This window comes from Phocoena sinus, chromosome 17 (genome assembly GCF_008692025.1).
Source record: "Phocoena sinus isolate mPhoSin1 chromosome 17, mPhoSin1.pri, whole genome shotgun sequence".
Taxonomy (NCBI): domain Eukaryota; kingdom Metazoa; phylum Chordata; class Mammalia; order Artiodactyla; family Phocoenidae; genus Phocoena; species Phocoena sinus.
The window spans coordinates 65,440,408-65,584,586 of NC_045779.1; the positions used below are offsets into that span (position 1 = coordinate 65,440,408).

At 38.0% G+C, this 144,179-nt stretch overlaps 2 long non-coding RNA genes across 7 annotated transcripts; one reads left to right on the plus strand and one right to left on the minus strand.

Annotated features, from left to right (window-relative positions):
- Window positions 1-7,294: 7,294 nt before the first annotated feature.
- Window positions 7,295-63,989, plus strand: LOC116742317. Of its 6 annotated transcripts, none has more exons than XR_004346427.1 (5): window positions 7,295-7,750; window positions 11,423-11,550; window positions 11,657-11,742; window positions 21,125-21,296; window positions 29,507-33,005. It is a non-coding gene; the product is annotated as an uncharacterized LOC116742317 (long non-coding RNA). The 6 variants fall into 6 exon arrangements; XR_004346428.1 differs by lacking the exon at window positions 29,507-33,005 and adding an exon at window positions 63,696-63,989 and having other exon boundaries at window positions 7,298-7,750; XR_004346425.1 differs by lacking the exons at window positions 21,125-21,296; window positions 29,507-33,005 and having other exon boundaries at window positions 7,299-7,750; window positions 11,346-11,550; window positions 11,657-12,920.
- On the minus strand, window positions 48,528-80,419 carry LOC116742318. Its single transcript, XR_004346430.1, has 3 exons — window positions 80,240-80,419; window positions 68,784-68,791; window positions 48,528-48,563 (listed from the first exon to the last, which is right to left on the minus strand). It is a non-coding gene; the product is annotated as an uncharacterized LOC116742318 (long non-coding RNA).
- Window positions 80,420-144,179: the final 63,760 nt, after the last annotated feature.

Here is a 144,179-nt window from a genome sequence, read left to right on the forward strand (position 1 = left end):
TTTCTTAGGGTATATGCCCAGTAGTGGGATTGCTGGGTCATATGGTAGTTCTATTTTTTTTTTTTTAACATCTGTATTGGGGTATAGTTGCTTTACAATGGTGTGTTAGTTTCTGCTTTATAACAAAGTGAATCAGTTATACATATACATATGTTCCCATATGTCTTCCCTCTTGCGTCTCCCTCCCTCCCACCCTCCCTATCCCACCCCTCCAGGTGGTCACAAAGCACCGAGCCAATATCCCTGTGCCATGCGGCTGCTTCCCACTAGCTATCTGCCTTACTATGTTTGTTAGTGTGTATATGTCCATGACTCTCTCTAGCCCTGTCACAGCTCACCCTTCCCCCTCCCCATATCCTGAAGTCCATTCTCCAGTAGGTCTGCATCTTTATTCCTGTCTTACCCCTAGGTTCTTCATGACATTTTTCCCCCTTAAATTCCATATATATGTGTTAGCATACGGTATTTGTCTTTTTCTTTCTGACTTACTTCACTAGTATGACAGACTCTAGGTCTATCCACCTCATTGCAAATAGCTCAATTTCATTTCTTTTTATGGCTGAGTAATATTCCATTGTATATATGTGCCACATCTTTATCCATTCATCCGATGATGGGCACTTAGGTTGTTTCCATCTCCGGGCTATTGTAAATAGAGCTGCAGTGAACATTGTGGTACATGACTCTTTCTGAAATATGGTTTTCTCAGGGTATATGCCCAGTAGTGGGATTGCTGGGTCGTATGGTAGTTCTATTTTTAGTTTTTTAAGGAACCTCCATCCTGTTCTCCACAGTGGCTGTATCAATTTACATTCCCACCAACAGTTACTGGATTCTAATTTGCCTCCTTTGTACTCAGAAACAGTCTGTAAGCCCTGCAGTATTTCCCTTCAGCTCTGGAAGAGCCACTTCACATGTATGCAGTCCTGCCCTGGGCAGGGATCCGTGGAGATTTCCCCTGTGTCTTTCTGGGGACTCCGTCTGCACAGGGCCCTTCTCTTTGGTATACACTGCCCTGCAAATTCCAGTGGCTTTAACAGGCTTCAGCACTAATCTCTGCCTCCTCAGCCCAGCAAGACTGCTGTTCTCTCCGTGGGCTTTGTTTCTGGGGACATGTGGCAGCCCTGAACGTTCCTCAAGGCAGAAGGCTGGGAAAGCACTGAGCTCACCACATGTGTTTTCTTTTTGGCTGGCGTTACAGCTCCCCAGTGGCCCTGTCCCTCCACACCCCACACCTCTCGCGGTTCTCCTCCGAAAATGCTTCGTATATTTTGTCCAGTCTTATGGTTGTTTACAGTAGGGAGGACAGGGAGCGGTCTAGAACCCACACTCTGTCACCGTCAAACCCAAACACTGCTTTTTAATTTAACCCTATTTAAGTTACCAATATTAACGTCAGAAAGGGGGTTTGGAAATTTAGGTTTTAAAATGCACGTTTAAAAACTGACTTATTTTATCAGGGCTTTTTTTTTTTTTTTTTTTTTTTTTGCGGTACGCCAGCCTCTCACCGTTGTGGCCTCTCCCATTGCGGAGCACAGGCTCTGGACGCGCAGGCTCAGCGGCCATGGCTCACGGGCCCAGCCGCTCCGCGGCATGTGGGATCTTCCTGGACCGGGGCACGAACCCGTGTCCCCTGAATCGGCAGGCGGACTCTCAAGCACTGCGCCACCAGGGAAGCCCTATCAGGGGTTTTAACTTGATTTTTCTTTGCATTTCTAATAGCAATTTCATTCCGTTTATAAACTTCAGAGGGAAAAATTATTGAGTCATTTCTATCTCAATGTGCGAGCTTCCGTCACTCTGAGCAACCAAACTGGATCTGAATTGCTGTAGAAAACCTCTTTCCGGCAATACCTGAATGGTGCTTTTTACTTGATCCTTTTAAAAGTTAATGCAAAGAACCAGTTGAGAATGACTAATTTAATATATAAGATCCGCTATGAATGGCTTGCTAATTGGTTTCCTTAAGCACAATGATATACCATCTCAGAGTACCAGTGATATCCTGATGTAGGTGTAACATAACTGGTTGATACCTCCCATACCTCTTCACTTAGGTGATGGTGAACCCTTCAGTAATATATTAAGGGCAGTATTGCTCTCTTGCTCTCGCCTGGATGTTCTTACTAATGCATGTCTGATTCTACCTGTTTTGCTTAATCACTTCTGTGTTTCATACTTGTCTATGACAGATACATCAGATATTTTTGTTTCATGAAAGTCATTACCTTATCTCTGTGTTGAAGATCTAACTCCAGAGAACTTTCAAACTCTTTGTCCATAATTCCTCCTATACCCATTATGAGCAGAGGCTTCATTTATTGCATTTCTTTTAGCCATTCTTTTTCCTACTGCACACAGCTATGAAAATGCTGAAAATTGAGGGTTCCCCGCCAACATCTCCAGAGTACATTCTGCAAAATTATATTGGAAAAGCCCCTTGTTGTCTGGGAATAGTGTCTTCTCTCTGCAGCAAGGAGAGGAGTTTAGGCTGTTTGCCTTTGATGAAAAGAAAAAGAAAATCCAAGTTTCATGCTATCTGAAAAAAGTCTGCTTCACTGGGTCAAAAGTTATTTTCCCTATACTAATTCCTGTGTCACACTGTTAAAATAATTCCTAGCTGTAACCATCTCAGGTTTTTCCCTTTAGTTATTTCATCCTCATTTAAGACGGTACAAATGAACTTCATAATATCCTTTTTGGATGTTTGAAAGCTTTTTTTTTCTAATGGTTCTTTCATGTGTTTCAAAAAGATAAGACTACTGGAGCAGTGAATTCTGGGTAGATGAGATATTATTCTATCTTCCACTCACTTGTATGGATTCATTAATCAGTTATAATTTAAAATCATAAATGCCAGTATTGGGGCAGAAATAATTATGCTTTATACTCTGGAGGATACAAAATAAGCAAAATCCCTGCCCTCAAGCTGCTCAAAACCAACATGGAAAGTCCAGGCACAGTTATATGCCAAATTAAATGACAATTCAAATTTCTTTTAAAATGGCAAAAATAAAGGAAATTTTGTAAAAAACAAATGATTGAGCAGGTAATGTGGATAATTCAGAGAAGGAACTGAGGATTGGAGCAGGCTGAGAAATCTTTTTACAGAAAGTATTGTCAAGGAAAGTTTGTCCAACCTCTGTATACTTACTGTAGTCCTAAAATATCTTGATGCTGAAACCCATGATTGTATTTATATGTAAAGGTTTAGAAATATTCTTTGCAGGTTTAGAAGTGTTTTTTGAAATATTGATACAACAGGCTGTGCTGTCTAATTTGATACTCTATCTCTTCATTTAATATATAATCCACCATCCCTGTGCTCAGCTCTCATTTTCTCAATAGAGAAACTCATCTGCTTTCTAGAGCCCAAATCCTCCACTTCTGTTATTGCCTTCTCACTTGTGATGCAACTAGTAATGGGATCAGCTCCATATTCCATTTCCGAAAAATGTCACAGGCCAATATGGATCCCTACGCACAAGTCATAAGTGAATGAGGAACAACAGACTAGGAAGAACATCTCCAAACGCAACCAAAACTATGATTGAATTGTACATGGCCCCTTGGAACTAAATAGTTGCAAATACAGTTCTGTATGTTATAGTTTTGAGGTCAGACCTGAGCTTCTTTCCTCCAGGTTTGCCCACAGAGATGATATATGGGGAATTTAAAGGAGAAACGTCAAACAAAAAGGAGGACTTGCAGCCATATTAAAGAAAAGCTCTCCTTGTTTTTAGCTGGAGGGATCACCTTCTAATTGTATCCTTTTACTTTCTCATATATAATATAACCACCCTTTTCTTGGAAAATGACACCAAAGCAGTTGATTTTGTTTTCATCAATCAAGGTGACCCAATCCATTTGGTTTTCAAGGGGCAGAATAATACATTTATAACAATAAATCAGGTGCAAAGACTAAAATGTAGGTCTGCAGTCATGAGTAGGGGAAGCAACGCGTGCACTTCTGGATGTTTGTGTTCTCTAGACAGAGGCTAATCACTGGAGCTGGGACTTAATGCTTCAGCATCCATATCTCTTTGGGAACACTCTTTATTCTTGTTTGAAAGCATAGACTGAGAAGTGAAACTTAAGCTCCTTTTACAAAGCCCTATTTAATCAGGCCTCTTGCTTATCTGCAGGCATAAGCTAGCCTCCCCAGAGCTGAAACTTCCTTTGTTTTCCAGGAGATAGAAATGTTTACCCTCCCACTTCCCTCTTCACAGGGATGTGGCTCAGGAACTGCAACACACTGCATCTTAAATGATAGGTAGAATGAATGCTATTTCTAGAAATAGCTTCTCCATCCCAAGGTTAAATTACTATTCACTTTATGTTTTTCTTTAGCTACTTGGATAAAAAATGTTGAATCTTTTTGAGTGAAATAAGGTGGTAATTCTATTCCTTGCAATCCATTAGTCAGTTGATCCACTAACATTTGCTGAGTACTTTCCCGAACTGGTGGGACATTTTTATCGGATGTAACACCTTTGTGTAGACTTGAGACTGAACTTGGACTTTCCAGTCTGCACCAGTATTTGTCTATTGGTCCCCATACCCGCACCACAGTTTTAATACTTTGAGTTTGGTTTCTTAACCTCAGCACCATTGGCATATTGGGCTGGGTAATTCTTTGTTGTCCAGGGAAATCTTGTGCATTGCAGGATGTTCACCTGCATCCTTGACCTTTACCTACTGAGATCAGCAGCACATCCCCCACCCTCAACCCAGCTCACCAGTAACAAGCAAAAATGTCTCAAAGTCATGATCAAATATCCTTTTGGGGAAAAAACTACCCCCAGTTGAGAAGTCTGCTTTAGCTTAATCATACGTTTTATGTTAGATAGGATAAAGCAATTCTTATTCTTCCTTTCTCCCCCCTCATCAGATCTCAGCTATTCTCATACATTTATTATTCTAGTTAAATTTTAGACTCATTTTGCAAATATATTTAATTTATATATTATTTTGGGGGAATGGTATTTACAAATATTAATTATCCAATACAAATATATTTCCATTTATACTGTTTTTTTACATTCCAATTTGCAATTGGTTATATGTCTATTAGTAAAAATATTTTCAATTTGCCCTCCTTGTTTAATGCACATTATTACCCATGGGGCATGTAAATAAATTATTATTTACATCTCATAGATGAGACTCAGATGTTGATCACAAGAAGGTAGAACCCAAGGCTATCCACCTGGATTCTAGGGCCTTTTCTTTCACCCTCTGCCTCATCTGAAGATATAAAATTGGAAAACAAGACAGGGAAGATATAAAAGATAGTGTGAGATATTTCCTACATTTAAAAGAAGAGTTGAAAACAAAATTTTATTTTTCAACGTGACGTGAGGGAAGATTTTCCTCACAGTTTGGAATATCCTAGCTTTCGTGCTTTCCCTCCTGGGCCAAAATCCCATAAATTTTCTTTAACGGATTTCCAGCTCAGTTTTGCAAACTCCAGAGATATACGCAGTTTGAATAAATTTGAAGATTGCCCCTTTACTAGCAATGCTTGAGGGAAACTCTGAGGCATTGGTATCCCATTCATTTGAATAGGGCTCTGATATTTTTGTTTAAAAGAGCAACAGTGGGTAATAACAAGGTAAATTATATGGTCACAAATTGAAAGTCATTATGAGCCTAAGACTTTTGACCTTCCCCCTCTCTTTCTCTCTCTGCCTAGATCCTAGGAAAGGAGGAATAACCTGGACAACAAAATCACTGTGCCCTTAGATTTTCTGACAAAAATTCACTCCATAAATATTACCAGTGTATGATCATGAAGAAGAGATTAGTTTCTTTTCCTTCTGCCTCAGGATGTGTCTACCAGGGACTTAGTTTGCTAAAGTAGGATGCGGAAGATTAGGAGGGGTCACAAACAGTAGTGTACCTGCCCATTGAGACGGGGCAAGCTCGGGTAGACAGATCAGCTGGAGAGGAAGCAAGATGGTCCAGACCATAGGACAATATAACATCTGAGAACATGTAACAGACTATAGGGAAGGTCTAGACTAATGGCTGGGATTAGACAGGATATAAACTCAACACAAGTTAACAAGGGCATGTCAAGAGAAAATGATTGAAAATGCAGTGGTCCAGCAGCATCAGGGGAAACTGTTCACAAATAACCAGGTTCCAGTCTCTGAGCTAAGTTCAAGGGCAGAGAGGGAAAGGAGTTAGGAAGGACTAAGGATAATATGACAGAACACTAATTAGAGTTTTATAGGAACCACATGATTGAAAGGAGAAACTGGCTCAAGGAACGTGTCAAAGACTCAATTACCTGCCGTGGAGAATGAGATCCCAGATCAGTAGCCAATATTTCTTTATTTTCTATCTTTATGTGCTGGATGGACTTGCTTTCATTACACCACAGGAGAGGGTTTATGCATTAAATTGACAAATGATTTTTGAGCACCCACAATGTGTGTACCGGGTGATGGGAATTTAGTAGACACAATAGAAAGACATCCTGCTGTCATGCAGTTTATATTCTAATAAAGGGAGAGAGACAAGAAACATACTAAATAGATAAAATATACAGTACGTTTGAAAGTAATAAGTGATATGAAAAAAATGGTGTAGGGTAAAAAGGACTAAGAGTGCTGAGTGTCAGATCGAAATAAATACGGATTTAGATAAAGAGAGACTTTATTTAAAATGATTATTCTAATAGGGAGAATGTTTTGATCCCAGAAATCGGCAAGTCTCTCAAAATTAAACCAAAAAAGGCTTTTCTTTTTTGGAGAGTGGGGAAGAACTGACAGGAAATCTGTGGGTAGCAGGGCAAGTGGGTGAATAGGGTGGGGTGAACAGGTGGCGTCACTGGGCTGTTTGAATGGGGAAATGTTTTTCTGTGTGGTTAGCAGGTTCTCAGAATGTTTTGTGAAGAAGGGGATATTCTGCACCTTAGTGGTTTAGTGCTTGCTGAAAATTGAGGGCAAGCCACAGTTCAGGCACTTGTGGGCAGCAGAGGAACCTGAAGTTCAATGGTTATCATGGGCCATTGTGAGCACCTGGTCACAAGGGAGAGTGTTTATGTATAATGTTAAATAGGGTGGCCACAGATGGGCTCATGGAGAAGGAGACATATCAGCAGAGCTGAAGTGAGAAAGCAAGGACTTGAAAGCAACGAGGGGGCAAAGCGTGCTGATACTGGGAGAGAGGCATTCGTGGCAGAAGGAAAGGCTAGTGCAAAGCACTGAGGTGAGAGTATAGCTGATGTGTTTGAAAAATAGCTCCACGGAGTATATTTTCCAAAGATTGCCCCATTATCTCCCATCCCACACGCTCCTTTGCAATGAGACTTTGCCCCATTCCCATGAACAGGTGGAGTTTATTTCTCCAGGTCCTTAAATCCTGCCAGGCTCTATGACTGCTTAAACCAATAGAATATGGCTTCAGTGTCACTGTGCCAGTTGCAGGTGTGGCTCTTAGCTGGCCTGGAAATTTCTACTTCCTGCCTCTTTAACACTTGCTCTCGTGAGGCTGACTCTCAGAACACAGACTGTCCCCTGGCTGTCATGCTGTAAGAAGTCCGAGGCACACAGAGAGACCACATGGAGGGGCGCTCGTCCACAAGCCCAGCATCAACTGTCAAACATAGGACTGAGGTATCTTGGATGCCCTGGTCTTTAAACCTTCAGATGACTTCAGACCCAGCTGACCATGCACTGCAACCGTACAAGAAACCCGAAGCAAGAATGCCCAGCTGAAGTCAACCTACAGAGCCACAGAGGTGACAACAAAACTTAATTTGGGGATTCTGTTATGGAGCAATAGAGAACTGAAATAAATAGGAAGGAGGGCATTGTAGCTAGAGGGGAGTGAACAGGAAGGAAATATTAGTAGGAGATGAGGTCAGAGAGGAACATGGGAAGTCCAATTGTATATTTCCTCATAAAGACTTTGGGTTTTACTCTGAGTGAGATGGAGGGCTGTTGCAGGGTTGTGAAAGAGAAGTGACGTGACCTGACTTAAACTGTCAAAGGATCTCTCGGGCTGCCATGTGGGCAAGCAATTGCAGGTACTGCTGTAACAATCCAGAGGAACAATGACGATGGCTCAGATCATGTTGGCGGACGGGTGGGAGGTGAGAAGTTGGCATCTGTACATAGCTTGGAGGTAGAGCACAAAGGTGTTTCCTGACGATGGAGATGTGAGAGAATGAGATGGTCAGAAGTGCCTGGGATTCAGGAAGAGTGATGTTTTCACTCTTAGCTGAGATGAGGAATATTGCTGGAGGATCAGGCTTAAGGAGGAAGATTCAGAGTTCATCTTGGGATATACTAAATTTGAAACATTTATTGGACATCCCAGGGGAAATATCAAGTAGGCATTGAACACTATAGGTTTGAGCTAATGAAGGTGTCAGGATTGGAGATGTATGTATATATGGGAATTATCAGCACCTAGTTATTTTTTTAAAGCCATGAACTAATGGGGTCACCTAGGGTGTGAGTGTTAGAAAAGAAGAGGACAAAAAAGAAAAGGACCAGAGACTGATTCCTGAGGTATTCCAAGGTGAAGAGGCTGGGAGAAGACAGAGAGATAGCAAAATAGACTGAGAAGAAACAGTCAGTGACATAGAAGGAGAACCAAGAGAGGAAATGTCCTAGAAGTCTAGTGAAGGAAGTGTTTCCAGTAGGGAGGAGTCACCAGCTGGGTCAAATGCTGCTGACAGGTCAAATGAGAAGAGAGCTAAGTATTGACCTCTGCATGCAGCAATGTGTTCTCAGCCAAATCACTGCATTCTCCTTTCTCTCTGGTTATCCCCACACAAAGCTCAACATTTTTTGAGCATTTAGCTACGTCAGATACTTCCTAGCGCTTGGGATTACTAAGGTAAATGAAATGTTCTCTTAAGGAGTTTACAACCATCCAATGGGTTAAATAATATTTACTGCATAATTACTGTAAGACACTCTGCTACATATGATGAGGGATCTAGATGCTGTATAGGACACAGATTTAACTGAATTGCAAACATTCGGCAGAAACACACAGACTGTTAAATTGCAGTACAAGCAAAACTTACAAGAAATGTCACATGGAGTGTCAGGTTTCAGTAAATGGCTGCAGATACTATAAGACTAAATGTTATATGATGAAGGGATAGGTCACCTCAGTTGGAAAAATCTGGAAAAGCTTCACGAAAGGCACACAAATAGAAAAATGCAGGGGTGGGGATCATGTGGCCTAGGCATTGAAAGTAGGTAAGTTTGGAGAAATCAGAAAATAAATATAAAAAGTGAGCGCAACAAAATGGATGAGCCTGGAGGACATTATCCTAAGTGAGATAAGCCAGTCACAGAAGGACACATATTGTATGATTCCATTTATATGAGAAATTTAGAATAGTCAAACTCATAGAAGCAGAGAGAATGGTGGTTGCCAGGGGCTGGGAGAGGGAGGAACTGGGGAGTTGCTATTCAAAGGGCATAAAGTTTCGGTTATGCAGCCTAAGTCCTGGAGATCTGCTGTATGGCATTGCGCCTGCAGTTAATAATACTGCATTGTACGCAAAAACTTATTGAAAGGGTGGATCTCATGTTAAATGTGCTTACTGCAATAAATAAATACAATAAATAAAAAACAGTAAGGATGCATCAGAAGTGTCTGTTTTAGGATAATCAATCTGGTGGTGGAAGTTAGGGTGAAGTGTGGTTGGGGGATGATGGGATTCAGGAATAGTATCACCGAAATGGATTGCTACGTAGGAGAATGCAGGTATTTTGAAGTCTTTTCAAAATAGACTTCTTGCGGAGACTTTCCCTCTTCATTGATGTATGTATTCTTGTACATTCATTTAGGGTAGTACATGTGTGTGTGTTTTGATGAGCATCTATTTCTTAATGCATTAATTCATAAGTACTCAGTTTTTGCTGCCAGGAATGGACTCCATTCATTTCACATTCTAGTTGTCATCAGTACTTAAGAATTTAATTGTAATGCTTGGGGTTTTCTGATATCCTACAACAAAAGGAACTTAATTTGTTTTAGGATTTTTCTCTTATTTTCTACTTATACAATCACATTCACAAACATTGATATTTCAGTGTCTTCTGAGTATGGTGCCTGACATATATCATTTTTCAAAAAATAAAAGTTTATTCTTTTCCCTTCTTTTTAGATGCCTGGAAAAATTACCCAGTAAATTTGTCAGATTTAGGTGCTTTAATTTTTTAAGTTGCTATTAACCTTTTATATTGTTTTCAATCTCTTGATCTTATCCTGTAACTTAAGAATCTCTTTTTCTTCATATTCTCCATTACTTAAAAACATTTACTGAGTACTTATTATGTAGGTAACCAAAACCTGAAGATAACCTACCCACCATCCCGACTAAGGTCTCAATCTACTAGGGAAGCCAGACACTGATTTACATCACTCTAGACACAATAAAATAATAGATATTATACAGGTACAAGGAAGTTGCTAGGTTTCTCATTTTTTATTCCAAGTTTTATTAATTGTTATATTTTTTAGTTTTTGATAAATCAGTTAAATCCAAATATATAAATTTTATGAATTTTCCAAAGCACTAGTAATATTGCTATCATATTAGCAGAAATCAATTTTATTTTATCGTTGTGTTGTTTTATTCATGATATTATGTTGTCATCTTTTCTCTCTTGATGGATTTTCAATATTTATTTATTTAATACATATTTGAGGGTAGTTTATTGTATTGGTATTCCCTTAGGAATAGTAATAGCATTAATTAGTACATTTTTGCTGATTAATTACTCTTTTGGCCCTATTGCCTATACTTTGAATGCATGTTTTCATGTTGTTATATTAAACATATCTCTGTAGGCTACAATTTCTTGTATTTTATTTTGAGGTTTAGAAGAGACTTTTTTAATAGAAACCACTAAGATGTTCACAATAATTAGTATATTGGACACATTTTAGATTTTTTCCTTTTATCCTACAAGCTTATCGTTACTATTCCTAGAGTTCTCTTTTTAGGCATCTATTATGTGTAATAGATGCTTTTAAGCCCTTTCCCTTTTACACTCATTTGAAGGATAACTGTAGCTCATCTAATTTTCCTTATATTGTAAAATATTAACATGGATTTTTTAGAACTCTATTTTCCCTTCTATTTTTTTTTTTTTTTCTGTTTTTAAATTAGCCGACTACTTCTACTCTCTGAGAAACAGGAATATAGGCAGCCATTCGGCATAAACCTCTTTAGAAGATGATGTCATTTTTAACAAAACTGGCTATAAGTATCCTTAGGAACTTCCAGTTGTCGTGATGGACATGTGGGTTACAGATCAATGGAAAGTGGGGTTCAGTCAATGATTATTTAAATTCTCTTCCAGCTGTTTTATCTACTATATGGAGGACACATTAGTATCCCTTCCATTCTGAGTTCCTTTTCAAAATGTGTAATCTACAGCATTAAACTGGACATCAGCACATACATTTCAGCTCACAGAGTGTACCTAAAGGAATTCTGGAGGAAGAACTGCCTGGCCACAAGGTGGACTATATTCTGACAAAAATCTCCTGTTGCAGGATATAGAGGTGAGGAAAAAAAGAAAGCACCTTTATTTGCTACTAATAGAAGGGTCAGCCTGAAAGGGCAATGACCCTGACATCTGGCAATTAGCAGTGATTTTATATCTTATAGGTGCTTTGAGTTCTGGGGCTTGGTCATGAGACAAGTGGACCAAGAAACAAGGATGTGACGTCGGGGCCAGGCAGATGCTCTCTAAGGTCAGTTAACTGTTTTCAATTTTCTGAGAAGTGAATTTGGAAGTTAGCCCTTTTCTCTTTTCAGAAAATGTGACAGAAATGTAAACAAATCTGGGCAAGTACCTTTTGTACAGTTTGTGGTTTGGAGCTAAGCAAGATAAATGGGTGGTGTGAGCTTGAGGCTTACAGCTCTGTTTTTGCAGGAAAAACCTTAGCCCTGGACACTCTTCAGCACCTCCAGTATATACATATTCCACTGGGAGTCAGCTCAGCCCTACACGGACAACAAATCGCATCCATATAATAAGTGCCACCAAAGCAAGGGGGCGGGGCGGGGACAGATGCAAATCTCAGATGGCATTTTAACTCACCAAAGCCTAAAAGGGTCCCCGCATTTTCACTGCCCTTGAGCCTAGAAGTCAAAGGGAGAGGATGTCTTGTGGTATCTGTGAGTGATGGCATAAAGTCCAGAAGAAAGTTTGGAAGAACTGTGTGGAGATGCAAGAAAAATAACCTTGTGACAATTGATATAAAAGGGGAAACTACTGACCTAACACTGACCTTAGACTTCCTAAATCTATACCTCGTTTACAGTTCTAGCTTGCAGCTGCTAGGCAGGAAGATGGTCTTCCCCCTTCTCTCAGTTCACCTACCTCCTCTGATTTTTCTTACCGTGAAAGTGAATAATTACAATTCCTGGGAAGGTGAAATAATAGTCTAACGAAATGTGTGGATTTGTACAACCATAGAGAGGGGAAGAATACACAGCATCATCTTGACCAAATATAATTTTATGACATGCTTCTCAAACTACCTGTGGAAAACGGATAGTTTTCTTTTTGAAACTTCTAACCCATCAGAGCTTGATTCTTTTGTAAAATATAATAAAAATGAATTACTAGAAAAATTATAAAAAGGTATAAAATGAAACTCTAAACTTTGTCATTGTTGTTACTACATTCAAAAGTCATGAAGTTTTTCTGTCAGACTGTTATAAAAGTTTCTAAAGATTTACTCTCAATTTCTGTGCTCATCTTGTCATAGATAGATAAGAAAAAATTCACAGACTTGCTTTGGGTCGTGGACAGCCTTGGAGTATCACTTTTACAAAGTTAAACAATCTGAGGGAATACTGTGATTAACCTTATTTATTTATTTATTGGTACGCGGGCCTCTCACTGTTGTGGCCTCTCCCGTTGCGGAGCACAGGCTCCGGACGCTCAGGTTCAGCGGCCATGGCTCACGGGCCCAGACGCTCCGCGGCATGTGGGATCCTCCCAAACCGGGCACGAACCCGCGTCCCCTGCATCGGCTGGCGGAGTCTCAACCACTGTGCCACCAGGGAAGCCCCTAACCTTATTTTTAAAGGCACATTTATTGAAATCTCTCTCTATAGCTCTGTATCTGTTATCTACCATCTATATCTATCTTTACCTTGTATATTATTGCTCTAGTTTCAAACTATACATTTGAGTTGAGTTGTGTTGTGTTGTGTTGTAGTCTATTCTATTCTATTCTATCTTGTCCTAACCTATCCTATTCTATTTTATTCGTTTAACTCGTGTTTACAAGAGCATCTCTCACTAGTGGATCCCAAAACAATTGTTGGAAATCTGGGAAGAATGTGTGACCTTGATTATGCCTCTAACAATGAACTGTAACATGTTAAGAACTCTTAAGAACTCGTGGGGAGTAGTCACTCGGTTTTGACTGATATGTTCATTTTATATTCCCTGATTGCAAATTTTTAAGTAAATGAAAAAAAGTCACATTAAAAAGTGAATCTGTTTATACTTTAGTCTTGGTGTCCTTTATTTGTAGAGGTATTATAAAGATATTAATCTTTGGGGGTCATGTCTAAATTCTTTTGGATAGTCTTTGGTTATACCTTTAGGTTTTCACAATGATATGCCTAGTTGACCCATCAGTTTTCTTTAGATGCTTTACTGCTTCCTTTTTTTTAATCACAGTGTTTATTTTTTTAAATGATATTTCATTTAGTTTTATTCTTAAATCATTTGTTATTTTATTTTTTTAAAGGTGAGGGACTTAGTTAATCTTTTTTAGGTCCTATGTATTATACCTGTTTTCTGTGTCCTACTAGGCCAAAATGAACATATCTGGGACCTTATGTTCATTGTGATTTTATCCTAGATTTGTGCTGACTTTCTAAACCTTGGACTTCTGCGGGACCTGTGTAAGATCATGTCCTTGCATTTGTAGGGGAGGAGAAAAAGAAAATCTTTTTCCCCTTCTAGGTTTTCTGCTAGGGCTCTCTAACAAAAGACAGAGTAACAAGAGAAAAACAGAAGTTCACTAACATGTATATCTCATATATACAGTGGAGAGACTCAAGGGGTGGTTAGAACTTAAGCGTGGCAAGGGAACAGTACATTTTTAGAGAAGTGACAAGATAAAGGAAAAGGACTTTGGGTATCTAGGGGCAGCAAATTGTGTGAAAGCAAATATAAGGAAAACTGATAATGGTTAAAGACTAATTAGTAAAGTTTGTTATGTAGATTTCTCTAGCATCACCACCAGCCTAATAAGGAACTAAAGTTTCTCTGATGATTAACTTTTGTCCTTCCTGGTGAGGGGGCAGGGGGAAGGAAGACACCTTTGTAAATTTTCGTCTTGCTTTTAGGCAAATAGGGGGAGAACAGAGAGCATTTTTGTGTCTGCTCCTCAAATGCCTTTAGTTCGAAATAATACTTTGCCAAAGTGGCATACTTTGGGGTGGCCAAATTTGGCTACCCTTTACATTTAAGGTTGTCAACTTGAAAATTAGAGGAAGGCTTTGCTCTTTTAGTGTTGCTCCTAAGAAATATCAATGATATGTTAATATTAACATACATATGAGATTTAATATCTGGGATTTTTAAAGTAGAGTGCAATGAAAATCACATCTCCAGTTACATACAAGTAAATACAGGTCACAGAACAGAAACAAGAGTTAAAGAGTCAAGAGAAAGTGGAGAGGAAAATGTATATATAATTCCATTCTGAAACTAGACCTGGATTTAAGAAAAAATTAAATTACTCTTGTGTATAGCATAGTAATTAAGAGCATGCCATTTGCAGTGACATGGATGGACCTAGAGATTGTCATACTGAGTGAAGTCAGTCAGACAGAGAAAGACAAATATCCTATGATATCGCTTATATGTGGAATCTAAAAGAATGGTACAAATGAACTTTTTTACAAAACAGAAATAAAGTCACAGATATAGAAAACAAACTTATGGTTACCAAAGAGGAAAGGGGGTGGATTAAATTGGGAGATTGGGATTGACATATACACACTACTATATATAAAATAGATGACTAATAAGAGCCTACTGTATAGCACAGGGAACTCTACTTAACACTCTGTAATGACCTATATGGAAAAGGAATCTAAAAAAGAATGGATATATGTATATGTAAAACTGATTCACTTTGCTGTACAGCAGAAACTAACACAACATTGTAAATCAACTATACTCTAATAAAAATTAATAAAAAAAAAAAAGAGCATGGATTCTGGAGCCAGACTACCTAAGTTCAGATCCATCTGACATCATTAACATAATCATGATTGGGGTCCAGTATCCTCCTTAAGTGTGAAATAAGTGGAGATAAAAATAAAACCTTCTGTATGGTGTTGTGAGGACTAAATGCGTTAATGCATTTAAACCATATAGAATAGTGGCCTGGGAGCTATGGATTTGAAGACGAATATGACATAATTTCTGCTCTTTGAGAGCTACCTGTTACTCTTATAAACAAAGTATAAAACAGTGCAAGTTAAACGCTCTAAGATGGACAAATGAGAGTGTAGATAGATGGGAATAAGCAGTGTGAGCATCGAGGGTTTTATTCAATAAATGAAGAAACTGAGGCTTAAAGAGTGTGTGATTTTCTTTTGATCTCTTAAGTAGCAAGACCAGCACTGATAATGCAACTTAGCCGGCCATCTCCAAGTAAAGAACCAGGACTCTTTCCTCTGTGCAGTGTGATCTCAGCTTCTCTACTTACTGGCTGTATGGTCTTTGGGAATTGATTCAGCCTCTCTGAGTTTTAATTTCTGTGTCTATAAAACAGAGATAATTGTAGAACCTATCTCTGGGAATTGTGATGAGTATTAGAATGAGATGATGTATATAAAGTGCTTTACAGATTGTCTGGCTCATAGCAAGCATTCAATATATCTTAACCTTTATTAACAGTCATATAAATATTTTATTTCAGCCCAGTATTGCTTGTGGAGAGTAGATTACATACTTGGAGCCACATAGTCAAGATTAGTTCTATTACTGTATTCAATTTTTGCTTCTGAATAGAGTACATAAAACAGAAGCAATCAGAAATAATAAATACATAGAGATAAATACTACAATTACAAGGCAAAGCCTTCCAGAAGAAGTAATTCATTGTGAAACGAATTGACCTGAGTATTCCCCCTTTCTCTTTAAGCTTCCACGAGAGGCTATGATATGTTTCAAAGTACTCCAACATGTGAGCTTCAGAGAAAAGGAGAAGAAAAAAAGCATCTCTGGACAACTCAGTCTGTATAAAGTTCTTAGTGCAATTCTTGGCACAAAAAAGGTGTTCAATATAAAGCTGAATTGCCTCTTTATGTGACGATTGGAAACATTTTCTATGCCCTCTCCACAAATATCCACTATCCTCAAACAAAGCATGTTTGTAAATTTTAAGGTCTGAGCAGTGCCAAAAAGGGAAAATTTCTCTGTGTGGCAGCATTTACGACCTTTATCAGCAAGAAATTTGTAATCAAATATCTAAAAATATATATTTTAAGGGTTTGAACTGGTTTCAAAATGTGAAAAGTTAAATTTTTCAAAGCTTCCTTTTTGTGTTGTTTGAAAGATGATTGGGGGGTTGGAAACAAAGAAATTAGGGAACTCTGGGAAGCAAGAGTTCCAGTGAAAACATCAGGATCCAGTGCTACAGTGCAAATGTGCTGTTCTGTAAGCTGTTCAGTGGCTGATCCAACATGCATTCACCAAGTCCTGGGGAGGCAGAGTACTCTGTGCTAGGCACTGGAGGTAGTCAGTGAACCTTTCAGGTTTCCACTGGAAAGACAAGATGTGCACTCACAAGTCAACCAAATGACGTTTTCCAAAGACAATACAAAAATAATCCCATAATGAGGAATCACAATGCGGACTGTGATTCAGGCCAGATGAGAGGCATAGCGGTAAATTCTGTGAGTTATGGGAAGAAGAAAGTTCTGAGGTCTGTAAGCATCCAGAAGGCTTTATGGAAGAGGTGAGATCTTGGGCTAAAACTCAGGGGAAGTACAGCATCAGGAGAGGTGAGACAGAGGTCACTTAGTATAAGCAGAGGTTGCTGCTATATAATGGGAGCAGGCAGGGCTATGCTTGGCACTCAGGAAGCCTACTGGGGCATCTCTTAGTACTTCCATGGTATGGCTCAATGAAACATGGCAACCAGGGACCCAGACTCCTCAGATGAAGACAAGTCAGGTGCACTGTGCGGGCACAAACCACAGCTTAAGGGGGGGGATGTAAAAGAGTGATAGAGAAGGAAGATGACGGGAATTACTCATGGCCTCAGGACCAAATGCAGCAGCAGATTAGCTTATTCCAACTTCCTTCTCATAAATTTTCCCCCAGAATTTGTGACCATCCAGAAAAGGGAAAAATCTGTAAATGACAGATGAAGTGAAGTTAAAGTGCCCCACCCAGAGCACTTCAGATTCCTTTTACCAGCTCTGTGCATCCATCCTCTGGCCTCTTCATGCTTGCTATAGAGGACTGTGCCCAGGCACTGGGGCCCCTTTCCTTTATAGAGAGGCAGGAGTGCCTTCCAATCCCCTCAGGGAAGCTTGATGCCAATGCTTGGTTGACTATGGGAATACAATAGCCCCATCTCCTTTGTCTTAAGACAACACCTCCAGAGTGTAAGTTATGTTCTGGAGTTCTGCAGGATCCGGCTGCAGCTTGGGGCTTCATGGAAGTCATACCCTTGTTTGGTTCCTTTCTCTTCCCTCCTCTGCTTCTTCTCCCTTCCTAGTTTCTTATAGGAGCACTTCCTTAATACCTCCCTTGCATTAGGACCCTTGCCTCAGGGACTGCTTTTAAGATAACTGGGCCTAAAACTAAAGGGCACTTAAGGTGGGTGGAATCAAGGTTTAAAGGAGAGAATAATAATATGCATATTTAAGTTGCTTGAGGTAACTAGTTTCATTTAGGTACAAAAGGAGTGAATGAAAATTCTGGAGAAGAGTTTAGAAATCCGGTTATTTGATGGCACTTTGCAGGAATTTAATGAAGCTAAAGAATTCCTAATTCTTTTTGCCTGTGTATCAGCTGAGAGCCTATTGTACCTAGGCCCAACTGCCTAGGTTCAGCTGAAATATAATGAGGTCTGTATGAATGCATCTTGCAGTTTAGGACTTGACTGTTCAAAGTGTGGGTGAGAGACACTACCCGTGTTTCTCACCTGAGTGAGTCTCCTGAGGTCTCAATTGTTCAGGAAACTGCTTCATGCTATAAGGCCTCCCTCTGGCAAGGTAACATGCTAGACCTGACGTCAGGTGGGCTGTAAATGCCAGGGAATTAATATCCTCGGACTAGTTCTCCACTAATGGGAGTTAGTGCATTCACTATCCCAGATTTCTCACTGCTCAAGTGAGTCAGCTGTGAGGCATGTCCTACACCATCTCCTGGAGGTTGAGACCTGGTCTCCCACAATAGCATTCTCTTTTGGCTTTTTTTTTTTTATTGCCTGTCCCCATTCTCCAACCCCCTACTGATGTTTCCTGGGATCTCATTCCAAATCTACTTGCCAAAAATCCTTGTGTCACGATCTGCTTCTGGGGAACCCGAATTAAGACATAGTTTCAACCTCTGAATTTTCATATTAATGTCCTCTCCTGAGAGGCAGTGTCTTTAAAAGGCAATTTACCTGTGGTTCTGCTTTGCAGGTTCAGAGCACACTGCTTCGGAAAATATTTCAGACTCTGTAACTCATGTTTAGGAATGTGGCTGATAAGGATAAAGCTTTATTTTGTTCACTTTGACTATGGTCTGAATAATCATGAGTGGTATTGCAAGCAAAATGCATTTAGGGAGAATAAAATCAAGACTCATATTAAAGAAATCGCAATCATCCCCGAAGTGGGAAGATATTCTGCAAGTCACTGATTCAGCAAGTATTTATCAAATCTTATTTATGTACAAGGCATGGTGCAGAGCCAAGATAGTTGTAAATGCAGATTTGATCTTCGGGAATGCATCCCATAGTCATGAAAGCCAGGGGGACTTTTATGTTGGTTAAGTAAAGAGGAATGGAACTGATTTTAGTATGCAGCTTGCTCAGATTCTGTCTCAGGAATCAGGTTCTAAGGAGGAATTCCTTCCTGGTTTTGAGTAAAGAAAGGCAATCCTGAAATAAGTGCATATCCAGACCCCCAAGGTGTCTGGTTAGTGGGTGGTAACCTTCTTTAGGCGGCAGGAGATGAGACACATTTGTTTAAAAAGAAATCACTCTATTTCATGTTCTACCTCGTAGTCTTCAGCTTTTTCTAACTGCTTTACCTGAGCTTGCTTTGTTTCCACAACACAGTTGTGAGATGTGTTGTGTAATCCCAGCATGTTGTATAATTTTAAAGACACTTGACGAGTTCACCTACTTAATTAATTTTGCATGTTCAGTGAGTGTTTGTCTGATGCCCAGTCACTACTGCAACCACTTAGCTCCCCTTGCCACGGAACAACAATAAAGAACGCACAATTCCAACGTGCAGGAGCTTCTGGCTTAGTTGCAGAGACAGGCAAAGAAAGAGAAAATTTCCAAATGGTGTGGTAAGTAGTATGAAAGAAGAGAGCATGGAAAAGAGGCATTTCAGCCCATTCAGGCTTGAGAAGACTGAGAGAGGAAGAGGCGCCAGGGCTGGTTCCAGAGTGGATGGCACCTGAACTTCACGTATGCAGGCGCACCTCGTTTAGGTGCACTCCCTCTTATTGCACTTCGCAGATACTCTGTTTTTTCCCAAATTGAAGGTTTGTGGCTACCCTGCATGGAGCAAGCCTATCAGCACCATTTACTTACTTCGTATCTGTGTCACTTTTAGTAATTATCACAATATTTTAAGTGTTTTCATTATTATAATATTTGTTATGGCGCTCTGTGATCAGTTATCTTTGATGTTACTATTGCAAAAAAACTACGACTCACTGAAGGCTCAGATGATGGTTAGCATTTTTAGTAATAAAGTATTTTTTTAATTAAAAGATGTACTTTTAAAAAGGCAATGCCATTATGCACTTAATAGACTGCAATATAGTGTAAACATACATTTTATATGCACCGGGGAACTAAAAAACCGTGCGACTTATTTTATTGTGGTGGTCTGGAACTGAACTCATGATATCTTTGAGGTATGTCTGTACATACATTAGGGACTCAGCTAGACGGAGAGAGGGCATTGGAGGCAGAAGGAAAAACAGAAGCAAGCATCTAGGCGTGGAGAAGAGCATAGGATGTGGGGGAACTGCGAGTGGTTCCATACCCTTGAAATGCAGAGTCCACTAAGGACTGGTGAGAGGAAGGAGGTGAGCCAGAACGTGAAGACCTTGAATGTTATGCTATGTAGTACAGACTATGTCTGAAGGGTAATAGCGAGAGATTGAAAACTTTTGAATATATCAGTTACAAAATCCGATTTTCACTTTACTTCACTCTGACTGCTCTATGGAAACTGAATTGTGAGAAAAAAGACTAGAAGGAAGGACCCATTTAGGAGGGTAGTGCAGTAGCCTTGAAGGGATAAGGTGATAGAGTGACTGGCCAGCAGCAGTGAAAATGGAGAGATGTGGATGTAGGTGTTAAGGTGGGGAGAGAGGCTACATGTAAGGAGGTGGCGGGGACATGAAAATAAATGCATTCCATGCAGTTGAGCCAGCTGGGCTGAAGAAGGGGACATGGCTTAGCCTAGCTTCAGGAGTGACTAGAAAGCTTACTGCTTTTGTTGTTACCTCTGCTTGAAACTCTCCCTCGAGATCTTTGTTACCATGTGACAAAATCCAACAAAACTTCCCTTTTTGTCTGAATCTGCTGACAAGGCAAAACACAGACACCTCACCTTCCAGTTCTTTGTCTCATGGTTAACTAGCTGAGATTAAAACTCTGCGCGCAGAGCTAGCTAAGCCAGAATAAAAGAAAAACAAATAACCAACATTTCCTATTTATATGGCTAACGGACTGTCGGGGCTGGCACTATAACCACAGTGTAAACCACATCTTTGGCAACCTGTCTATTCCTTTCTATAAAAGCTGAGACAGCTGAAGATCTTCAGATGGGGTGACGACCTCCCTGTCGCAATAGTCTCAATAATACTAGTCTCCCAACTTGTCTGGCTTTTTTCTTTGACAGTTTGGTGCCCTGACTCAGGACTGGAGGTTGCCTTCAGATTCTCATCTGTTCCAGCCAGGTAATAAGGCCACTGGGAGCTTTTTGTGCTTCATTCATGACTGGCAACCCAGGGATCTGAAGATGGGTCCTGATCCTGGTCCTATGCTCCAGATTCTTATCTGTGGCTAGCATGGTAAGGATTTGATTTTGATTCTTTTGAGTATTTAGTTGATTCTTGTGCTAGATTTTTAATTTTTTTTTGTTTTGTTTTAGTCTGACAATTTGGTAATCCTTGTAAATGCATTAAATGGTTTATGGGTATCTTGTTTCTGGTATGTGAAAGATGACAGAGAATGGAGTTTTGTTACCCTTTCTGTTTATCTATTTTGCCTATTTTGGACTCAAATCAATTAAGAATGTGTACCCACTGGGAAGCAAGAGCTCTTTTTATAATAAAAAGTGAGTTTTGTTATTTCTGGGTTTATGCCTGAACGACAGGCTAAACTTTTAGAATCAAAGCTATAAGTTATCTATGTCTATGTCTGTATGTTTATATGTCTGTGGGTATGTAATAGTTCCCTATCTCCAGATGGTATTACTAAAATAGATTATAAAAGTTTTAAAAGAGCTCTATTTTGATTGACTTAGAGCTAAATAAGGCCTTATACAAATGAAATGTTCCTAAAATTCCCAGATATTGAAAAATTAAACTTCTGATACTTTTTATGTACTAAAACTATATTCTCATAAGCACTAACTCAAAAGTTAAAAGAGGGCTTCCCTGGTGGCGCAGTGGTTGAAAGTGCGCCTGACGATGCAGGGGACGCGGGTTCGTGCCCCGGTCCGGGAAGATCCCACATGCCAACGCAACGGGAGAGGCCACAACAGTGAGAGGCCCGCGTACCGCAAAAAAAAAAAAAAAAAAATAGTTATAAGAATTCAAGTCCACATAATTTGGGTAAATTTTGACAAATGGGTCCAATTTAATATTTTTGGTTTCATAAAACAGCTATATCTTCTGAGTTCAACATACATTTTTATTCTACATGGGCATGCTCTTCCTCAACTTACAAAGATTTGCTGACTTAAGCTATCATTTCAGTTACTATATTTTTAAGATTATAAAAAATGTAAATTTGTATTTAGTCAAATTAAATCATTATTCTGACAAATTTTATTTCAAAAGTAATTGTGTGTTACAGTATGTCAGCTTGAAAATAGTTTCCAAAATCTTCTGGTAACTTAAAACCTTCGACTGATGTTAAAATTGAGTTAATTAATAAATATTCATTAAATACCTAGATCATATCTAAATAAGATATTTAGAACACTGAAGCATTAATTACTAAATGTACTTTCATTTTACATACATTTTGCCTCATTTTTATATAACACAGAAAGGCTATATATTTGGGTCTGTTAATAAACATGTTCATTTTTGCCACATTGAGAAATTGTAATAAAAGGAATGTTTATGGCTATAAAAAGTTATGAGATGTATATTTGTAAGCTCTGCTGGTCTGCAAGAAACTATTGGCATGTGAAAGATAGTTTACAGTTATCTACTGACTGATTCCCTCCTTGACCAAACTTTAGTCATGCTCCTGGAGCCTTCTTCTAGTCTAGGCCATAGCCTTGGCCTGCTGAGCTCAGTTTATTGGAAATCCCCCCACCTCTGATACCTGATCATCCTTGAATATCTGATCAAGTCCCTTAACCCCTGCCCTGGATATGTAAGTCCTAGGCCTGTTTTTAGGAAGAATCTTATTAAGCAAGCTTAGCAAGAATCCCCCTACCCTTGACATCTAATCAAGTTCCTCTTAGTAAGTTTTCATCCACTGACCCCCCTCACTCTGCTACTTGGCTATAAATCTCCAGCTGTCTTTGCTGAATTGGGAATTGAGCTCAGTTCTATACTGAAGTCTCTCTCCCCTATTGCAGTAGTTCAAATAAGATTTGTCTTGCCATTTTAACACGTGCCTAGTGAATAACTTTTCTTTTACACCACCTCCTGGTTTCTCTATGCAATAGAAATTACTGCAGTTAAAAATTATAATCAGGGCTTCCCTGGTGGCGCAGTGGTTGAGAGTCCCCCTGCCGATGCAGGGGACACGGGTTCGTGCCCCGGTCCGGGAGGATCCCACATGCCGCGGAGCCGCCGGGCCCGTGAGCCATGGCCGCTGAGCCTGCGCATCCGGAGCCTGTGCTTCGCAATGGGAGAGGCCACAGCAGTGAGAGGCCCGCGTACCGCAAAACAAACAAACACAACAAAAAAAAAAAAAAAAAATTATAATCAATATGTGAATGAGACTCTAATAGGAGTGATAGTGTCAGAGAGGAAACATTTGCATGCAAAGTGTGCAGATGTATTTTGTTAAGGAAGAAGAGAGTAGTTTTGTTCTAATTAAAATGACTGGTTGTTCCAGAATGAGAAAGAGAAAAGTGTATGACAAAACCTGTCTGGATAGAGAAAGCTGCAGATGGTTCGGGAAAAGGGAATCTTATTTCTTGTAGTCACAGTTGGCTAAGGTTTAATGAGTTTATTTACAAGATTCTTAGTAAATGCATTAGTATCAATATATTGTTTAAAACTCTAATTTGATTTTCTCTATTAAGATGACAATTGTTTTCTTGTACTATTGGTCTTCTCTTAATAAGTGCTTGTAAAAGATTTTTTCTTTACCTTCTGAGTAATCTGCCTAGAAGACAACTTTTCAGGGTCTTACCAGAATAACTCCCTATGTGTTGTGATGATTTTATAATATCCTTGATTACTTAAGAGAACAAAGTCTTTTCACTCGAAAGAACTGAAGTGCTCTACATCTACTTTTGAAATTTTTTTGTCATTTTGGTTAAATAGAATTCTTTCTCAGTAATCCATGTTCTTATTTAATCAAATACTTAAACTTTTGGATTACTTTTTATATTTTACCTTCCAAATGTCAAATCCTAGATGGTATCTTTTGCATTGTCAAGGAAAAAAATGTAAGTATGGACTTGAGTAAGAAAAGACATCATTAAGCAAGACTATTGCAATAGGGAGATGCTTAAAGCCTAAGCCACAAAAGTTTCAGGCAAAGGTTAGGCAAGCAAGGCTTTTATAGGTAGAGACACTGGGACAGGGGCTTACAGAAAGTAGAAGGGATGCAATGTGAAAAACCGGTATGTGGGAATGGCTTTGAAACTATGAAGTGCTGCAAATATTGTACTAATAGAAAAGCTGGGGCAGGAAAGGTGGTTTGTGGTTAGGCTCAGGGGGTTGGGATTCTGGGTCTGACCATGGAGCAAACAACTTAAAGCATAGGAAATTCACATAGAGTTGAGAGCCTAGTGGTCCTCAGCTATGCAGCCTAAAGTTGTGTTAAGCACAGAGCTTGTTCAGCCTTGTCAGTCCCTCTCTCTGTTCAAGGCAGGCTCAGAAAGAGACTTTCTCTGAACAATACAGGGATAGGGGATATCTCAAACAATGAATGGCTGAGTGAAATAGTCCTCAGGGTCAGCTTTTTTCTCAGCGATGTCCCTAGAGGACTAGTTGAACCATCTGTTTTGTGTGCTGGCAAAGGTCAGTTATTTCAATATTCCTCGGATCAGATATCTTAAAAGTGGGATGGCTAAAGTGAAAAAGAGAAATGTTAATATGAAGAGTTGAATTAAAGTAAGGAGATGGAAGTTAAAACTCTAAGGGTAGCTAGTCCAGTGAATTTCAAGAGGTCAGTAGATGGAAACATTTGATTATGCAGCACTGCTTTTAGAGTTTTCTTATGCTCCTAATTATCCTGCCCAGAGTCTGGGTTACCTCTCTTATGAGGAAGTACATGACCTTAACATTTCACCAGACTTCAGTAGTGACCCAGACAGCAGCTTGTCAAGGGAGAAATCGGGCCATGCATGGTCTGCAGTAGTAATTGAGTCCTCCTAAGCTTATAACGAGTCCTCCGGCTTCAGCTTGCAGATCCTAGGGACAAGGACCAGCTACAAGCCTGAGAGTCCCAATAAGGATCTGGCAGTCAGGTTTTAGCTCTCAGTGACTCCAAGTCAAGGAGGAGGGAGAAAAATTGAAAAGCTTAGTGCGGAGGCTAAGGTTAGTTTGCAGCCAGATATTGAAGGAAAGTGGAAGAATTGAAAATTTGGTTGACAATCTGTGCCAAGTAACAGATCCAAATCCACTTTACAAGTAGGCATCACAATGGTTATCCACAATGGGAGAGCAAGCCAATTAAGTCTCTACCAGACAAGACAGAGTCTGCATATCCATGAGTTACCTGCAGTTTACAAAGTGATACAAAGTAGCTCAAAGACAGTGAATAGCATCAGAATGTGATAACTCAGAATGTGCATAGTGTCCCATTGAAATACAGAACTTCTCTCTATTGTCCCTCTTTCCCTTCTGATGGAAGACAATCTCTAAGGAAAGATTATTCTTCATCACAAAATAAAGCCATTCTCATTAGATGTGGCCTGGTTATTTACATAGGTGCAGCAAGAATGACAATTTACCACATGACTCTTATATTTGCTTTGCTGAAAGTTTCATAAAGAATCTCACATTGGACTCTTCTAAGCCTCTTGAGGATAGGAAGCCAAGCCACGAATAAGAATACTTAAGAATTTCCAAATTTTGGAAAGAGCACATTTATAAGAGCACAGTCTACTAAATAGTTATGAGTGATAGATAGCTTAAGAGAAAAGAGAAAGGGGCTCCTTATTACCAGAAAACAGAACATTAAAGCAGCAGCATTCCAAACAAAGTCCATATTCATCCAGTTCATTCAATCCAATTCTTGTTTCACTTTATCCCGGGCTAGTCATCTCATCAATTCCACCAATTCTTGACTAGACATCTGGAACTTCTGACTCAGTCCACTAGAATGATGTGATAGCTGTTTAAGCAATGCCATCAGTAGCCTTTACCCAAGAATACCAGGTATAGTTCTTTTCCACCAGGCTCTAAGATAGTCCTTCTTTGCTAAAGATGGAACACTCTGCCCTATAGCTGATTCCAAGTGATTTCATGGAATCATCAGGGGTAAAAAAAGAAAAAACACAGACACAAAACTGTCTGTAGATGACTAAAGACTAAAAATGGCTATTGTTAACATATTTTTGATAATTTTCAAAAGGGAAAGGTCTGATGAGAATTCATTATAAAAATAATACAATTGATAAGGAAATTTAATTGTTTATATGAGACCTAAAAATCAACTCAAAAAGTTTTAGGCAAAATATACATAAACATAATGATTAATCCTATTTTCAAAGAAGAGTGGATATTGCATCCTGTTTATGAAAATGTGTGAGCATAATTTCTACAGGGAAAGAATATCAGATATAAGAATCCTGAGACATAGTATGCCATGAATATATCAAGCATATGATTAGAATAAAGCAATAATATATCTAGATTATCAAGCAAAGATACTCACTAAACCTGTATAAACTTAGGAAGAACATATCCAATTAGGATAAAAATGTAATTTTGCAAGGCTGATAACTCAGAAGACATAGATGTAATTATTAAGCCAACAACATCAAACTAGTTTCATTTGCCAAAGATTTACTTATATCAGGTAGCTTGAATTTTTAAAACATTTTGATAGGTTTCTATAAAAATACTTTTAAACATTAAACATATAAAAATTTTAATTTCCTTAATTTCTGAAAATTTCAGGAATATTTAAAATTATACAAGCTCTTATTTATCTCTTAGCCAATCAAATCTTAGCAACCAAAAGGTATTCTTTTAAAGAATTTTATAGTTTAATGGGGTAATACTATTTGGAGGTAGAAAAATATTACATGTGCATAATTCATACACATATACATACATACATACACACAAATAGAGAACTTATAGCTTTAATTTTAATTTTAAAATTTTAGCCATGGTTCAGACATAAACACAAAAACACAAAACTCACTGGTTCATATAAAAGAGCTGACTCTCGTTCTTACCTCACTTACATTTCCACAAAAATTATATTCCTGGTAGATGGGGCAACCTGAAATAATTTGCTCAATATGAGAGCTAAAGCATCTTCACCAGTATTTGCAAAGGAGACTCTTAAGGTGTCCTTTGACCTGATATGTGACGCTATGGGTTCTCTGGACTAAATTTCCAGAAAGGGATGGAGAAGAAACCAAGGGGCCATCTGGTGTTTTCAAAGTCCAACTGAGTGGAGAAAACAGTCAGCCTGTTTCCAGTTAGCTTTTCCCGCCTCAGGCTGTTGCCCTTTATGTCTCTGAGCTCCTCCAGAGCCTGGACAGTGGTGGGAGATGTCAATCTCAAGTGACAACAGGGGGTTGAGGGGCCTGAATGAGAAAGGAAAGGTCTGGCGGAGGAGGAGTAGAGCTGCTAAAGGAGGAGGAACAAAGGATTCAAGGCAGCTACAGTGATGGTGAGCGACAGGTCTTAAAGGCACTAAGAAGGAAAATGGCCTTTGAAGAAAGAAATAGCCTCTGAAAAGTTTTTGTGGGAGAGGCATAATAATTGTCTCTTTGTACCAAACAATGAAAGCAATCCATTGTTTGGATGAGATCTTGGAGTCACCGTATTCAAGGGCCCCACTCAGAATGAGCCAATATGGGAAAATTCTAAGTCCCCAAAGAGGTCATTGATATTCTAAGGTTCTTTTTTTTTTTTTTTTTTTTTTAGTAAAATTTTTGACATTTTGAAGAAATTGGGTGGAATTAGTACCATAATGATGGAGTACAAATTCTACAATGAAGAGATCTGTGGGACAATGTTTAGACTGACAATCTCCCATGATTAATAAAGGAACACCTTTTGGCGCTAAGGCCTTGGGACTTTAACCAAGGTGTGATATCCTGGGAGAGTCAGGGGCTTAACCCATAGTCAAAAAAGCCAGAATGAGAAGACAGATAAATAGAAGAAAAAAGACAAAAATAAACGAAAACCAAAGCCAAAAACATTTGTCTGTTTATCGTGCTACAACAGACAAATGTTTGGAATGCTGCATTAGGAGTTATGACTCACCACTGTAGATCCTGGTTTCCTCAGCCAGGAAAGGACACAGTATCTGATAAGATGGAATTAGCACTTGGGTGAAGAAAGCAGTGTATGAGGGGTGGTCAACACTCCATCAAAGTCATGGCATCATTACTGTCAAAGAAAAAAAATGCAATCTGTATGTTAATATGAAAGATCTCTTTAAGGGGGATATTGCAATAGGAGGAGGTGGGTACTATAACAGGAAGACGCTCAAAGACTAAGCCATAAATGTCTCAGGGAAGGGATGGGAGGCCAAAACTGTTAAATGCAGAGACTACTGGGACAGGTGGCTGTGAAAGTAGAGGGAAGGATGTTGAAAGCTGCTGGTGGGAGGGTGTTTTTGGAACTTGCCAATCTTTGTCAAATATTGTGCTAACAGGAAAGTCAAGGCGGGAAATGTTGGTTTGTGGTTAGACACATGGGGTGGGGTCTGCACCTGAGCTAGAGCAAACAAGTTGAAGTGCAGGGAATTCACATAGCCTTGAGGGTTCAAGGTTCTAAAGTTGCTTCAAGGTCAAAGTTTGATTAGCCTTGTCAGCAATGAAAATTGGCTTTGAGATGTCCAAAGGGGACCCTGGAAAATCACAAAGATTTGTCCTTTCACCTTGTAAGAAGAGACATGTTAGAAATAATAGGGTCATTTGATATGTTACTAATGATGAGTTGCATGGGAAATATTGTCAAACCTGAGGAAATGCTTAGACTTCCCTAGGTTAAATTTGTACTGGTAAAATATTATTAACATAAATATTTAAACAATTGTATTCCATATGGGAAGGTTCTAGAGAATTGTCAGTGTTTTTGTTGTCCATGATGTGTTTCTATTTATCAGAGTCCTGATGTTGCTTATTAGACAAAAGCAGTATAATTATACAGTATATAAAAAGCTATCAGTCAGTGCAGTTATTTTTAAAACATTAACTTGGTTGCGACTTTACTGTTTTAATTTGAGTCTTGTGTATTCCAGGCCAGTAGTTTTCTACTGGGATCCACATCACTTCTCTATGGACATTTAGTAATCTACTAGTGTTTAGAACCTACTCCAGACTTACTGAATCTATTTACTTGATATATTCTTAAATGGACATCTATTGTCTCAGGATTTTTCTATGTTATATCTGAAAATGTTTTCTCTGTAAAGACTGTGTTCATCCATTTTCATGGATTAGATGTAATATTCATGTTTTTTTAAAATAGGCTTAAATCTCTTTACTTAAAGGTATTTTGTCTATATTTTTTTGGACTGGCTTATTTTGTTTTTCACTCCATGTAAATAAGCAGATAGGCTTGTCATTTGCATTATCCTTATAATAAATTCTGTTCAGATCATTCCCTTATGAAAAATGTCAGTAATAAGTAAACAATAGCCATTTTTGGTCTTTTGTCATCCACAGATAGTTTTGTTTGTGTGTGTGTGTTTTTAAGCTCCTGATGCTTCCATGAAATCACTTGGAATCAGCTATAGGGCAGTGTTCCATCTTTAGCAAAGAAGGACTATCTTAGAGCCTGGTGGAAAAAGGACTATGGCCTGGTACTCTTGGGTACAGGCTACCGATGGCATTGCTTAAACAGCTATCACATCATACTAGTGGACTGCGTCAGGAGTTCCAGACGTCTAGTCAAGAATTGGATGCATTCATGAGACTACGAACCTAAGATCGAATGGAACAAAAATTAATTACATAGGACTGAATGAACTGGATGAATATGAACTTTGTTTGGAATTGTGCTAATGCTTTAATGTTCTATTTTTGGTAACAAGGAACCCCTTTTCTTTTTAAGCTAGCTATCACTCATAACTATTTAGTAGACTGTGCTCTTACAAACAGAAGTGAAACATTTATCTTTTCTACCCTGACTCACCCCTTCCAAAATTTGGAAACTCTTATTGGGTATTCTTATTTTCATGCCCATACGGTTATTTGCATACATTCAACAAGAATCTGACCACCTTGCTAACAGGACATCATTGGAAATTATGTTGGTTATGTAACTAGGCTTTACCTATAATGTCATATTTGAGAATGATGTTCATTTAATCAGTTATGATCAGACACTTTTGAGGAACTAAGGTTGACTTTACGGGGCCAATGCTTACTAAGTCCCTCTTGGGAAAACTGTCCTGGTTACTGGCTTTATAGGGGTGTCAGCCTCACAGGTGAGCAAGGAAGGTCACTTCCTCTTGGCAGGCCCAGGAATCTTAAGGTATTTTGGGGACCTCAAGGAAGAGAGGAATTCCCACCAAATCACTAGGCACTGCAGGTAAAAAATGATGGTGAATTCGTGGCTTGGCTTCCTATCCTCAAGAGGCTTAGAAGAGTCCAATGTGAGATTCTTTATGAAACTTTCAGCAAAGCAAATATAAGAGTCATGTGGTAAATTGTCATTCTTGCTGCACCTATGTAAATAACCAGGCCACATCTAATGAGAATGGCTTTATTTTGTGATGAAGAATAATCTTTCCTTAGAGATTGTCTTCCATCAGAAGGGAAAGAGGGACAATAGAGAGAAGTTCTATATTTCAATGGGACACTATGCACATTCTGAGTTATCACATTCTGATGCTATTCACTGTTTTTGAGCTACTTTGTATCACTTTGTAAACTGCAGGTAACTCATGGATATGCAGACTCTGTCTTGTCTGGTAGAGACTTAATTGGCTTGCTCTCCCATTGTGGATAAACCAGTTGTGATGCCTACTTGTAAAATGGATTTGGATTTGTTACTTGGCACAGATTGTCAACCCTTACCAAATTTTCAATTCTTCCACTTTCCTTCAATATCTGGCTGCAAACTAACCTTAGCCTCCGCACTAAGCTTTTCAATTTTTCTCCCTCCTCCTTGACTTGGAGTCACTGAAAAGCTAAAACCTGACTGCCAGATCCTTATTGGGACTCTCAGGCTGTCTTGTAGCTGGTCCTTGTCCCTAGGATCTGAAGAGTCACTGCAAGCTGAAGCCTGAGGACTCGTTATAAGCTTAGGAGGACTCATTACTACTGCAGACCATGCATGGCCCGATTTCTCCCTTGACAAGCTGCTGTCTGGGTCACTACTGAAGTCTGGTGAAACACTCAGGTCATCGATGTCTTTATTGGAGAAAGAGTCATGCTATGGACAACATCACCAATCTTCAAAAAACTCAGTGAGTGGGCTTCCCTGGTGGCTCAGTGGTTGAGAGTCTGCCTGCTGATGCAGGGGACACGGGTTCGTGCCCTGGTCCGGGAAGATCCCACATGCCGCAGAGCGGCTGTGCCCGTGAGCCGTGGCTGCTGAGCCTGCGCATCCGTAGCCTGTGCTCCGCAACGGGAGAGGCCACAACAGTGAGAGGCCCGCGTACCGCAAAAAAAAAAAAAAAAAAAAAAGGCGGTCCAAGCCTTCTTGTAGTGGTGTCAGGGTGTCACTCAGAGCATTGAGGTTCTCTTTAGAGAGCCTTTAGAGAGCCTGAAGTTTGACTCTCTCAGAGGGGAGCCCTGCACCTCAAAGTCATGTAGGAATGACAGAAGAAGCCATCCAGAAAGTTGTGTGTGTGTATGTGTACACACACACACACAAAATGTTTGTGATTTAAACGTTTACACTCTTCCAAATGAAGACACACACTGGACCTCACACAATAACTGTCTGCCTTTTTTCATTTAACAAACATTTTACCCAAGACCTGACACAAGCCAATGGATTGGATGTAGATGGAAGGGAGAGAGGAATCAAGGATAAAGGCTAAGTTTCTGATCTGAGCAACTTGATGGTGCCATTCACTGAGATGCAAAAATTCAGGATCTGAGCATGGATTGCTTAGGTTGCTTTTGGTCAGAGATGGAAGTGAAAGAGTTATTGTGTACATAAAAATTTTGAGAACCCTATAATACATTCAAACAGAGGCTGTATGGAGTCCTGGTACCATTCCAGAACAAAATACGTAAAATTTTATCAAGTGATAGTCTGGTTTTGGTATTTTCAATAAGGTCTTAGATGACTGCAGTTCAGCCACAGGGTCGAGAACCTGGAGCAGATTATGGTGCTGCCCATGCAATCTGGAATATGGTTGGTCTTAACGCAAAGAAGATCCATTCCATTTTGGACATGTGAAAAGGAGGAAATGACATAGCACTGAGCTGAGATTCAGGAATCCTGAATTCTAGCCTCAGCTCTCTAACTTTGCAGAAGGGCCTTCCCCGTTTTAGCCTTAATATCCTCACCTGTGAAGTGAAGAGATTGGGCTAGATGAGCAATCTCTTAGTCACTGCTCCCTAGATGACTAGGGACCCGCAGTCTTTGGCAATATGTTCTGAATTGTACAAAGTATGGCACAGTGGCTAAAAACATGGCCTTGAATCCCAGCACTGCCATTCTCCAACTCTGTGACCCTGGATAAGTTACTTGGCCTCTCTGATGATTGATTTCCTTAGCTGGAAAAACTGGATCACAATACCTACCCCCAAGTCATTATAAAGATTAAACAGATTAATATCTGTAAAGTACTTAGCATGAGGACTCTCACCTGGAATCTGGTCAATAAACATAAATATTATTCTTGATGTCCTTTTGATTTACCTTGTAAACCCAGAGTTCCAGAGAAATCAAGAGAAGAGCACATAGAAATACATTTAGTTGATTTTACGTGTTTGTCTAATTTCTTTATAGGCTCACGTGGACATATCCCCCCACCACTGGGCCATGCTTGAACTGAAAGATGAGATTACAGAAACCTTCACAATCATTCATTCTCTACCCTCAGAATCTGTAATAACTGTACTTGAATAGTGGAATTATTCCTGAGAGTTTCTCTGAAACATTTTCAGTACAGAATCTTTACTTTTAAAAGGGGGATCCCTTTTCTCCACACCCTCCCCAGCATTTATTGTTTCTAGATATTTTGATGATGGCCATTCTGACTGGTGTGAGGTGATACCTCATTCTGGTTTTGATCTGCATTTCTCTAATGATTAGTGATGTTGAGCTGGAGAGGGTGTGGAGAAAAGGGAACCCTCCTGCACTGTTGGTGGGACTGTAAATCGATACAACCACTATGGAGAACAGTATGGAGGTTCCTTAAAAACTAAAAATAGAACCATCATATGCCCAGCAATCCACTACTGGGCATATACCCTGAGAAAACCATAATTCAAAAAGGGTCATGTACCAAAATGTTCATTGCAGTACTGTTTACAATAGCCAGGACATGGAAGCAACCTAAATGTCCATCAGCAGATGAATGGATAAAGAAGATGTGGCACATATATACAATGGAATATTATTCAGCCATAAAGAGGAACGAAATTGAGTTATTTGTAATGAGCTGGATGGACTTAGAGTCTGTCATACAGAGTGAAGTAAGTCAGAAAGAGAAAGACAAATACCATATGCTAACACATATATATGGAATGTAAAAAAAACGGTACTGATGAATCTAGTGGCAGGGCAGGAATAAAGATGCAGGCATAGAGAACGGACTTGAGGACACTGTGGGGGAAGAGGAAGCTGGGACGAAGTGAGAGAGTAGCACTGACATATATATACTACCAAATGTAAAATGCATGGCTAGTGGGAAGCTGCTGCATAGCACAGGGAGATTCAGCTCGATGTTTTCTAACTACCTAGAAGGGTGGGATAGGGAGGGTGGGAGGGAGGCTTAAAAGGGAGGGGATATGGGGATATATGTATACATATAGCTGATTCGCTTTGTTATACAGCAGAAGCTAACACAACATTGTAAAGCAATTATACTCCAATAAAAATGAAAAAAGCAAATAAAATAAAACTGGAAAAAAAATAAAAGGGGGGAAATAAGTCTCCCTTAAGAATACATTACTTTATTTGGAAAATACAACAGCAGTAATTGTTTTATTTCACTTGTAACAATTTCATCATCCCCAAACTTACCCAGAAATGCATCTTTCTCTCTGGAAATGCCACTGCCAGGGAGCTTGTTTACACATTTTGCAAGGAAGAGAACAGAAGGGAGTGGATATTTATTATGTTAAGCCCTGTGCTGTGCTTTTTGATTAAATTTTAAACAGACAGGCAGCATTTTGAATGCATTAGACTCTTTGACCCCTTTAAAAATCTATTTTAGGTATATGCAGTAATTATTTACGTCTTAAGCTGGGTGTTGGATGCACAGATATTTAGTCTGTTATTTCGAGCTTTTTCATGTCTAAAATATTTTTATGATGCCTTTTGTTTTGGTGGTGGTGTCTGCAGAATGAGTTTATTTTTGCAAATATTTATTATTTATTTATGTTGGGAGATAAATGTTAAATTGTATTGCATTTTTAGTAAAATTTCCCATTATTCTTTCCCCCCTCCAAATCAAGTCCCCAATCGCTAGAAGAAGAGAAAGAGTTTTGTTAAAAAATAATTTTCTAATAATTTAATATTTCTTATTAATACACTCTAAGAAACATAAAATATATTTTTACATTTCATATATACAAATATAGAATATATAAATATTCTTTAAAGTCTTAATAAATTTTAGAACAATAACCCACGTGAAGCTTCCTGATTTTATGAGAGAAGGAAGAAGTAGAAGGAACACCTTGGCTTTTTTTCTCTAAGGATGTTTTGCTCTCTTGTATTTTTGCTCCCTTGCAAATGGATAGTTTGCTTCCCTTTTTCACTTCCAGTTTCCAGACGTAATTCCTTACTGCCCTCTCCGACTTTGAGAATTGACCTCAGTGGGATAGTCTAGTGTTCAGTGCTGTGGACTGGAGGATTGTAATCAATCTATAGGTGGTGAGAACTGAAAGGCATCTTAGAAGATCAGCTATAGGGTGGTTCTCAAACTTGACTGAGCATCAGCATTACCCAGAGAGCTTGTTAAATATACCACTATAGGGCCCATGCTCAGTATTTCTGATTTCAGTTGGTCTAGGGAGATTTGATAATTTGCATTTCTAACCAGCTCCCAGGTGAGGGACGTGGTGTGCTGGACCACACTTTGAGAAACACTAATCAGTGATTTAAGATATCACTGTTCATCTACGGCCTCACTTACTATTTTTTTTAATTTGTAGAAATGCTTATAGAGCACTTTCTTTTAAAGATTTATTATTATCTATTTATTTATTTTATTATTTAATTTTGGTTCCGTCGGGTCTTAGTTGGTGGCATGCGGGATCTTTCGTTGCAGTATGTGGGCTTCTCTGTAATTGTGGTGTGAGGGTTTTTCTCTTCTCTAGTTGTGGTGCACAGGCTCCAGGGCATGTGAGCTCTGTAGTTGTGGCACACTGGTTTAGTTGCCCTGTGGCATGGGATCTTAGTTCCCTGATCAGGGATCAAACCTGCGTCCCCTGCATTGTAAGGTGGATTCTTTACCACTGGACCACCGGGGAAATCCCGAGCGCTTTCAATGTATCAGACAATTAAGTCATTTAATTACCATAGCACTGCTACAATTTGATACTTTTCTTATTCCCATTTTACAGATGAGGAAACTGAGAAAGAAAGATAAAGTAATTTGCTCAAGTTCACAAGGCCAGTAAGTGGCAGAGTTCTGGGCTCCAACTCAGCAGTCAGGCTCCAGATTTGGGCTTTCACCCAGACGCCTTTCTGGCTAAGCTTTAACAGAATAAACAGGGTGCAGTGCAGGAATACAGAGGGGAACAATTCATTTAAACAAGAAAGATGTAGAAAAGAATTTGAGAATGTTGGAAGCATTTTCACTGGGTCATAAAGGAAGAGTAGAATTTCAGCAAGCCAAAATGGCAGGAAGACTGTTCCAGAGTCAGGAAGAATCATGCAATGAGACGATAAAGGAAAGTGCATGAAGTGTTCTGGGAATGAGGAGTCTGGCTTGATTGGACCATAGTTTGACTAGAGGTGCTGAGTAACAAATAAGACTAGAGAACATTGAGGGACCAGATTAAAAAGGGCCTTGAATGGATAGTGAAGATTTTAGATATATTTTTTCCTGTCTTAAAGATGGACAAAGGTGAGTCCTTGAAGTGTTTTAAGTGTGAATGCAGCAAATTTCACTTTCATTTGGTGTCAGTGTGGAGAATGGATGGAGGAGGATGATATTAATTAGAAGGCTGTCCAAGGATCCAGTTGAGGGATGATGGTAGCCTGGACTCAGGTAACAAGAGAGAGAATGGAGCTGAGAGGGGCTGGATTTGAGAAGCATTAAAAAGGTTTGAAATGAAAGAATTTCAAATATTGATTAAATAGTAATAGATTATTTGGAAAGAAGGGAAGAAAGTGAGGCTAAAGCAGACAAACCTTTATTGGACAGTTACCCAGGTTCCAGCCACTGTGACAAGCACCAGAAACACAAGAATAAATAAAACACAGGTCTATGCCTGCTCAGGAGAAAAATTCTGCAGCAACATCAGTAACCCCTCCTTCAGTTAAAAACACACTGGGATGTTGCATGACCCAGAGTGCAATTCTCCATGCTGAGCTTGGTTGGGCTAAATAGCTTTGGATTCAGGAGGACCATTTCCATCAGGAAGAATGGAATTAACTAGCCACAATCAACACGTCCTGCAGAAGACAAATGCCTCACCAGTAACAGCGCTTTCAGCTGGTAAACAGATCTGACACAGGCATCTATTGCTCCTGTGCACTAAGAAGTCTAAGTTGAGGCCAGAATCCCTTAGAGGAGGGAGAGCTTTCATGAGCTCTAGGAGGAGAATGGAGGTTAGGAAAAAGAAGAGAAAAAAACATTAACTGCAGTTAAGCAGCACCAAGGATTGCTAATATTAAAATTCATGAGAAAAGAGCTTGAGGAAGGCCTGAGCTGTTATAAAAGCTTGGTATAATTTCTCTTTTAGAAAAAAAGTTAGATCATTCTTTTAAAAAGAATCTACCCTAGAGTTTAGTAAAACCTCATAATAGGCTTTATCCTGTACTTTTTTTCTCACCCTTCCCTCCCCACAATGGTTAGAGGTTAGGCTGGACCACAATCGTGAGTTGATAAATGTACCCACAGGCTTATTTTTCTTCAAAAGCGTGTTATAGGGGAAAGTGGAGGATGGTTCCCCCAACTGTCTTACCAACTAACTAAGGGAAGTTGACTCTCATTCAACCTTTAACCCATTCATTTATTTAATTATTCACTTAACAAACATTTTTTCATTCAACACTTGCAAGGTGCCTGGTAATCTGGGGTCTGAAGAGATTAATAAAACATCTTGAGTTCCCAGGGAATTTACACCTATACATCATTTCCTCTCTTAGGTAGTGGAACTTATAGTTAACCTGGGTTTGAGTTCTGGTTGCACCAGCTATTTGTACTTCCCAAACCTAGGTTAACCATGCAATACGTTGTCTACAGCAGAACACTTTGAGAGACAAAGGGGGCACCATTAATAATTGTTTTTATTATCTACTGCTATGGAATATACTACCCTAACATTTAGTGGTTTAAAACAGAAATGATTAAGTATCTCTCATGATTCTCCGTGTTGCCCAGGACTGGCGGGATGATTCTCACTTGCAGTATTTTGTGTGGCTGTTGACTGGGGGTAGTGTCATCTGAAGATTCAGCTGGGCTGAATATCCAAGATGATACCCTCGTATGTCCAGCAGTTGGTGCTGAGTGTGGACATGGAGCTCCACTGAGTGTGCAACCTGAGCACCTATATATGGCCTCTTCATGTGGCGTGGGTTTCTTACAGCATGGTGGCTTGGTTCTGAGAAGGGTCTTCTGCACAAACGAGTATTTTATGAAACACAGGTGGCAACTGCAAGTCGGCCCGAAAGTGATGCCTGAAGTGGCAGAGTGTCACATCTACAACACTCTATTGCCTGACGGAGTCGTAGCACAGCCTAGAGTCAAGGGGAAGGATGGGTAGACTCTACCTCCTGATGGAGGAATGGCACTCATATCCTGGAGGAAATGAATTGATGGGTAGCCCTCTTGGAGAGAAGCTACCTCGATAATTACACTAGGGAAAGAGAAAATAACCCAGGACTGCCCCAAGGACTGTCATCCAAACCTAGTTGCAGTCTCCTTACCTGTAAAATAGTGTAATAATAATATAACTCATTGTCTTATGATGAGGATTTAGTAAAGTAATCCAGGTAAAACTTGAAGCTATGTGTCTGGCACTGAGTAAACGCTTGATGATGTCCAGCTGTGATGTAGTCTCAGGTGGTCAACTCTTCTCCATCTCCATGGCCACTGTCCTAGGTTAGGCCCTTGTCACTTCTCACTAAGAGTTAATAATCATTCTTGCTATTTCCATTTTCAATTCTCGTCTATCTATCTTTTAGATAGTCGGTGGTACATTTTTACATGCACCATTTCTATCATGTCCCTCCTCTGCTTTGACCCCTTCGGCAGATTCTAGCACTGTCCAGCAAAGTCCAAACCTCTTTGGTATTTGAAGCCCTATATAATCAGGCTTCAAATGTTGTTTGTTCTCCAAACAAACTGGCCAAGCTATAGTTGCTCTAAACGGGCACCTCCCTCTTCTCTGCCGAGCTCCAGGCTGCTCTTTCTGCCAAGAATGCTCTTTTCAAAGTCCTGCATGTTCAACTTCCCATCCTTCAAGGTGTATCTAAAAGCTGACCTGCTCTCTCCTTCATCACCTCCCCATTTCATCTGTACATGCCTTGAGGCACTTGGAACTTTCTACCTTACATTATGATCTTTGGAATATATAGATGCTGCAAGGGCTGGAGGGAGGAAAAGAGGAAAGAGAGAGAGGCTGAAGTGGGATATTTCTGAAATATTCACTATTTTTTATTTCCAGTTCTACCATCACTTGTTTCTCTTTAAGCTAGGCTGTTGATAAAGTGTCTTGGATAAAGGACATGGCAGCAGAACAATGGTTTTGAGATTCAAAATCCTAAATCTTGGTGGTCAATAGAAGTAATTCATGGCATATACAACAAAACTGGAACAGGTGAAGATGGGGCAAGGTTTCCATCTATGAGATGAGAATATAATTTCCCCGGGCTTTGTTGAATGGAAAGGGGAACAGAAAATGTGCAAAGGTTGAGGGAACTGTGTGACCCCAGATACAGTACGAGAACTGGAAGGACTCTATAGGAGGAGTAGAATCAGCATTCCAGGAAGACTCAGCTTCTCCTGAGTGAGCACTATTCTTGTCTCATCTCAAGGGGCTTAGCAATGGTACTGTCATTAGTGTCTCCAGCACAGGAAATGTTTGCCTGTGGACTCCTCAGCTGGACAGATGCCTATGTCTGCCTTAAACCTTTGCTTGGCCCTTGCCTGATTTACCCCGTGAAACACCACACTCACTGTCCTTGATTTCTCCTTCACCCACGAGAGAGGGTGGGCCCTGGTCTTCGATGCATGGAGGATGTATGGATAGAAATGGCTCTGCAACTATGCTTTGGTGGGAGTAGGCAGATTCAGCATGAGAACTGGGCTGAGCTGGGGCCGGTCTCAGGGCTGCATCGTGGTTATTGTCATGAGTAATAGTATGTAAATACTTATGGAATGAAAGTCTATCTCTGAAAACATAAATGGCATTATTTGGGATTCTTCACAAGAGATTTGTCTCTTTTCTCCCATTCATTTATATTATGAATACTTTATTTATATTCATATAGCTTTATGGACATTTATTTGATGCTTTGGATTAGAGTCCAATTCTACTTAGTCTACTTTTTTCTCAAATTGTTTTAGCTTTTCAGAGCAAGCTCCTTCAGTCAGCTCCTTGTGATCCTTTGACAAACCCCCATTGCTGTTGTTGTTTTGAGCACTTCCTTACTTTCTGGCACAAGATGCTCCCTGCTCATCTTATATATTCCCTGTCCCAGTCCTAGAATAAGCCATTTACCTAAGGAACTCTGGTGTCTTATTGGAGAATCGCCTTAGAACCAAGATTTGGACATTAAGAGGGCTTATTCTTTTGTCTTTTATTTAGGAAAGGGAGTACTTCCTAGAAGTCTTCTATTTCAATCTCATTAACTGGCCAGGAGAATAAAGATTCAGTCCCCTTATCTCCTATGGTGGAGGAGGGTATAATTGGAAATAGGTGTTAAATAAACTAAGCTACAAGATTTGCCACCATGAGAGAGACAACCATTGCATCTGCAAACTAGACTACAACAAACATCTCACTGGCTTACTTGCAAATTTAAGGCATTCCATCATTGCAAAATTTTATGTTCCTATTTCATCTCTGTAAGTGCAGACTAGTAATCAACATAATAAAAATAAATATGGATTTTAACCACTTATCATAGTGATGATGATGATGATGATAGCCAATGTTTGTGAAATGCTTAGATAAGCCAGGGACTACATTAAGTATTTGGCATGCATTATCAGATTTGATCCTCAAAAATTCCCTATGATGTAGGCACGATTTTCATGCCCAGATGAGGAAACCGAGGCTTAGAAATATTAGCGACTTGTCTAAGGCTAGCCGTTAGCGACGAGTGGAGCTGAAATTTGTGGCCAAGCAGTCTTTAACAAGAGTCTCAGCCTCAATTTCTCTGTTCCATGACTTGGGCATCCTAAGGGAAGACTTTGCTTATGGGGGTATTACATGTGCAGAATCTGTCGAAAGACACATTGCCAGATATTCATGTGGAACAGATAAAAGCTGTTAGATGCTCTACAGAGCACACAAAGTCCGTACGTTTATACCTATCAAACCACAAGTGGTTTCATCAATCAGAATTCAGCCAGACTCTGCTCACACGTGAGTCACACAGTCAGAGCGGTTTGTTTATGGAAGTTATGAAAACTTAGGACTCAACTCCAGCGGAAGATAATATGGAAATTCATAAGCAACATAAACTGATTGAAAAAGCAAAGAATGAATCAGTTAGTGACTACTAGAATGAGGTTACACCCATCACAAAACTGCACAAACAGCAAAGAATATGAGAAAAGCAGAACATTTGAAGGAGGTTGTGCCCAAAATAAAACAAGCAGATGGAAGAGGAAAACAACTTATTTCACGTGTGACTTTCACTTAAGACTTCTCTAACTCTAGTGGAGCTGCCTCTGATTTTGTACATTTGGTTTCAGGCTTAACTGAAACCAAACTCCATGGGGCATCCACATCATTTGCCCTGGTGGTCCATTATCACATGGTAAAGCAGTGGTGTAAATGAACATGCTTCTGATTTAACAGCTCAAGTTTGAATTCTGGCCTGACTTCTAGGTCTCAGTTACCCAGTCAGTGAAATAAGATATTTAAACCAAGATCTCAAGTTTGAAGTGATCTTAAGACTCATACAGGCCATCTCATACCCCATTAATGCTTTATCGCTCTTACACCTGACTGCCCCTAAGGTCCCTTATTAAATCTTATTTTCTGAAATCTGTTATTATTTAGATTCATAAGTAGGACCCTAAGTCTAATGCCTCCTAATTCTATCACTAGGATAACCATACACCTTCTTCATAGGATATCTTTGAGAGTGAATGTTACTAAAAATTACTACAAAAAATTACACTGGGACAACAGGCAAAACTTGGAACCGTCCCAGGCAAACTGGGACATAAGGTCATGTTCTACATCTCTATCAAAACTGTTCTCAGATTCTTCACTCCAACTAAATTGTAAATTATTATGTATACTAATAGTTTAGATCATGAATGGCAAGATTCATGTCCATGACCAAAATTACTAATTAATCATAATACCTTTTTGTTGTTGGTAAAGATATAACTAGCTTCAGAATCCTTCTCAACACAGTGTCCCAGGAAGCCACTCTCAAAGAATAGGAGTTGCCAAACAAAATGGGGCCAAGTTGTGGATGGATTTGAATCCCATGCTGAAGAGCTCTTATTTTGGGCCGAGAATTTTTAAAAAATCAAATGTGAAATGGTAATATGGAGTATGGAGTATGGAATATGTGGAGTGTGGAGTATGGAGTTGAATGTTGGAAGTAGGAAGTGGGATATCTTGATGGAAACTGAGTGAACAGAGGTGATGAATCAAGTTAAGCGGGATCTGCGATAGTTCAAAACATATTATCTTCTTAACTACATTTCTGTTTAATATCTTTAGTGATGTCCCATGAGAAGGGAAAACGGAGGAAGCAAGGGAAGAAGAAAGAGAACAAGGAGTGGAATCTCTATCATTTATTAAAATCCTAAGATTTGCATGATTCATGCTGGGTATTTCCAAGTGTCTGGGTATTTTCTCATCTTATTGACAAAACAAACCTATAATCTGACACCCTTGCCTGTTACCCTTTCTAATGAGGGCATTAAGACTAAGGATGGTTAAATAACTTTTGACACCTCCCCCAGTGATTTTCAAACCAAAGTTCATATGACTACAAAGTCCTTTTTTCTTCCACTAAACCATATTTCCACACAAAATAGAAAAAAAAAATCAAATTTCTTAGTATTACACTCAAGGCTCCCTATACTGCTGAAGTACTGGTATTACAATGAAGAACCAAACAATCACCATCCTCAAATAACTTTTTTTTTAATATAAAAATGTCCCAGCTCCTCACCCCTTCCCTTTGTTCATGGTGGAATTAATGTTTTCTTTCCTTTGTTTCTCCTAACATTACAAATAGATTGACCCTTGCACAACACAGGTTTGAAATGCGTGGGTCAACTTACACACAGATTTTTTTCAGTCGTAAATACTATCTATGATCACTGAATGATCTGCAGTTGGCTGTATCTGCAGATGTGGAACCTCAGATTCAGAGGAACCAGGTGTAAGGAGGGCTGACTATAAGTTATATGAAAAATTTCAACTGCATAGAGGGTCAGCACCCCTAACCTGTGTGTTATTCAAGAGCCAACTGTGTATACAAAAATTGCAATATAATTGACATATAACATTATATTAGTTTTAGGTGTACAATATAATAATTTGATATTTGTATATATTGAGAAATGATCACCACAATAAATCTACTTAACATCCATCACCACACATGGTTACAAATTTTTAAAAATAAATATATTAAAAGATAATTATCTGATTTATTACATATTTACAGTTCAAGGTTTTGAAGTACAGGGGCCATATATTAGGATTCCCATAGCTTCTGTGCTGAGAAAAGAACCTCCTGATTTGCAGAAGAATTACATGGAATTGACTTTTCCCTAGTAGCCCAATAGCATCCTTTTCAGTTCTCCCTGCCCACAACTGTTTTCCTCCCTGGGTATGTCCAGAACGAAGAGAGCCTGAGATTTTGGGGATTCATGGGTATTGAATCTCAGTCAACAGCACAGCAGGAATGAACAATGCTTCTTGAGCTTCTTCTTAACCTCAAGGCTCCTGACTCAGCCATGGAGTCAGTTTTTAATTTCTTCCTCTGCCTGTGTCATCTTTCTCCATAGAGGCTGAGGACCCCTTTATAGAGAATACAGAAGCTAATTCGTTCTTTCCGCGGATCAAAATTATCTGGACAAGTTCAAGTGGTAATGTAGGAATGGAAATGAAAGACAACAACCAAGGGCACTGGGTTATAATAAAATAGGAAAATTGAGTGAAAAGAGCACCTAGTAAGTAGAAATGTGGAATAACCCTCTAAATGAGGTTGACAGCACCTTTTCTTCTGGAGTCAAAACAGAAGAGAACACATCGCTGAAGACTCTCTGTGTCAGGCGGTCCCTGAATATCATGCTGATGTACGTGTTGACCTCTTTGGTTTCCCTGATTTCTGTGCTTGCCAGAGCTAACACCCCTGCTGCCTCACCAGAAAAAGAGAGAGGCATCTCTTAATGATATTTCTGAATGCCAGCCTTTCCAAGAAAAAGAATCCAAGACGCTTATTAATTTAAAAAAATGGGGTAATTGCAGTGTGTCAGATCAAATTTGAACCTGAAGATCAAACATCAAATTTCAGTGCTGTGACAGGAAGTCCCTTTAGATATATGCAAGGTCAGTGAATGTTTAATCAGAGAACAACAACATCCTTCTCACATCAGTGCTCAGATTTTCAAGTTTCACTGGCAGAAATATTCGTTAAAATCTCAATTGCGTAATTTGTTTTTGCTGTCATCTTCACTGCCACCTACTATACTAAAAATATTATTAAGCATTGTATTTTGAATGTAAAAGAAAACATGCATGTGGCATGTCTATACTGTGTATTAAACTTTCTAAATTGCATATCTACGGTAAATGGAGCAATGTATTCATTTTTATTGGGGGAGGACTTAAGTATATAAAGTGTATTGGGGCTTCTCTGTGAAGATTATTCAGGTCTGAGAGACAAGAGTATGCTTATTCTAATCCATGCTCAGCCAAGATTTTCTCGATTTGTAAAATTGGGGCTCTGTCATCTAATACCCTGCTGTAGGCAGAATAATGGTCCTCCAAAGATGTCCATGACCTAATCCCTGGAATCCATGAGTATGTTAGGTTACATGAAAAGGGGAATTAAGGTTGTTGTTGTTTCTAAGTGTTTCTAAAAAGATAATGCAAACCTCTACCTTCACTTAAGGCCATCCCCAAAGATGAGCAAGTCATTTCTCTCACATTTTTCAGTAGTAGCACCAAAATCATTTATCTTCTGTGTTGGATTCAGAGAACACTGCCTTTCAGGAACCGTGGAGCAGTGGCATTCACAAGCTGAACCTGACATCTGTCCTCATCACTGTGAAGAGTTACCTTGATTTATTATTGGTTGAATTGCCTCTCCAACTCTTTCTTTAGCGGAACAGACTCAAAATACGACCGTGAGCCCTTCCCATCTTTACTATTCCTTTCACAGCTAAGACCCAGAACAGAACTGTATGTACTCTCGGTTAAATTATTTTCTTTTCAATTTCTACACTAAAATTACAAATGGCTAGTAGCCCCTCATGAAGCAGGTCCCAACTTTCCACTAAAAGAATCATGAAAAAAGAGGGAAAAAAAAAACAACATTAGATGAGCTGGGTGGAAGAACATTTACCATTCTAGTTTACTCTGCCTCATGAACCTTCCACTGAGCACTTCTTACAAAAGAAAGACTGATTAAAAATGCAGTGGGATAACTCTTTGTTTCAAGATTTGTGCCAACTAGAATTGTGGACAGCTACCTCTCTAATATATGTATTAGTCCTCATTATTTATGAAGCATCAACTGTGTGCCGAGTATTCTAGGTGGTGCAGATAAAGCCATTAATAAGACAAAAAAAGCAATCAGGACTTTATGGAGGTTGCATTCTAATTATGGGATAAGACAACAAATAAACAAGATAGTATCAATGCTGGAGAGAAAAAGACAGTAAGGAGAAAGGGAAATGCTGGGAGGTAGTCTTTTTATTTAGGGGTATCAGGGGATATCCCTAAGGGTGTGCTCCCCAGGGAGCCCTAGTAAAAGGTGTTTCTGGAAGATGGCACAGAAAAATCAAAGACCCTTGAGGTGGGAGGTTTGTTGGCATGTTCAGGAAGAGCAATGAGGAGGCCAGTGTGGCTGGAGCTAATGGCCAAGGGCAAGGTTGGTAGGATTTAGATCTGAGAAGCACAGGTAGCAGAATTGTTACAAGTGATAGAGCTCATTGTAAGGACTTGACTTTTACTTCAAGTGAGATGGGAAGTCATTGGAGAGTGTTGAGGAGAAGAACGTTATAGTCCCACTTATATTTGAAAACGGTTACTCCCAGCGGCTGTGCTATGCAGAAGCAGCAGAAAGAGGGGCAAGAGCAGAGGCAAAGAGACCAGCCAGGGGGCTATTCTCAGGTAGAGAATTATGGCAGCTGAGTAGTAGGCATTGGTAATGAGAGGGTTGCAAACTCTGGAAATATCTTAAGGGTTAAGCCAGCAGGACTTGCTGATAAAATGCATGTAATTTGTGAAAGAAAGAAACAAAAGAGAAGTCAAGGCTATTCTAAAGTGTTTTTCTTGAGCAACTAGAAATAATGAAAATGTCATTGTCACAGACTGAATTGTGTCTTCCTGAAATTCATATTTTGAAGTCCTAACCTAACCCCTAAGTGACTGCATTGGAGATAGGGCCTTTAAGGAGGAGGTCAAGGTTAAACAAATGAGGTCATAGGGGTAGAGCCCTGATCCCATAGAACTGGTGTCCTTTTAAAAACGTAAAAGACTCCAGAGCTCCATATTTTTCTGCCACGTGTGGACGCAGCAAGAATGTGGCTGTCTACAAGCCAGGAAGAAGACCCTCACCAGAAATCAAATCAGCTGGCACCTTGATCTTGGACTTCCCTGTTACCAGAACTGTGAGAAATAAATTTCTGCTGTTTAAGTCACCCAGTCTATGGCATATTGCTATGGAAACTTGAGCAGACTAATTCAGTCATTAACCAAGAAGGAGAAGGGAGTTTTAGGGTCAGCGATGAGGGAGAAAACAGTCATTCCTCTTATGGACGCATACAGTTTGACATGCCTATTGACTATCAAAATAAAGATACTGTACAGGCAGTTGGATTAATGAGTCTGCCATTCAGGGGAGCACTCAGGGTAGATATAAGTGTTTATATGTGTATAAATTATATTTAAATCCATGAGACTGGTGATACTAGAGATGAGTGTAGATGGAGAAGAGAAAAAGTCCGCGCACTGAGCCCTGGGCCACTCCAGTACTAAGCAGTCATTGATATGAGGGCAAATGCAAAGGGGACTGAGAGGGATGGCTAAATTGAGAAGAGAACTGAGGAGGTGGAATTTTCTTGAAGGCAATTAAGAAGTGTTTCAAAAGGGAGACTAAGACCGACTGTGTCAGATGATCCATATGTCAGGTGAGATGAGGCTAAGAATCGATCACCGGATTTACCATTGTGGAGGAAGGTCATTGGTAAGTTGTTATGAATTGTTTTAGTATGGTGGTGGGATGACAGTCTGATTGAAGTGGAGCATGGAATAGGGGATTGAAGACAGACAGCGTATCACTGTTCTGAGGTATGATATGTAGACGTCAAAGTTTATTAGAAATGGCCCCTAGCCATCCTGGAACTAAAAGTCTAGTGAGATAGAGTATGCTAGGAATGGTAGAATTTAATACATTTCACTCATTTAAAGTGTGAAAGCAAAAAGAAGAAACAAGTAATAGAGCCAGGAGGAAACCACCATGCTCTCCTCCTAAGTGTAGATAAGTTCCATTAGATGAATATCTGCTATACCTGCGAAACTGCACTGAGGCTAAAAATACCCTGCCTGTAGGCAAAGAGTGACACTTGATGGCTCTCAAAGCCTCATCTCATTTGAGTACAGAGGGCAGCCTATACACAGAGTCTATGAAAGAATAGTAGCAAATAGGAATGAGGAGAATATTCTGAACTCTAAGAGAAAAATATATCAGAGAATTATCCACTGCAGGACCAGAATAAAATGTTTGGACTCTGTTGGAATCCACAGTATAGACTGTAGAGAGAAAGCTGAGATAGATGCCATTAGGAGGGAGTAGGCTTACTGGGAACTCTAAAAGAATAAATTGCAAAGGAGAGATAGAGGATGTAAAGGACCCCAGGAAATGCAAATGGAATGAAGTTAAAATCTATCATGGAGAAAGTGAAAGCCAAATTTTTTTTTAACATCTTTATTGGAGTATTATTGCTTTACAATGTTGTGTTAGTTTCTGCTGTATAACAAAGTGAATCAGCTATATGCGTACATATATCCCCACATCCCCTCCCTCTTGTGTCTCCCTCCCACCCTCCTTAACCCACCCCTCTAGGTAGTCACAAAGTATGGAGTTGATCTCCCTGTGCTATGCAGCTGCTTCCCACTAGCTATCTATTTTACATTTGGTAGTGTATATATGTCAATGTTACTCTCTCACTTCATTCCAGCTTACACTTCTCCCTCCTCGTGTCATCAAGTCCATTCTCTACGTCTGTGTCTTTATTCCTGTCCTGCCCCTAGGTTCATCAGAACCTTGTTTTTTAGATTCCATATATATGTGTTAGCATATGGTATTTGTTTTTCTCTTTCTGACTTACTTCACTCTGTATGACAGACTCTAGGTCCATCGACCTCAGTACAAATAACTCGATTTCGTTTTTTTTATTGAAAGCCAAATTTAAAGTACAAAACGTAAGATCAAATGTGGAGGATACAATTGATAGGCTTTCCAGAATTATTGAAGAAAAAGACAAATGAATAAAAACAAAGGGCACTCAACGTTGAGGACTAAGGTTAAAAATCCAGCTTGGTAAAGATTCTGAAACACTAACAACCAAAAACTTAAGAGAATCCTCCTGAGATGAATGTTTTTCCCCAGTATTTGTTTTGTTTTGTTTTAATTTTCTTTTATTTATTTATTTGTTTTAATTTTTGGCTGTGTTCGGTCTTCGTTACTGTGCACGGGCTTTCTCTAGTTGTGGCGAGTGGGGGCTACTCTTCGTTGCGGTACGCGGACTTATTGTCGTGGCTTCTTTTGTTGCAGAGCACAGGCTCTAGGCACGTAGGCTTCAGTAGTTTTGGCACGTGGGCTCACTAGTTGTGGCTCATAGGCTCTAGAGTGCAGGCTCAGTAGTTGTGGCACACGGGCTTAGTTGCTCCGCGGCATGTGGGATCTTCCCGGGCCAGGGCTTGAACCCGTGTCCCCTGCATTGGCAGGCAGATTCTTAACCACTGTGCCACCAGGGAAGCCCTTTCCCCAGTATCTGGACTGAAAAGAGTTTGATCAAAATTGAAGCAATGGGACCATTCTAAATTTTTGAATTACAAAGTTATGTAAGATATATTATGATATATAATAATTAAGCAAGAATAATATTGTCCCAGAAATTGGTCCATAGACCTAGAGCAATGGAATATAAAAAATAATCCAGATGCTTTGTGACCACCTAGAGGGGTGGGATAGGGAGGGTGGGAGGGAGGGAGACTCAAGAGGCAAGAGATATGGGGATATTATGTATATGTATAACTGATTCACTTTGTTATAAAGCAGAAACTAACACACCACTGTAAAGCAATTATACTCCAATAAAGATGTTAAAAAAAAAAAACCCAGAAAAAGACCCAGTAATATACAGAAATGAGATATATGACAGAGGAGGCATTAAAACAAATGGGAAAATAGTAGAATATTCAAGAAATATATCACATAAAAATGATATCATTCTACTTCATGTGATATGCAAAAACACATTCTAGGTGAATTAAAGGCTTAATGTGTAAAGTAAAACTTTAAAAACTTCCAAAAAAATTATGACCTTAGAAAGGAAAGAATATCTTAAACAAGACCCACAGAACCCAAATCATTAAAAAAAAGATACACTGACTATTTCCAAATCTTATACACTTTTCAGAAAAAGACATAAAAATGACAAGCAGTAAGTAGACCTGGAGAAGATTTTAGAAACACACATAACTGGTAAAGATTTTGTATCTAGAATACAAAGTAGAATAACTCCTACTAACCCATAAGAAAAAGGCAACCAAAAAGAAAACAAATATATGTGAATAGGTAATACACAGGTAAAACAAAACATTAATGGCTAATAAATTGGAAAAAAAAGCCCAACCTTGCTGGTAGCTAAGGAAGGAAAAATAAAACCCATAATGAGATATATTTTCATGTAACAAGGTTGGCAAAAATGAAACATTCTGACGAAACCAAGTGTTAGCAGGGATGGGAATGAAGTTGGAAACTCCAGTTGCTGGTGGGAGTGCAAATTGCAGCTGCCATTTTGGGAAGAATTAGGCACCATCTAGTAAAATTAAAGTCTACGTAAAGGCACATCTATAGCTCAGTAATTCCATTCTGAGATTCTGACTCTGGATATCCTTTCACAAGAAGACACGTACAACAATCTTTACAGCCGTGTTGTTTGTAATGGTAAGAAGTTGAAAAGAGTCTAAATGTTCATTTAAAGGAGAATGATCAGACTGCAGTCTATTTAATACCACTTTTAAATTATTCAAGTGAAGATACATATATCATTATAGGTAATCTCAAAAACAGAATGCTGAGTGAAATAAGCAAGTTACAGAATAGTCTGTGGAATATATCACTTTCATAAGGCTTAGAAACATGCAAAACACTATTATATATAGTTTATGGATATATATAAACATATGCATGTACACATATATATGTAATAAAATGTGTATGTGTTAACAATTTTTAGATGTAGGGAAAGATCAACACTAAATTCAGGATAGCAGTTAACTGGTGGTCATAGAGAAACTCTTATTTGTCCTCATAAAGCTTTATTTCATAAACTGGGGGAAGGGCATATTGGTGGTTTTATGATGGATTATACCACTTACAAGCACAAGACAGTTAATGTAACAATACATGACTATAATAATAATACTAATTCACAATTCCAGATTACTTTTACAAACATTGTGAAGTATGCATTATAGGGGATGGGATAATAGTGAAAGTGAAAAATGTCCTGAGTTCTATATCTTATATTTTAGAAATAAATTATAGCATTTCATTTGCCACTGATAACTAGAGAAATAGAGCTTAAGAGTTGTTTTTTTTAAAAGGAAAAAATCTTAGCAATTTCTACATGTAAAATTACAAAAGCAAGACATATGAACTTTCCACAACACTGGGAAGGTAAAAGCAAATGAAATTTTGTTTTTATAGAAAATGATATAAAAGAACATGGAAGCAGAAAAAAACTAGAAATCACAAAGAATAATAGAAGAGATATTAATCACTGCAGCTGAATAGAAAATCATTTAACTGGAATATCCAGTACTTGAACTGTTTGGATTAAGAATTTGGGGGGAGGGGTGATTTGGAAATCTTAACTTCAAAATATGTTTTATAAAACAGAAGTAGAAATATAATGTTGTACACATGAAACTTACAATGTTATAAACTAATGTCACCTCAATAAAAGGAAATCTTATTATATGTTTATATATTCTAGTGCATATGGCATAGTTTAAATTTAGAATTTCAAAAGCAAAACAAATTTAAGAAAAAATATTTGTTTTAAAAAAACTTGTATGTTACCTAAATATGTCTTGCCAATCATTGAAGAATGTGTTAAGTATCTGCTATCCCTTTGTTTCTGGATTGATCTGAATATAGGTGAAAAAAATTTTTTAGTAATGAAAAAACATAATGCAACTTCTTATCAGTATTTAATGACAAAATAACAGAACTTCTAATGTGCACTAATTCTCTTAGGTAATTTAGCATCAGGCAATAATATTAAAATAAATGTTTAATTAAAAAGCAGTGGAAAAATAGCTCATCAGAATGATAGTCTGATAGGCAGTAAAACAGTGGTTAAGATCACAGACTCCAGAGGTGGTCTGTTGTGTTTGAATATCAGCTCTGATATTTACTGGTTTATAACCTAGGCTAGCTACTTAACTATTCTGTGCCTAATTTGCTCATCTGTAAAAAAGAGAATAAAAATAGAGGCCAGGTATAATTTTTAAAATATTCATCCACTAGTAACGTAACAAATTATCTTTGGATAAATACATACATTAAAATATTTTATTGTCTAAATACACAGAGTATAGTGCTTAATAAGGAATACGTCATAGGGCCAATTCTTTATCAAATCATTTTATTAATTTACCAATCATTTGTTAATTGTAAGAAATTATTATTGTGGTTTTTTGTTTAACTGAGCTGCCACTAGTTAAATGAGATTCCTATCAAGCCATAATTTGACATAGGAATTGCATCAAAATTTCCCAACAGCCCCATTAAATTGATTATCATTAGGTCCTTGGTGCCTGGGGCTTTGTTGCCGCCAGAAGGTGGTTCAGTGTCTAGTGCTTTACTGCAGCCAGAGGTGGTTAGATGCATTGCCTACAAGTCATTTCCAGGTATTCATTTAGAAGCCAATGTAAGTTATATTGCTTGGTCCGCGATGAAAATGCTGCTAGTAATAACACCTGCAGTGCCACCTAGTCAGATATCCCTGACAGTGGTGGCCTTCTCAGGAGCAGCTGGCAGGTACTGCAGACACCCCTGGCACCAAAGCCATCCCTGTAGCCTTAGTTGGTCTACATTCATCTTCCCTCCTACCACCCAGCATCACTCCCAGACCTCATTACATGCCTCTCTGGCCACTGCTGGGTAACATTATTTGGTGAACCGTAGTTAAAGAGTTGCTCTTTACCAACTAATATGAATGGGTTTCAATATTTCTCTGACTCATATGGCAGTATTATGTGTACCACCTGATAGTATATACTCTTATAGGGCCTTACAGAACTTTGTGAAAATTATATAAGTTAATACAGGTAAAGCTCTTAGAAAAATGCCTCACATATGGCAACCTCTCAATATATGCTACCCATTATTATTAGCTAAATTATTTTAACAACATTTTTAGAAGCTGAAAGAGGCTGCAATAAATTCTCAATAGAAAAAAAATCCCATTTGTTCTTACTGTAAATTTGTTGGTCAAATTTCTCTTCCAGTTTGTACTTCTTGAGTATCTCTAGTTCAGTCATACATGATACTTTTTTGGTGAAATTTATAATATTTTCAACATGTAAAACATCCAATGATAGAATGATAGAGTTCTTTCCTATTTCAAATGCGCTCTGTAGTAATGAGTTCTTACCTTAGTAGTTTAGTCATTACTACATCATGAAGTAATAATTTGTGCTCCAAGATATAACCTAATCACCAATATTCTATCATTTAAATTGTCAGTTAAATGATGGTTTTCTGTATAGTAAAACAAGTAAATGGATTAGTTTTCTTAGTAAGTAGCAAAGGTTTAAAACACAAAATCTAACCTTAAGTTTTTAACAAAATACATACTTAAAATTATTTTTTAAAACTTTAAAATTACAGGAAAATATTTGACAGATAAACATAAAATAAAAGGGCAGGTAAGAATTACATTATCGGAGAAGAAAGAATGCAAAGAAAAAGGTATTAAATTCTTATTCTTTTAGAAAAGACATTCTTCTTTTCACATTCTCTCCTCTGCCAATGCTTCTGTCTTCCTACTGACTTACAAAAAGAGATTCCTGTTCTTCTTTTAATTGTCCACCTTTTAATTGCTCTTCTCCCAAGAAGGATGAATGGCTATTCTGATTTATACATGTTGTCAGTGGGGTCTCAAAAACATCTCATTCTGTCTCTCTGTCCCTATGTCTGTCTCTGTCTCTGCATCTCTTTTTCCCTCTCTCCCTCCCTCTCTCAAGCATAGTGGACTGTCTTTTCTGGGTCTTGATTCCGTGTAATAAACCTGCCTCTGCTCTCTGCATTTAAGCCTGTAACTAAACCAGGCAGACCCTGTTGTTCCAGTTCAGATTTCTTCAATTCAGAGGGAAAGGAAAGGTTAGCCAGACCTTTGCCTCAAGTCCCTACTATCTTTAATAATTCAAATTTACTGGGAAATATTATAGTGGTGCAACATTTGGTCAATTTGGCATAATTTATTTATTCAATAAATATTTATATCGAATGTCTACTACATTTTAGACACAATCCTAGAGTTTTAGTATATATTAGTGGGAAAAAAGACACATACTCCTGTTCTTATGTATCTTATATCTTTTTATTTATACTCCTGGCCAAAACCCTTGAAAAGGGCTGAAGAGTAAAATTTAGAGAGGAAGAAAGATAACAACATTACACACTCCTTCATGATAAACAAAAAAAATCCTTTCAGCAAACTAAAAATAAAAGAGAACTTCTTCAATCTGATTAGGAGTTTATATAAAGAGTTTTATAGGTATTGTCATCCTTAATGGTGAAAGACTGAATGTCTTCTTGCTAAGACTGGAAGCAAGGCAAGGATGTCCACTCCCATAACTTAAATGCAAGAGTAATTTGGAGGTTCTAACAAGTATAGTAAGGCAAGAAAAAGAAACAAAAGATATAAAGATTGGAAAGAAAGATGTAAGTCCATTTTTATTCACAGATAATATGATTGCATACATACAATATGTAAGGGGATTTGCAAATTACCAAAAGTAATCATTTATTTTGCCAAAATTATTGCATATAAAATCTATATACAAAAATCAGTCATACTTCTATATACTAACAAAAAACTTTTGGAGAATACAATAAAATATGTAAAAACACTCATCTTAAATATTTATAATAAATTTAATTAAAGATGTATAAAGCCTCTACACTAAAAAAAAAAAAATGCCCCCCCAAATGCTCCTGGAATACCTAATTAATTGGAAATACACCATGTTTATGGGTTGAAAGACTAGATAGTTTTTAAGTTGGTGGTTCTCTATCAGCTTATAGATTGAATGTAATCCCAGTTGATATCACAAAAATTAAAAAAAAAAGAAGATATGGAAAGCTACTTCTAAGATTGGTATGGGCATGTGTATAACCTAAAAAATCTTGAAAACAAAGAACAAAGTTGGAAAACTTATATCACCTGACAATAGCAAGGTTGGGATACCTAAACTGTCAGATTTCAGGATTTACTATAATTCTACTCGAAATCAAGATTGTCTGGTATTGACATAAAGATAAATCTGTGGGAAAAAAAGGGAAGCCCAAGAGTAACTAATCACGTATATGACCAACTGATTTCAACACAGTGCCTAAGAAATTCATTGGGGAAAATAGCAGCCTTTCCACTAAATGGTCCTGAAGCAACTGGCTATTCATATTTAAAACATGAAGCTTAACCCCTTTCTCACAGCATAAGAAAAAAGTTAACTTAAGATACAGACTTAAATGTGAATGCTAAAGCAATCAAACTTTTTAAAGAAAACAGAGGGGAATTTATCACTCTGTTAAATTGGACTTTATCAAATTAAAAACTTCTCCTCAAAACATTATCATTAAAATGTAAAAATACAAGCCACAGCCTGGGAAAAGCTATTTGAAATAAAATATAACTGATGAACTCATATGTAGAATGTTCAGAGAACTCTGATAAATCAAAAAGGAAAAAGATGAACACCCAACTTTTAAAAAATGGTAAATAATTTAAATAGGAACCTCACAAAAGAAAATATCAAAATGGCCTATAAGCATATGGAAAGGTACACAACATCATTAGTCTTCAGAGATGCAAATGATGAGATATTTCCCCAAACCACCAGAATGGCTAAATTTTATAACACCAACAATATTGTGTCATAGGTTGCTGAGAGCACCCTGAAGTTCAGTGATTTACTAGAAGGACGCAAATAGAGTAAATAATTCTCCCAGCAGTGATGCGTGACAAAACATATGGAATACTGTTAAACAGGGAAGCTCAACCAAGCCTTGGTATCCAGGGACTTTATTGGAGTTTTGTCACATAGGCATGGAGTGTCATGTAGCTGACCTTATTACATGGTCTCCAGCCCCTCAGAGATTAGACTGATATAGCATGGTCCATTTTTCCCATCATAAATCACATTGTTAGCAGGAATGCTTGGTCTGGTATACAAAGTCACTTTTATCAGGCAAGACATTCTGAGGATTCAAGGTTACTTTCAGGAGCTGGTCAAGGAGGAGTTGATTGTTGGCACGCGCAGGGTTTGAGCACCCTAAACCTGGTGAGTTAAACATTTATTGGAGAAATATAAAGTGTTGGTGATGATATGGAGAAACTAGAACTCTTATGCATTGCTTGTGGGAAGTTAAAATGGCAAAATCACTCTGGAAAACTTTTTAAAGTTTGTAAAAATATTAAAGTACACATACTCTGTGACCAAGAAATTTCACTCACACATATATGCCAAAGAGAAATAAGTGTATATGTCCATAAAATATTTCACAGGAAGATTCATAGCAGCTTTATTCATTATATTAAAAAATGGAAACAGACTAAATGTCTATGGACAGGATAATAAATAAATTGTAGTATATTCATACAATGAAATATTACTCAGAAATTAAAAGGAATAAACTACTGGTGTACATAACAGTATTGAAAGAGTCCTTAACATTTGCTCTTGATCAAAAGAAGACAGACACAAAAGAATATAAACTGTAAAAATTTCATGACTATAAAGTTCAAAAACAAACAAAATGTATCTAATGTTACAGAAGTCAGAATAATGGCCAAGGAGTTAGGAAGAGATATTGACCACAGAGAATTGTCTGAGTTTTTGGAAATACTATAACTTGATATGGAAGGTAGTCACAGAGATACAGACCTGAAAAATTCATTGAGCCAAATAATTAATATTCGTGTATTTTACTACATGTACTTTTTTCTTTAAATAATAAAATGCTTAATTTTTTTGAATTTCTTAAAAGTTTCTATCACATGGTATGCTCTGAACCAGTATATCTGAATGAATGAACAACTGAATGAATGCTTATCTTGATATTTTTGCTCTGTTCCCATGCTCATCAAGCCATATTCTGAAAATAAATATGTCTATCTTTGTATAATTATCTATAGGAAGAGAATGCAATGAGCAGAAGGCACAGGCAAATAGTTCACTTGATGATTTTATTTTTATTGTAATTGAATACGTTGTCATTCTAGTATTTATGGGTCAGTATCATGTGAATTTAGTAATGGAGGCCAATACCTAAGAACTGGATTATCACTGGGTATATTAGCAATTTTATTTCAAATGAAGAAAGCTCAAAATTAGACTGTGAGATAGAGGGATTTCTGTAAGGTTTTCTCCCTCATGTATACCTGCCTGAGTGCTCTGTCAGCCTTTGTAAGGCAAAAAACTGTTACATTAAATACTTCTATCAAACTGCTTCACATGTTAATTTCTTAAAAACTCAGAATTATTATTGTGAGCTTCTCTGATTATATTATGTGATATTATTGCTCATAGAACAATAGAATGTTGTGGTTAGAAGAGACCTTAGTAGCTGTCTAGAGCAATCCCTTCATTTTAAATATGGGGAAACTAGACATTCCTTTACTTGAGATTTAAGGGCTTGATGGGTTCTTTGTGGGTTTGCTGAGCTATGAACTAATTCTGAATTTCCTGCCCCATGACCTCTTTTTATGTGAAACAAATACATTTTTCTGTGTTTACCAACCTGTTCTTAATACTTTCCCCCCTTGCAGCCAGGAATATTTCTAACTAATGCAAACCTCTTTACACATGATCTATTACAGACTTGTACTTTTACAAATGGAGCATTTGAAAGCCAAGATAAATTAATTTCCTGAATGATACCTGACTTTTCAACGTCAATGCTTCAGCAATAGTCAGTGGTGTAATATCTTCAGAGTACTGGAAGAAAGAACTTGGGACTTAGAACTTTACATTCAACTAAGTAATCATCTAAAAATGAGGATGCAATAATAATATTCCTGTGCATACAAAGTTTCTCAGAAATTTTACCACATTAAGCCTCTTTGAAAGAGCTGTTGAAGGTTATACCCCAGCAAGACAAAGCATAAATCTGGGAGTTAATAATAAAGTATACGAAATATAAATAAATTAAGATTTTAATAAGATATATCCTAAATAAAGAATTACTTATAAAAATATTTGTAATAACTTCGAAATTTAAGAGTGATGGTGGGAAATAAGAGCTGCTCTGCGAGAAATACATATACTGCTAAACTTTGAGCATGGAGAGGGAAAGTAAATTTAAGTGTGGATGGTACTAAATCAGGATTCAATCTCTCTAATTCAAGGTAGAAAGAAGTAAAACTATAAGCAAAAAGAGCTTAGTAATTAGAAGGCATAAGATTAAGGGGCAAAATTAAATCATAATATTTACATATACACATATTTATTATATACTGTACTCATTGGTCAAAGAGAACACTCAGACTGTATTATAACAAAAACAGCAACAACAAATATAGAATAAACTAATTTTCATCACTGATTTCTGTAAGAAACATTCTTAATGGACATGTAAGACTGAAAAATGAAGTTACTGTAAAAAATGTGAGGCAAATGTAAACCAGAAGAAATATAGAGTAGCAATATTAGCACAGCACAAGACAGATTCTATGACAGCAGCATAAGCAGTGGCAAAGAGGAGTGCTGCTTACTGTGAAAAACAGTGATTGATCTAGAAGACAGAACAATCAGCAAATATATGCATGTAACTTCATGTAAGTTCAAAATATATTAAAGCAACAAGTGACAGATTAATGCAGTGATTAATCTTGTAACTGGACATTTTAACATATCACTCTCAGAAACTGATAAAAAGAGCAGAAAAAACAAACAAGACCATAAATTTGTCTGAGTTAATGAATGAGGATAATCCAGAGATACATAGAGAATTTTCTGTACCATTTGGAACAGTCACAAAAATCTGTCACTTGCTAGACCACAAATGTATCTTTAAACTATTCTAAAGAATTAACATTTTACCATACAATTTCTCCTATACATACACAAAACACATAAAGTTAGAAATGAATGTCCAAAAGGATAAAATTTTAAATCACTTATGTCTTTAAATCAATAAAGCACTTATGGAAAACCCCTGTATTAGAGAAGATGAACAGTAAGTGACAAAATACTTAGAGCTAAATGACAATGAAACAATGCAAAACAAAATGTGTGGGATGTATTATGTATTTTTTTAAAATCCATAGATAGGGAAAATAGAAAGACCAAAAACATGAGCTAAGCATTCAACATAAAATCTAGCAATAAAGAGCAAAAAGCCTTATATGTCCAGTGCTGTGGAAGTCCAGGTAAATATCTTAGCTGCTTTAAAATATACACATTCATAACAAATTTATTTTAAATACATTTCTGAGTGCACAAGATAGTATGGGAAATACCCAAAGGCCAGGAATAATAAAGAGAGGTCTGAAATTACAGAGAAACCTACAAGAGAACTTGCAAACCTATGCTTCCCTAGGATCTAAGCCAGTATTTGGAACTCAGAATTTGGGGTATTATTCTGTCTTGAAAGAATAGGAGACAAGTCTTCAGGGCTATGCCAGGTCAGTGAGTTCCTTAGAATCTGAAGCCCAAATAAGGATTCTTGTGCAGGAAATTAAGGAAGTACTGCTAGAAGAAACCAGTAAAGAGTGGAGAAAATAAAAGAGGAAAGAGGAGGAAGCCAAGCAAAGGTATAATCTGAGGCAAAGTCCTATTAAGGTAGCTTCAACCTGATCTCACAGAGGGATTCTAATTTTATTATTTAGTTATATATTATTATTTGTATAAGTTAATATAATATATAACTTTTGGTTATAGTAATTTTATTATAATATTGAGATGTTATCATTATCATAAAAATAATATTATAATAAATAATTTATCCTGACCCAAGGAAAAGAAAACTGGGTTTTCAAAGTCTTGCACCTATCTGTAATTAGCTAAGGGCATGTAGGGGGAATTTGGGGGGATAAACTCTTAGTAACTTCTAGTTCTGTGGGCAGACTCAATACAATGGCTCTGGTCGTCCAAGGGAGGTCCTCTGATGAAGGTCTTTAAGTTAAAATGGATTTGATGGAATCTGTGCATATCACTAACATTTTCTGCTAAAGTGTGGGAACAGAAATGGAGAGACCCAGTATTCCTGGATACTCAAAGAAGTACAACTTCCATAAAAGTGTGGGCATGGGGACATCTAACTACTTAGAAATTGAAGCAATGAAAGAGCTTATTTATTTCTTCCTCTGTACCATGGAAATACTTTTAACAAAAAACAATAGTATTTCTTTAGAATTTATGGCTATAGGTTATGTTGTCACATGCAACTTACGTATACTATCCTCAGGACCAGTCGCAGTGAGGCCCAATGCAAAATTAAAATGTGAGGTTCTTTGCTTAAAAATTATTACAAACTTCAAGATGATGACAACAGAGCATTAAGCCAAGTATGATGATCTTCCCAGTGTGGGGCCCTGTGTGACTGCATAGGTCACATACTGTGAAGCTGACCTTAATCACCTTCTCAATAAGATAATCAATAGGCCAACATACATACATACGTACATACATACATCTATATGTAAGTACATACATACGTGAATGAATGTTGTTTCATGTTGGTAACATTTGGAACATGCCGTAGAAATGAATTTAAATCTTATCTTGAGAAAACCATGCCCAATCTATGTCCCTTAGAGTCTCTACGGAATAAATGGAGCTAATTACCAACTTAAAATGAAAAAAGTATTTACAAAACACACATTTCCAAGAGAAGAGGCAATAGAAATTGCAAACAGAAGAGTTACACACCCAAGATCAGATACTAGAATTATTATATAAAGAATAAAAGAAATAGAAAATTATAATACAAAATATATGAGAAACAAGAGGCTATAAATAGTAACCAGAATTTTTTTTTAAGGAACAACATGGGAATTCTACAAGTGAAGGATATAATTGTTGAAATACAAAACTTAATAGATGAGGAGTTCTGCTTTCATGTATGACACAGCAACTTCAAGGTAGATCATCCACCTACAGATCACAATTATTGACTCTGAGCAAAATTTAAAAAGCAACTCTTTACATATCCATTACCATTGGCAAAAAAAAAAAAAAATTAAATTAAAAAAATAAATAAATAAAATAAAAAGCAACTACTGAAGGCAGATTTTAGGGACAAGCTGAAATCTGGAAGAAGAGATGGGACTGGGTGAGATCCTCACCTTAGCAGTTGTGGCCTGAGGGTCAGCTCTGGTCATTCCATGTGGAGGAGCCTGAAGCTCTGATAAAAACATGTCATCTTTCTTACACAAGGAATAAAGAAGCTGGGGTGGTGATCTTTATTGCCCCAAAGTGAGGGACTTATCCAAAAGAAAAGGGACAGGTAAGGGGAACTGTGGTCAGGTTGTACTTGTAACTTTGTCCCATCTCTGCCTGATTGCTGAAGTACACGTTTATAGGACAGACAGCAAAGAACCCAGCAAAGTAAACATATAAAAATGCCTTCAATTGCACAGAGATCTGAGCTAATGCATTCTGTAGGAGAATTTGTTAAACCAAGTAACAAGCAAATGAATACAACACTCTTTTGAGGAGTAAGGGCCTTTGAACCCAAAGACCGCCTATAATATAACATTCAAAATGCAAAGGATAGAATCCAGAATTACTCAAAATACAAAGAAGCAGGAAAATATAATCTATTAGAAAAAAACAATGAAGAGATTCTCAATCTCATTAGTAATCAGAGAAGTGAAAATTAAGAGAATACATAGATACTTTATACTCATTACGATGACAAAAATGAAAGTTTAATAATATAAGGTGTTGGAGAAGATGAAGAGAAAGAAAATCTCACGCTGTTATTTTGAGAGTGTAAACTGAAGTAGCTGTTAGGAGAACCATCTGAAAGTTCATATTAAAATGAATAACAAATATATATTCCATGCAGGATTTCACTCCTGAGTATGAATATACACCTTGGAGAAATTCCACACAAGAGCAGAGGGGCACATGCAACAAGAATATAATTTCAGCATTGCTTTTTTTGCAAAGAAGTGAAATATCCTAGGTGTTATCCTTGGGGGAAAACTTCAGTGAATTATAGTCCATGGCTAGGTGGGATACTGTGTATTGGCCAGATGAAATGAGCTATATCTACATAGAGAAAGTACTAAAGTAACGATACTTAAAAGGAAAACAGAATGTGATTTAAAGCTCAATAACATTTACTTAAATTTTAAACATGCACTTGCATATACAATACTTTATGACTATATATTACATATGTATTATATATATATAAACATAGATGGGAAAGATATATATTAAATATACAAGACTCTGTTTATAAAAGTGTGAATTGAGTTTGGGGGGTAGGCAGTAGGGTTGCCAGATTTAGCAAATAAAATTACAGGGCATCTGGTTACATTTGAATTTCAGATAAAAGATAAATAATACTTACTAATACCCAATTTAATATTGGATTATTAAATACTTACTAATACCCAATTTAATATTGGATTAAAAAGACCTTCCCATCCTTAGGAATTTCAGCCTGAGGGGACATACACAGAAAAGCAAGAGTAGTAGATTCTTTTCTTTTAGTCCCAAATATTGCACGAGACACACTTATACTAAATATATGTACTAAAAGAATTTTTTACCTGAAATTTGAATTTAAGTGGGCATCCTGTATTTTATCTGTCAAGCCTAATATGGAGAGAAGCAATAACATATAATAAGGAACAAAAGGTCTTGCACAGACATATCATAATGTGTTATGTCCAAAAACTATTGCCAACTCAATTCTGATACAGAATTTAAAAAACATCAGTAAATAAACAACTCAACCATGTAATCCTACATAAATTATTTTGGGAATATAAATTATAGGTTTAAGTGATGTCATAAAATCTTGGGAGAAAATAATTCTAATATGTCAAGTACTTTAAAAAGTGGAGAAAATTTGTCCTTGGTTTTATTTCCTTGGAAGGGACAAGCATTTTCCTGAGATGGTCATATTCCACCTCATGCTACTCAGCACGAAGTCCTTCTTGAGTACATTCACTAAATATTAAATACAAAGTTGATTTTAGTCTACCAAAAATATAATCTTATTTAATAAGCACCATTTCTTATTCTATAGAATGTGTGTGTAGGTTTATTAGAATTTGCTCATTTAAGCTTTAAACTACTGTGCTAATGTACTTATTGCTATTAATCATCTCAGCTCTTCTTTTATTCAGGGAAAAGAAAACTTAGCTCACCTGATTTACCTTATGTCTTTGCTTGTAATTGCAAATAAAATGAAAATGTTGCTGTACCCAGTTTAAATCTAACAAGATGCATAGTGTTGTTTTTTCAGTAAAATGATGTAGACCAATTGAGATCTTTTCCTCTATACTTCATGTAAGTTCTCTACATAATGATTAAGTAACCTATAGAATGCCAAGTGTTGTATCCACATTGCATAGTGATGGAGGATCCTGGCCCAAAATTTGGTTCACATGTTGAGAATGATGACACCATGTACGCTCCTCGTGCGTAGGAAAAGGTTTGTGACTCACAGAATGAGGCTTTCTGGGTACAGCAGGATAGACTCCCCAAGCTCATCCCAAAAGGGCTTGAGATAGTATGGAAAGGAGGCTGGCTTGGGTGTTTATGATACTGGATGTGGGGGGTAGGAAGGGGCGGGGGCTTTCCATGCATAGGACAGGGCTTGTGTAGTATGAATTTTCCATTCATGCCAAAGGAGGGAGAACTGGGCTTTCTTATCAGTTTGATCAGATGTGGGACAGGAGGAAAAGAAGAAGTAGATCTTAAAAGCTGTCAGCAGTCAAACATCACAATGGAGTCAGACCCTTTACTACAAGTGCTAATAAAAGAAATGGAATCCTAGTGATTGAGGAAATACAATTGACTACAGTTTTATATCATCACATTGCATTATAATGGAATTGAAATATATGAAGTAACCCAATCACAAATTAAACATAAATAATAGAAGAGCAGGATAAACATGGCTATGCACAAAGGGCCTAATGGAATTGGAAGAATAATATTACTATAAGAAATATGAGTGTTAATGGCAATACCAGTTAAATTAAAAACGTTACTTTTTAATAACATTACTTTATGTAGTATTTAGCAGATGCAGTGGCCATCTCTCAGAAGATTAGAGAAATACTTTATTGTAATTCAAACTCAAAATATTGCTTAGAAAACCTGACGTGATCAATGACTTTTTTGTTGTTTTTGCCATTTCAAATTAAACTGAGCAAGGATTTCAGACAGAAAGGAAATTATGAATAAAATCAAGTCTAGGTTTGTTTCCACTTTTTGACATTTCTAGAATGGTGTCATTCATTTTATAGAGTTTAGTCAAACTGTGAAGCAGCAGCAATCTCAGAATTTGGATGGTATTTTGAGATATTCTAAACATTGGTTTTGAGAATTAGCCATAAAGCATAATTCAATCCTAGCTGAAAAGTATTCTTATACTGACACCTTCCTTTTCTCTTCCTTCCAGACAGCACTGACCTTCCATTGTTGTTGAAACCATCGGTGGTAATGAATACTCAACTGTGTAGCCAAAGAAATGTGATGGAGTGTCAAGTGACACCTCCCACCCCCAACATACTGTTTTGCATTTACTGAATGACATTTGTAAGACTTCCTCTCCTCCATGCCTAAGACTTCTACTCTGTAAAATGTAAAGATTGCCTCCCCCCAACACATATTAACTAGGGCTTCTTCCGTTTCTGAAATTCTAAGCTCCTTTACCTTCTCTCAGTTTTTCTAATTAAATAAGAAGTAATTATAAGCCTGTGTGTCTTATCCTTCTTGCTTATTCTCCGAGTTTTGCCTCTCTGCAAAAGGGCCTCAGAGTAGGTAGCCTGGATCTCTCAGTTATTTTGATTTACTAAGGCTTATATTTATTTCTTTATACAAAAGCAAATCTACATATTATAGATATTTGAGAAAAAACAATCTGAAAAAATAAATATGAAGAAAAATCAATAACGATGGTGCAGTGGAGAAAAAGAGCGCAGGCTAAGGAGATAAAGATAACAAGGAGAGGCATTTCGAAGATGATGGTCAGGGAAGGAGTCTCCAAAGTGATGACTTTTTGAGAAGCTCCTGAAAAGAGTGAGGATCTGAACTGTGATGCTGGAGAAGTAGCATTCCAGACCAGAAGGAACAGTATGTGCAAAATCCGCAAATGAGAGGAAACTTGGTGCGTTCAAACACCGACCAGATGACCAGAAGGCCTTTGAGGTTTGAGTGCAGTGAGCAAGGTGGCAACGGTGGAGTTTACGTTTACCTCCGGGATTTTAGATTTTGTCCTCAGTCTGATGGAAAATTATTTGAAGGATGCTGAACAATGCCATGCTTTGATCTGGCTCACATATTTAAAAGGTTAATCTGTCCATTGTGTGAAAAATATTCTGGTGATAGAGTAAGAGCATAAACAGGAAGACCAATTAAGTGGCAAGAGCAGATGAGCAAGTAGACAAAATTTTAATGGTTATATTGGATGTAGAATGTGAGAGAAAAATAAAAATCAAAGATGATTTTAAACTTTCAGACCTTAGCTATTGGGTACTTGATTCCTTCTGCAGAGATGAGAAAAACATGGGAGTGGCAGATGGGGTTGAGAGCTTGTTGAGTTTGAGATGCCTATCAGATATATAACTGGAAATGTTGATCAAACAGGTGGAAACAAGAGTCTAGATTTCAGGGCAAGGTAAAAGACGGACCTAAATTTGGGATTGATGCGCTCACTGAAGTAATAGGTCTGGACGACAGCACATTGAAAGAGGGTGAATATATATGGAGAAAAAGCCCATAGGTTGGACCTGAGAACACTGACATCTAGAGTTTGGAAAGGGAAGGGAAATCTGATGAAAGAATTTCAAGATAGGAAAAAAAATGCTATTAGTTGAAAATAACACCAGTGTTTGCTTTGAGGACAGGGATATTCTGAAAGGTAATTTTGCTAAAGGAAGAACAGACAGCCTAGGACTCCCAATAAAAAGCAGGTTTCAAGGTACTGCAAGAACCAAAGGAAGATTTCCAGCTCCTGCAAAAAGTGCTTGCCTCTGAGAACCTTTATTCTCAGAAATACAAGCTGCTCCTCATTGGCTGATTAACAATCATAATGACATATATTTTCATTTTTCAAAGCCTCTTCATACCTCATCCCATTTTGTTTTCACAGCAACTCTTACTTAGGAGACATGACAAATTTCTAATAGCCATTTTATAGATGAGAAATTTGAGGTTCAGCAGGTGAAGTGGTTTCCCCAAAGTTACACCACTAGTTAATGATGACACACCAGCTCAGCAACTAAAGACTTTTGACTCCTACTTCTTTCTACTTTGCATACCATCTATTCAAGCATTTAAAATCTTACACAATGTTTCTTTGTTTTCTCACAAAGAGTATCTTATACAGTAAGTTACACACACATAGGACAAAAAAATGCCAAGGAAATATCTTCAATATCCATCCATTCCATTTAATCAACCGCAGATTTATTAATCTATTGATCAATTCCATAAATAATTTTTTGAGCACCTACTATGTAAATCAGACATCATGTTACACAGATATACTAAGATTAGGAAGGAGTAGTATTTGCCCTCAAGATGATCATAATCTGAGGGATTTTTTCACACTTTTACTTGTTACGCAATAATGGTAATTCATACTACTTTTTTTGTGGTTGGTTAGTGTCTACATTAACAAATATTTTCAGATTTCATCATGGGCTTTACTTCTCCAGAATAACAAGTTCTAGCTTATGGGATAGAAATTTATATTTTATTTTCTCATTTGAAACTACAGGTTGCACATTAATAAGTTGTTAAAACAGACCTTGGATATCATTAATCTGACACTTTCATCATATGGCTAGGAAATTAAAGCCCAGACAAGTGAAAAGTGATTTGACTAAGCTACAAAGCTAATCCATGGCATTGACATTGAAAGCTACACTGTTTGTTAAAGCAGTTTTTCAGATCTCTGAGTTCTGGCCAAGGATACTTCCTGGTTGCCAAAAGTTTCCAAGAAGTTTATCTCAGAAATTCTATGAGTTCCTTACCCAAGAATTAATTTTACCAAGCCAGATGGCTTTGTTGGCAAGAAGGGGGTATCACAATCCAAATTTTGAAGTCAGAGAGGGAGCTTGCATTTCATTATAGAATTCAGATGATCGATGTTCACTATTTGAGATCTTAGTCAGGTATTTTCAAGCCTGGGAAAGTAATGTATTAGCATCTCCAGATAGTACCCAGATATTTCCTTTTTACTTAGCTTGAGCACAAAGTCCCTTATTAATAATATTATATTAATCTTTTAATCTCATCTGAAAACATTACTAATGTGAAGCTACCGTAATTTTTTTTGAGGTTTATTATTGTAATCTCAGTGTCTTAATTAAAACAACAAAGGTTGATTTCTTACTTGTGCGAAGTCTGTTACAGGTTTGGGTCTCTTTCCAGGGAAGCAGCTTTTCATGTTATGGTTTAGCAGTGGATCTCCATATTGAGCAATACTTTCACAGTCACTTCCACTGAGAGGGGTGGGCTGGAGGTTCAAGTATCAGAAATTGGATGTTTCCACATGGAAGTGCCACACATCACTTTGACTCACACAGTCATACTCAAATATTTAGGGGAACAATGTTACATCTATGGTAGTTATCCTTGTTTAGCTGAATGTACAGTTGATATTTACAATAGCCAAGACATAGAAGGGTCCATTGACAGATGAATGGATAAAGAAGATGTGGTGTATATATACAATGGAATACTACCCAGTAATAAAAAAGAATGAAATAATGTCTTTTGTAGTAACATGGATGGACCTAGAGATTATCACGTTAAGTGAAGTCAGACAGAGAGAGACAAATATCATAGGATACCACTTATATGTGGAATCTAAATAAATGATATAAACGAACTTATGTACAAAACAGAAATAGACTGACAGACATAGAAAACAAGCTTATGGTTACCAAAGGGAATAGCGGGGGTTGGGAGGGGAGAGATAAATTAGGAGGCTGGGATTAACAGATACATACTACTATACATAAAATAGATAAACAACAAGGACCTACTGTATAGCACAGGGAACTATACTCAATATCTTGTAATAACCTATAAAGGAAAAGAATCTGAAAAAGTATATATACACATATAACTGAGTCAGCTGTGCACCTGAAACTAACACAAGATTGTAAATTAACTATACTTCGATTTTTAAAAATGGTAAAACAAAACAAAACAAAACACAATAAAAGGAATTGCTGATTAAAATTGTTCACATTTTTGGTCCTCTTAAGAAAAACTTGGTGATTAAGACCATAAGTGGAAAATCAAGGCCACAAAATCAACCTAAGAGGCAGCTAAGCATTTACAGTGTCAATCACTGTGCAAAGAGCTTTTCAGATATTATTTTATTTAAAGTAGTCTCACAACAACCTTAAAAAGTTGGTATTATTGTTGCCTTTTTATAAATAAACAACTTGAAGTTCGATGATTTGTCCAAGATTACACACTAGCTTAACAATGGGGCAAGTCAAAGAACTCCCAAATAACAATAATTTGTGTAATAAATTATTTTCAGCCTAACCCTATTAAATAAAAATCATAATAGTAACAAAGGAAATGTCTTGCCTTTTGCTTCCTAGGAAAACTTTCACCGTCTTTTCAAAGAACACTCCTAAACAACCAGGAATGCTAGAGTCACTCAATTCTCAGACCTTTTTATAGCGTTTATTGTTGTGTTTTCATTTGATAATAACTCCCATATTGCCCTGACAGATGTTTTCCATTGTTATCTTAAACTGTTATTTACACCATTTTGAGGGTAGGAATCATATCTGCTTTTATCTTGTATTCCCATTAACACGGAACAAAGTGCCTTGCACACGGAAGGTCCTTCATGAATTTATTTTTTTAGGAATTGTCACTGCTTCTTTGAAGGGAACAGTGGTACAAAGAAGAGCATTATAAGAATATTACAATGACTGATATGACACGTTTGATGATTCTCCCTTTGTTTTTGCATTATGCACACATTACCTAGAATTTTAAATGTTCTTTCGCAGCAAGATGCTTATTATTAAATCATGGAAAACATGGAAAGGGAGAACGGGAGTTGGGGGAGACTTGGCCTTGGAAATACTCATCTTGAGCCTCTGTAGGACTTAATTTTCACCTTGGTCGCTGTGAGAGTATCCAGGCTGGGATAATATTTGAATTGCTTGTCAGGTGTGTTAGACAAGCTGACATAAATCTCATTTCACATTGACATTCTTCAACTAAGATCTAACAGCCTAAAACTACAGAGAGATGCTGCCCCAAGCACCACAAAACCTTAAGGCTTGGAATGTCTTCAAGAAAAGACAAAAAGGAGTGATGATTCATTTTCTTGACGGTTACCAAGAATGATGCAGTGTCTTTAGAAGTCTGACAACTGGCTGCCCCGTAGAGGCCTCCAAAGTATTCCTTGCAAATACTCAATTATGCTTCTCAGAATAGGTCTTGCTTTAGAAAATTTAATAGATGAACTTCTGTCTAAAAATAGTTTGCTCACCACCCTCACCACCCCCCATTCTGGCTGATCTAAATAACAGAGAGTCTTTCAAAGCGCAGAAAGGATGCTAGAGAGAGCAAATCCTGGCATAAAAGGTTAAAAATAAAAGTCATTATGTATGAAATAAATCTATCCTAATTTTCCTCATCTCTATTTTCTGTTCTTTCACTTGGTTCCTAGGCATGATTTTATATATATATGTGTGTGTATGTATCTTTTTTTTAACACTTTCTCTTCTTTTGTCCCAGGTGTCCACCTCTTATTCTATGTAATGTAAGTTGTCCTCCCTCTCTTTTCCTTAACTACTCCCGTTCATCAGTGAGATTTCAGTCAGTGCTTAGTGGGATTTTATCCTCAACCTTGATCCCAATAGTACACTTGATATTAAAGGAAGGGTTAATTGACATGAGTGTTGTATCTATTTATCCTTGAGGCATGAAGGATTGACAAGGCATTACACAGAGTCCTCACAAACGGGTTTTCTTGTAAGAGATGAGGTAGGTAGTAGAGATAATTCATACCAAGTACCAAATATGTGTAAGTAGTTTTCTATATATTCATCTAAAATAAGTTTCAAAATAATACTGTGAAGTAAATTCTGTCACCCTCTCACAACTGTTATGGTGGATAAAACTGAAACTCAACTAAGTGGCATAGGTCTGAGAGAGTCCAAATCCCAGGCATGAGGGAGATCTCTTTTTGCTAGAAGGCAAATTGCGTCTAGTGTCAGGGATGGTGTGTTAAACTTAGTTCCCACTGCAGGAGAGAGCTTTTGAATGAAAAAAAAAAAAAAAAGTTCAAAGCAATGAGTCCAAATATACGCTTTGTCCCTGGCTCATCTTTGCTCATGCTGCTGAAGCCCCTGGTTTCAAATACAGCATCAATCCTGTGAATGGAGATGTTATGGAATAAAAAAAATATGGTCTAGTTGGAAATAATTGCTATACATTTGCTCATTGCTCAAGACTATAAAGGGATTGCAGATTCAAGTTAATGCAAATGGTGGAAGCCCTGATTAGCAGATGTGGGCCCTGCTGAGGCAGAGGTATGTGGGCCCTGCAGAGTGCTAGAATCTGGGTGAAGTTATGGTGAAGGTGTCATCTACCTACTTTTCCTATAGTCCCTGTTCTATTTGTAGTGACAGTCAGCTTTCATACAAAAACCCTTTCTGGTACATGTTTCAAATTTCACCTGCACCAAAAATGCTCGGGCTTCAGCAAAGCAGGAATAGTAGTCCCCATTTGACTGATGAAAAAAATTATATCCAGAGAATTTTAAAGTCTTCATAAAAGTATCGAAATGTGAAACCGTGATCCAAATAGAGAAGTCCTGGCCACAAACATATTGTGCTTTCCACATTACGCAAAAGGAGAGCATAATAAAAGAGGACTTATTAAATTAAATTTAAAATCATATCCTTGATATATAAAAAAACAAAAGGAAAATGGCAGGTGTGAATCTAGCTATATAAATAATAATGTTAAATGTGAATGGATTAAACACCCGAATCAAAAGTAAAATATGTCAGACTGAAAATATGACCCAACTATATGCAGTCTACAGGAGATATACTTTAGGTTTAAGAAGACAAACAGATTGAAAGAAAAAAGATTTTTAAAAAGCTAGCATTCAATCAGCAACCATAGATAAGCTGGAATGGCTATATTAATATCAGACAAAATACACTGTAAAAGAAAAAATGTGATAAGAGACAAGATGGACATTCTATAATGATAAAAGAGTAAATTCATCAGGAAGACATAACAAATACAAATATCTATGCACCTAACAATAGAGCCCTCAAAATGTGAAACAAAACTAACAGAATTGAAAGGATAAATAGATAGTTCAATAATAATAATTAGGGATTTCACTTCCCAACTTCAGTAGCTAGAACAACTAGATAGATTTACATGCATATAGAAGACTTAAATAAAACTATAAAACAATTGGATCTAATAAACATTTTTAGACCAGTCCACCCAGTAACAGTGGAATATAACTTCTCCCCAAACACGTATAGAACATTCTCCAAGATAGTCTATATGCTAAACAATAAAACAGGTCTCAGTCAATTTAAAAGGATTGACATAAAGTGTGTTCTCAGTGGAATGAAATTAGAAACCAATAACAGAAGGAAATTTGGAAAAAATCACAAATATATGGAAATACAATAATACACTACTAAATAACTAATTGGACATTGAAAAATTAACAAAGGAAACTAGAAAGTATTTTGAGATGGATGAGAATAAAAATATGCCAGAAATTAAGAGATGTAACAAAACAGTGCTTATAGGAACATTTATAGCTGTAAACACCTATGTTAAAAAAATAAAGATCTTAGGTCAATAGCCTAAACTTAAGAAGCTAGAAAAAAAAAGAGCAAAATAAATCCATAGTCAGCAAATGGAAGGAAAAAATAAAGAACAGAATAGGAATCAGTGAAAAGAAAATGGAAAAACAAAAGAGAAAAACAATGAAACCAGATGTTGGGTCTTTGAAAAGATCAACAGAGTTGAAAAACCTTTAGTGAGATTGACCAAGAAAAGCACAGGTAAGACTCAAATTACTAAAATCAGGAATAAAAAGGGGATATTACTATTGGCTTTACAGGAAAAAAAAAAGATTATAAGGGAATATTGTAAACAACTGTTTACCAACAAATTAGGTAAGTTAGATGAAATGGACACATTTTTAGAAAAACACAAATTACCAACATCAACTGTATACAATCTGAATACAGCTACAACAGGAAAAGACATTGAATTAGTAACAATTTTTCATGAAGAAAAGCCCATGGTCAAAGGTCTTCACTAGTGAAGTTCATCAAACATTGAAAGAAAAATTAATACTGATCCTTTATAAACTCTTACAAAAAATAGAGGCAGAAATACTTCCTAATTCATTCCATAAGGTAAGTATTACTTAGGTATCAAAACCAGATAAGACATTTCAAGAAAAGAAAACTACACACCAATATTCATTACTAATATAGATGCAGAAACCCTCAACAAAACTAGCAAATCAAATCCATAGACATATAAAAATGATTATACACCAGGACCAAGTAGGACTTATCCCAGAATGCAAATCAGTTCAACATCTGAAAATTAAGCAGTGTAATACACTACATTAATAGAATTAAAGACAAAACCCATACGATCATCTCAATGTACACAGAAAAATCTTTTCCATAAAATCCAACACCTTTTAATGATAAATACACTTAACAAAATAAGAATAGAAGGAACTTCCTCAACTTGATAAAGAGCATTTATTAAAAATTTACAGGGCTTCCTTGGTGGCGCAGTGGTTGAGAGTCCGCCTGCTGATGCAGGGGTCACGGGTTCGTGCCCCGGTTCGGGAAGATCCCACATGCCGCGGAGCGGCTGGGCCCGTGAGCCATGGCCGCTGAGCCTGCGCCTCCAGAGTCTGTGCTCCACAACGGGAGGGGCCACAACAGTGAGAGGCCCGCGTACCGCAAAAAAAAAAAAAAAAAAAAATTTACAGTTAACATCATATTTAGTAGTGAAGGACTAGATGATTTTCCCCTAAGATTTAGAATTAAACAAACATGTATACTTTCATCCCTTTCATTCAACATTGTAGTACTAGAGATTCTAGTCAGAGTAATTAAGCAAGAAAAATAAATAAAATACATTCATATCAAAAAGTAAGAAGTAAAACTATCTCTATTTGCAGAAGACTGATTTTATATTTAGATAACTAAAAAAATCAGCTAAAAATCGAATCTATTTCAGCTAATAAATGAGTGCTTTAAGATCACTAATATAAGCTCTATATAAGAAACAATTCTATTTCTAAACACTAGTAATGAACAATCCAAAAATAAAATTAGAAAACAATCCCATAGCCTCAAAAAGAATAAAATGTTTAGGATTATATTTAATAAAAAAGAATAAAATACTTAGGACTACAACTTAAAAAGGGAACATAAGATTTTTACACCAAAAATTATAAAACACAGCTGAAAAAAAAAAGATTTAGATAAATGAAAAGTTTTCCCATATCCATGGGTCAGAATATTTAATATTTTTAAGACGGCAATATTCTTCAAAGTAACCTACAAATTCAATGCAATCCATATGATCATTGTAGCTGACATTTTTTGAAGAAATTTATAATATTTATATGGAAATGCAAGAGACCCAGAATAGCCAAAACAATCTTGAAAAAGAACAAAGTGGGAGAACTCACACTTCCTACCTCAAAACTTATTATAAAGCTACAGTAATTGAGACAATGTGATACTGGCATACAGAAAGATAAATAGATCCAGGGAATAAAATTGAGAGTCCAACAACAAACCCTTCAATTTATGGCCAACTAATTTTTAACAAGGGTGCCAAGATAATTCATGTGGAAAAAAATATTCTTTTTGACAAATGGTGCTATTGGATAGTTATACTCAAAAGAATAAAGGTGGACCCCTACTTCACATAATACACAAAAATTAATTCAAAATGGATCATGAACCTAAAGGTAAGAGCTAAAACTATAAACTCTTAGAAAAAAACATAGAAGTAAATCTTCATGATCTTGGGTTAGGCAATGACTTCTTAGATATAACACAAAAAGCACAAACAATAAAAGAAAAAGTAGATAAACTGGACTGCATTAAGTTAAAAAATTTTTGAGCATTAAAGCACACCATCGGGCTTCCCTGGTGGCGCAGTGGTTGAGAATCTGCCTGCCAATTCAGGGGCATGGGCTCGAGCCCTGGTCTGGGAAGATCCCACATGCTGCAGAACAATTAGGCCCGTGAGCCACAACTACTGAGCCTGCGTGTCGGGAGCCTGTGCTCCACAAGAAGAGAGGCCGCGATAGTGAGAGGCCTGCGCACCATTGTGAAGAGTGGCCCCCACTTGCCCCAACTAGAGAAAGCCCTCACACAGAAATGAAGACCCAACACAGCCAAAAATAAATAAATAAAATAAAAAAAAAAAAAAAAAAAAGCACACCATCAAGAAAGTGAAAAAACAACCCAGAGAATGGAAAAATATATTTGCAAATCATATATCTGACAACAGACTTGCATCATGAATATATAAAGAACTCTTACAACTCAACAACAAAAAGACAACACAAATAAAATATAGACAAATAATCTGAATAGACATTTCTCCAAAGTAGATATACAAATGGCTAACAAACATGACAAGATGCCTAACATCATCAGTCCTTAGGGGAATGCAAATCACAACCACAATGAGTCACCACTCAACTCCCACTAAGATTGCTATAATCAAAATGACATACAATAGCAAGTGTTAGCAAAAATGTGGAGAAATTAGAACCCACAAAGATTGCTGATGAGAAGGTAAAGTGATGTATCTCCTTTGGGAAATAGTTTGACAGTTTCTCAAAATGTTAAACACAGAGTTATCATATGATCCAGCAATTCCACTATAGCAAAATGGAAATATGTACAAACAAGAACATGTACATGAATGTTTATAGCAGCAACATTATTCATAATAGCTCCAAAGCAGAGCAACCCAAATGTCCATCAACTGAGAAATAAATAAGTAAATAAAATATGATATATCTATATAAGAAATATTATTCGGCAATAAGAAGGGATGAAGCTCGGATACTTGCTACAACATGGATGATTCTTGAAAACATTATGCTAAGTGAAAGAATTCAGTCATGAAAGGCCACATATATTAAGATTGTATCACATTTAATGGTAAGAATAGGCAAATCTATAGATAAAGAAAGTAGACTGGTAGTTGCTTAGGGCACGGGGAGGGGGGAAGGAATCAGGGGGGACTGCTGATGGGTCCAGAGTTTCCTTTAAGGAGAATAAAAATGTTCTAAGATTAGATTATTGATGATCGTACAACTCTGTGACTATACTAAAAGCCATCGAATTGCACACTTTAAATAGGTGACCTGTTTAGTACATGAATTATATTTCAATAGAGTTGTTTATAAAACCATGTTTTGACTATTAACTATTCATTCATCTTTTTTTTTCAATGAATAATTATTAAGTACCAAATATCTGCCAGAAATAACAAAGGAAATACATCACAGTTCATGCCATCATGGAACGTGGAGTCTAGTTGGGGAGACCATTCTATCATCTTCAAAAATCACAGAAATAAATGTAAATTGACTACTGTGCTAAATGCTGAGAAAGATAACTGGTACTATGAAAATATATAAGTAGAACTGTCGAATAGAACATTCCGTGATGACAGAAATGTTCTGTATTTTTTCTGTCCATTGCAGGAGTGACTAGTGTGGCTAGTGTGACTGAGGAACTAAATATTTAATTTAATCAATTTAAATTTAAATGGCTACATTGTGGATGGTGGCTACCATATTGTATACCACAGAATAGAAAATTAAATGTGCTATCGTCTGTGAAATCATGGAAATTTTCTCTGAAGTGACACTTGACAAATGCAAGAGCATTCCAAATGAAGAGAAGAGCACAGGCAAAGCCTTTGAGATGGAACCAAGCAGTGCACACTGTAAGAACTGAAGAAGACTAGTGGATCTGGAGTTGACAGAGGAGGCAGAGCACTTAGAGCATGGCTGGAAATAAGGGTTAGGTTGTCAGTACCATACAGAACTCTGAGTGCATATTTAGGAATGATGGGCCTTATGCTAAAAGCTGTAAGAGCTAGTGAATTACTTTTACTCAGGGTGTGATTAATCAAATTTCGACTCAAAACCTTTACTGAATTGACTGTGTATGTAACAGACTGTGGGCATGCATAGCAAGAGGGGATGTTGAAGACCAATAGGGAAGTTCTGCCTTGGTGCAGAAGAAAGTTGGTAGTGGCTTACCCTAGGGTGTGGCAAAGAAGATGGGAAGGAAACAGTAAGACGCAAAGTTCAGCTTCCAGGTTTGCAGACTCTGAGTAGGAAGGAGCCAAGGTCTTGCTTGGATGTGTCCATTCCACTGTAGCCTGAGGTGTCTGGGGCAAAACTGAAAACTCAACCTGCATCTGGTCTGGAAAGCAACCTGCTTAAAACCTTCTTATTTTACAGGTTTCCATAAATGGAATGTCATGGAAGGCACCCACTTAGAAATTATGCTAGTTGTTTCTGTGAATATAGGAGGATGCTGGAGAAGACTTTGTTTACTATGGGAAGAATCACTTAATGATCTCTTTGCTTATGATCCAGGGAAAAGTATAATAGGACTTGAGGATCTTCTCCTTTAGCAAAATTATATTTTCTAATTCTCTTAGGAATGCCGACACCTGAGAAGGTGATAAATGGAGTATTTCCTGCCGTATCAATAAACAAAGGATGTCACAGTCATCAAGGATTGCAGCCCTCCAACGTGAGCCCTGAGCTGAGGAAACTCAGGGGTGAAAAGAATGCCTGCCATCTAGCAGCCATTAGACTGCAGTCACGCCCTGTGGTGAGCCTGGAGGAAACTCAGAATGTATCAGAATACTGGCCCCAGATAGCTGAGGTGCGTATCAAAGGAATGATTTCAATGGGTCCAGACTCTTGCCTCTTCCCATATACAGAAAAGCGTTAAATTCCTTAACTTGAGATATCTGGCTTTCTTTCATTAACAATAATCTTTTGACGTTCCGACCACCTGTCCTTTGTTGCAAAACTCCTGTGTATCCTGGCTCATCCCCTCGCCTCCTGGGAGCAGTTTCTCAGAGCTATCTGAAACGCTGTCCCCCAGGCTGCAGTCCTCATTTTGCCCCAAATAAAACTTAACTCGCTCTCACATTGTACATTTTTTTTAAGTTAACAAAGGGAACGAACCCATTTTCCCAAGGAGCCCATGGCAAGGAGAAGGACCAAGTCTCAAACCATTCTTTCAGAGGTTCAAACTTCAGAAAACCAAGAGTGGCTCTCACCAAAAGTGACGGAGAAGCAATAGGACCATGAGTGAAATTATTATGAAGAAATTTTAAGAAGTAAATAAATGCAGAAGGCTGACTGCTTCCATGAATCAGCAAGGGAAACCTAGGAACAAAGTTTCTGAAGTTTGAATTAGTTTCGATGGATCCCATCCCAACTCTCCCAAAAGGATCATGACAAAGTTTGTTGATTAATCAAATGAGCTTTAACTTTGTAAGGGAACCTTGGCTGGTATTGTGTACAACTCTTTTGACTGCCCATGTGTGGTATCATCTATCCGGGAAGCTGGCTGGAGCGTTATATGCACTTAGCGCCTTAGCATGAATATGTTAAGAAAGTCTTCACTCTCGACCAGGATTTCTCAACTCTGGTACTACTGTACTGACATCTGGGGCCACATAATTCTTTGTTGTCAGGGCTGCCCTGTGTATTGTAGGATATTTAGGAACATTCCCCGCCTCTACCCACTAGATGTCAGTAGCACCACCCCAGTTGTGACAATTAAAAATGTCTCCACATATTATCAAATGTCCCCTGGGGGGCAAAATTGCCCTGGTTGATAACCATAGCTCTGGATACTGTCTTTTCCTCAAAGAGAACTGGGACCAAATACTTATGATCTTATAGAGGTCCCCAGGCCAGTGTGAGACAACATCTATTTTGACTGAGGGAAGAAAAAAGAGGGTTTGGAACAGCAAAGGAACAGAAATGTAAGTAACTGATTAGAAAACAATGTGAAAATTGTTGAAACAGCATGAACAAGCCACGGTAGAATCACAGCACCAGGAGTGATTGATTCTGCCTTGGGGGGAGAGGTAGCTATAGGAACGGCTTAGCAGGGGATGTGAAATTTGATTTGGACCAAGAAAGCTGAGTGGGTAAGGAGGGAAAGGCATTGCAGTCTGGAAGAAAAAGGAGCAAAGGTGTGGAGTTGTGTGAATTGCAGGCAGAAGGGTGCATAGGGAGGGGATAAGGAAAGCGGTGGCAAGTAACGAAGCTGAGAAGGCCTATTTTTTGCAGTTTTTAAGTCTCCTGTATGCATAACATGAAGTTTGTATCAGACCTTGCTTATGCAGTTTACCCTGGCTTGGAAAAAAAAAAAATCAAAACTAGAGGGGACCTTTAAGTCCATTTTATAAAATCAAGAAAATCCAGAGAAGGAGATCAACATAAGAAGGGTTTTTCCTCTTTGAATTTCTGCCTGAGAGCAGAAAGGATTTTTTTTTTCTTTCTTTCTTCCTGATCCCCTGAGAAATTTAAAATCCTCTTGAGCAGAATGCTTGCTAGGGCATAGGAGAAAGTAATTTTAATTGTCTGTTTCCAATTTGTACACAGGGAATTCATTTGTATGAATGTTTCTCATTTATTTAAATCTGATGGTGTTTTCAATTTGGGTAATTCTTTAAGTGAATGATGATAGATGCATGTACGTTTCTCCCCCTCTTAGAAGCAGTCACACGTGAAGTTATTTGAAGATAGAGAAAATAATGATAGGCTTAGAAAATTGTCAGTCATTCTGGATGTAGGCAAAGCCTCACTTCAAATAGTAACATAGATCTCGACCCTTTAAGTGAAGATGATGGCTGTTACCAGGTATTGAAAGTCTGCAAGACAGTACTCATTTAAAGGCTTTACATGTCTTATATCGTTGATTCCAACAACCATCTCTTCAGATAGATAGTATTAAAATTCTCACATTGTAAATGTGGGTACTGAGGTTTGTCTAGATTAAGCAACAAGTCCCAGGTCACAAAGTAATCAGTGGAAAAGCTGGGATTGAATCTGGGGTCTGTAGATTTCAACATCTGTAATTTTAACCCTGACTCTACACTGTTTTTTTTTCCTGCTCCATAAATTTATCTGAATATACTCTGACATGTTTTATGTTAGAAAATTGGTACAATTATATAGTGTACAGCATTACTATCTACGGAGAAAATATCACACTTTTCTAAAAGGCGAGGGCCATGTCTGTTTATTTTCTTTGTACTCCACAATGCATAATATACAGTCAGGTATTTAGTATGTGTTCATCAAATATGATTGATAGACAAAGAATTCAAATATTGCAAACATCAGGGTGTAGAACTTAGAAAACTCTTTGGAATACATTTGGCTCTTTATCATGTCACCACCATTCAAAAATAAAGTGAATAATCCATTATACTGTTGGAGTCTTATCATGTGCTCTCATAAAACTCACTTCTCTTTTTCCTCCTCCAAATGCTGTGAGGTAAGCATTTTACAGATGAGAAAATTGAGAGTATAGGAAGTGTGTGGCGCGACCTAGTCCACGTTTAGATCATAAGTACGTTTAGGACCCCAAGATTTTAGGTTGTAGCTTTTTAGTTGGGAAGGGGTCGCCAAGATATGTATTTAAAAAAGAAGTAAAATGAGGCTAGCAATCTAGTGAAGCATTTTGAAGACAAATGTTGACTCTCTATGTCGAAACAAAGATTTGTAGTGACTGGAAGACTGAAAAGAATTTAGTAGTCAATGCAACATTTTAAGGAATGACTTTTGGTACAGGATGGAGAATATGGTAACTGGTTGAGAGTAAGCTGTAAGAGGCAGGACAAAAAAACAAGTCATAGAGGTGAAGCTTTGGTTTTTTTTATTATTATTATTTTTAAATTGAAGTACAGTTGATTTACAATATTATATTAGTTTCAGGTGTACAACATAGTGATTCAGTATTTTTATAGGTTATACTCCATTTAAAGTAATTATAAAATACTGGCTACATTCCCTGTGCTGTGCAATAGATCCTTGTAGCTTATTTATTTTATACTTGCAGTTTGTACCTCTTAATCCCCTACCCCATTTTGCCCTTTCTCCCTTCCCTCTCCCCAACAGTAACCACTAGTTTGTTCTCTATATCTGTGTCTGTTTTGTTATATTCATTCATTTTATTTTTTAGATTCTACACAGAAGTGATAACATACAGTATTTGTCTTTCTCTGTCCGACTTATTTCACTAAGCATAATACCATCCAGGTCCATCCATGTTGTTGCTAATGGCAAATTTTCATTCTTTTTTTGTGGTTGAGTACTATTCCATTATATATATATCTTGGCTATTGTAAATAATGCTGCTACGAACATTGGAGTTCATGTATCTTTTTGAATGAGCGTTTTCATTTTCTTTGGATATATACTCAGGCATGGGATTGCTGTATCATACAGTAGTTCTATCTTTTAGTTTTTTTTCATACTATTTTCCATAGTGGCTGCACAAATTTACATTCCCACCAACAGTGCACAAGAGATCCCTTTTCTCCGCAGCCTCGTCAACATTTATTATTTGTGGTCTTTTTGATAATTGCCATTCTGACAGGTGTGAGGTGGCAGCTCATGTGTTGGTATTTCTTTTGTAAATAAAGTTTTATTAGAGCACAGTCACACCCACTCATTTAAGTAATGTCTATGGATGCTTTCACCCTACCATAGCAAAATTGTGGCAGCAAAGACCATCTGGCCCACAAAGCCTAAAATGTCAACTATGTAGCCTTTTACAGAAAAGCTTTGTCAACCTCTGGTTTATAGTAAATGAGTATTGTGCTCTGCTCCCTTGAGCAGCTCAAGATAAAGTTCACGTGGTTTTGATTTGCATTTTTCGGATGATTAGCGATATCGAGGATCTTTTCATGTTGCCTATTGGCCACCTGTATGTCTTCTTTGGAAAAATGCCTATTCGGGTCTTCTGCCCATTTTTTAACTGGGTTGTTTGTCTTTTTGATATTGAGTTGTATGAGCTGTTTATGTATTTTGGATATTAGCCCCTTATTGGTCATAATTTGCAAATATATTCTCCCATTCAGTAGGTTGTTTTTTCATTTTGTCAGTTGTTTCCTTTGCTGTGCAAAAGCTTTTAAGTTTAATTAGGTCTCATTTGTTTATTTTTGCTTTTGTTTCCTTTGCTTTAGGAAACAGATCCCCCAAAAATGGTGCTATGATGATTTATGTCAAAGAGTGTTCTCCCTATGTTTTATTCTAGGATTTTCATGGTTCCAGTCTTACATTTAGGTCTTTAATCCATCTTGAGTTTATTTTTGTATATGATGTGAGAAAATGTTCTAATTGCATTCTTCTACATGTAGCTGTTCAGATTTCCCAGCACCACTATTGAAGAGACTGTCTTTTTCCCAGTGTATAGTCTTGCATCCTTTGTCATAGATTAATTGACCATAAGTATGTGGTTTATTTCTGGGATCTCGATTCTGATCCATTGATCTGTGTGTCTGTTTTTGTGCCAGTACCATACTCTCTTGATTACTGTAGCTTTGAAGTATAGTCTGAAGTCAGGGGGTGTTATACCTCCAGCTTTGTTCATTTTTTCTCAAAACGGCTTTGGTTATTTGGGGTCTTTTGTGGTTCCATATAAATTTTAGGATTATTTGTTCTAGTTCTGTGAAAAATATCATGGGTATTTTGATACTAATTGCATTATATCTGTAGATTGCCTTAGGTAGTATGAACATTTTTACAATATTAATTCTTCCAATCCATGAACATGGGATATCTTTCCATTTCTTTATATCAACTTAAATTTCCCTCATCAACATTTTATAGTTTTCAGAGTATAAGTTTTGAGGTAAAGTTTTAGAGTAAGAAAAGCGCAGAATAAGAATGTAGCCATAGTCTTGGACAGAGAGAGACTATATGCTATTGCCAAAAACAAGGCAATTACATTGGGCATTCAAGTGAAATGTAGGAGGAGAAGAACAAAGTGGTGTATATAATTATCTGTGCAAGTTGTTCAACCAGAAAGGTTTAGTATAAAGACAGAAAATAATGTTTTATTCACATTCAGTCTAAGGTGACAGCAGCCTATTAGAAATATTCTAAAGCCAGTAAACATCTAAAACTAAATGACAAGAGAATAATGATATTGAGTGATCATGATGGGCCAGTCCCCGTACTAAGTACTTCATATTTTTTTTAGATTTAATTTCCATAACCATATGAGGTAGATTGTATTATCCTAAAGTCTCTGGTCTCAGCCTGGTTAATTCATTTGCCTAAGTTCACAGAGCTAGTAACTGCTGGGGCCATAATACAGTCAGGTCCTCTGACTCCAGAGCTCTGCTTTTCACAACTGTACACTATTTCCATGAAGGGAGGGGAGGAAGGAAGGGAAAAAGGGGGGGAGGGAAGCAGGGAGGGAGAAAGAAAGGGAGGAAGGGAGGAAAGCAGCAAAGAGAAAGAGAGAGAGAACTGGTATCTTCTGCATGAAGTTGAGGGCAATGAGCTCAAAGAGGAAGTGAGTATAAGGCCATCCCAGGTCTTACCTAAAATAAGTCACCTTCAGTGTCTAATCCTCATTTCCCACATCAGCAAGATAGAGATAAGTATCAGCTAAGCAATTCAAAACTGGTTAAACAATAAAAGGATTCAAAGAAATCTCAGTAGAAAAACCCCAGAGTTAGTTAATTAAGCAAGTCAGTGGACCAGATTCTTTCTACCTTTCAGCTTGAGGGCTAGCTCTCCTTGTGCTCCTGAGATGCCTCGAGAATTCCAGGTGCCACAACTTCACTCACAAACATCCAGCAGGGATTATTTCTTTGATGTGTCTCTTTTTAAGAGTGTTTCTCAGAGTCTCCCCATGGCCAAAGTATTTCCACATTTTCTTGCCCTATATGGGCCACAAGCTCCCTTCTATGACAGTAGTTAATGTGTTAATAGAATTTCCATTGTTGGCCTAAACCATAGACTGCAAAATAAGGCCCATTGGCCAAATCTTGCTGGCTGCCTATTTTCATAAACTCATGTTATCTGTTACTGCTTTCACACAACAATGGCAGAGGTGAAAAGCTACAACAAGACCATATAGCCTATACAACCTCCCAAATATTTACTCTCTGGCTCTTTACAGAAAAAATTTGCCAACCCCTGTCCTAAACTAATAAAGATCCACTATTCTCAGAAAGAGAATTGTTTTTTTTTTTCTTCAATTGTTCAATTTTTTCTTATGTCATGGACACTCTTTTGGTGTTCTGAGACCAATTTTCAGTGTGTGTGTCAGGGGGATATTCTCCACACATTCAACAAGGAATGCTTTGACACCAGCTGGGTGTCCTACAATTCAACTCAATTTTGCCACTGTGTACCTGGAGATAGTATCCAATTCCACAGATTAAGAGTTCGGTCCTATAAGATTGCACTTCTGCCCCCCAACCCCACTTCAGATGCCAGTCACATATCCAGGTTTTTACCTGTACTTCTGATCAACTAATTATAAATCAGAGGTTCCACGACTTCCTTCTTGGGTTTGATTAATTTGCTAGAGTGGCTCACAGTACTCAGAGAGTTTTACTTACTAGATTACTGATTTATTATAAAAGGATATAACTCAGGAACAGCCAAATGGAAGAGATGCATAGGGCAAGGTATGTAGGAAAGGATATGGAGCCTCCATGCTCTGTCCAGGTGTGCCATTCTTCCTTCATCTCCACATGTTCACCAACCTGCAAGCTCTCTGAATCCCATCTTTTGGCTTTTTATGGAGGCTTTATTACATAGGCATGATTAATTAAATCACTGGCCACTGAAAATTGATACAACCTTCATTCCCTCTCCCCTCTCAGGAGGTTGAGGGGTAGAACTGAAAGTCCCAACCCTCCAATCACATGGCTGGTTCCCTGGTAACCAGTCTCCCCATCCTTAGGTGACATAGGGGCTTTCCAAAAGTTTCCTCATTAATATAACAAACAACACATTTATTTCTCTCACCACTTAGGAAATCCCAAGGGTTTTAGAAGCTCTCTGCCAGAACTGGGGATGAAGACAAAGACCAAATATGTATTTCTTATTATAAATTACATTATCACAGTCACACAGAGGAGAATATATACCAAAGAAATTCATAGCTCTGGAGCCAGAAGGAAGTGAGATGAAAGATAGATCTGGATAAGTAACTGGATGTCTACCAGTCTAAAACTACAAGGAACACACCTGTAGTTAAACAAAGTTACGTTCATTGTGCTTGCTGCAGCAAGAGAGATCAAACATGCCTGGGATCGATGAGATCCCAGTGTCATTGTTGATGTTGATGATTTTGTGACATTGTTAATGTTCAGTAAAGGAGAACCAGATCTAACTGGCAGTGAGTAGGTCAGCTACTGGGGCTGTTTTTTTTCTCCCTCACAACCCAGTATCTGCTACAGAGAAATAGTACTACCCTTGAAGGTCATTGTGGATATTAACAGAAATAACATGTTGTTGAAAGCATTTGAAGGTCCAAAATGCCCTATTAATATAAAGTGAATTTTTTTTTTTTTTTTTTTGATACGCGGGCCTCTCACTGCCGTGGCCTCTCCCGTTGTGGAGCACAGGCTCCGGACGCGCAGGCTCAGTGGCCATGGCTCACGGGCCCAGCAGCTCCACGGTATGTGGGATCTTCCCGGACCAGGGCACGAACCCGTGTCCCCTGCATCGGCAGGCGGACTCTCAACCTCTGCGCCACCAGGGAAGCCTTATAAAGTGAATTTAAAAGATTGATCCCATTTGAAGATGGATGCCATAGGTGAACACTTTGAGTCTTCTTCCATGAAATTTTACAAAAGGTATCTCTCAAGTACAAAGGAATAAAGTTATCAAGAAGCTTAGAACTTACTTATTACACTTGCATATATGGAGATGATACTTTTATTGTTTAGGCAGTTACTTACTCTCGAGAAAAGATTTCTAGGGAACTAGAGAGAGTTAATCCTATGTGCCAAGACTGGCAGATGAGGGTGAGCATGGCTCCCTGTGTAAGGCAGTGATACTGGACAAGTTATCTGATATTAAAAATCCACCACAAACTATATCATCTTTGCTTCTGCTACCCCATTCTTTTTTAGTCCTCTAGAAAATAAGTGAAGGCTTCACTTATCTGGATCCCATACTAAAGTGTAAATACTTAAGCATGTACTAAGTATTCTACTCTGTGCCAGGTACTGGTGAATAGGGCAAGTTCATCTTTACTAAGAAGATTATTCAACAGTTTAAATTGATTCCGTTCAAGTCTATTTATTTATAAATATATTTACATGATAAATCCACCCCTAGCATATTTATTGATTTGTATAACACATATTCAATAAGCACCTAAAGTATTATTCACTGGGTTATGGATATATACAAATAAAAATGCATGGTATTTAAGAAGCACCCATGACTTAAACACATAGCAGATAAATTAAAGGTCTGGAATAGGGGTTTGAAGAGAGTACTATGGGAATGGAAGGCTGTGTCAGATGTCATAGGGAGAATATGAAATTGAACATGACATGGTTTCTGTCGTAGGAAGGAAATAAAAGAAACATTTTAATACATAGACAATGGCAACATATCCTGCCCCAAATTGTGTCCCATGGCCTGCCTATAGTAACTTTACTTAACTATGGGATCCCTACAAGGTGCCAGCTATTTAGTATTCCAAGATAACTAACACTCAGATCTTATCTTCAAGAAACTCATTATATAGTTTTAAATAGGGACTTTTAATGCTGACGTCCAAGTCTCTTTTTGCATTTTTCTTAAATGACTCTTATTAGACTTATTAGACTTAGAGCCTATTTAAAACCTGAACAGCTAGGGTGACCTTGGACAAGTTATTTAATCTCTCCATGAATCAAGATCTGAGAAGTAGATAAAGTGACACTTATCTTGGGAGTTTGTTAGTGTTAAAAAGAAACAACAAGCCCCAAATAGAGTCACTTGTGCTAAGCCTCACCAAAACTTAACACCTAACCTAGTGCAGTTTCAACCTTTCTCAGGAGGGAAATTTTAAACCAGTCTGGAATTTCCTGGTCAGCACTAGTGATGTAGTCTGCCAGAGATCCCTTGCTGTCCCCTGAAGGAAGTTGACCTTGCCTGAAATAATCCACCCTTTCAACTTCTTTGTCCTACCCTCTTTTGCCTATAAAAACCTTCCATTTTGTATATTTTGGCAAAAATGATGATGCTAATGATGATGATAACTGTTACTTGTAACTCAAAATACTCAGAGATAAAGAAAGCACAATTTGTTTAATCTGAGAATTGAAAGAAAGCATGATTTGTTTAATCTGAGAATTGCCTCTTCTGTATGTTGGTTTTGACTTCAGGATCCTTTTCTTGGTGATATCAAAAGGACCTCAAATATCATCATATTCCCATATGATGCACACTGGAATTGCTATAAGTAGATGGGGGAGATAGGGAATTAATAAGACTCAATAGAAGCCTAGCTTGACTTATTGTGGTAGTTGGCGCCAAGGTGTCTTGCTTTCCAAATCCCCAATTCTATTTCTTGAATGCATAGTTTCTTAAATTGTGTCAGATCTTGTTTCAATAGCAACCATAAATGGTAGAAGTTATCTCTATAAGAAGTCTAAGCACCATGATTCATGTTTGTATTCTCTCTCTCAGTGGCAAATTACTGACAGAAATTGTACCTGGACAGCACAAAAAGAAGAGAGTACTTGGCAAATAACTGGTAAATTTTATTAGAAAATATAACTAATAATAATAAAATGATAATAATTCAGATCAGCAAATCTGAATAACTACAAATCTTCACTTTTCTTGGGGCAAATAGCTCCTACAGTGTAAGTGAGAACTAATTATACAGCTTACTAAAGCAACACAAAGTTAGGGGACAAGAAGGAAAGGTGTGAATTGAAACTAACATTTGTTGAGCACTGGTAATGTGCTAGACACTGTTCTAGACACTTTATCCATGCTATTCATTCTTTCAAGTCAATATTATGAAACACCCATTAGGTGACAGGCAGTGTACTGTCTGACATGACTGTCAAGAGAAATAAGACATGGTATTTATGTTAAAGAAATTATAGCCTAGAGGAGGACATGAACAAATAGGTCAGCCTTCATGTTGTGATGCGATAAACAGCTCTGTTACTTAGAGAATGGTATCAAAACCAGACAGAAAGGCCAAAAATATTTCCTAAATTTAGAAGTACTTGAACTATGTTTTGCAGGAGGAGAAAGAGGTCAATTCAGTTGAAAAGGAAAAAGTGGATTTTGCTGGTGTCAAGACTAGCATGTGTATAGACAAAGGGGTGGGAAACACTGTGGTGTGGCTGGTGAACTATATGAAGTTTGGAGAGTTTACAAACTATATCGAGGAGTAGCTGGAGATGAGGCTCCAAAAGGCCCACGTACCGCAAAAAAAGAAAAAAGGAATTAATGACTAAGGCATTGAAAGTAGAAGGGAAGAAACTGATTCCAGATGATGAAGTAAAATTGGATGTGGATGATGCATGAGTGAGAGAAGACTAGAAGCTTTCCCACATTTGAGGCTGGAATTGCAGATATAGATAGTATATATATATATATATAGATAGATAGATAGTATATATATATATATATATATATATATATATATATCTGATGAGTATAGTCAAAGAAACAAATTGTGGGGGAAAAGGTTATAATTTCAATTGGGCATATTGAGGTATCTGGGTACCGACTGAAGTATAGATTTGATTTGTTTGTTTGGTAAGAGGCTCTGTCAGCACGTTCATATGGGTAGAGAGAGAAAGTCATCTTCTTTTTTCTGCTACAGATCATTGAGTATCCCTTCTTAGTTATGCATATGTAAGGAGAATAGTCATCCACTATATTGGGGGTTGGGTACAACTGTGCCCTATGATACTGTAAGCAGCACACCAAAAAGGCAAGAGTCAGACATCCCCAACCTCTGCTCTCTGAGATTCCAAATTTGAAAAACCCATTGTCTAAGATTGATAAGGCACTGACCAAAAACAAAGCAAAATAAGCCAACAAACAAAACACTGGGAGGAGAACACCAGGGCTCCAAATGGGACTCGATAGGAGGGAAAGGAAATTGGTTTGGTGACTGACTCTTCCAGGACTAACAAAATGGTCTGAATTCATGGGGAAGGGCTGGTTTGGGTGTAACCAACCGACCTGGGAAACAGTTTCTAAGTATGTGACTATTTGTCAAACAGCTACAAACTTGAAGTTTGCAAATTGGCCCATATTTAAATTAGTAAAGGAATAAAGTTGTGGTGAATAAGTGTCCACAAGTATGGGTAAGCCCAGTGTTTAAAAGCAATCCATGTGGCCACAATGAAACAATGGTTCTAGTAGTGGGGTAGGAGGGGTTTATAACTATTCTTTTCCATCTGGAGTTTGAGAAGAAGGACTAGATTTATTTGGGCTGGTGAAAATTTGAACAATTAGTTGAAAGTATAAAAGAAATGTGGTTTCATTTGTATCTTAAACTGGAAGAGTGGGTCAGATGGATTACATTGAGTTGGCTGTACCTGTAGAGCGGTTAAATAAAGACATTGAGGAGGAAGATGGATATACAAGTGAGAAGATCTAGAGGGAGGTTAGACTTGAAAATGTAGATTTAAGAGTTGATAGTGTAAAAATGGTAGTTGGGTGTGTGTTTTCAGATGGGGCCATTAAGGGAAAACATGTTAAGAGATGAACAGGGTCCCAGGTCTGGAGACAGCCAACATTTGGGTGGTTAGAAGAAACGGAGGGGTCCATGAAGGAATAGTCAATGAGGTATTAGAAAGAATAAGAACAATGAACTCATAGAGGTCAAGCAAAGAGAGATTTCTCAAGAAAAGTAATGGTCAAAATTCAAATGCCATAGAAGGTCTAAATGTGCCCCTAACAAAAAAAGATACCCGCTTTCCTAACATGTACTTTATCCCAGCATCTTTCAGTTATATGAGCCATTAAATGTTTTTTGTTGCTTACATCAGTTTGGGTTGGGGTTTTTGTTCATTTGGACCCGCAAGAGCTCTAAATGATGTTGGTATGATTTTCACATAGACTTTGATGTCTCCTAAGATGATGACATACTTAGGTATCCTGGGTCTAGGAAGCTGGATGCCTGTTGCAAAATAGAAGACGTAAGCTGAACATGTAGGTGTTGTATATATCATTTACTAATATGTACCACTGGCTTTCATACAGGACAAACGGCTCCCCAAAGTCAAGATTCTTTAATGACAACAGTAGATTTTTAAGTAGAACCCTTGTTAGTGGATGTCACAGATGGTCTTTCTCCATGTATAGATTGGTCTCCATAAGACAATAAAACTCAGACCAGATTAGATGAAACTGAAATTGTTCATCCTCCCCATAAGACAATAAAACTCAGACCAGATCAGATGAAACTGAAACTGTGAATCCACTGTAGAGGAATACATTTTTGCAGCTGTGTGCTGGATGAAATAGCTGGGTGGAATCTTATTCAAGCTTCAAATGGTTCTCACTGAGAGTTCTCTACCTTCTTACAAAACTTTGAAATAATCACAATCTTCAAAATGCTAATATAAACCTCTAGACTCCTTCCAATCCTTTGGGAGCTGTGTGCAAATGTTATGCTAACATGCTCTGTTACAGTTGAGAAAACACATCAAATTTGCTAGTGAGCCACGTTATTGACAAAGCTCTGGGAATCCGACCCCATGAGCCCCAGAAGTTAGAAAGCAGAGCAAAGCTTATGATGCAAAAATAAAGTTCTTTGACTATGGCCCTCACTTTTAATTATAATCCCCTAAAAGTTACAATTCTATTCTGCTTTCTCACCAGGTATTTAAAAAATAGGATTGTTGCATCTTGCTTTTAAAGAGCATGTCTGCATCAAAACATAGTATGTCTCTACCTCCTGTGGAACTACCTAGTAATTCAAAGGCATATTTCATCTGAGGTGTCTAGACTGTCATTGTCATTGGAAAATTAAAAGTGAAAACGTTCAGTTCTTACTGTGCTATGTGACAAAGGGATAAGGATCCTCTGAGAGGTCATAATTTTAAAAGTGCAGACCGCCATTCCGCTCTGCAAACGAAACAAACCTAAGAGTGTTTGCTATGAATTTACCAAGGAGCTTTTAAAGATTTAGAACTAAAATAATACACCTCTTCCAGAAATGGAGGTGTGGGACCCATAACCAGAGCATGTACCATCTGTCTTGTCTTCCAGGGAGAGCTGTTGGGTTTTCCTATGTCACATAAAATCCCATTGGAATAAACTTCTTGGTTTGTCCAAACTGTTTAGTTGTGATGGGATTTGGGGGACAATTACTGCACTGCTAGAAATCACATTTGAACACTGCTAAGGCCAGAGACGAAACAGAATTTATACCAGCTTCTCTGCAGTTAAATCAGTGAGAGAAGAATTTGGGGCCCAGTTCATTTTGGAAGATGATACGCCCAGTCAACCTGGGACTGACTCTAACTTTGGAATGAAAAAGAGCAGAGTTCATATTTAGCTCTATCAATTTCTAACAAGTTCTTTAAACTCTCTGGGCCTTAGTTTCTTCATTCGTGTAATGGTGGTACTTATCTTAGACAATAGTCTTAGAAGATAGTGATGAAGGTTAAATTGAATCATATATTTAAAGCTGAAATCTGGATATCAAACACATAGGAAATGCATATAAATGGGAGTTAGGGACTACTGGTGTGACAGCAAGCATAGTTCTTTCTAGATATTTATCATTAAGCTTCTGATGATTTAGGGAGGAAAGACGTTATTTTGTCTAATCTTGAATTTGGTATTTGAGGAAGATTTTGCTTAGAAGATACAGAGGGCGAAGAAAATTTGGAAGGTAATTGCTTCCAACTTTTGCCCTGATTTTGAAGTCAGGACATTAGTTTCATTCAACTATATTCAAAAAATATTTATTATCTGATTTCCTGTTTTCCAGGCTCTGGGAATATCGTTCTGGGAATATAAAAATTAGCAAGGTAGATATCATCTTTGGCCCTATAGAACTTGATGTTTATCATGGGACATGGATTAACCAAGTAATTAGACAAATAATTGTGCACAACTATAATAAAATGCTATCAAGGGAAAATGCAGCATGCTTGGAGAGTATAGAACGGAAGCAATCTAACCCAAATCACAGCTTTTTACTCCCTGGAGAAAGATTTATCCCCATTGGAAATGTGAAGTTGGAAGAGTTTTTCCTCGATATGCTTTCCAAAACTTTGCTGTTTTCTCCCTAGTTGGGGAGCTAGCTGTTCGCAGTCTTTTGAATGACCCTGCATTGCTTGTCTTTGTATTCCCAGGACTTAATAAAAGTGCATTTATACTGCGTTGTTTCAATTCTACCTAATGCAACTTTCCCACTGGGTACTCTACCACAGAAAGCTTCTCTCCATCCTCTCACCCAAGGAAAAGAAGTTCAACTCAACTATCCCTTTGTCTACGCAATTGGACACATTCTATTACCCCTAGTCTTCTTATCAGGGCATTAAAAGTGCTAAAACCTTTTCAAAATTTGCCAAACTAAATATCCTATGGCTGTTTTAGGGCACTCTGCCCTCTCTAGGGATGGTAAACCAAAATAAGGATGAGGGATGATATTAGGATGAAAGAGAAGGAGAGAGAGAGGCTCTAGGTAACTGACAATTTTGATCTAGGTTATTCCTGTTTAATATTGCATTTCCTTCCCACCAAAATCATTGCTGGTAAATTTCTTGAGCAAAGTAAAATGAGTCATAGGACACTAGAGTTGGAAGAAACCTTAAAGTTTATCAGTTAGGACTCGGGCATATGATAAACAAACAAAAAACAAACAATTAAAATTGGCTTAAGCCCAATAAAATAATGTATTGACTGACTCAAGTGATCAAAAAGAAAAAGTAAAAGGTTTGAGGTACTGCCTAGTTTTATGTAGTCTGATCAAAAGTTCATAATCTGGCTTCTTTCCATCTCTTATCTATACTGTGAAACTATGGAAGATATATAGACTGACTGCTCAACATTCATTCATGCTTTCTTCTAGAATGCCTTCCATATTTCAGAAACTGTAAAGGAAGGCATTTGTAGCCCTCCTTGTGGGTATAGGTAGAGATGCGACTTAAGTTGTTCCAATATATAGTATTTGCATTTGATCTACATATGGAACTGGATAAGGAGTGGATAAGGTTAGGCATCCATTTTTCTGGCTTGCATCACAGCTAGGGCAATGTAGCTAATCATTAGTCACCCCCTCAGTCAGCGCCTTTCTCTAGTGGAGGTGGCAGCTTTCCTGAACCATATGCAGCCTGGTTCTGGGATGAGCGGCTTCTCAATTTAGCAATTTTCCACAGCGTTAATGGACGTTCTTACAACCGGAGCAGAGACATTGTGACTCTAAACACCAGAAACTTTTCTTGGAAGTCCAGCCTATAGCCTGCTTCTCTAGCCTTCCACTTATTTTCTAAACAACCTTACACTTGGTAGATATAAATAAAGACAAATTAAATCTCTAGATATAAAAAAAAATACAATGTCTGAGATGAAAAACACACAGAATGGGATTAATGAGATATTGAACATTGTGCCTGACTTCTTCCAGTTAGCATAATGTTTCTGAAGTTTATCCACATGTGGCATGTATTAATACTTCATTGCTTTTTATGATCAAATAATATTCCATTGCATGGATATACCGCATTTTGTTTATCCATTCATCCACTGACGGACATCTGAGTTATTTCTACCTTTTGGCTATTGAGAATAGTGCTTTTATGAATGCTTGTGCACAAACATCTGCTTGAATACTTGTTTTCAGTTCTTTGGGATATATACCTTGGAGTGGGGTTGCTGGGTTATGTGGTAATTCTATGCTAAAATTGTTTAGGAAGCACTGAACTGTTTGTCACAGCAACTGATCCATTTTACATTCCCACCAGCAGTGTATACAGGGTTCCACTTTCTCCTCTTCCTTGCCAACTCTTGCTATTTTCTGCTTTTTTGATTATAGCCACCCTAAAGGGTATAAAGTATATCTCACTGTGGTCCCTTCGAGGGCAGTTTCTATTTGTCTGATTTTTTTCATATATATGGGTCACATTTTCCTTTTTTTTGTTCTTGTTTTGCACATCTTGTAAGTTTTGGTTGAAAACTCTACATTTTAGATAATATATTGTAACAAGTCTGGATACTAACCACTATTCCTTGGTTTGTTCTTTTATTTGATTATTTATTTGCTTAACAACTTGGCTGAACTAATTTTGCCAAGTTTATCTCCCCTGCAGTTTGCTGCCTCTGATATCCACGTTCAGATTTTTTTTCCCCTTGATATTATCTTTTAGCTTGGCTATTTGGAGTTCACCTCTGGTCAGCATAAGCTACTCCTTGGTCAAAGACTATACTTAAGGTCTGTTAACCAGTCACATTTTTGCCCTTTACCAAAGGATTTGCACGTGGCTTGAAGGTAGCTATCAAAGTTCAGGGCATTTATGTATTTTGCTTCAATTCAGCTGAGAACTAGGAAATTGGAGATTCCTTCTCTGATTGCTCTCAAGAGGGTGCAGCCTTGGATATGCACAAAATCTTCAAGACTTTCAGGGAAGAATGTGATTTTAGTTTGAAGTCTTGATTCCTAGGAGTCTCCCGTGGGTCAGAACAGCTTATTGTTCAACGTTCAGTCAGTGGGATTCTTTTTGTCAGAGTTTATACCAGTGAGATTTCTACCCTGTGTTAATGGGTCTGTGTATGGCTCGTGGAATGCTTTGAAGTCTGCCTCACATCCTGTTCTGACTGCCTCTGTGTGAGAGCAGCCTAGTTCACGCACACAGGCTTTTGGACCCCAAGTTCGACTGTGATCCCAGGAGGACTCTTCTTGCCTGCCTCTTCCTGGTTCTCTCTATTAAACTTCACATTGCTCTGCCATTTTGCCTATATCATAGAGCTATGAGCCTCCTCTTACTTGCTTTGCACCAAGATCTCCATTGTTTTGGACAAATCCCTTAAGCATGGGGTTCCACAAGCCCTGTTCCAAATAAAGGAATACCAGCAGGAACGTTCTGTAGGGTATAGAGTTTGTGCAAGGTCCTTGGTCTAAGTTTGGGCTGTTCCTCGCTTGCAGATGGGCAGAGGGGCCCATTCTCAGGAAGGCAATCACCACGTGCAGGAGGAGAGCATGAGGACGGTGAACTGCTCAAATTCTCGAAGGTCCCATTTCCAGTGAATGTTGATTTTATTTATATTCCAATCAAATATTCAGGGAAAATTTCCTCATTACCTTGTGGAAAGTCGTAATGATAAAGACCACTGTTTGATTCTCAAGAGATTCAGAGAGCCAGCATACTGATTTAGTGCTAATCTCATTAGAACAGGGACTGAGGAAGAGAGGATTAACAGCAGGATGCACTGCACCATTAAATATCAAATTATTATCCAATTAGGTGTGATGAACAATGTTTTATTTCCAGATATCAGATAGCAAATCTCAAGTAGCTGCAGCATTTTCTAGATCTAAAGTGTATGAGTAACCTTGACTGTACCCTTGTTCATAATTGTAACTCTGCACTAAGCTTGAAAAATCCATCCTGGACTTAAAACTGTCTCTTGGTAACCTGGTGGGTTTTCCAGGCACACCCATGAAGACACACGTTTTGGTAAACAGCTCACGGATGTCAGTATAAAGTAGTTCTGCCAGCCTCACTCAGTTAGGTTGGGCAGCAAAATATAGGGCAGACGAGGTCGTTTGCCAGTGATCTCTGCAGGGATCATTTGATTAAACAGCACATACTCTCCTTCAAAAATGCTCATCATTCATTCACTCATTCATTCTACAAAGTCATTCATTCTACAGGTGAAATGAACTATGGGCAGAGTTAGTAAGTGTGAATGGGGAATGGAGAGTGCTGAGAGAGATGTGTTCCAGGTAGTGGGGGCAGTAATTCAGAGGCTTAGGATGGACGGGAACATAATTAATTCAATAAACTATAGGTAAGGTTTGTTTTAGAAAAAAATGGCAGAAAACATGCAATCTATAAAAAATGAGATAAAATTGTTGAAATATAAGCTATGAGCAGACACAGCTTATATTAAAGGAGTATTTAGTGTTATCTGCTTGTATTGTACAGAACAGAGCGTGAGGACTGTTATCCAGCAAAATGGGAGAGACGTTTTCTTGCCTAATTCAACCCAACCCCCACACAAAACAAAACAAAGAAAAATAAATAAAACAATGCATCATTTTCATTAAAAGTCAGAGGGGCTCAGATCAGAAAGTTCTCAGAAGTCAGATAGTTTGCTGCCGTAGGGAGAGGGACTGGCACAGAGCTGAGAGTCACGGTGCTCAAAAGACAGGTGGGCCCATTGCCAGGCAAAAAGCATATCTTTCTTTAGCCAAAGATATGTGTTTTTCTAAAACCAAACAAATGAACAAACAAAAATATACTGTGCACTACAGTGAACTTTATGAGGGCTGGTGAGTGGAATTAGAGGTGGCAGATAAGTGAAAATAAAGGTAAAATAAAGTAAAAGTGAGCCCTGGACAATGGTGATGACACACCATGAACTTAGGAGAACAATGAATTCAACTCTGTGTACTCGGGTCCAAACGTATACGAGCGACAATAGTGATTATAAAAGAAAACCATCAGCCAGAAGTGACAAAGAGACAAAGGTTTCCCTGTGGCTATACCTGGCTGAATAATGCATCTTGTTACTAACACGGTGGAATTAAAAGCTAATGCCAGAGCAACATCCCATAGTATTAATAATTTGCCTACTATGTTTTTATTTAAAATTAGCTCATTCATTAAATACAGAACATTGTAATCCCTGTAGTTTTAGTCATTCCCAGTTAATCCTTTCATTCTCTAAAGCGTTGAATTAAAACTCTGCAGGTAATTATGTGGGTCTTAAAAATCTGAATTTTCATTTCGACTAAGTCACTCTGACTGAATTAAAATATTGGTGACAGGGGGCTTCCCTGGTGGCGCAGTGGTTGAGAGTCTGCCTGCTGATGCAGGGGTCACGGGTTCGTGCCCCGGTTCGGGAAGATCCCACATGCCGCGGAGCGGCTGGGCCCGTGAGCCATGGCCGCTGAGCCTGTGTATCTGGAGCCTGTGCTCCACAACGGGAGAGGCCACAACAGTGAGAGGCCCGCGTACCGCAAAAAATATGTATATATTGGTGACAGTTATTACTTGAGACCTTGGCCAAGTTATTTAAGATCTTTGTTTTGTTTTTTTTTTAACGTCTTTATTGGGGTATAATTGCTTTACAATGGAGTGATAGTTTCTGCTTTATAACAAAGTGAATCAGCTATACATATACATATTTCCCCATATCTCCTCCCTTGTTTCTTGGTTTCCTCATTTGCAAAATGGGAATAATGAATAGGGCATAGTCACTACATTATCAAGTTGTTATGTAGAATAAATAAGAAATCATATGGAAACCATTTAAAGTAATGCCCAGCACACTGAAAACATTTAAACTCAGATAATAATGTTATTATTTACTATTATTTTACTTATTGTTATTATCTTCTTGAAATGGCATCAAGACTAGAACAGACTGATGATATAATGAGAACTTGATGACTGCTGCCTTGAGGAGGTTCATCCCTATCTGAATTCATTACAGGTTGTCTTTAAAGCTTCTCATCCTGAAGCCGATTACATGAAATATCCATCTCCAAATATTCTCGAGAAAATAAGAGACTACTGAGTCAATAAGTTTGGAAGATGCTTAACACTGCCTAAAATAGCATTTCCCAAATGTTTTTGACCACCAGCCATTTTGTTTGCATGTGTGTATGTTGGGGGGTGTACCTGTTAACATCCAGCTAGATGACTATACTAAGGGGACCTCATTTCTAGAAAGATCTAGCTTAGTAGGTGAGAACACCAGCTCTGTTGAGTTCAAATCCTGCCTCTGTCAGTTACTAGTTTTGTGAACTTCCTGCTCCTCGGTTTCCTCATCTGTACTATGGAAATAATAACAGTGTCATTTCCATAGAGTTGTTTTTATAAGTATTCAAAGAAGTAATCTAGCTGAAAGGTGTAAAGCAAAACCTATCAAGCAGATTATGCTTAACACACATTTACTATTATTACTGCAAACTATGGAAGTCTATATAAAATTTTAGGTCCATAAGATGAAAAGTGAGTCATTTCTGTACTTCAGGATGTGCCTCTGCCACTTAATAAGAACGTTATCACATAGAAGTTTCCATTTCAGGCAGTGTGGCGCTTGAACCGCCCTGGACCTTTATCATTGTTCAAAATCTCAGTGCAGCATTTCTCCACATTTGTCCATTTTCCAGAACTGGATTTGCCAAACTTTCAATCTCTCTTCTTTTTCTGTATTTTCCTTCTCTCTAACGTGTAGGACTTTGAAAATAAAAGACTCCCTTCTCTTCATCTGTGCCAGGGTCAAGTTCATGGTAGGTGATACCAGATGGCAGCAGAAAGAGATGATTTTCTAGGGACTAGGGTTGTCATTTAAAAAAAACCGATTGGTTGCTGTACTTGGCCATTGCTTTTACTAAAAATATTGCACTCACTCGATGTGCTGGCTGCAGTGGGGCTGAACTTTGTCCCTTTGGGGTATGCATGACTGGGGTCAGTAGCTGTAACAGGATGAAAACAAAGAAAATTCTCTTTATCTCTTATCACTCTTCTTCATTCTCATCCTGGGTGCTGTCAAGAAATGAATCAAATAGGTGTCAAATGCTATTGTTTCAGGCCGTCCTCCAAACTCTTGCCCTCTGACATAATCTCAGCATATAGCTGTAGGAGCAGGAACAATTCCCTGTGTCTCCAGGGATTTCAGGAGCTTACCTGAACTGGGAGAATGTGGACAGAAAGCTAAGTTTTCAGATCTATTTCTCACCATATAATAAACAGTGCTTTTTCCTACCAACTATCATATACCTCTTTCTCAGTTTGTAAAACGCTGATTTAAAAGCCATGTTCCCAGCCCTATGAGATAAAACGTTATTGCTAGAAACAAACCATAGTTTTCACAGTGTCTCATTTCCTTTTGTCAGATATTTACTTTTCCAGTTGCTTTCGCAATGAGGGGTGGGCAAGTAACAGGAGGCAACAGCTTATGAGAGAATTTATAAGAATAATTTATTTTTATGAAATACAAGAGTGACACCCACAAAGATGCCCTTCCTTTTCTTTTTGCTCCCTTTCATCTCTTCTCTTGACCTTGGAAGTTGTAATATCATCTTGGAATCATGAGGAGAGACTTTACCAACGAGGTTGCAATGCTAAAGCAGAAAGATGGGAAGACTCTGGACTCCTAATGAGATTGTCAGGTTGTTGAACCAGCCTTAAATCTGCTGACCTCCAGTTTTCATACGTTATAATACTTGTCAATATTATTTAAGTCACCATAGTTGGATTGTACCCTTGCCTTCTCAATGAAGTATTACACAAGAGTCTTAGAATTTAAACAGCTTCTCTATCAGCTTCGGGTCTGCAGGTTGTAGGAAGGAGGCTGAATAATGTATGGGAGTGAGTACTAGCTTTGTATCCGAACACACGTGATTTCAAACTCCAGATCTTTGGCTTGTAAGCCGCGTGTCTTTGGGTCATTTACCTAAGAGATCTGTGATTCAGTTTTGTCACCTTTACACTGGGGGTAATGGTAGCTAAGAGTATTATGGGGAGGATTAAATGGCATTGCATAGAAAATTTCTGGTACATAACAGAAACTCAACAAACTTCTCTTCCACCTTTCTTACCAGCTTGCACCTAAATTTAAATTCAAGACAGGATTTGGGTTGTGTCATGGAATAGGTTTCTGGTGAAATGTTTTAAATAAAGCAGGATATGGAACCTTTTATCTCTAAAAAGCCTTGGAAATAGGAAAGTTCTAGTACAATGTATTTTGAGTTGGAGAGTTAGACTGGGTACAAGCTTTCAGAGACTTTCATCTCTTTGGGTATCTGTAGCTCGTGCTCACTGATGCCACTGATACTTCCCTCTGGATTGATGGTACTGCTCTTTGTCATTGGTCTACCAGAGGATTTCCCTTAAAGATCACGTGGAAATTTTAACAGGCGATGAGTTGTCTACCTGCTAAGAAGAACATAGCCTGCTCTGCCAGAACTCAGGAGCCTGCCTTGTTAGCCTCTTCCTCTCTCAAGCTGGGTCAGAGATTCTCACCTACCGTCTGGGAGGTAAGTTCTCACCTGCTCTTAGACTGCATTCACTAGACGCACATCCTGAGATGGGGATTCATGTATAAGTGATTTATTAAGGAAATGTTCCAGGAAGAAACTGGTAAGGGATGGGGAAGAAGGACCCCAGGAAGAGTATAATTTCTGGCAAAGTACCAGTCTCAGCCTAATCCTGCATAGTTCTCTGCAATATACATTACACATCAAAGTTTCTCCAGCCTCAAAGCAAGGGAGCTGAGCTTTTCTCTTCCCACAGGAGTCAGTCATTGGCTGTGGGTTATGGGGTGGGTGGGGAAGAAACTTCCATCTTCCTGTGCACATAACCCAAATGGCTCTAGTAGTTCAGAAACAGCACTTGGAAGATTGTAGATGTAAGACAGTAGGAGCAAACATATAGAAACTTGTGGATGTGTGCACAGAACTGGTAAGTAAACCAGAGGGAATCTGGGCAAGAAATGACAACGGTTCTCTAAACAAAAGGTTTCTTTTCCTTTTGCAAAATTTTTTTCCTCTTTTTTAAATCATGATGGCCTGTAACAGTTGAAAATTGAACTGAAAATTGAAATAAATATATATTTTTTAACATAAAGAAAGAAAAAAATGAAATGACAATGTTCCCTACACCTATTTCCCTGCCTCTCAGAGACAACATACCTACTTCACTATGGAATAAACAAGACTTTCAACTCTAATTAAAAGCCTGAGTTGTCCAAGGCTGCCTAACCCAATCATTTATAGGCCGTGTGATATTGAATAAGAATTTAATGTCTCTGAATCTCTGTATTTCTAGAGCTAAAATTTAATAATAGAGTTGGAATGTGAACCTAGGTTTTTTGTGTGCTTTGTTTTTGCTTTTCTTTCCAGTACATTATATCATAAAATAACTAGATCATGAAATTAAAAGGGACCTTGAGTGGGCATGTTCTCTCTGGGCAGGACAGATATCTACCTTTCTCAGAGAGATAGGCATCTAGCTTGTTTTTAACATTCTTCCAATTCAGTGGTTTTCCTGACTTTAGACATTCCTAGTAAAATAATAGTATCAATAATAATAAAATACCTGCAACAACAAAAAATTACCTTCCCCAAGGATTATGCCCACTGAATCATCACTTCTATGCAGAAATCTCTGATATTCCCACTAGATAAATCCCCAGTATTATGTGTTCTCATAACACAAAATATATTTTTCTGTAATTTGTCAGAGTTGCAACTCTAAATTTATGTTTATTTCTTTGGCTCTCTGATTAATATTTGTTTCCTGCACTAGACTGTGAATTCCATGACTTCAGCAACTGCGTCTTTGTGTTCTTGTTCACTCTTCTGTCCCTAGACCCTGCACAGTGTCTGACATACATTAGATGCTCTGTAATAATTAACCATTGTAGTATAGTGAACATAGCATGGGCTTAGGGCCAGAAGGAAATGGACTTTTCTACAGCCCATTATCCACACCCATGACCAATGTATGAGAGTTCTAGTTGTTCTACATCCTCATCAGCATTTGGTTTTGTCAGTATTTAAAGTTTATCTTTTCAAGTGGGTGTGAAGTGTTATCCCCTACATTTAATTGGCATTTCTCAAATAACTAATAATGTTTAATAATTTTCCATGTTCTTATTGTCCAGTTATATATCTTCTGCCAGAAATACCTTGTTTATCTTTGCTTTCACCATATTCCTCCCCCTTACATTCACTCCGTGGGGGCAAATAAAGCATCTTCTTAAGATATTTCCTGCCAGTGCTTCTCCTAAGATATCTCTACTGACTATTCTTATGCTGTTCTAGAACATGTGTAACCCAGCATTCAGCTATTCCCCTGGCCATGCTTAACTGGTTGTACTTTTGCCTTAGGAACACCTGGATGTTGGATGAGAAATCACTCCTATTACTAGGAAAATCAAGTCATAATAAACATCTTATTTTTTAATAGTCTATTTAAGATATGTCTGAAGGCCTCACATTACACAGTGCTCTTTGTCATACTAAGAAGACTATGCATTAATTTTCTACTGCTGCTATGACAAATTACTACAGACTTAACGACTTAACACAAATTTATTACCTTACAGCTCTGGAGGTCAGAAATCTGTTACGGGGTCTCATTGCGCTTAAGTCAAAGTGCTGTCAGCAAGCTGCATTCCCTTCCGGATGCTCCAGGGGAGAATCCATTTTCTTGCTTGTTCAGATTGTTGGCAGAATTCCGCTTCCTGTAGCTGTGGGACAGTTTGTTACTGGCTGTAATTTGAGGGCACTTCCCAACTTCTGGGGGTTACCTATATTTCCTTGACTCATGGCTTCCTTTCTCCATCTTCAAAGCCAGTAACAGAGGCTGAGTCTTTCTCATGTTGCATTTCTCTCTGATCTTTGTTTCTCATGGAGTAGGACTCTGTGATTTAATTGGGACCACCCAGATAACCCAGTTTAATATCCCTATTTTCAAGTCACTTGATAACAACCTTAATTCCGTTTTGCCCGATAACATATTCACATGTTCTGGGGGTTAAGTTGTGGACAAGTTTGGGAGGCCATTATTTTGCTCAGCACAGACTATATCAAATATTTCAATGGTTGAAAGTTACTTTTGACCTTGTCACCACTTGGGATTTGCTTTTCTCATACTCCTTCCTCTGTTTTTTTATTTTTTGTTGTTATCATGGATATCCAGATTTCTCACTTCTTTTATATAAAATGTTACGTTATTATAACATGTGCTTTCAAAATGATAAACCTCATTCCATTCTGCTATCCATGTAAACAAAAGATGTAGAGTTAATGAGACTCATACATCTTGGAAGGCAGTGGAAGAATCATCTTAATTAGTTGAATTTATCTGTCAGTTCTCTCATCCTCAAAGTCTTATCAATATATAAATATATATATTATATATATATTCCCAAATATATATATAATATATATATTCCCAAATAAATATGGTATTCTCTCTAGGTGTAACTATTATATTAACTGACAAGGGAATAAAAACTGAATCCCCTCTCTCCTTGTCAGACTCACTATTATTAATATGTATGCTTCTTGAAGTCAAGGGCTCTCCCCTGGGAGCATTAGACTTGAGCACTAAGCTCCACTTGAGACTGAGGTCCACAATTACTCCGTGCCTTTGATCATTATGAAATTTATTTAATCACAACAGTCACGATGAAACTAATAGTCTTCTAGCATATTACGGTTTGCAAAATACTTTATAAAATATGATCTCATCTTAAGTCATGTGTCAATCCTGTGAGCTAGGCAGGAAGCACCTTTTTAATTTCCTATTTTTCATTTGAAAAACTTGAAGTTGAATGGAGTTAATCTTGCTTAAGTTCACATAACTATTAAGTGATAGTGTGTGGATTTGAACTCATCTCCTTTTCTTTTCACTATGCCTACTATGGTTAATTCGGCAAGTTGCTATGATTATCAGTTTCTGTGATTTGACTCATGAATTTGATAGTCTAGTTTTTGTTCAAGTAGAAAAAGATCTGGAATATATATATATATCTGATATACTGACCATCATAATTTGTTTTCTAAAACACAATTATCTCACTTGGTATGTAGAGTTGACCCTTGAAAGGCATGGATTTGAATTGTGCGGGTCCACTTATATGAAAATTATTTTCAACAAACATGCACCAAAGTACTACATGATCTGCAGTTGGCTAAATCCGTGGATGTGGAACGGCAGATACAAAGGGCTAACTTTAAAATTATATGTGAATTTTCAACTGTGCAGGGATTGGTGTCCCTAACTCCCACATTGTTCAAGGTTCAGCTGTATATTATGAATTCAATTTTATGCAGATTTATTTCCCACTACCTTTCTGATATAATTTTTAGACTTTTCTCTACTTTTTGGCTCTCAGCAGTCTCTAAAAATTGTCTTCTTTAACTTTTCATGATCCCATATGGATCTCCATGTCATCTATGTGTTGCTCTTTCCTCCTAGGGAGAAAAGCAATCTGCTAAATAAATTCTCACTAGAAACAAAGAATCAGATAGCTAGTAGAAGAGATTTAATTCAAGTGGCTAGCCATGTTTCAACCCCAAAGATACAGCCTATCTCACCATAGTACAACATGATGCTTTCAATAATTTCCCAAATGACATGGTTTTCAGTATTCTTAGTAACATTATCATTGTCCCACAAAATATGTACATGATATATACAAGGAAAACTACAAAATTCTGATGAATGAAATAAAAGAAGAACTAAACAAGTAGATAAGACATTCATAAGAAGACAATATTGTCAAGTTGTCAGTTCTTCCCAACTTGGTCTATAGATTCAACACAATCCCAATGAAAACCCAGCTAGTTATTTTGTGGATATTGCCAAACTCATTCTAAAGTTTATATGAAAAAGCAAAAGACCCAAAATAGCCAACACAATATTCAAAGGAAAAACAAAATTGGGGGACTGACAGTACCCAGCTTCAAGAATTATAAAGCTTCAATAATCAAGACAGTGTGTTACTGATGAAAGAATAGAGAATAGAATAGAGAGCCCAGAAATAGACCCACATAAATACAGTCAACTGTTCTTTGACAAAGAAGCAAGGGCAATACAATGGGTTAAAAAACAGCCATTTCAACAAATGGTGCTGGACAACTGGACATCCACATACAAAAAAAAAAAAAAATCTAGACACAAAACTTGCATCCTCTTCAAAAATGAAGTCAAAATGAAGTACAGACCTGAATGGAAGTTGCAAAACTGCACAACTCACAAGCGATAACATATGAGAAAACCTAGATGACCTTGAGTAAGGCAATCACTTTTTATTATATAACACCAAAGGCATGATCCATGAAAGAAATATTGATAAGCTGGACTTTCAATTTAAAACTTCTGCTCTATGAAAGACAATATTAAGAGAATGAGAAGAAAAACCAGACTAAGAGAAATATTTGCAAAAGACACTTCTGATAACGGACTGTTGTCCAATATGTACTTGTAACTCTTAAAACTCAACAATAAAAAAAAAAAAAACAACTACCCAATCAAAGATGGGCCAAAGATCTTAACAGACATCTCACCAAAGAAGACATTCAGATGGCAAATATACACAAAAAAAGATGTTCCACATCTTATGTTGTTAGGGAAATGGAAATTAATACAACAATAAAATACCCACTACACACCTATTTGAATGGCCAAAATCCAAAACACTGCAACACCAAATGCTGATGAGGATGTGAAGCAACAGGAACTATCTTTTATTACTGTTGGGAATGGAAAAGGGTAGAGCTACTTTGGAAGACAAGTTGTCAGTTTCTTACAAAACTAAGCATACTCTTATATGATGTAGGAATAGTGCTCCTTGGTACTTACTCAAAGGAGTTGAAAACGTATGTCCACACAAAAACTTGTACACAAATGTTTATGACAGCTTTGTTTATAATTTCCAAAAGTTGGAAATAACCAATATGTCTTTCTTTAGATGAACAGATAAATAAATGGTGGTGCATCCAGACAATGGTATATTATTCAGTACTGAAGAAACATGAACTATCAAATCATAAAAAGATATGGAGGAAACTTAAATGCATATTACAATGTGAAAGAAGCCAATCTGAAAAGGCTCCATACTATACAATTCCAACGATATGACATTCTGGAAAAGGCAAAACGATAAAGACAGTAAAATGATTAGAGGTTGCCAGGAGTTAAGGTTGGTGGGAGAAGATTTTTAGGGTAGTAAAAATACTTTGTATGATACTATAATCTTGGATACCTGTCATCACACATTTGTTCAAACCCATAGAATATATAACACCAACAGTGAACCCTAGGAAAACTATGAGCTTTGAGCGATAATGATGTGTCAATGTAGGTTCATCAATTGTAACAAATATACCACTCTTGGGGGACGTTGATAATGAGGGAGGCTATACATGTGCGAGAGCAAAGAGTATGTGGGACATCTTTGTATCTCCTTCTCAATTTTGCTGTGAACCTTAAACTGCTCTAAAAATTTATCTCAATTAAAAGTATTATCCTGCACTAGTTCCCTATTCCAGAAATAGATTAAGCAGGGCCAAATATGCTCTGAGATTGTTACCTTACTGTGAACTAGGTATGGGTCTTCTGTGGCTCTTTCTTAAGACTTTATTAGCCTTATAATTAGTGGTGACACATTTTGATTTAAATAGTAAACTAATAATTAATCAAATTCCTTGGATCTTTTTTCCATTCCAACTCTGGTTAATTGAAGATTTCTCCTTCTCTCTTTGTGCAACTGGTTATTTGAACTAAAACGAAGGATGTGACATATGACTCAGCTAACTTTCATTTTTTTGGAGTCAACCTATTATTCCGATCTCTGAGGAACTCAGAAAATTGTTATTCTGTTTTGTTATAAAGCCATTATTTCTATTTTTTCTTCCTCATCCATTTTATGTCAACAGCAAATATAAGCCTCAACCAGATATCTATTTCTTTATTCAAATAGTAGAAAATGATGTGTGAGAGACTGATGACAGTTTAACATGTTACCTCACTTAGTCCTGTCCAGAGCCATTTTCTTTTAAATAATTTCATAAAAACAACACTTTAAAGATGAAGGAATGGATCTTTTATTAGAGTACTACCATCAACACAGTATTTTAAGTCTATTTAGAGCCCCAATTTTTTTTTCCAAAAGGGATTTAAGGTAACATGCATAATACAGAGCAAGATGGAATAGGTTAAAATTAGGAGTAAAATAATAAAGAGAAACAAGGCAGGAGACCTAAGAATAGAAAGGATGAGACTTAATGTGCATATTATAAATATTTATGCCGAAAATATTATTTAGTAAGAGTTGGCAACCAAAAGGAAAATTTTAAAACCCTGCCTGTTACATAGTTCACAGTACTTATAAGCTATAAATGGATCAGTTCTATTCTTATTGCTGGGAGCAGACGGGGCTTTCTCCCCAGGATCCTCAAGAAGAGTACAATATGTGATGTAAAGACTGATGCGTTCAACAACACCTCTCAGTAGACTCAGTGATGAATACTGTGAGCAGTTTCTTACAGTAACCCTCAATCCAGTTTAATGGTCTCCCGCCAAGACACGATTTAGTAAAAGGGTGAGGCAGTGAAAACAATGCCCTAAGGAACTGACTGGACACAGTCAAGTTCAGGCTTAAATTGATTGAGCCTAATCTGGGGGCATATTTCAGCCTGCTTAGTGGAATCCTGGGGGTGGCATATCCATCAGGCCATTCTTGGCTGTATCCCTCAGCAGAGCTTTTGATACATATTAGGCAGCAATGCGTTCCACATTACATTAGCTGGCGAACATTTGGAAGACAGTTTTATTCCATGTAGCCAGGTAAAAACAGACCCACATGCCTGGTAGGTAACTGAGCTTGGGGATGGGCTGACATGAGCCTTACTAGTCAATTTCTAGGAAGCCAAAATGGTTGAGCAAAGTGGAATTGAATACCTTTGCTTAAAAACCTTATTTCCAGGAAAGTCTGTCCTGTGTCAGTAACAGGACAGTCACAGGCTGTCCCCTGTTCAGAGGGGCATGGGCATTCATAGCACAGATGACATCATTAGGATGTCTTGGTAGTAAGGGAGCAAATGGCACACCTCCAACTTGCAAAGATCCTTGTTCTATGCTGGACCATTTCATTAGCACAAGCCCTTTGATAGCATCAATTTCTTGGCATCCTGGGACTTTGATCTTTTTAGTTTTCTGGTGCCAAACAGTCTGCAGCTTTAATTTTCTCGCTTATACAGCTCAAAGTTTCTTATCTTTTGAGGCTGAGGAAACTGCTATCTCTGGCTCTCCCTGAGTGACCTTATCTTATCTCACAAGGTTTTAGACACACACACACAGTGACAGCCCCTTGTCTGGGCAGAGGTGGGAGTCAAGGGGAGGGAGGGTCAGGCAGGGATGTGGTGCTCCTTCCCTTGCTCTGCATGGACACGTCCCTGGGGACCTTGCACGCTTGGGTAGTGTAGTCAGCACACTCAATCATACAATCTCAGGAAATGCCTCATAGCTGATTTCATCTAAAGATGGATGAGAAGGTGTTTTTAAGAGGCTGACCGGTGACTTTGAAATCTCAAACCACTCCCCACAAACAGGCATCAACTCTGCCGAACAGGTAAAGAAAGATGGCGTTGATAAGTCTGGCAGGGTTGCCTCTTACTAGTTGTGGGACTTCTCAGTTACTCTATTTTCTCAGTTCTAAGTGGAGACAATGATCCTTTTTCTCAGGATTGTTTTGAGGATTTAAGTCATTAACATACAAGTAAAATGCCCTCATGGTACCGTGCCTGTCATTGTCTCTACTTATATCAAGGTATTTCATCAATTTTAACCGATCTCCTTTTTCCCTTTCATCTTGACTTTTTAAAATCAAGGTGAAACAAAATCTACATTTACTTTTCATATGTTAGTATTTTCTTTCCAAAAACTGCTTTTAATTGGTAGTATATCTTACATTCAATAGCTTCATAGAAATGAGGACTATTATAGAGATGGATAGATAAATAGATAAAGATATCACTTTTCTTATTGTCTCAAACTACATTTATTTCTATAAAATTCATAATTAAATCATAAGTCCATAATTATATCAACAAAGGAAGCAGTGTGCTTTAGGGGAAAACAAGGACAAGCTTTGGAATTAGGCTAGATTTGAATATTGGTTCTTACCATTTGAGCAGTGAAAGTACTCCATTGCTCAATCTCCTCGAGTCTCAATATTCTCACCTGCAAAATGGAGAAAATAATACATATTTAATAAGAGTTAAAATAGCATATAGTTAGGACTTGGCACATAGTAGGTATTCAGTGCATAAGTGTATCTTTTCAGTTAGCAATGTGCTAAGTTTTGTGGGGATCACAAAGATGAACAGAAGGAAAGAAAATTATAATTTTTGATTTTCTATTTTGTATTAGGCTCTGTGGTTGATATTCTATGTGTGCACATCTCAATTCTCCTGAAAACCTGTGGGGAAGTTTTTAATATTCCCATTTAACAGATTAAGACATTATTTCTCAGAGAAGTTAAACACCTTATCCAGAGTCATTTCTTGCCCTGAAGGAGCTTGTATTCTAATTGGAGACATGAGTAACATGTATCTGAACAGCAAAGAAGATGTACAATATGAAAGAAGTATTATAAAGGCAGATATAGTACCTACAATTGAGTAAATACAGGTGATAAGCATCAAGAATTTAGAGGGAGACATCTTCCTGGGTTAAAGTGTTTATCAACCAGGATAGGTTGCCTTATGCTGCAGTAACAAACAACTCACAAATTTCAGTGGTTAAAACAGCAAAGATTTAGTTTTAGCTCATGGCGCCTCAAAGTCAGACACATCATAGCTGCTTGCAAAACCAGGCTGAAGCAGACACCATTGCCTTTGATATTGTTGGCAACTGCCAAAGTGACAAAAGAACTCCAGAGAGTCATAAAATTAATTAAATTAATTAAATGCTTGGCCATTGAATGCTGTGGTCCAGAGTCACTTCCACTTTCAAGTCATTGGACAGAACTAGTCGTGTGACCTTTGCAAACACAAGGGGGTCAGAAAGCCTAATTCCACTGTGTGCCTGAGGAGAAGGAGATCTGGAAATATTTGGTAAATGGCAGTAGTAATTAACACCATGTGATTCTTACAAGAGTCTAACATAATCTATTTTGTAGTGAGTTTTACAAATCAACATTTTAAAAAATACTATATTTTCTAAATACTGAGACAGGCTGGGACCTGGGACCCTTTGCTGCAGTGCTGCAATGCTTGCACCTGGACACACCTCTCCTTGGGCAACAAAATACAAAGAAACTATGTGAGAGTAAAAGTAACTGCACGCATGCACAGTTGGGACAAATTCTGGACAAAAAGAAACCAAAAAACCCAACTGCCACTTTTGAAGAGGCCGGAGCAAAAGCAGGGTACTGCTCAGGCCCTTGCACACAACACCACCTAAGGGGTGGGTAAACCACCTAAGCCACCGCTCCCGCCCGACCCCTGGACACACCCTTACTCTCACCCTATCTAAGGAACAACTCGCCCCTCTCTCAGCGAGTGGGCCAGCAAGGGAAACTGTTGTTTGTTCTCCCTCCCCACTGCTACGGAACTGTTGGAGTTCTCGCTCCCAATAAAACCTTGCCTGAATTTCTTGTCTGACCTCTGATCAATTCCTATTATTAAGCAAGCCAAGAATCCTGGTCGGTAACAATACTAGTTTTGGTTAAAAACTGCACTACTGATAAGGATATGTCTGAATTTTCACATGTATGTGAGCCTGTTACTTAAGTCCACTATCTACACACAGCAGATTACTTGTTTACAGTCATCGCTGCTGATTTCTTTCAAACCTTTACTAAGCACCTGCCGGTAGAACCTGTACTTGTTGGTAGAAACTGTACCTATTCAAGCCTCTGCTTCTTATCTTCCCCTCTGAGCAGACATTACGTCCCAGGTACTTGTTTATCCAAAAAGATTTTTTGAGTAGTTGCTGTTTACATCGCACATGTACAGGGCACCTTGGGAATGACAAATACACAATCATACTAGGACAACTTTTTAAGCATCTACCATCTATGTGGCTGCCTAGACCAGAAGCTAGAGAATCACCCTGTACTTCTCCCCCTTCTTTACTATATATGCCATTATATAGTTATCAAGCTCTGTTGACATCATATTTTTAAGACAATTGACTGCACATTTTAATCGCCTGGGATACTTTAAAAAATACTGATGTTTAGGTCCTATCTCATGTAATTGGTTTTGGAAAAGGCCTGATCATTGGGGTGGGGGGCTGTTTGTAAGTTTCCAACGGATTCTCATGTGCAATCAAGTTTGAGATACAGGAAGTCTCAGTTCTTTCTACTAATTTTCATTCCCACTGCCCACCTTTGGTGGAAGCCCTTCTAATCTCTAATGTGGATTAATTCAGTGATCTTCTCTCTGGTCTCCTTGCCTCAACCTGGATTAGGGGCCCCAGTGCCATGTTCTCATTATGCCCAGGGCACTTATACGGTCTGCATTAATATTGCCTCTTTATCATCCCTTTGCTCTATTAGACTATGAGCATCTTGCAGGCAGCAGCTAAGATTTATTATATGTCTAACTTGTAGTTCAGGATCTGGCACATAAAATGTGCTAAATGTTTGCTGAATAATACAAATGCGTAAATGTTCAGTGAATCCTGGGCAGTAAACCAGTACAAAGATGAATAAGACAGAGGATCTCCATAAAAGTGTTCATAGTTTGGTGGGGTAAATGGACATGAAAACACTTACAGTGCCATATAAAAAAGGCCTATAACAGATGGAGAAGTTGTTTCTCAAGTATGGGAAATAAATAAGATAGCAGGAAACATTGCCAAAATAATCCTAATTGCTATACTGCTATCCCATGATTTGCTCCCAATAATCTCAATAATAGTCACTAATATGCTATTTATTTATTTATTTATTTTGCGGTGCATGGGCCTCTCACTGTTGTGGCCTCTCCTGTTGCAGAGCACAGGCTCCGGACGCACAGGCCCAGCGGCCATGGCTCACGGGCCCAGCTGCTCTGCGGCATGTGGGGTCTTCCCGGCCTGGGGCACGAACCTGTGTCCCCTGCATTGGCAGGCGGACACTCAACCACTGCGCCACCAGGGAAGCCCCCTAATATGCTATTTAAAATAAGAAAGGTGGAATGGAATTAAGAATAGACTATAGGGGTGGTTTCATATTTCTAGTCTTTTAACACAGTCTTTCATGACTTGCTGTTTCCCAGAGTACTTTATTGACCATCTCTTTTGTATCTGTATGTCCAGAAGACCCTAGAACACCTACACATTTCCACAACCATCTGAAAAACCATATAGGTCAATGGCAAAATGCTTGTATACATTCTTCTCTGTATATATGGTTGCATCTCAGCTCCAAATCACCCTTCCAGGCTCTGTTCTGTGATGCAGAGCTGAAACTGCAAGCTCAGTGTTCCCTTTGCCAGCTGTCTTCCTTTCAGGTTCTGCCAGTAGGGGGCACTAGAGAGAGCTGGAAAGGCAGAATTTTGGAGACAAGGAACTTGATTCTCCTTGCCCAGCTTGCCTTGCCTGTTACTATTACCTGGCAACAGTGACCTTAACTGTTGCAGCATTAGTTGGCTTGACTTCTTTTTCACACCCTGAACTAGTCCTCAGTGGTTCTTCCAACTGTTCAGCTTTCTGTCCCACGGAAGGATCCTGATTGGCTGCTGGGGTCATGTGCCCATCCCTTTGGCCAATCACAAACTGATTTGCAGAGAGAATCGGTTCTATGATTGGCAGGGCCTCTGGACATGCCCACCACTGTGGCCAGGAACCAGGTTTGCCTGTTATTGGGAGAAGGGTCATGGGAAAGGGTACTGGAGCACCAAAAATATAAGCTACCACAACTGACAATAAGGTTAAAAGGGGAAAATAAGTTTCAACTTCTGAGGAGTCTTAGATATTGAGTAAGCTATTAGTCCTGTAGTAGAGCCTCCCACAGAGCTGCAGCCTCCTCTCGCTGACGCTCCATTTTACTGCCATACCACATCTCTAGTGGATCCCAGACATACCTGAATTGACACAAGTGCCAGAGCCTAAGGTCCTGCTGAGGTCTGATACACAGAGGCATGTTTAACATGCTAAGGGAACAGAGTCATGAATAAATAATTGCTTGCTGGAGTCCAGAAAGGATTTAAAGATGTCATTTGAACTGGATCCTAAAAAATCAGTAGGTGTTTAGCAGGCGAGGAAGGGGAAACAGGAGTGTAGAGGATATTCTGGGTTATGAAAATAGCAAGTGCAGAGAGGAATGGAGGCATGAAAAGGCATAATGGAGAATCATTTCATGTGACTGAGCATGTATGGGGGTGGGGGTGTGATACGTCTGGAAAGACAGATTGTGGACAGATTGTGATGAGCCTGGGATGCCATCAGTTCTCTTGGAAAACATCTGCTTCCCATGTGCTGGCCAAAGCGACAACCATTTTCACACATACTGTATGATGGGGCTCCCTGTTACATATGCCTGGAATCAGTTTGCTTCAAAGGGTACACTCCAATGAGATGATACCTGGGAGGTGAAGTCAGTAGGAATTCGAACGATGTTTTCAAATTTGTTACCTGAGCACATTTCAGATTTCAGTACAATGTCTTCAAGCTGTTACAAAGGACAGAGAGTTTTTCATCCTCTGCATTTCTGCACCTGCATGTTTCCTCACCCACCGCTGGGTCACACTCCGTGTAGCCTCAGAAACGGAAGTAGAAAGTTGGGCTAGGAAATCAGGTAAGAGAACAAATCTACCTGAGGCTGACTCACCTCAAATATGTAAACAAAGTTTAGCTGCAATGGAGCTGTTGAAGTACATATAGCTGTAGGCATTGGAACAATATAACAAGGCTAAAAATGATGCTAGGACATATACATTATTTCCAACTAAAAAATAAAGGACGAGGCAGAGAAAAAACATCAGGGATTTAGAAATGTGTTCTGGGAAATTCCTCATGACCTCCACACTGCTCCGTATCTTTCTGAACCACTGACAACTGATTTCCACAGGCTGGATTTAAAACTGTTTCTGATTATCTTCCCCCAGCTTTTGAGGTTAATTAATTTTACCTTTGCCTGGTAGTGCCATGAGTATGGGAAGCGGAAACAGGGGGAGGTGATGATGATTAAGAGCTATTTGAAAACTCAGAATTGCCAGAAATAAAAGTTGCAGGGAAGGCAAGGGTGACTTGGAAGTAGTTGTGACCTGAGGACTTGGTGGGCTTGGCTACTTGCAACTTGTAGGATCGGTAGCAGAGTGACCAGCTCATTCTGGTTTGCTCTGGACTTTTCTGGTTTTAAAATGGAAAGTCCCACTTTCACTGTGCCCCCAGTCCCAGGAAAACAGAAGAGTTGGTCACCCTAGGGAAGACTGGTGATCTAGCTGACCATAATTCAATAAGCCAGGTGAGGCAGGCCAGTGGTTTGGGAAGAGTGAGGGCTGCCCCAGGAAACTGTGTATATATGTGAGGGTCAGCCTAAATTGGAGGGCACAGAAGCTAGACTGTGGACAGTCACCTCCAATCAAACCCATAATTTGAAGACTGACCAAATCATTTACTCTTTATCCAGATATTGAGAAATATCAAGCCATTGTAGGTTAAAAAGTTTTAACCCTTTTATACATTTGATATATTTTTAGGAAGTGTGTATCTGAGAGCAAAACTCTATAATAAGGTTAATGAGAAGCGAAGCAACACAAATCTGTTTTCATCACTGTTAACATAGCTTAAATCACAACACAGGAGGAAACAGCTGCTCTGGAAGGCAGCCTAGGAGCAGATCAGCAGAAGCTGATTATCTGTTAATGAGCAGGTTTTAGTGGTGAGCCCTGGTGGAAAACCTACCAGACTCAATCCTGAAAGCCATCCACAGAACAGGAGGTGTGTGTGAATCATTTGATTGATGTGAAAAAAACTCAAACCAGATTCTTCCCAGCACTCTAGAGGCTGTCATGCCCCACTGCCTTCTTATCTGTTTATGTTAAGGAGATAGGATACTTCAGTAAGTAAATGTGTGTAGTATTTAATTAAACTCGCTGCTGGGCTCCATGTGTGAGGCTGGTCCTCATTCAGGGATTATTGGACTGTTGCATCCTGCCCTCTCACTTATTTCCCTTCCTTCTGGTGCTTCTACCTCCAGCTCAATACCAGCAGGAGCTGTGGAGCATCAGGGTAAATGCTTTAGTATTATCTTACTGCATCCTTATCTTATTCTTTAGATAAGGAAACCGAGGCTCAGAGAACTTAAGTCATTTTTCTAAGGTCTTCTAGCTTGGAGAACTATGGTTTAAACCAGGCTCTGGGTGACTCCATAGCCGATGCTTATGACCACTTATGTCATAGAACATAAATGTATTTAGCAAAAACGAACTGTGGTATGCAGCAGTGGTTCTCAAAATTTGTCCTCAGACCAGTACCATTAGCATAACCTGGGAACTTGTTAGAAATGCACATTTTCAGGCCCTACCACAGACTCACTGAATCAGAATTTTTGGGAATGGGCCTTAGGAAGCCCTCTGAGTGATTCAGATGGCCACTAAAGTTTATGAACCACTAGTATGTAGGCTGTATGCTGGGTACTAAGGATTTAAAAAGAAAAAATTAGGTTCCCTGACATCCGGGAGTTCAGAGTCTAACAGAGGAGGCAAGTATAGAAAGACCATCATAATCGCACTTATTAGCGCACTATAAGTACAGTGAGAAAGTATGCATAGAAAATTAGGAAAGTAGAGATGAGGATAGCTAACCTGGATGGAGCAGGAAAAGTTTTTGGGAAAAGCGGTTCTTGGACAGACTCTGAAGGCATGAGAAGGCTCTGGTCACAGTGACAAGACGGAGAGAGTATTCTAGGCAAGGGGACAGCATAAATAAAAGAAATAGATGACAGGCACCTGTGAAAAGCAGTTACTCTGGGGAGCTGGCGTGCGCGGCGGGATGGAGGAGGCAGCGATGAGTCCACGCAGTGGGTGGTGAGTGGGCGGCCCTCTGCCATGCTGCAGCCCCACCCATCCCTCGCCTCTTGAAGCTCAGGAGACTGGCTCCTTGAAGCCTTGGCTTGGAGACTTTATCCATGACAGTTATGACTGCCCTATGGTCCCAGATGAGGGGCACCATGTATCACAAAGGCTTGTTCTTCATGAGCTACTGAGCCCCCAGTAATTCATGCATGTTATTTATACCCCACACTCTTTTCTCCTCCCTTCTTATGAAGTCCCCCATGCCACAGCCATCAGCTAGTAGACGTCAAGCTGTCCCGTGGACAGTGTTGTTTGACATAGACTCAGCAGCTAGCGATGTCACTTACGGTTTATATCATGAAATCTTACTCAATTCTTTGTTTCCTCACATCACCTATCACTGAATAATTTGCTCACATCATAGGACTTCAGTCTGTATTTCCAGATCAGTATTTCGACATGGACATGGGCTATATTTGAGCACTTAAAATAATGGTGCTACATTCATGCCGGCGTAGCAGAAAGAATGTGAGATTGGGAATGAAAGAGGCCAGGGTTCTAGCCCCAACTCTGTACTTTCCAGCTGTGTCCATTAAATCACATTTGAAGGTCCATTTATTTAAGCTTGTGAAGCCTTAATTTTTATTATCTGTAATGTTGGGCTGCTGTAGAATTAAATGGTACAATATTGGTGCCTGGAACTCAGTAGATGGTATTCCTTTCCTTATCTTTATGTATATCCAACTTGCAGTATTGAAGAGATTGCCTCTTCAAAATGCCCAATATCAAGACTGGGCAGAGATTTCCTTTCTCTTTTTCTAGATATTCTGTTTCTGTGGATTTTCTGTGTTCTCTCCTACCCAAACCCTGGGGTACAACCAGGGCTAAGTTGTTAAACCTGTATGGGCTTCAGTCTTCTCTCTGGTAAGATAGAGTGACTGACCTTTGTAAATAGTTTTTCAAACTAGTTTTCATCCAGGACCCTCTGTTCAAGTAAACTCTGAGCAGCTTTGAGAAGACGGAAGCAACTTCCTCACTGGCAACCTAATCTCTGTTCACTTCCCCAAGTATTACGATCAGATGCCTGTACCTTGAGAAAATGAGAGCTCTACGGGGATGGTGGTGCCTTATCTTCTGTCCCCAAACTAGCTCCACCTCTGCCTTCTCCATCTTAGTTGATGACAACCCAAAATTTCTGTTGCTCAGGTCAAAATCTTGATGTTATCTTTGACTTGTCTTTCTCACATCCCAAATCTATTTTTTTTCCAGGAAATTCTGTTTACTTTACTTAAAAACTATATCGAGAATATGTTTCCTTCACACCATTTCTACTGTCACCACTGGCTCAGCTGGCATTATCTCTTGCCTAAGCAACTACAGTAGCATCAAATTGGTCTCTGTTTGCCCAAGCAGTCACAGTGATATTACTAAAACAAGTCAAATCAGGTCACTCCTCTGCTCAGAGCTCTGCATTGGCCCCTGTTTTACTCAGATTAAAATGCAGAGCCCCTAACCCAGCTAGTTCCTCATACGCTAGTCCCCTTCTCCTCTCTGACTTCATTTCTCCCACACCTCCATCAGCTGCAGCCACAGTAGGCTCTTTGCTGGTCTCAACTCACCAGGCTCACTCCTGCATTTGTGCCTTTGCCATGGCTGTTCCCTCTGCTTGAAGGCACTTCCCCAGATGCTATGGATGCAATCATGTTCCCTGAAAAATCATACGTTAAAGCCCTAACCCCCAGTATGACTGTGTCAGGAGATAGGGTCTTCAAGAAGTAATTAAGGTGAAATGAGGTTGTCAGGGCAGGACCCTAATCCGATAGAACTGTGGCCTTAGAAAGAACTCTCTCTGCCATGAGAGGACACAATGAGAAGGCAGCCATGTGCAAACCAGGAAGAGGGTCCTCGGCTGATACCTTGATCTTGGACCTCCCAGCCTCCAGAACTGTGAGAAATAAATTTCTGTTGTTTAAACAACCCACACTATGGTATTTTGTTATGGTAGCCTGAGCAGGCTAAGACACCAGATCGCCACAAGGCTAACTTCCCCACTCCTTCATCTTGTTCTCAAATGTCATCTCTTCAAAGAATCCCATCACAACATTCTATTAACATTGTGATGCTACAATTCCCAGTTTCCCTTCCTCTGCTGTTATTCCTTGTTCAAAGAATGCATCATTTTCTAACCCGTGATGTAATTCACATATTAGGGCTACAGTTTATTGTCGGGCTATGCTGCTAGGAGGTATATTCCTTGAGAGATCTCTTTTTTTGCTCCCAGCTATGTCCCAAGAGCCTAGAACAGTGCCCAGCGCATCGTAGGTGCTCAATAAATATGTGTAAAGCAAGTGAATAAATGGAATAATAACTATAATATTTCTTAGCTGTATGAGCTTGGCAAGTTGTTGACCTATATAAGCTTTATCTCTAACTTCAGTTGATTGTTATGAGATTTAAATAAGTAAAATTTGAGTAAAGACAGAGGAACTGCTTGTCTTGTTCGCCATCATATGCCAGTGTCTGAGACATAATAGTTCTCAAAACAAGAGTTAGGTGCTTAATGCAGTGCTTGACAAATAGTAAGGGCTCATCAAGTAATGATTATGGTTTTGGCTGAACGAAATGTCTGCTTTTAATCATAGTCTTTATCTCAGTCTTGAGAGCTGGCCTGGATTAATGAAGAAAAATCCTAAAAGTCTTCCTATTCTCTTGGCACTCAGGCTTTCAGCACCAGCCACACTTGACTTTGCTGAGTACCAAATGTATTTTCCTGCATCCTGTTTCAGTGCCTTTTACAATGTTCTACTTGTGACCTGGAATGTTCTTCATCTTTTCTCATGCCCCACCTGACAAAAACTCCCGTTGTGTAAATCTGTCTGATTCCTATTCAACTTCCAGAGCTTAGCTCAAACATCACTTCACAGGAAAGTTTCCCTAACTCCCCAGAGTGATTCAGGGCTTTTCATAATCTGATTAGTAGCACCCTGTACTTTTTAGGAGGGTTATATCCAAATTGCCTGGCACAGTGTCTAGTATTTAGTAGTTGTTCAACAAATATGTGTTGCATGGATAAAGGGCATTATTTATGACCAGATACTTGATATCCATAATTTAATTGGATATTTTATGGTAGGCATTAAAATTATCTCTAATACACAATAAAGCAGGCTCAAAGAGGTTGAACAACTCCCCCAAACTCACCTAGCTAATAGGTTGTAGAGTCAAGATCTGAACTCAGTTCTCTTAAGCTCAAGAAAAATTACCCTTCCCACTGCAAAGGAATTGCTCCTGAGATTCCTCAAGCCAGCTTCCCAATTCCTTTCCTTTCATGAATGTAAAAATGTCAAAACATATCCTCACCTGACTGACTCTCTGCCCCCAACGTTCCCTACATCCCCAGTGATCCCAGGAACCCTAATGCCATTCCAGAAGGCCCATGGTCCTGGCCAGCTATCTCCCTCTTCAAGGTTTACCCCCATTTTTAGGATATCTATCCATATAATTTGTTCAGTACTAAACTTCCTCATCTCATTAAATGGCAACATCATCAAGCTAATAACAGAGAAGACATCCTCCATTCCTTCTTTACTTCACTGTCCCAAACAATCCATATGTAATATTTTCTGTGCTGCTACCAGGTATGTCTCAAGTTCATCATTTTTCTCCTCTACTCATAATGTCCAAACTGTGTCCTCTCACAGCTTCTAATCCTTTCCAACATATTTTTTTCTATCAGTTGGGAAACAGAAACTATGCATTCCAGGCACTCAGTTGACAACAGACAGCCTGCCCCACCATTTGCTACACAACAGTCAAGTTATATTTAAACCCTAAAAACAGAATATTTTATAACCGTGCTTAAAATAATCCAGTGGCTTCCTCTTCGGATAAAACCCAAACTTGCCCCCATGACCTACAAAGCTTACTTGATTTTTCCCCTGCTACCTCTTCAATTTCATCTCATTCCAGCCTTCACTTTAACCATTATATTCACTGGTTTTCATTCTGTTTCTTCAACATGCCCAACAGTTTCTCGCCTTAGAATTGTTATATTCTTTTTTTTTTTTTTTTTTTTTTTTTTGCGGTACACGGGCCTCTCACTGTTGTGGCCTCTCCCATTGCGCAGTACAGGCTCCGGATGTGCAGGCTCAGCGGCCATGGCTCACGGGCCCAGCCGCTCCGCGGCATGTGAGATCTTCCTGGACCGGGGCATGAACCCGTGTCCCCTGCATCGGCAGGCGGACTCTCAACAACTGCACCACCAGGGAAGCCCCTTTTATATTCTTATATTTACTCTCCCTTCTGTCCAGAATATCTTCCTCCTTGATTTTCACATTCCTTTTATCTCAACACTTTATCTAAAGAGTCCTTTCCAAGTTCTCCCTGTTGCCCCCTTATTTCTTTCAGTGCATTTATTGCAATCTGCTTTTATCTTGTCTATTTGTTTAGCTATTACCTGCTACACTCCTTGGAATGCAAGCTCAGTGAAAGCAAGTACCATATTATCAGGGGGCTAGTTCTCGGCCCTGATTTAGCTATCAGTTAGATGTTCAGTTTTAGAACATTGCTCATTGTAGGCTGAGTTCATTGCCTCAAAAAATCAGAGAACATCAGTTTCTTTGGTGCCCAAGAGCCTGCATTGTACCAACCTTACTAGAAGTGCAAGAAAGATAAGGACAAGGTCTCTCAGTGCAATGCTTAAACAGTTTCAGTACATCCCAAGCAAAGTATCCTAATGCAACCTGAACTCTGAAGCTTTCTGCTATGGATGGTCTACAACCCCTCTCTCCTTTCATCCCCTGGAATAGCCAGAAATCTCATATTAATTTGATTAATTATAACTTTACCTCCTTTCCAAATCTGTCAAAATCTTCTTCATTAATCAGCACCCAATATAAATACACTCAGATTCATTTATTTCTTTTCTGCGCTTCTACAGCTCTTGGTTATTATTCCCATTATAATACTTACCACCAATTAATTGATTACTTTGTATATGCAACTGACGCCTCCACTAGATTATGTGTTACTTGAGAGCAGAGATTCTGTCTGGCTCATCTTTTATCTCCAATGGCGGGTGTGGAGAAGGCACTCAGGAAACATTTACTGAATTGAATTGAATTCCTTCCGAAAGCAAAGTGCTGGGTAAATCCCACTTAATTACAGGATCCTGGAGACACCTTAGCTAAACTGCTTATAGATCCATAATGCAGAATGCTAACTTTCTCCCCTGATTAATGGTGTTTTCCAACCATTCATCTCATCTTTCTATTCATCCCTTGCTGTACTGTGCTCTCTTGACTTCCACATTATGCAGAGTGCATGCTACCTTGTTGTGTTCCCAGTGAATTCTCATGAATAGGACATACCTCACCAGTTTCTGGCTTCCCGGAACTAACCCTTTTCTGCAAACCTGATGGGCTGTATCACATTCAAATATTTGTATGAACACATCATTCACCTGTCCCTTCAAAGTCTAACTGGTACTAATTGGCAAATAAATCAAACTGAATTTTCCATTAAACATGCTTTCATCCGTGTCAGTATTTACTTGTTTGAATTTAGAAGAGGAAAACAGGAACAAGAAACATTAGCAACTATTTTTCCTCTTGTTTAAGATGAAAATAAATAAGCATTTGTTAACATGGAGGGGGAAGTGTTTTTCAAATTTTTAAAATAATAACATATCCTGATGTTGTATGAAGGGAAGAACCCAAGACTGAAAGTAGGAGATAATACTAACATAGCTACTATTAAATATTATGTGTCAGACAATATAATAAATTATTTCTGAGCCCACAATATTGCATGGCAAGTGATTTTCTCCATTTTCCAGACTAGGAAAATGACTTTTATAAGAATTAAATAACTTGACCAAAATCACAGAGATAATTTGTAAACTAGGTAAACTAGGCCTTAAATCTTGGTCAGTCTTTCAAAAAGAGTCATGTATCAAAATGTTCATTGCAGCTCTATTTACAATAGCCTGGAGATGGAAACAACCTAAGTGCCCATCATCGGATGAATGGATAAAGAAGATGTGGCATATATATACAATGGAATATTACTCAGCCATAAAAAGAAACAAAATTGAGCTATTTGTAATGAGGTGGATAGACCTAGAGTCTGTCATACAGAGTGAAGTAAGTCAGAAAGAGAAAGACAAATACCGTATGCTAACACATGTATATGGAATTTAAGAAAAAAAAATGTCATGAAGAACCTAGGGGTAAGACAGGAATAAAGACACAGACCTACTAGGGAATGGACTTGAGGATATGGGGAGGGGGAAGGGTAAGCTGTGACAAAGCGAGAGAGAGGCATGGACATATATACACTACCAAACATAAAATAGATAGCTAGTGGGAAGCAGCCGCATAGCACAGGGAGATCAGCTCGGTGCTTTGTGACCACCTAGAGGGGCGGGATAGGGAGGGTGGGAGGGAGGTAGATGCAAGAGGGAAGAGATACGGGAACATATGTATATGTATAACTGATTCACTTTGTTATAAAGCAGAAACTAACACACCGTTGTAAAGCAATTATACTCCAGTAAAGATGTAAAAAAAAAAAAATCTTGGTCAGTCTGACTTCAAAGTTCAAGCTTTATTTCCTTCTCTCTGCAGCATTCTGGACCTCATTTGCCCTTACAATGGATTGTGTTTTGGATAGCAATTCTTTATCTCACCCTGTTTTCATACTCTAGTCCCTTGACTTTGGGCTAAACCGTGAAACTGGCTTTGGCCAATAAAATTAGGTAGGAGTTCTAGTTCTAAGCCTGGGCCCTAAGAAGCTCACATACTTCTGCTTACTCTCTTGTTGCTTTCCTATATATATGAGAACAATGTGCCTGGACTATCGCGTTGGTCTTAGCAGAGAATGATGAGGGAGCCATGGAGCAGAACCACCCTTAGCTGGGCCCAGTCATAATCATCCAACCTCCAGAAAGCTAAATGCGTGTGAGTGAACCCATCCAAGGGAAGCAGAACAGCCCAGCTGAGCCCAGCCAAGAGCAACTAAACCCCAGTAAGCCATACACAGGTAGATGAGCCCAGCCAAGGGTAGCAGAACACGCTAGAAGAGTCTCAATTTCTAGCTAATCCATATACTCAGGACAAATGAGGAATGATTGTCATTTTAACCACTGAATTTTTGGGTTGTTTCTTCCACAGTAATAGTTCATTGATACAACCACTAATTAGCTCTACAAATTGGCTTAATAATAATGCTTACCACCATTTATTAAGAACTTCGTATATAAGATACAGTGTTAAACCCTTTATATCATCACTCCCTTAAATATTTCTCAAAACCCTGTAAGGTTTTCACAGATGAGATGAATGAGACAAATGGAGATGAAATAACTTAAGTTCACATAGCTTGTATGTGGCAGAGCTGAGATGCAAACATAAGTTTATCTGGGTCCAAGGTTGTACTCTTTCTGTTATAACAATATGGCTTCATTCATAATCTAGAACTCCTCTGGAAAATAGTCAGCTGTGTAAATGTGACTTCCACTTAATTTCTCTGGGTCCATTTTCTTCAACTAGAAGGACCTAACTAGATAGTATCTGTTTTTCCTTTTACCTTCTACAGTTCTATGTTCCTATATCCAAAAGTTATTTGAGGCAAGTTTGACTTAAAGCACATCCGGAATTTGATGATGATGAGAATGGTGATGAGGACTGTGATGATAATATACCAAGAGCGTCAACACCACATAGACGAAGCGGGGAGACAGTTTTGCCAAGAACCAGAACTCGATGACTGCTGCAAGTGAGCATGAAATTTAGCTTTGCAAACTGTGAGGTAAGGTGGCAGAGTAAATCTGGGTCACACATCTTACTTCCTATTACCTAGCAAAACCACCACCACCAACAAAACAGTAAGTGTCAGCAAAAAATCTACCAGCAGCAAATAAGCAAGAAACTAGATATAATGTTAGGCTCACAGAGAGGAGAAGTGGCCGCAAGCAAACAAGCCACTGAATATTCATGACAGCTCCCGTTCTGATCCTGGCGCTCAGAAGTGGTGCCGGGACACAGGCAGAAATCTTCGGGGTAACAGAAACTCTGGGAAGTCTCATCAATACCCCTTAATCTGAGGTTATTAGCAGGCAGGCCGAGGAAATACATTTTTTTTCAAATCCGTAGGATTAAAAGCTCTATTTATCCTTGTAGATTTCAAGAGCTCAGCAGAGGTTCTCTCTCTCTCTCTCTCTCTCTCTCTCTCTCTCTCGCTCTCGCTCTCGCTCTCGCTCTCGCTCTCTCTCTCTCTCTCTCTCTCTCTCTCTCTCTCTCGCTCTCGCTCTCGCTCTCTCTCTCTCTCTCTCTCTCTATATATATATATAGAGAGAGAGAGGGAGATGGTTTATATATATATATAAATTTAAAATATAAACTATATATAAAAATATAAACCATATATATAAACATAAAATAAAAATATAAACCATATATGTAAATATAAAATATAAACCATATATATATATGGTTTATATATATATATTTTAGGAGATAAAGTGTGGCGTGAGGGAGGTCAGAGGCACAAGTGACCAAGGTCAAAGCAGACAAAGAAAGTACAGGAAGTGCTTGGATTTGGACACAGAGGGAAGTGGAAGGTGAAAGTTTACATATATAGTGGAGTTTGCCAGGGAAGGTTTCATAGATATTGGTTTCTTGTCTCTGTAGTCTTTCATGTGTGACTTTATGAGATGTATGTGTATGTATGAATGTGTTCAAATAAGTTTAACAGGTACTTCCACATCTCTCATCACCACTACCACCAAACTACACATAGGTACATACACACCACATACCACACAAACACACGACACACGACACACCACACACAGTTCTACTGCAAAATAATTGGCACAAGTATCTTAAGAGTGTCTATAGAGACGCCATCTGTGGTTTCCTGCGGCTGCTCCTCTAGGCATTCCAGTTTTGTGTTTCTTTCAGACAAAATCAAAGAAACGTTCATCTGTTTCTCTGCTAACCCAATGTCTCCATCATGATGGACTGTTTTGCTTTCTGCATCTGAATCAGTCTATTTTGCCTCAGGGAACAGCCTTCTGTATTAATTCCCTGGTTCCACCATTGTCAAAGAGCCTGTGTGAAGTGGAATTGACAAAGTTATCGTATTTCATGTCATTTTATTATTGAGGGTTTCTTTGTCACTAATATCACCCTCACTCTTTTTGCAGACCTTCTCAGAGTCACTTTCTTCCCAAGTCTGGATTCAAACTGACATTTGAATGTCAATAGTTCAATGCCTGATTGAACTATTTAAATAAACTCAATTTTTAGCTTGCTTTTACTAAAATCACTCTTAATAACTACTATTATCTCTTATAATTACAATAATCACTTTGGCTCAGAGTCACTCACACAACATTAGCCTTCAGTCCAATAAACCTTGGCAGTTGTATTTGGTGGAAGGTCTAGGGTATTTTTAGTAAGAAAATAGCTGTCATGGCTGGATCTGGTGGATCAGAGCTGTATTGAGAGATCCGGAAGGCTTAAGTCTTCCCGAGGTAATAAAATCAAAGGTTTAAAGCAACCCTGGCTAGATCTTAAGATTGGGAGATAGTATTAAAAAAGGAAAACTTTAATTTTATAGTCTGGAATGTCAGACCACTTAAACCCATCTCTGCCACCTACAGGCCTTGTGTTCTTAGGCAAGCTATTTAAAGTTTCTAGGTCTCAATATCCCCATCTGTAAAATGAGTATAATAAAACGCTTATCCTCACAAAGGTTTCAGTGGTTTCCATTCTGATTGATCTGTAACCTACCGCTTCTTAAATTTTTTTTTACCCCTTGTTAAATGGTTTGGCTTTAACCATAAAATAACCATATCGTACGGGTTTTGTGTGAAGATTAAACAGGTAACCAATGTAAAGCACATAGAAAACACTTAGAAATATTGGACACTGTTATAATTATTATTTTTCATTTTTATCATTACTTCTCAAGGGTCAGAGAGCTTTCATCTGGGTCATAGATGTTATCTCATAAAATCCTATGTTAACTATTAAAATCATGATTATGATTGCATTTTACAGGTGAGAAAACCGTGACTCAGAGTGGGCGAATGTATTGCCAGCGTTACAGAGCTAACAAGTGGCAAAGGTGGGATTGGAACCCTGCTCTGGCTCTCACACCTTTTTTCTATACTATATTACTTTGGACCAGAGACAGCATTTATAAAACCCAGAGGAAAGCATTTGGGGTCAGAACATCCACAATAGTAACAATTATGGGTGCCAGAAAATGGGACTGAAAAAGCCCTGGGCAGAAATCACATCACACCGACACCTGCAATGGACTCTTGCAGTTCTTTGTTTTAATTAAAGAGTAGGCTCTTAAATTCCATAGGTTCAGTGCTAGTCCTGGGAGCAGAGGTTGCAGAAGAGAGAACAAGTAGTCTCAACTTCATAGATATGTGTGAGACACAAGGAAGAGTAAAGCAATTAAAACCTGCAGCTTTCTCTTTTTTAAGAGTCATAGTGGATGCTGCGATGTGTCACCAGATCCCTCCCTTCAGGACCAAAATAAACTATTCCCCCCTGCTGCTGGCTCTCGCTGACAGCTCTCCCTGCATCACCCTCTGAGCACTGCCACCAGCTGAAAAGAGCCCACTTGTCCAAGGTCAGTCCCCTTCCAGGACACAGCCTACATCCAATGACTGTCAATGCAGAGGTATAAAGGGCTATCCCTCTTGCCTCAATGTGGGGCAACTCTGTAGGGCCACCCAGCTCCAGAACCCCCTACCCGCCTCCCTGTGAAATCAGCTGAGGTTCTGACTACCTGTCTTTCAACTTGCCTGTCTGCCTTCACTTTGCCACAGATATTCACCCTATCAGCACTACCCAGTGAATTTCCTGCATACAAATCAATGCCTCAGTCTATTTCCCAGGAAACCTGAATTGCAATATGCGGTAAGGCACGCATTTTTGTCGTGGCAGCCAACTCCAGTTACTCTCTGTATTTCTGAGGAAGTTCTAATGATTCGTCAAATATTTACTGTAGCATCAAGTAAATACAGCAGGACATGGTAAATATCAGGAGCGCTTTCATTAGCATCAGAATGGAAACATTTTATTGATTTCCAAGGAGCAATTTAGCTGTTGTCAGAGGCTAAGTCAGTGGTCCAGAAAAGAGATCCAGGTCTGCGTGAGCATATCCATTAACATTACTTTATCTCCGGGGTCTTGAATGTGCAGGGCAGCATGGAAAAATCTTAATTACCGCTAAACAAATGGTGAAATGCTATCCTTCTGCTCCGTGTTTCAGAAGCTTCTTCCTCTCAATTTGTTCATGTCTGTACAGGACCCCAGAGGATTCCCTTTGGAGTTGAGTCATTATGGCCACAGGGTTGCCTTCCAGGTGCTAAGGCAGCAAGAGAACATTCCTGAACCTCTTCTGGGTATGGAGATCTCATGGTACATTATTGCATTTCTTAGGGGTATGGTGTATGAAGGGCAGAGCACAACCATCTCAGGGTTTGGGAACATGGATGAGGTGTCATCATTATTTCTACATCTCTGATCAAATCCCCTCACCTCCAGTCATTACCAACAACCTTTTACAAATATGGCTTCCATTCTTCTAAGTCTTCTCCCATCTTTTACCCTGAAAATCCTGCAGGCTCTTTAAGGCTTGAAGAAATGTGACCCACAGTGCCATCTAGTCACAATCGATTACTTCCATAACTTCTATTCTAATAAATTTAAACTTTTTCAAAAAGCAATTAACTTTTGTACATGTTCATAATCTTAGATATAAGAATTTAACCGCTGAAATTCTATCCTAAGGGAATAATCCAAAATGTACATACAAATTTTTCAGTATAAAGATATATAAAATTCCTAGGAATGACCATCAAAAACAAGTCTTTGTTTTCCTTTTATGCTCTGTCTTCTTTCAGTAGGATTTAATCTCCATCAGGGCAAGGATCATGTCTGGTCTCTTCAATTCTATCTCTCTGGTTTCTAAAACAGTGTTTAGCACATGGTAAATGTTCAATCAATATTTAATGAATGAATAAATGAATTTCCAAATGTGCAGAAAGTAGCTAAAAAAAGCAATTGTGTCTAGATATAATGACGGTTTGATAAAAGGAGAACACTAATGTATTTCTGGTTGGAAAGAATTACCATTGTAAAGATGCCAAATTCTCTAATAATCTATGAATTTATAGCATTTCCACTCAAAAATTGACATCTTGTTTTGGAAGTTAAAAAAGTTCTTGTAAAATTCAGCTGGAAGAAAAGAATAAAATAGCCCTTTTCTTTTTAAGAGAAATAGGAGAGGTTTTGTCCTGCCAAATGTATATACACACACACACACACGCACACACACGCACACACGAACACACACACAGGCACACACAGAGTAATCACAATGGTGTATGGGAAGAATACTTTGCCTGGTGACAGAACAGCTTCGATTCTGTAAGGTATGAAAACACGAGATGTCTTCTTCCCACAGTTACTGTGAACTGCTCTGTTGAACCTTCCTTCCCCACTGGTTAGCAGCCATTTTAAGCATTATGATTATTAAAACAATCTGTATTCAGTCCAGGCTATTCTAAAGCTTTAACTGCAAAATCCTACCCTCCACCCTCCATTTGGTATAGACTTAACTTGTGGCTTAAGGGTCCCTAAGAGGCAGAGACACGACTGAAGTTTTCTCTCATGTGCCCTTCCCCTCCCAGTACACTACTGAAATCCATACTGGGAAATTGATATACTTGTATTTTCTGTGGAAATTTCAGCTGTTACTAAAGAAGTCAGTAAACTCCCAATGAATCTATTGTACATCCAGGCCTAATAGCTACATTCTTGGTGACTCTGAATGGTGATTCCTTATGTGAGTGCAGGTTGGGCCTTTTAGCACTTTTCTGAAGGTATGCGATGCAACATTAACTCCATTTTAAAAAATTCAAGTGTGAAGGGGATAAAAAGAATGACCTTAAGTTATAAGCATTTACCATCTTCTCTCTCCCACTTCTCCCAAAGGAGAGAGACGTATTATTTGTTAGGTCAATTCTGGATCCTCCTTTATTTATATAAGAATCAGGGCAAAAGGCAAAGGATAACACAAAAGAAAAGAAAATAATAAACAATCTGAGCCAGAGAGGCAGCGAGACAAGCCTGGGGAGGATGGAAGTTTTTGACGTGCATGTACTGGGGAAACGAGAGATCCGAGACAACTGCGGAGTGAAAGGGAAATTGAACGGAAGTGATATATGGGGGAAGGGGATTTTTTAAGGAGTTTTGTTTGCTTCCAAGAATGTATCCACTCCTTTTGAAACTTCTGCTTTTTTTGAGACACACTACATTAAATATTGTTTTTAAATTCTTTTTAGTTGCCGGACTATTTATTTTTTATGACTTTGTGCAGCATTGGTCGCAAAGCAGTTGGGCTATACAGGCTACCTGAATTCTGTCATCTACCAAACATGCCATCTGTGCTTTCTGGTCAAGAAGAACCATTCCAAATGCTTATGATGATGCCCTGATGTTGATAGAGTAAAACAGTGATCTCAGAATGGATGCTCTGGTGGTTCCTCCAAATTTCCCTAAAACAAATATTTCATTGAAATTATTTTCATTCTAAACGGCCCTACATTTTTCCTCAGAAATCCTAGGTTCACATTTCAGCTTTACTTTGCTAACTGAACAACAAAACTGTGACCGTTTTGAAGTCAGGTAAGTTACATTATCATCTTCTTACATTGCCAGAGTTTCAGCAATTGGCCATCCAGGGCACATAGTAAACATTCAGTATAAATGAATAAGTGTGTAAGGATTCAGCCATTTCCAAATCTTCTAGTTGTCTTCACAAAGTCCTGGATTAAAGAGTCTTTCTGGTATCATTATGAATCAATTCCTGAAGAATTTAATTACCTATAACTTTGGCAGGCATGACTCTTCCTTAAGATGGCATCTCAGGTAAAGAGCTGCACTCCCCACACAGTAGAATGCTGCCTTAAATAAGGATAAATATTTTGAGTTTGCTTAAATGCATGAAGAAATGAAAGAAGGAATAGAAAAAAAGATACAGAAAGAGAGAAAGGAAATAAGAGGAGAATTTAAGGCAATTCTTTAGGGAAAAAAAATCTGTTACAATAACTCTTTCACTGAAATAACCAATCAATATGTCCAAGAACCCTGAAAATATAATTTTTTTCCATGTTGGAACATCTCTAGATGTTTTGGGTTAACTGTTTAAATATAAGAAGTAAGTAATACACAGACTTCGCCATACTTACACATCTCCTTTTATCACCATGGTTGCTCTTATTTAAATTTACCAGCACTGATGGACACTTGGTAATGCACTTATATTGAAGAGGCTAGGGGGGTTTGCACAGTGTGATGACTGCTAAATTATTTTTTTCCCAGATGATCCAAGTGTCACCTGTTTTTCCCTTTTCCCTTTTACTTATAAAGGGAAACACATCAAGTGCCTTCTGAAGCTTCCTCTTCATCCTAAAGGAGCTTCACAGTAATGTTCTTTCATCATTAATTGCTGGGTATTCTGAAATGTTTTCTCTCCTAAAGTCATAAGTCACAAGTTTCTGATGTTTTGTCTAATCTCTCTCTCTCTCTCTCCCCCTCTCTCTCTCTCTCCGCATTCTGGTTCTCTGGAGACAAGAGTCATGGAAATGCTTTTGGATAGATAAAAATGCATTCATTCCTCAGTCTCCACTGACCCTGTTATTCAAAGAGTCAATATCTGTAAGGATGGCAGGCACATTAACCAAAACAAGTATTTTTCTTCTCCAAGTATTGTAATTATTGATGCTTTGGACTTTTCCTGCTACATCCATCATCCTAAGGTTATCCTTGAAAAAGTATTGCCTGAGTCTAGAGCTCTTAAGTCAACATGAATGATAATAGAAAGCATTTATTAAACACCATTGAGCACTTACTCTTCTAAAAGCTTTTTTTGGTATAAACTTTTACAACCCCCAGTGGCATCCCTTAGGCACCTACTGACTTAAAAATGCCACAGCCAAAATCCTTAATGTGGAAGCTAGGTCTCATTTGGGAATGGCCCTGTGCCATGGGTATACACCCAACACAGTGGACTTTCTTCTTGATTTAAACTCCTAGTCTCACTCTAGCATATTGGAAAGGACAGATGCTAAAAGAAGAGAAAGCAGAGCTTGTGAACTTGGAGAGAACAGTGAGAGAACCCCAGAATGAGGCAGGGTTTAAGCAACAGAGTCCAGAAATATTTGTTGTATACCAGGAAGCATGCTACAAGCTTGGAACCCCAAGAAAGGAAAATCAGACCTCTCGGATAACCTGGAAAGACACAAATAAGGATCAATCACAAGAGTGACAGAGCTAGAAGTTCAGACTATTGCTTTGGGGCTGATGTCACAATCAGAAAACACCTAGGTAGACTGTGCCATTTCCCTTGCAGAAACTTTGTGCTCTAGTTCCTAGATGCAGACAGACTAAGTATATTGCCAAATCTAATCCAATTGACCAGTGGTAGACTCGACATTCAGACTTCCAAGACTATCTATGTTTTCTATCATGCTGGTTGGGGACAGACTATGAACGTCCTTGAATGCTATGTTGAAAGCATTTTGACATTATTCAGTAGGCAACAGGGAGCCACTGACATTTTTTGAGCAACAGACTGACATATTATCGTCTATGGGCAATCTCTTTTCAACTAATAAATGTGGTTTGTTTTTGTCTAGTGAGGAGAAGTATACTGAGGTGAATCTTCTCAAATCCTTTTTAGGAAGAGGGGGAAAATAAATGTATAAAGAATAAAATAGACAAAAAGCAAAAAAAACCCCAAATAAATACATAAAGTATGTTTCCAGTAGAACAAAAAAACCAAAAACCAAAACCAGAGAAACAGGAAGCATGAGTCACATAAATCATAACCAACCAGAGTTCCAAGTAATTTTTTCCTTACAAAAGTTCTTGATACATGGTCAATATATGTTAACTGGTATATTATTTTGTAGTTAATTTCCCTTATTCTCTAGTTTTGCTCTTCTAAGTAATTTCACCATCCAATTTATAATTGTAGCATGCAAGAATGTATACATAATAATTTTTCTTACAGCAGGAGAATAGAGTAGAAAGGTCTTGTTTCAGACAGCTAAGTGATTTACAGTAAGGCTTACTAGACGATTCTGAAAACATAATTCAGATCTCCTGAGCTTTCTGCTTTTTTAAAGTTAACAGTTACTGGTGGAAAGGAACATTAGATTTGAAAAATAACACACACAGTATAAAAAAGACATAGTCAATTGACTGTGCTAGGTACCAAAGTTTACATTTACTTTTTTTTCTGCAATGCTAAAAATTCAGCATTCCATTAACACTACATTTTTTAAAAATCTCTTTTTTTTTTTTGGTTTTATCTTTTCTGCCTTTGTTGAAAGTTCCCTCTCATCCTGCTGATTTCTGACAACCTGTTGGAAGGTAATGATAACACATATTCTCCTCTGAGCCATATTACAGCAGCGCTTCCTGACAACCCTGTCTCAGGCTGAACAAATTATTTGCACCCTGCCTGATTTGTTTCCATGTTTGTAATTCAACTACAATTTGTTCCTTCCCATGGCCAAATGAAAATGTGGTCATCAGATGCAAACCTTCCTGTTTGAGCATCATAAATAATACGTTTCTAGAGTGCAACACATAAATATTTTACTAACCACAATATAGGCTTTAGGAAATGGCAGAATGAAAGTGGTAGAGAAAATATTTCCTATAGATTCATTTTTACAGTATTTAGAGGCCATTTTATGGCTTGGTGCATTCATTAGGCTCTTTAAGAAAGTGTTTCTCATCCAAAGAATCTAAAAATGTATGTAATCTAAATTTAGTAATCTAAAGATGTGTGCTTCTCAGTTCCTTGACATATCAGGTTTAAATTTTCTTTCTGGTTGAATTGGGATGTAATATATCATCAAGTATTCCCAGGCCTGATTATAATTCATTCACTGCCTTTTTTTTTTTTTTTTTTTCCTACATAGCATCCTTACCTCCCAGGCAAATGAAGAGACACTGTAGAATAATGAAGTTTATACTGAAGATAAATTATTCTCACTCCTACTGGGCCAGTCACCTGAAACTACAAGAGAGAAAAAAATAGGTGGAGATTTGGGGAAGAGGGGTTGGCAATGAGAGCAGTACTATAAACAAAATTCTTCTCTTCTCCAAGTTTAAAGAATTTTGCTTAAAAATATATTCCCTTTGGCCTGAAAACCTATTTCCCATGTCCTGTAGTTTCTGTTCTGTAGGTGTCCTGAAAATAATTGGCTATTTAAAGAACCTCAAAAAATTGCCCATCACAGAGACAACTGCCTCTTGGTACTTTCCCTCTGAGACTCTTATTAATTTTTAATCAGCTTGCTGCTGTTTCAGGTCTTTAGGACTCCTGCAAGTAAAGGAAAATGCCATGTGGGTGGCAGAGGAGGAGAGAGTAAACAAACGCAGAGGGAACCGGGCTCTTCAGAACTCAGACAAAGGCTGGTGTGGCTTCAACAAAGACGGAGTTAAAGCTGTTTTAGAAGAGAAAACCACTCCCTCGGCTGGACCAGATGTGGGAATCAGAACCCCATTTCTCTCTAGCTGCTTGACTGGTACAGATTACATGCACTCCTTGGCCTTTATTTCCATAGATGAATGCTATTTCTGGCTTTTGCTCTAAGAAGGGCATAATGACCTGATTCTCTAGGAATATTTCTTCTAATTCTTCTGCTTTTTCTCATAGATGCCTAAATCCTACCCTTGTCTCCAACCTCTCTCATTCTCTCTCTCCCTCCTTCCCCACCCCGCTGCCTTGCTCTCCCTCCAGAGTCTTGGGGCTAATTTCTCACATGATTTTCTATTTGGGTCAACTGTGAGTCCAGTCTGTGAGAAAGAATTTGTTATAATTTATATCATGATAAACAACAACCTCATGTAAAGTTGTTCAAATAGAGTAATAACTAAATATTTCTTCCTACCACCCAGTGACCCCAAAGCATATCTGATTCCTTGATCTCAACGTTTTGTTTATTTATTGGCATAGGGATTGCAAACATCGCAGATTTGTAAATTGCAGGAGTTAAACGTCAGTTAGACAAATCACTGGGGGGAGGGGTTATTTGACTTGGTCTTCAGTTCACAGTGTATCTCTGACCACAGGGAAGTCCTATCTCCTAGAGTTAGGAAGAGCAATATTTCCTTGAGTTGAGGAAAGTGGATTGCTAAGGCTTTCTAAAGTGCAACCATTCATAATATCCCAAAGATCATCTTGTTAGCTGACCTAGAGATATCAGTTATGATTTTGTTCCCACATAATGAAGTGAGGAGTGGTGAGGTAAGAGGGGAAACAGGTGGAAGGGGAGAGGTATAAAAGGAGAGAGAGTGGAGAAAGAATTACACACACACACACACACACACACACACACGACTGAGTGACATGAGTTGTCTTTTATTTTCTATTAGGGTAAAGACCCTCCTCACATAAATAGGGAAAAGGTTTTCTTGATTATTATTATCCTCAACTATTATACCTTCCTTCCTTCTTGTATCATAACGATTAAATCAGCTGGCAACGGCTACATGAGAGATGACAGAAAGGGGATACAAGTGGCTCTGAATCATCTAGCTTAAAACCATCTGATGACTTCAAGTTCAGGCAAAGTAATAACTGCACTCCATTCCAATATCTGAGAACACTCAGCCACTAAATTTGATGCTACCCATGGCTGATAGTAATGTGTGATGAATTAATGATTGGTTGATTAGATGAGTGAACAATAGCCTTGAATCAAGAATAAAATTCTAAATTTAAATTTCTCCTAACATGTAGTAAGTATATAATACACTTATAAACGTTTGCTGGAAGACTCAGTGTTCTAAAAGGAGAACATCATCATGCAATGGTTTGCCACCAGCTTCAAGATGAAGTTCATCGTCCTTAATAGGACTTCAAGTGTCCCCCCAAGCCTGGCCTCTGCCTGCTTCTGCAGCCTTAACTGTGGCACAGTTCTTCAGCTGCCCAGGCTCAAGGCACACCAGCCTACCTGATGACAAACCTTGATCTTGCTTTTTGTGCCTCCATAACTTGGCAAAATCTATTCCCTGGGGTTTTTTTTCGGCTGTTCTTTCTACCTCACTAGCTTCCAGGGAGTCTGCAGGACTCAGCTGAAGCATTTCCTCCTCTGTGATGATCTTATTCTCTGTGCCTCATACAAACAGGGTAAAACCTATCAGTTTATCACATTTGATTACTTGCTGGTTTTTCTGAGGGAAGAAAGGAAGTCATTGTTCTTCATCTCGAAAACCTTGCACAATGCCTGTCTTACAGCAGGATCTCAACACACATTTGTGCCATAGACACTTCTCTCTAATGTGGAGGCGCCATTTTAGAATATAATGGAACCCTGGTCATTCTGAGGGCCATCCCGCCAACCCCCTCCCCATTCTCCCCACCCAGTAGGCGTGATCAGGTAGCAGGCTGCACTGTGATTCTTGGTACCAATGAAAAGATCATTTGTCTGGGTGGCTTTTCTCTTCTTTCTACCTTCTAAATGGAAAGAAATCATCTGAGGGAGAAGGCCCCTATTTGGCAACACAGGAGTTAGTAAAAGGCAAGGCGACGGTGATCTGAAACTCAGCAATCAGACGCTTTGGTTTTCATTCCATTTCACATCAGGGTACAAAGTATAAAGATACTTCTTCTACACTGGTGTTACACTTTAAAATATTTTGTTTTAATATTTAATTTATTCATTGGTTACCCTCAAAGTGGTCATTTACAAGTACATGGAAAAAATTTACCTAAGTGATTTCCTAGAAAAAATGCCATCCCCTCAGGAAAGCCTTCTTTAAGAGCATACTTTTGGGAGGAATCCTTAAGATAAAAGAATAATTATAAATATAATTTTCCATTTTTCTACTACACTGCAAGCTTCTAGAAAGAGGAAAGACTATTCTGTTTGTTTATTTTGTTTTGTTTTCAAGTCCATAGCTACAGGAACTAGCAGAATAAATAGTTTATGGTTGGTACATATTAAATGTCTATGGGTGAATGTGGGGTAGGTAGACAGAAGAAAGGAGGGGAAGAGGGAGGGAGGGAAGCAGGAACCTGTAGGTCAGCAAAAAGAGCTACAGCTCACTCATCTTTTCCAAGAATCTGTTATGAATAGGCCACATATTCCTGAGGAAAAGGATGCCTAAAATAATGCAGGATACAATGAGAAACACTGGAAATTTTCAAATACTAATCATGTATTAGAGTTAGGCTGTGAAGGACTCTTTAGGCCTCAGATAAGAATTTATAGACTTTATTTTGTTGGTTGGAAATTAAGTGGCAATTGAGGATTTTTCAACAGCTTTATTGAGGAGTAAATGACATACTGTAAGTTGCATTATTTAAAGTGTAAAGATTCATACGTTTTGAACTATGTATACACTTGTGAAACTATCACCACAATTAAGATAATGAACATATCCAATCCTGTCAAAAGTTTCCTCATGTCTCTTTGGAATTTCTCCCATACATCTGTTCCCACCCCAGGCCCCAAGCAAACATTGATCTGATTTCTGTCACTGTAGATTAGTTGCATTTTCTAGTATTTTATATAAATTAAATCATACAGTACATACTCCATTTTGGTTGGCTTTTTTTCACTCAACTCATATTTATTTTGATATCCGTCCATATCTTTGTGTGTGTCAATAGTCCATTGCTTCTTCTTACTGAGTAGTATTCCATTTTATGGCTATTACAAATAAAGCTTCAATGAACATGTGTGCACAAGTGTTTGTATTAACATGTGTTTTCATTTCTCCTAGATAAATGCACAGAAATGGAATGACTGGATCATATAGTAAGCGTATATTAACTTCTCGAGAAACTTCCCAACTCTTTCCCATGGTGGTTGAGCCACTTTACCTTCCCACTGACAGTGATGGAAACTGCAGGTGCTCCACATCCTCAGCAATATTGACGTGGTCATTCTTTTAACTTCAGATATTCTGAAAGTGTCCATTGGAATCTCATGGTTTCAATTTTCATTTCCTTTATGATTAATGATGTTGAGAATCTTTTCATATATCTTCCATGGTGAAGTGTCTGTTCAAATATTTCACCCATTTTTTCAGGGTATTGCTTGTTTTTTATTATTAACTTTGTGAGTTCTTTGTATATTCTGGATATAAGTCCTTTAATATTTGACAAGGGAATATTCTCGCCCAAATCTGTGGCTTGTCTTTTCATTCTCTTAATGGTATCTTTTGAAGTGAAGTTTTAAACTTTTGGTGAAATCCAAATTTATTGATTTTTTTTTCTTTTATAGATTGTACTTCGGGAGCTATATGAAACAAATCTTAATGGTTAATCCAAAGTCATAAATTTTTTTTCCAAGGTTTTCCTGTAGAAAGGTTTTGGTCTATGATCAATATTGGCTTATTTTTGCATATGATTCAAGGCATGGATTAAAGTTCGTATCTTTACAAGTGAGCACCCAACTGTTCCCACATGACTTGTTGATAAGATTATCTTTCCTCCACTGCATTGCTTTTGCACTTTTTTCAAAAATCAAATGACTAAATAAGTGTGGGTCTACTTGTGGATGCTCTGCTCTGTTTCATTGGTTTGTCTGTCTTAAGAAAAAACTAGACTATTCGGATTGGTCTAGATTTACGACAAGTACTGAAATCTGGGAGTCAAATTTCTCAGTCTTTGTTCTTTTTTATGAAAATTATTTTGAGTATTCTCTCTCCTTCGCATTTCCACATGAATTTTAGAAACACTTTTCTGTAACTTAAAAAAAATAAACAGGATGCCTTATAGCACATTTGTTTATTTTTTTTAATATTGCTATGCTTATTCTTTTATTTTTAATTTTTTTTGAATTTTATTTAATTTATTTTTTTATACATCAGGTTCTTATTAGTCATCCATTTTATACACATCAGTGTATACATGTCAATACCAATCTATTCTGTCATTTAAAGCTTGTGTTTCCTTATTAATTTTCTGTTTGGATGATATGTCCACTGGTGTAAATGAGGTGTTAAAGTCCCCCACTATTATTGTGTTACTGTCGATTTCCCCTTTTATAGCTGTTAGCAGTTGCCTTATGTATTGAGGTGCTCCTATGTTGGGTGCATATATATTTATAATTGTTATATCTTCTTCTTGGATTGATCCCTTGATCATTATGTAGTGTCCTTCCTTGTCTCCTGTAACCTTCTTTATTTTAAAGTCTATTTTATCTGATATGAGTATTGCCACTCTAGATTTCTTTTGCATGGAATATCTTTTTCCATCCCCTCACTTTCAGTCTGTATGTGTCCCTAGGTCTGAAGTGGGTCTCTTGTAGATAGCATACATATGGGTCTTGTTTTTGTATCTATTCAGCAAGCCTGTGTCTTTTGGTTGGAGCACTTAATCCATTCATGTTTAAGGGAATTATCGATATGTATGTTCCTATGACCATTTTCTTAATTGTTTTGGGTTTGTTTCTGTAGGTCCTTTTCTTCTCTTGTATTTCCCACTTAGAGAAGTTCCTTTAGCATTTGTTGTAGAGCTGGTTTGGTGGTGCTGAATTCTCTTAGCTTTTGCTTGTCTGTAAAGCTTTTGATTTCTCCATCAAATCTGAATGAGATCCTTGCCGGGTAGAGTAATCTTGGTTGTAGGTTCTTCCCTTTCATCACTTTAAGTATACCATGCCACTCCCTTCTGGCTTGTAGAGTTTCTGCTGAGAAATCAGCTGTTAACCTTATGGGAGTTCCCTTGTATGTTATTTGTCGGTTTTCCCTTGCTGCTTTCAATGATTTGTCTTTGTCTTTAATATTTGCTAATTTGATTACTGTGTGTCTCAGCATGTTTCTCCTTGGGTGTATCCTGTATGGGACTCTCTGCACTTCCTGGACTTGGGTGGCTATTTCCTTTCCCATGTTAGGGAAATTTTCGACTATCATCTCTTCAAATATTTTCTTGGGTCCTTTCTCTCTCTCTTCTCCTTCTGGGACCCCTATAATGCGAATGTTGCTGCGTTTAATGTTGTCCCAGTGGTCTCTTAGGCTGTCTTCTTTTCTTTTCATTATTTTTCTTTATTCTGTTCCACAGCAGTGAATTCTACCATCTGTCTTCCAGGTCACTTATCTGGTCTTCTGCCTCAGTTATTCTGCTATTCATTCCTTCTAGTATATTTTTCATTTCAGTTATTGTGTTGTTCATCTCTGTTTGTTTGTTCTTTAATTCTTCTAGATCTTTGTTAAACATTTCTTGCATCTTCTCAATCATTGTCTCCATTCTTTTTCCGAGGTCCTGGATCATCTTCACTCTCATTATTCTGAATTTTTTTTCTGGAAGGTTGCCTATCTCCACTTCATTTAGTTGTTTTTCTGGGATTTTATCTTGTTCCTTCATCTGGTACATAGCACTCTACCTTTTCATCTTGTCTATCTTTCTGTGAATGTGGTTTTTGTTCCATAGGCTGCAGGACTGTACTTCTTCTTGCTTCTGCTCTCTGCCCTCTGTTTATTTTTTATTTAAAGTATAGTTGATTTACAATATTATATTAGTTTCAGGTATACAACATAGTGATTCAATATTTTTATAGATTATCCTCTATTTAAAGTTATTAAAAAATAATAGCTATATTTCCCTGTGCTATACAATATATCCTTGTTGCTTATCTATTTTACATATAGTAGTTTGTATCGCTTAATCCCAAATCCCTATTTTTCCCCTTCTCCCTTCCCTCTCCCAGTGCTAACCACTAATTTGTTCTCTATGCTTGTGAGTCTGTTTCTGTTTTGTTATATTCACTTGTTTTTTAAATTTTTTAGACTCCACATATAAATGATAACATACAGTATTTGTTGTCCTCTGTCTGACTGATTTCACTAAGCATAATACACTCCAGGCCCCTTCATGTCGTTGCCAATGGGAAAATTTTATTCCTTTTTATGGTTGAGTAAAATTCCATTAGATAGATAGATAGATAGATACCACATCATCTTTACCCATTCATTTGTTGATGGGCAAAAGTTGCTTCCATATCTTGGCTATTGTAAATAACATTGGGTTGTATGTAATCTTTTCAAATTAGTGTTTTTATTTTCTTTTGATATATACCCAGGAGTGGAATGATTGGGTCATATGGTAGCTTTATTTTTAGTTTTTTGAGGAACCTCCATACTGTTTTCCACAATGACTGCACCAAGCTACCTTCCCACCAACAGTGTATTAGGGTTCCCTTTTCTCCACATCCTAGCCAACATTTGTTTTTTGTAGACTTCTTGATGATAGCCATTCTCACAGGTGTGAAGTCATATCTCAATGTGGGCTTGATTTTCATTTCTCTGATGATTAATGATGTTGAGTATCTTTTCATGTGCCTTCTGGCCATCTGTATATCTTCTTTGGAGCCACCTTGAGTTTATTTTTGTATATTGTGTGAGAAAATGTTCTAATTTCATTCTTTCATATGTAGCTGGCCAGTTTTCCCAGCACCACTTACTGGAAAGACTATCTTTTCTCCATTGCATCTTCTTGCCTCTTTTGTTGTAGATTAATTGACCTAAGTGTGTGGGTTTATTTCTAGGCTCTCTATTATGTTTCATTGATCTATGTGTCTGTTTTTGTGCCAGTAACATGCTGTTTTGATTACTGTCACTTTGTAGTACAGTCTGAAGTCATGGAGAATGATGCCTCCAGCTTTGTTCTTTGTTCTCAGGATTGCTTTGGCAATTTGGGATCTTTTGTGGTTCCATATGAATTTTAGGATTATTTGTTCTAGCTCTGTGAAAACTGTCATGGGTATTCTGATAGGGATTGCAATAAATCTGTAGATTGCTTTGGGTAGTATGGTCATGTTAACAATATTAATTCTTCCAATCCATGAACAGAGAATATCTTTCCATTTCTTTGTACCATCTTCAGTTTCCTTCATCAATGTTTTATAGTTTTCAGAGTATAGGTCTTTCACCTCCTTGGTTAAGTTTATTCCTAGGTATTTTTTTTTTCTGACATGATTTTTAGTGGGGTTGTTTTCTTGCGTTCTCTTTCTGATAGTTCATTATTAGTTTATAGAAAAGCAACAGATTTCTGTATATTAATGCTGTATGCCACAACTTTACTAAATTCATTTATTAGTTCTAATAGTTTTTGGTGGAGACTTTAGGGTTTTTTTTATAAAAAGTGTCATGTTATCTGCAAATAGTGAAACTTTTACTTCTTTCCTTCCAATTTGGATGCCTTTTATGTCTCTTTCTTGACTGATTGCTATGGCTAGGACTTCCAATACTATGTTAAATAGAAGTGGTGAGAGTGATCATCCTTGTCTTGTTCTTAAATTTAGAGGAAAGACTTTCACCTTTTCACCACTGAGTATGATGTTAGTTGTGGATTTGTCATAAATGATCTTTATGATGTTGAGATATGTTTTCTCTATACCAACTTTGTTGAGAGTTTTTATTATGAATGGATTTTGAATTTTGTGAAATGCTTTTTCTGTGTCTACTGAGATGATAATGTGATTTTTATCCTTCCTTTTGTTAATGTGGTGTATCACATTGATTGATTTGAGGATATTGAACCACCTTTACATCCCTGGAATAACTCCCATTCCACCATCTTGATCGCCTCTCTCTTATAACACATTTAAAAGTACATATATTGGTTAGTTACAATCCTAGAAAGTTATGTATTTGCATTACTAAAATATCCTTTTGCCATGAACGACGCTTTAACTGTTTTGGAAGAAGATTTTTTTTCCCTTAGACAAAATTGTACTACAGCAATAACTAGCCCCAAAGTCTGTATGACTTACAATAACAAAGGCTTATTTCTTTCTAGGAAACCTGTCTATTGCAAGTTGTTTGAAGCTCTGTTCCATATTGTTTCCATTTTCAGATCTGAGCTCAAGAAGCAGTCTCTACTTGGGATGGTACAAGTCTTATAAAAGAGGAAGGAAGAGAGATGGTGCTTAAATTTTTGCTGAGAAGTCCCATGTCATATCCATTCACATTTCATTGGCTAAAGCCAGACACATGGGCAAATATGATGTCAGTGAAATAGAAAGTATAATTCTCCCAGAGAGAGGGCATCATAAGAAATGTCTATAATTATTTTTAACAGAATAACATTTATCACAGATCCTAAATAGCTCTTTACGTGACCTCTTTTAGAATGGTGCATTAATTTGAAAATTGACACATTAATTTAATGTACAATAAATTTTTCATGGAAATATTAAGGTAGCCCACTCATTTTCCCTGGCTTGGCTATGCTCTTATCCCTCCTCAACCACACTCCTCTTAATTCCAGTCAAGAAAACTTTGGGCTACTTGGACTTCACAGCTTAGTGTCACATCACATATTTCTGGAAAAAGTGGGAGTGTTATTTCCTATATCATTGTTTTGCCCATCCTCTCTTCTCCCTTTCTTCTATTATTTAATATCTGCTTAGAGATATGTACAGAAAATTTAAAAACATGTGTAATTCAGTAACTAACAAATTCTCCCTAAATAGATTTAAACTTAAGTGGGAATAGAGAAGTTGATTGTCTGGAATCCAATAAAAGCCATCATTAATTGAGTATTCAGTGTGTGCCAGTCATGATTCTAAATGACTTACCTGCATTTTCTAATTTAATGCTTCTGAGAATGCTATTAAGTACATACCATTGTTATAATGTGAATAGCAATGAGGAAATAGGTGCATTGAGATGTTAAATAACTTGTATAAGAACTCTCAAGTATAGAGTCCTGATTCAAATCCAGGCCTGTCTTACTCCAGAACCTAAGTCTATAACACTATAATTCAGAAGATGGACTTCAAACAATCGCAAAGTTCTTAATCGACAATCCATAGGATTTTTAAACAGGCAAGGCTGAAATTTTAATATCAAAGACAAATAGTACATTTTCTATGAAGTCATCTGCATCTGGGCAAGGCAAGCTGTAGATCTCAGACTAATTTTGGAAAAATTTCAGTGCAGATGAATAAATAATCTTAATTATAGTATATTTCAAAGCTATATAGAGGTATCACCTTAAAGTTCAGATAGAAACAAATTTTCGAAATAAGTTGTGATTAGGATTCTCTGGCTGATACAATGTCATTCAACAAATATTAGTTGCATCACAATATAATTATAACTTCATTCCATTTAGAAAGAAAAGACCTTAAAAGCCTCAATAAAATATTAGCAAAATGAATCCAGCCTCAGATTAAAAGAATTATACATGATAACTAAGTGGAACTTATTCCAGAAATGTAAGAGTTGTACTAAGAAATTATTCAATGTAATATATCACATTAATAGAGGAAAGGGAAAAAAGAGGGAAAAAAACACCAGAATTGTCTCAAATCATAAAGAAAAAGCTTTTGACAAAGCTTTCATGATAAAAACATGGAACAAACTAAAAATAGAATACAACTCACTCAACATGATAAAAGGCATTTATGAAAAACCCACAAGGAACACCGTGCTCAATGGTTAAAGACTGAAAGCTTTCTTTCCACTTAAAATCAGGAACAAGACAAGGATGGCTGGCTTTGTGATATCTATTCAACACTTCATGGAGGTTCTAGCTAGAGAAACTAGGCAAGACAAAAAGAAAAGGCAACCAAATTGGAAAGAAAGAGGTAAAATTATATTTATTCCCATTTGATAAGGTCTTATATATAGACAATCTTTTAAAACCCACAAAAACTCTGTTAGAGCTAATAAATTAATTCGGCAAAGTGCAGGATACAAGGTCAACACACAGAAATCAGTTTTAGATGTTTATACGAACACTGGACAATCCCAGAATAAAAGTAAGTAAACACTTCATTTATAATTGGATCAAAAAGTGTGATATTGGCATCAAGGTAGACATATTGATCGATGGAACACAACAGAGCTCAGAAAAAGCTTTTTTATTACTAAGGGCCAATGCCAGTTGAACACGTGTGTGAGCCTGAGAATTTTTTCATTCCCAGAACTGCAATATCAAAAGTTTAATCAAAATTTTAGCAATGGAGGAAACGATAATGTCTATAATGTCTTTTTGTCTAGTGGTATTTAAGATGTGCTAAGTTGAACCCCAAAGCTTTTGAAGAGTTGCCTTGAAAGCTGTGGAGAAAGATAAGAGGGGATGGAGACAAGTCATGGTGGCACTATCCCACCACAACCACACCAGCAAGAATAGCTCCAGTTTAATCTATTTTGTTTATGGTGTCTCCCCATAACGTTATGCTGGACGCATCAAAATTTACACTAAAATATGTATTTTATTTCAAGATTTCGTGGAGTTTGAAAGGGGCAGAAGCATTTCTCTTATTTACCTGTAATCCCAATTATAGTATCTTTGAAAGTAATGAGTGCTTTCCATAAAGCCAGTAGAAACTATAATCTTGTATCACATAGAATTTTCAGTGCACTTAACTCTTTTCATGATGCGAACATACTAGTGATGTAGGCAGTACAACTAATAAGATTCCTGTTTTTCACATGAAAAATTGAGATAGAGAAGCTACACTCTAACCAGGTGGCAGCCAAGCTAAGAACCAAACTCAAGTATTTTTTTGCACTCCCAATTCAGTGTTCTTGGTGTCTGCAGCTCTATCTCTAGCGCTTAGTATATTTTATTCTAAAATACTTAAAAGGAAATCTTTAGGAGGCTTAGGAACAGGGCCTAAAGAATAGATCCCTGATATTTAAAACTGGCTAAAGCCTACTGTGGACTTATGGATTTTTGGAATATGGTTTGCCACTACTTAGGTGCCTCACCAAAATTCACGTCTTCCCAGAACTTGTGAATGGAACTTTAATTAGAAATGGGGTTTTGCAGATAACAGTCAAGTTAAGGTTATATCAAATTAGGGTGGGTTCTAAATCCAATAAAACTGTCCTTATAAGAAGAGAGAAATTTGGACATACAGACACAGATGTACAAGGGAGAAGGCCAAGAGAAGACAGATGGAGTGATGGAGTTACAAGTCAAGCAATGCCAAGAATTTCCTGCAACAACAAGAAGCTAGAAGAGGCAAAAAAGAATTCTCACCTACGAGCTACAGAGGGAACGTGGCCCTGCTGACATTTTGATTCAGACTTATAGGCTCTAAAACTGTGTAACAATAAATTTCTGTTATTTTAAGCCACGTAGTTTGTTACCCTTTGTACTGCAACTCTAGAAAACTAATACTGGGTCTGTTTAGAAAAGTCTTTGATTGCACTCTTAACTCAGTGGTCCCTGGAGTGGAGCTGGTTCAGAATCTGAGAGGCATTAGTGAGGGTTTCCCTAGAATAATAAGGGAGGAAAGTGCTTACCAAATGTGGATAAGATTGACCTGAGAAAAATGGAGGTGTTCTCCACAAGGCCCACCAGTTTGGTGCAAAGAGAGTAAGACTTCAAAAATAGAGAGCTAGGATCTAATTCTCGATATGTCACCATCCAAAAGTGAGACTTGTGCAAGGCACTTACTCTCTTCAGGCCTTTTTCTTGTGCTATAAAAAGAGAATAATTTCTCTGAACTTACTAATTTTCAAAGGGATACTGTGTGTTTGACAACAAAATGTGAAATACTTTGAGAAGTCTAGAACTATTCAATCTTTATCATAGAGGACTATGAAAATATAAACCAATCTAATTATTTATATTTTTTTAATTTTGCGAGCTAGACTCTTCAAATATGGGGTGAGGAAATCAAATGGTTATTTCGCTTCCAAAGTTTAAATTTCTATCCTTTTCTTAACCTAACTGCAGAGCCTATAAAGGAAAAATTCCATGTTCGGTTTTTCTATTAACCTAGCTTGTTAAATCTTCTACCACTTCAGGAAAATAATAACAACATCAAAAAGGAAGCAAAACAGGGCCATTATAACCCTCATAGCAGGGAATAAAAATTACCTTCATTCGTGCCTCAAGTGGAAGAATTAGAGGTTTTGAAAACAATGGAGGCAAGTGACCAGTCATTTGCTTTCTTGCTCTCAGATCCACTTCCTGCTCTTTCCATATCACCAGAGGGCAGATCCCTGAAAACTACAGAGGCCTTAGAAGCCAGTAGAAATCCCTGGAGGCAAAGAGGGGAGCTGTGATGCGTCTCCTTCTCTCTCTGCCATGGGCTGAGTCTCTAGAAGGGACTGTGTTTT